Here is a 121,896-nt window from a genome sequence, read left to right on the forward strand (position 1 = left end):
TCAATGATGATAGTTCCATTACATTGAATAGTCGGAACCTTTCATTTTGTTGTACGAGAAGAAATTTCATTGCGTTGAATCATGAGAGTGTTTTACAGTGAGAATGTGCACATTCGTTGCTTTTAAGAATGCTTTAGATCATTGTATCACGGGAATGTTTGATGATAAGATCACTTTATTATCGCTATTTAACACCTAGCTAGATATTTAATAACTGAATAAACTGGTACGACTGTGAATTTTCGAATTGGCAACTAAATTGTTTGGTGTGTTATCTCAACTGACTTTGTACTTTGTACATACTATCAGTTGACCGTTTCCGCATTCCAAATTTGTGTCCAGGAATGTCTTTACGTCCAAGGGACATATAGATCGCAACAAGAAAATTGGTCCTTCTCAGGATCCAATGGTTACATTTGTACTCACTCACTCACTCAAAGTTAAAAGCTTTATACTATGTTCACTTGTCGTGAAACAACAATCAACTGTCTATGCTAAAGTTGTATACTATGCCTTGCATTGTCTGATTGTGAAACAACATTTACTTGTTAAAACCATGCCTCTTGAAGTATTTGTCTGTAAAACAACATTCATCTGTCCAGTTTAAACGTTGTATGTTATGCCTTTTGGCCTATTTGTTGGTGAAACAACATTCAACAGGTTGGGTTAAAAGCTGTATAATATGTCTCTTGAAGTATATTTGTGAAACAACTTTCCACTGTCTATGTTGAAAGCTGTATACTATGCCTCTTAAAGAAGTGTTTGTGAAACAACATTCAACTGTGTGGGTTAAAAACTGTATGCCACTATACTATGCCACGTCAAATATTTGTTGTGAAACATCTGTCAGCTGTCCGTGTTTAAAGCTGTACACCATGTATATTTAAATATTTGTCGTGGAACAACATTTAGTTGCCCATATTAAAAGCTGTATGTGTCTATTCACGTATTTGTTATGAAACAACATTTAACAATCCTTAATGTGTGCCTTGTAACTCTCGTTTTACAATGTACATCAAGAAAACACCTCGTTATACACGTAAATGAGACAGATGCCTTGCCGTAATTATACGAAATCTCCCTTCACTGATCGAGCTCCATTATAAGCATGTGTTAATGAATCATTGCCAAATACTGATGATGCCAGATGTTCGTAAAAAGGTGAGCTTATAGTGCGCACCGGTGGCACAAGGCAGCTCAATTGTTCATCTGCCCGTGAAGGTCGAGGATAGAATTGGTCTTCAGTAACCCATGCTTGTCGCAAGAGGCGACTAAAGGGATCGGGTGGTGATGCTCGCTGATTTCATTGACACATGTTATCGTATCCCAGTTACGTAGATCGATGCTCCTGCTGTTGATCACTGGGCTGTCTGGTCTAGACTCGTTTCGGCTATTCATATAGCTGGAATATTGCTGGCAGCGTGAAAGTACAAACAAATTGTTCTAAAATTGAACTATTGTTCATCTGAACAAAAAGTCACTGTCTAAATAGGGACATCGGGGGTTTTCACTGATGCTTCAAAAAAGTAAATGTTTTCCATATCTCTACCATAAACCCTGTTGAAAGCTACATTAAGGCCTCCATATATTGTTTAATCCTGTACAAATTACATTAAACCAGAATCTTTAAAATTTTCTTTGAAAGGGCATGATATATTTTAACTCAAAAGTAGCGAAACGTGAATACCAAAGGCGGGAAGAGTTTTAATGAAACCAACATGTCACCGCTAAGCATTTATCATGCAAGCCATTCAACTGCCCAATAAACTTTATGCCACGAAAAACTCAGTATGGTATATGTTTTATAACTATCGTGTAATGATACTCAGATATCACCAAACTACTGCTTGAGGATACCATATATAGGGTCATCTTGTGCCTTGACCAGTTTTACCCTGGATTCCGGTTATTTGAAGCTTGACCACTGCTGAGTGAGTGGTGTTTTACACCACTTTAAGCAATATCCCAGCTCTATCACGGCGGGGGACACCAGAAATTGGCTTCACACATTGTACCCATGTGGGGAATCGAACCGTGTCTTCGCTTCGCTTTAACCACTGCGCTACCCCACCGCCCGACAATTGCTCCCCGTCCTACAATGTGAAACAACATTCAACTACCCCTGTAAAACCCCATGCCCTGCAATGTAACCCGTGTGAAACAACATTCAACTGCCCCTGTAAAACCCCATGCCCTGCAATATAACCCGTGTGAAACAACATTCAACTACCCCTGTAAAACCCCATGCCCTGCAATGTAACCCGTATGAAACAACATTCAACTACCCCTGTAAAACCCCATGCCCTGCAATGTAACCCGTGAGAAACAACATTCAACTACCCCTGTAAAACCCCATGCCCTACAATGTAACCCGTGTGAAACAACATTCAACTACCCCTGTAAAACCCCATGCCCTACAATGTAACCCGTGTGAAACAACATTCAACTATCCCTGTAAAACCCCATGCCCTACAATGTAACCCGTGTGAAACAACATTCAACTATCCCTGTAAAACCCCATGCCCTACAATGTAACCCGTGTGAAACAACATTCAACTACCGTTGTAAAGCCCCATGTCCTGCAATGTAACCCGTGAGAAACAACATTCAACTACCCCTGTGAAACCCCATGCCCTGCAATGTAACCTGTATGACACAACATTCAACTACCCCTGTAAAACCCCATGCCCTGCAATGTAACCCGTATGAAACAACATTCAACTACCCCTGTAAAACCCCATGCCCTGCGATGTAACCCGTATGAAACAACATTCAGCTGCCCCTGTAAAACCCCATGCCCTGCAATGTAACCCGTATGAAACAACATTCAACTGGCCATGTACATAAAATACCATGCGATGCTGCATAAACTGATTTAAACAACATTCATTCATCTATAAATAAATGTTACACCCTATTCTGAGTCTGAAAAAACTTTCAATTATCACTGTAAAACAATTGAACTGTCGGTGCAAAGATCATGAAAGAACAACCAACCGTCAATGTAAAAAAGACAAAATATCCTCGTGAAACAACTTCAACTGGTCATATGAAAACTATGTCACTATAAAATTTGTGTTGTTAAACATTCAATTATCCATGCTAAGAACTAAGATACCATTTTACTGTAGGTATTCGTTGCAAAACAATTATCAACCAGCCTTGACTCAAAACACGTCATGCAAAATAACCACAGTGAACCAAACTTTACCCTATCCGTTTCAGAAATGAATGATATGTTTAAAGCATGCCTCCTCGGTGTTCTGATTTCCTAAATGTCTTCGACTTCACACGATGCCACAAACTAGTGTCTTTTCTTGGTTCTGAGATTGAGGTAAAAACACATCATTCAGTCTAAAAGTAGCTCCCATCGATTTCTGGCATCGATCCAGATTTCCTGTCTGTAGCTAACAGGGGAAAACGTGGTGACCCCTGAATCGAATATACAATAGAACTTGGGCATCTGATTACCGTACCTAGACAGTATATGGTCTACCTAGACGGCGGTGTGTAGCATCACTGGTAAATATTTGGCATCCCTTGAGGCCACCTTGCCGAGTATATCGCACCCCAGAATGTAAATACAGTACAAACATACACATCATCCGTAGACAGTATATGTCATTCAGAGACAATACAGCATCTATAGACTAGAAATAATCACGCTAGTGAGTGAGTGAGTACGGTTTTACGCCGCTATTAGCAATTTTCCATCAATATCACGATGGGGAACACCAGAAATCAGCATCACACATTGTACCCATGTGGGGAATCGAACCGTGTCTTCGCTTCGCTTTAACCACTGCGCTACCCCACCGCCCGACAATTTGCTCCCGTCCCTACAATGTGGAAACAACATTCAACTCCACCCTGTAAAACCCCATGCCCTGCAATGTAACCCGTGTGAAAACAACATTCAACTGCCCCTGTAAAACTCCATGCCCTGCAATATAACCTGTGTGTGAAACAACATTCAACTACCCTGTAAAACCCCATGCCCTACAATGTAACCCGTGAGAAACAACATTCAACTACCCCTGTAAAACCCCATGCCCTACAATGTAACCCGTGTGAAACAACATTCAACTACCCCTGTAAAACCCCATGCCCTACAATGTAACCCGTGAGAAACAACATTCAACTACCCCTGTAAAACCCCATGCCCTACAATGTAACCCGTGTGAAACAACATTCAACTACCCCTGTAAAACCCCATGCCCTACAATGTAACCCGTGTGAAACAACATTCAACTATCCCTGTAAAACCCCATGCCCTACAATGTAACCCGTGTGAAACAACATTCAACTATCCCTGTAAAACCCCATGCCCTACAATGTAACCCGTGTGTGAAACAACATTCAACTACCGTTGTAAAGCCCCATGTCCTGCAATGTAACCCGTGAGAAACAACATTCAACTACCCCTGTGAAACCCCATGCCCTGCAATGTAACCTGTATGACACAACATTCAACTACCCTGTAAAACCCCATGCCCTGCAATGTAACCCGTAATGAAACAACATTCAACTACCCTGTAAAACCCAATGCCCTGCGATGTAACCTGTATGAAACAACATTCAGCTGCCCTGTAAAACCCCATGCCCTGCAATGTAACCCGTATGAAACAACATTCAACTGGCCATGTACATAAAATACCATGCGATGCTGCATAAACTGATTTAAACAACATTCATTCATCTATAAATAAATTTTACACCCTATTCTGAGTCTGAAAAACTTTCAATCATCACTGTAAAACAATTGAACTGTCGGTGCAAAGATCATGAAAGAACAACCAACCGTCAATGTAAAAAAGACAAAATATCCTCGTGAAACAACTTCAACTGGTCATATGAAAACTATGTCACTATAAAATTTGTGTTGTTAAACATTCAATTATCCATGCTAAGAACTAAGATACCATCTTACTGTAGGTATTCGTTGCAAAACAATTATCAACCAGCCTTGACTCAAAACACGTCATGCAAAATAACCACAGTGAACCAAACTTTACCCTATCCGTTTCAGAAATGAATGATATGTTTAAAGCATGCCTCCTCGGTGTTCTGATTTCCTAAATGTCTTCGACTTCACACGATGCCACAAACTAGTGTCTTTTCTTGGTTCTGAGAGATTGAGGTAAACACATCATTCAGTCTAAAAGTAGCTCCCATCGATTTCTGGCATCGATCCAGATTTCCTGTCTGTAGCTAACAGGGGAAAACGTGGTGACCCCTGAATCGAATATACAATAGAACTTGGGCATCTGATTACCGTACCTAGACAGTATATGGTCTACCTAGACGGCGGTGTGTAGCATCACTGGTAAATATTTGGCATCCCTTGAGGCCACCTTGCCGAGTATATCGCACCCCAGAATGTAAATATAGTACAAACATACACATCATCCGTAGACAGTATATCTCATTCAGAGACAATACAGCATCTCTAGACAAGAAATAATCACTCTAGTGAGTGAGTGAGTGAGTAAAAAGTGACATACATACTGATTGTGAAATATACATGTATACTGTTTTCTTACATTAAACCATGTCTGAAATTCTAACAAAAATATGCTGGACTATATGCCAGAGAGAAATTTGATAACTATAACATGATATCGTATGTGGGGAGGTGCGGACGTTCGATTTCATGTAAAATAGGAGTGAGTGAGTACGGTTTTACGCCGCTATTAGCAATTTTTCATCAGTATCACGATGGGGAACACCAGAAATCAGCATCACACATTGTACCCTTGTACGTTGATCATGAGAATAGAACTCGGGTCTTCGACGTGATGAGCGAACGCGTTTATCATTAGGCTACCCTTTAAGTACTCTAATGTACATAGACTATATATACATAGACAATATATATCGGATACAGTAGATCTAGACAGCATATAACGCCTTCCCCAAGTCTATAGCTTAAAATATGTCTAAGAATTAAGTCTATGTAATGAACCCAGAAATCCTTAAACAATTACATAAAGCATCCCCCTTTCACAGCATGTACCTCCTGTAGAGAGTAACAAGTAATTCTTAGACAATATATGGCATTCAGAGAACATAAGTCGCAATATGTGAGCTGTTCCATCTAGTAGAGTATGCTGATACTTGTCTCCTTGTCCATCCCATGTCCTTTATAAGCTATATTATAAAAACAGATAACATAACAAAGTCTGCTGCCGATATATAACCCGAGAGGTAGCCAGGATCCAGACAATCTGAAACTGGATATATTCCCCAAATGCGAATACTCTGTATCTTTATGAGTGCCATAAACTGTTGGTCTTTCAGCCTCCGTGTTAGGATGAGTTTGGTGAAGGGTCCCCAAATTAGGATTCCTTGGGCTTGCCAAAGTGGCAAGATGTTACGACCTCCTTTTTTTAAAGGGGGCGTGGCTCAGGTAAATAGGCAACCCCAGCAAGTTTAATTCACGTCGTTCAAGCACACCTATATCTCGCTGCTGTGGCACGTATTAGTATGTGAAAGAAATTATTCTCCTATGTTTGATGGTGGCAAATACGAAATCATCAAGAAATTCATATTCGATGTTAGAGTATTTCATACGGGTATCATGAGTGTTGGTTTTGAGCTTAGGTTTTCAGTGATTGGGCAAACTGGTTTTAAACTCATCACACTGGGTATTGTTTTTAATCATTTTCCAGGATGTACATTTTTTTTGTTCAGTATGCATCCGTCTTAAATTACCATTATAGAGTGAGTGAGTGAGTTTGATTTTACGCCGCTTTTAGCAATATTCCAGCAATATCACGGCGAGGGACACCAGAAATGGGCTTCACACATTTTACCCAAGTGGGGAATCGAACCCGGGCCTTCGGCGTGACGAGCGAACGCTTTACCCACTAGGCTACCCCACCGCCCACCATTATAGAAATATGTCAATCCCTCAACAGGCAATAATTGCAGGGTCGCAGGAAAGGGGTACCAGGAGGGTGGACTTCAGATGATAAGTCCTGTCATAACTGAAATATTTCTCCAAGCTGAGTTAGACCCAGCTTAGCTCAATCACTCACGCACAGTCAGTTTCAATGTTTAAAGGTATGTTTGTGTTTAACGCCGCATTCAGCGATATTCCAGCTATATGGCGGCGGTCTGTAAATAATTGAGTCTGGACCAGACAATCCAGTGATCAACAGCATGAGAATTGGGAAATTGGTGACACGTGTCAACCTTCATCCTGCGAGCCTGACCACCTGTTAGTCGCCTCTTACAAGCAAGAGTTGTTGAAGACCAATTCTAACACGAATCTTCACGGGTTTCAACGTTTTTAAAGGGAGCAACAATTTGATATTTTGGTCGAAGAAATACATGTACTGGAGAAGAACTTTTTGATGCAATGGCATACACTCATAACTAACCACCTATCCTAAACGACTATTTAGTTCACGTATGATAAATAAAATTATCCAAATTATCTGGAAAACGGACAGACATGATGTTCAATATGTAACTTTTATCGTTATACCTATACGCTGCCACAGCGGAGGTCGTTGACTGACAGCCATTGATTGCCTAGCCAGACATGATTATTGACAGGTTGTGGTGATATAGCTGGAATATTGCTGACTGTACATATATCACAGTCGCCTTCGCTAACCCACTGCTTGCCAGATCAGAGATCAGACGATGGCGTAACCTCGTGGTAGAAATGACGTGGCCTTGTGGTACAAGTATTCGGTTTTGTGCCACCGAAGTTGTTTTTTGTTTGTTTTGGGGTTTTTTTGCAGATTCCTTTTTGGTTTTGTTTGTTTCGGTTTTTGGCGGTAGGGTTGTGTTCCCCGCCGTGATATAGCTGGGATAATAATAATATTTAACATGACCGCTCATATAGCGCTGATGCTCTAAGCGTATACAACATGATGGATACAAAAGTATTACCCCTGATAACCCAAGTTGTCACTGAGGCGTTAGAAGGTTGTAGTCATATGACTTATCCCACCGGGTACCCATTTACTGCTGTTACTGTTGGAAGCAGCCAAAACCCCACTAACTTAATGGTCACACAGGACGAAATAATACAAAAGGGAATACTTTCTATGGAGAAGCTAGTCTGTTTGTGTTTGATTAAGGACGTTGTGGTATGCGTTCGCTCGTCTAGCCTGGTTCGAGTCCCAACTTGAGCCACCCATTGAGTGACGATATGTTGCAATGGGAGGCTTACAATCTTGTTCTCTTCGCGTTGACATGGTTGGGGTAGTGTCCAGTGCGCTGTAAAACATCATTCACTTGATTATTTCACAGGGTGGAGGGATACGATGTAACCTGATTGTCTGTGTGTTCTGTGTAGACGCTAACCAAACCTTTTAGTTCTGCCTGATCATAAGTGTATATCTTCAACCGGTATGAATGCCAAAAGCCCCGATAGGTCATTTAATTGTGCTAACGGTAGAACAGGACATGTTTACCACCTGCGAACAGCTCGAATCGGCCATGATTAATTTTTACAATTTTCAATTTACAATATAATATTCAATTGTTTTGTCCTTTTCACCCCATGAAATCTGCATTGAATAATAATCGCGATAGAATTATCTGGTTTTTGCATTTAATTTAATTTACCTAAATATTACAATATTTTACCTAGACCTGCGACGTATGACTGTAACGCCTCAATTACTAGGGTTGTAAAATGAACCATAGTCTGTCTCACAGTCCCTGAACCACATTATTTTCCCTTCCCCTAGCCCTTCCCCCTATCCCTCCCTGCAATGCTAAAGCCCTAAAGCACTAAATGAAGCAAGTCTATATTTCCCCAGGTTCAGGCATCTGCCAACCTACTGGGGCTCCTTTTCAATTTGAATGTGTTGCTACTATCAATATTATACATATTCAGGGACTGAGCTTTAGTCTAAATGAACCAATACCCCAGGTGAGTGGATCATCTACCCTGGAGCGGAAGGTCGGTGGTGCGAAGCCCGGCCCGGGTTTAATCAGAAGATGGTATTTGTTGTTTCCCTGACTGACGCTGGTCATGAACAGATTAAACAAGGTCTCGTCGGCTAGGTAACAGTGTAATAAGTGGGTTAAACTGAAGCATGGAGTCTCAGTCGGGTAGCAGGGGCGCATCCAGGATTTGAGAGGGAAATGATTTTCGGGGAAAAGGGTGGGGGGTGGGGAGACACACCTCTGGATCCGCCCCTGGGTAGCACTGTAAAACCGGTATAAGCTCGGACTACATAAATCCTGAGTACAATACAGTTGTGCATACATGTCTCCACATAAAGATAATAATCTTCAAGCTATATGAAGTCCCATTCACTTCACTTATACATAAAGCCAGGTTTTGAGCGTGTTCCACGGAAGTTTTAATAGCAAGGCTACCCGACCGCTGGGAATGTTCACGATCACCCAGTAATTATCTCAAAAATGCCAAAATGTTCTTCGAATAATTAACCTTAACACACCTACGTTGTTACATGTTTAAGGAAGCTGAAAATGTTGGAAGGACACATGACCCTGTGACAAGGTGATCCAATCTATCCACCGGCTCCTTGAATTACTACTACGCGTTTAATATTCCAGGATACTTGATTGGCATTACTCAATCCAGCACATGATCCTTAAATAACATAAAAAGCCACCATTGTGAAAACATATCCAAAGAGCAATGCTCCGTGAAGCACTTGATATTCCCTCCGTGGGTGTCCAACTCTTTCCAGCAAAGACCGGGATCCTGTCTTCAGCTGCTGCGTAGGAGCATATAACCAGTTCAACCGGAGAGACGCCGAGAACGGCCATACACCTCAGCAACCGTTCATTATCGATCCACTCCCCTGTGATTGTCACTGGGCTTTAGGTCTAGCGGTTCTGCGGCATAAACCATCGGCTTTCCTCTATGTAACAGCTCCTCAATCGAACGTTTGACGTCACGCCAACGTCAGAGGCTGCAAATAGCTGGATCGATCGGCCATGTCACAACAGACTGTCTGGTGTTCCGCTTTGATGTATGCATCTCGCCCAGCTTCAACGCTGACGTCGGGCTTGTCAGGAGGAGGTCAACGGAACTGTTTTTGATTTGGGTTTTATGGCTGGGTTTTGTGTATCAGGATATTTATGGCACATCTCCAGATCAAGTGGAATTATTTTGTCGTTTGTAGGTCAATATCGATACCCTTGTCGGTTGTTTCATTGGGGCTTAGCTAAAAACTCGCCATGCCGAACGGCCCTTTTTAGCAGGGATTTGTGTCATCTACACAGACTCTAAGATGCATCCTCAGCATCCAGACATGCATCTTAATGATAGATTGATAATGATAGATTTCTTTGTTCTGTCATCATTTTTTACGTCTTTTAGAAATTGGGTGAGTGAGTGAGTTTAGTTTAAACCGCATTCGGCAATATTCCAGCTATATCTTCGTCAATGTTGGTTGGCTGTTTTGTTGTTTAACGCCACCCTCAGCAATATTCCAGCTATATGACGGCGGTCTGTGAATAATCGAGTCTGGACCAGACAAGCCAGTGATTAACAGCATGAGCATCGATCTACGCAATTGGGTTACGATGACATGTGTCAAGCAAGTCATCGAACCTGACCACCTGATCCCGTTAGTCGCCCCTCACGACAAACATGTGTTGCTGAAGACCAATTCTTACCCGGATCTTCAGGGGTTAGAAATTGGGCCTGATGCCTAATATTCAACTGTTCGGTACTGGATTGTGTTTGTAGTTATTGTTAAAGTTTCCATTTGGTGTGGGTTTGGGGGGTTTTTGGTTCTGTTTTTTTTTTGGGGGTGTTGGTTTTGGGGGTTTGTTGTTTTGTTTTGGGGTTGTTGTTTCTTCTTCTTGTTTTTGTTGTTGTTGTTGTTTGTTTGTTGGGGCGTAAAATCACACTCACTCATTTTGTTGAGTCCTAAAACACTAGTTAAGAGATAAAACTTACATATATCTTTTTCATGTAAGTGTAGTAGTTTCAGTAGTAATTTCAAAACGCTTAAATCTAACTACATAAATCTGTCATCCGAAAATAGACATCTGCTTCCTTCTTCTGTGGTATCAACAGCATGTATCCAGAATCTATCACCTCCAAACAGATTTGATCAAGCATCCATCGAATAATCAATATCTTTCATCTGTAGGTAGACTGAATTTGTGTTATATCTGGCCGAGTATACTGAGTTACACCGTTCAGAGTTGCCCCCCTTTGACATGCCAGGAACTTAACATTGTTTGTTCGATTATCCCGATTCACGAATATCTGATGATTGGAGGTTTGTCGGCACCAGGCCCCTTCTCGTGAGGATTCCATACGTGTGGGTACATTACATAGACACCTAAGAATGCTTATATGCTGCAGTGAGTGAGTGAGTATGATTTTAAGCCGCTTTTAATAATATTCCAGCAATATGTCGGCGGGGGATATTAGAAATGGGCTTCACACATTGTACCCATGTGAGGAATCGAACCCGGGTCTTCAGCGTGACGAGCGGTAGTTTTCACCATCAGGCTACTCCACCACCCCTTATATGGTATAGAGCTTGGGAGTTCATTACTTTCAGTAGGCGCTATGTGTTGTCTAGATGTACTGTATGCGGCATATATTCACCTATGTACCGTCTAGGAGTAATTATGGGTTGGCGGGGTAGCCAAGTGGTTCAAGCGTTCGCTCGTCACGACTAAGACCCGGTTCGATTCGCCACATGGGCACAAGTTGTGAAGCCCATTTCTGGTATCCCCCGCTGGGATATTTCTGGAATGTTGCTTTTAAAAAAAGTGTAAAACCATACTCACTCACCCATTCACTCAATCACTCACTCACTCACTCACTCACTCACTCATCGAAGTGATAAACGTGTTCACTTCGGACTTTCCTCCCACATTAAACATGCCGTGAAGTAAATCAAATTCTGTTCAAAGCGGCGTAAAAACCAACTCACTCTGAAGCATCCACTGACCCACTCAGTATCTCACATTGACAACCTCTGCCATCTACAAATAGACTCCCGCTATTGTCTTCCTAAAGAATTTGCAAAGTCAGCAGTAACACAGCACCAGGTGCTCTGAATGTTTTATTTCGAGGTCGCATTACATAACGATATCGAAATACTGTATGTCGGAGGGAGATTGTTTTCCAAATCGTTCTCAGCTAGAATTATCCTAGCGATAATGCGTCAGTTTGTGTCAGCAGAATGTGGGAGCGTATAGCTGAAGGAAAGATCATGTATACATATTCCAATAGTTTATCGACTGAGTGTACCAAGAATGAACTTCACGAACAGTTTTCATTATGGGAACCTAACCCGCGTTTACCCATGTTACAAAAAGGAGCTTAAATTTGCTTAAATGCCCTAAATATTTAATCACAAAAGAGAAACACAAAACACGTAGTACAGACCCACACAGCAAACTCACTACGGACGCACATTACAGACCAATACAAAACGTACTACAGATCCATACAAAACATGTACCTCAGACGCACATTAAACACGCACTACAGAACCATACAAAGCACGTACTACAAAACCCACACAAACACGTACTACAGACCCACACAAACACGTACTACAGACCCACACAAACACGTACTACAGACCCACACAAAACACGTACTACAAACCCACACAAACACGTACTACAGACCCACACAAACACGAACTACAAGACCCACACACGTACTACAGACAAACACGTACTACAGACCCACACAAACACGTACTACAGACCCACACAAACACGTACTACAGACCCACACAAAACACGTACTACAGACCCACACAAAACACGTACTACAAACCCACACAAACACGTACTACAGACCCACACAAACACGTACTACAGACCAACACAAACACATACTACAGACCCACACAAACACGTACTACAGACCCACACAAACACGTACTACATACCCACAGACCCACACAAACACGTACTACAGACCAACACAAACACGTACTACAGACCAACACAAAACACGTACTACAGACCAACACAAAACACGTACTACAGACCCACACAAAACACGTACTACAGACCAACACAAACACGTACTACAGACCAACACAAAACACGTACTACAGACCCACACAAAACACGTACTACAGACCCACACAAAACACGTACTACAAACCCACACAAAACACGTACTACAGACCCACACAAAACACGTACTACAGACCCACACAAAACACGTACTACAAACCCACACAAACACGTACTACAGACCCACACAAACACACATTACAAGGCATACAAACCATGAACTACAGAGGCACACACGTATGCATGCTTTGTTAGCATCATGTCACACTTATAGATTGGTTCCGGAAATGCTGGTGTTCTGTGTAAGTCTTTATTCAAACTAACTCGTTACCATGCTGAACCTAAATGCTCATCACCTTCTTGCATACAGTGTCATCATCTACACAGAACCGTCGCATCTACTGCAGTAGAGAAGCCGACTATCCATAAATCTTGTTCGTCTTCGTCATACCGATCTTCTAACATGTTACCCGTGAAGGTCCGGGCTAGAATTGATCTTCAGTAACCCATGCTTGTCGTAAGAGGCGACTAACGGGATCGGGTGGTTAGGTGGTCAGGCTCGCTGACACTTGTCATCGGTTCCCAATTGCGCAGATCGATGCTCATGCTGTTGATCACTGGATTGTCTGGCCCAGACTCGATCATTTACAGACCGCCGCCATACAGCTGGAATATTGCTCACTCTAAAATGTCTCATGAAGAAGTTGTATCACAATCAACAAACAATACATGTGTCGTTTATCAGCACGAACGTTGCAGTAGTGAGTACTGGTTTATGGTACTTTTAGTGATATTCAAAACCAAAAATGACACAAAGAACAAGCTTTACACAAGGCGTTGGATCAATCAGAGAGTTCACGAATCCCTCTACCCACCGTCCTCGAGATAAACGAGCCCACAACTAGTTGCCCCCGTCGTGTCTTTGACGAAGAACCCGTGACGATCCGGGTTAAAATTGGTCTTCAGTAACCCATACTTGTCGCAAGGGGCGACTAACGGGATCGGGTTGTCAGGCTCGCTGACTTGATTGACACATGTCAACGTTTCCCAATTGCGTCGATTGATATTCATGCTGTTGATCACTGGATTGTCTGGTCCAGACTAGATTATTCACGAACGAGGGTGGCGTTAAACAACAAAACAGCCAACCAACATTGACGGAGATTGTGACAAGAGGCGTGAAAGATTATACTCGCTATGTGATGACTGCGAATTAGAAAATTGCATCGGTTCAAATATGGTGACAATTTATTTTAAAAACAAAAACACACACATCAACCGTAAAGGTTAATGTGCCTAGTGTTTATAATCACCAAAAAAACATTAGTTTACACGTAATCAAAACAAACAAATCAGACTTAAAAGAAACTACATGTACCAAACACAGCACACTCTCCTACCAGAATCCGTACAGAACGAATTACGGCGATCGTAGAGAGTGTGGTGTTTCTCGTGTGTACTCGCGAGATCACGCGGGGCCAACCTCTACATCTGCCAATCATATATTACAAAAATACCAGCCCAGCACACTTCCCGAGGGGACAGGCTCCCCCAGGTGGGGATCTTCGTGTTGCGATAGAACGCCGAACCGACACTCCAGTGGCTTTGAAGCCCTCCATCACGGATGCTGATACATAACTACTGCATTCCGCGGCTTTGTCTTATATTTGAGTTTGAAAATAAAAACACATATTACTTTACTCATGTGTGTTTTTCTTGGGTAGCCCGGTTCTCCAATCCGGATCGTTCTACCGGAAGCGACCGGGTTTAAAAACCCATGTCTTGCTGCCCCGGTTGTTAATATGATATGGTTCTGATATAAACCACATTGGCGGAAGTATCACACAAATAAGAAATATTGCTTATGTAGAGACAATGACGAACATTAGAGCAAAAACCATCAGTTTCTGTTAGTTTTTATAAGCATGGTGTTTGTTCTAATTTGCGTAGTGTTTATACACGAAACCAACGTGAATGTGAATCAGACTTCGCAACATGAGCAGTCTTATTTAACCATATGGACACAATATCAGCCCCGGAGACGCAATACTGGTTTAATTAATGTTCACGGACAGTTTATCTTCAGTGGTAATCATATGAGGCGTTGTTTTGCCTATTGCCTTGCCTTCGTGTGGCTTCCAACAACAGCCAGTGTTTGGGGAAACGCTTGCGATGAAAAAAGCGCCCACGGACGTATTTGTATAGAAAATGTTACATTTCTTGGAGAAGCGTCTAAAAATTGGAGAACCAGTTATCATATATCGATGAACAACTTCCTTATCCTGAATAAAATCGGTAACGGTTTTAACACTGTTTTCAAACAGGTGAGTGAGTTTAGTTTTACGCCGCTTTTAGCAATATCACAACGAGGGACGCCAGAAATGGGCTTTACACATTGTACCCATGTGGGGAATCGAACCCGGGTATTCGGCATGACGAGCGACCGCTTTAACCACTAGGCTACCCCACCGCTCCTTCCAAGCAGGTAGTGTGTGTGCAGAGTATGGATGGACCGACGTAAAACCTTCGAGTTAACCGAGGCTCGACATCACGGACCAACCGTACATTCGACACATCAGAGTTCGACACAACGTGTGTTGTCGACTGCTCAAGTGTGGGGGAGAGTTTATACAGTTGAATCGACTCTGTGTAGTAGTAACGAAATGGAGAAACCTGCACATAAGGCGGGAAATATTGTTCTCGTTCTATGTTTCTTTTTTACGCCGTATTCAGCAATATTCCAGCTATATGGCGGCGGTCTGTAAATAATTGAGTCTGGACCAGACAATCCAATGATCAACAGAATGTGCATCTATCTACGCAACTGGGATACGATGACATGTGTCAACCAAGTCAGCGAGCCTGACCATTCGATCCCGTTAGTTGCCTCTTACGACAAGCATGGGTTACTTACAATTCTAACCCGGGTCTTCGGGGTTCCCGTTCTGTGACTTGTTTCAACTATTAGAACTCTGGACTTGTTTTCACCAGTTTCCAGCGCATAGTCTCTTCTAATTCGCGCTACTATCCCACTACTAGTCACAGATTTCTTTGGATACAAACTTCTTTATTGTATTAACGCCACGTTTTGAGGTCACTTCTTACTACTTGTATGCGTGGAGAAGGAGTAAAAAGTAACTCCGATACGTCGTGTTAACAAAATAAAGAAGTTGATATACTTAATCCGTACCTTTTTTAAGTACAGTAGAAAATGAAGGTTGCATTGTGACTGGTTGCACAGAGGCACCCCACACACCCACCCACACCCAACACACACACACACACACACACAAGTCTATTAAATGACCATTGAAACTCGGGTGAAAATGAAGTGTGCACCCCTCCTTTTCTCGATAGTGAGCAAAACACAACCCACCCCAGCCACCCATTTCTCAAAAAGCTGTATCCGCCCCTGTGCGGCATGATATCTCAGTGAGCTAGCACTATAAAACCAGCTTAAGTCTGGGCTAGTACAAGCAGCCACATATACACACACATACACACGCATGCACGTCGTCATATGAGTGAAAATATTCTCAAGTATGACGTTAAACCCCATTTCACCTCACCTCACCTCTCTCTAACTAATTCACCCATCCACCCATGCACTCACTCACTCACTCACCCACTCACTCACCTGACCACACACCCAGCCACTCACTCACCCTCTCACCCGCTCTCTCATTCACCCACCCACGCACAAACACACTCATTCACTCACCCATCCACTCACTCACTCTAAAACAGACTACTTCTCGTCATAGCAGCACTGACTGATAACTGGGATCGTATGTGTGTGATGACGCTGCCTGTCCGTCAGTTATTAGATTTGAGTCCTCATGAGCTGCTGTAAATAAACACACAACTTTCATCAATGCATTCAAATCGATATATTTTCACAACAAAAGTAAGACCCAGTGTTTCATTTTCTCCAGTGTTACAGGCAATCATCTGGCAGGCTAAAGGTTACACAGATGGCATCGTCGCCTTAGGCGCCCGAATAAAAATAATGTCGGTACCAGAAACTACTGGTTTTCGGGTTTTACAACAACAAAAAACAACGTTCGCTGGAGATGCTAGATGGGTTGCAGATGATGCGTTATTAAAAAAAGCTTTTAACATATTTTTTAGCTTCTCCATTTAAACATAAATATTTCATGATTTAAAGAACTGGCTGAACAATTATCGTATAACTAAAATAGACTCTTCCCAGTCCCTTATAACTCACCGAGACTGCTATGTGTTACTGGGATAAATAAAAAGTATTCATGACGATGCCCAACATCAACTGTTGTTTTAACTGACCACAGATTCCAAGAATGGGCCAACTGACTAAGGGAGACAACTTGACTTGGATTTTCTGTGCCCTCGCATCGCCCTTCAACCAGGTGTGTGCAGAAGCCGGGGTGCCGTTTTGCAAACCAAACTTATGTCTACGAGTGTCGTAAGTCTATGATAAGGTATGGGAGTTACGATCTCCTTAATGCCAAGATCTCTTTGTACAATGGCACCATGGTGTTACAAACCACAATGAATATTAAATACAAAGTAAAAGCATGATCTAAAATCGGACTGTTACTGACATCATCATGATCATCATCACCATCATCATCGTCGTTGTCATCGTCGCCGTTTGAGAACTACAAATATTATCAGCCGTTTCTTCCATGGTCACGGACGGTCCAGTTGTCAAAGACGCCGTATATCGCTGAGTAGAGTTGCATCCCGTTGGCGTCCCATAAACCAGGGATCTAACTGTTCAGAATTCCAGGCTTCTTAGCACCATGCCAATTGCCATGGGATTCACCAAAGTGGTAAACGTCTGAACTCCAAGACTGGTGATTTTCTCTCTCTTACACCAGCAGGTTTCAGACTCTCTCATCCCACCTAATTACATACAAATATGGATAAAGTTAGTGGAAAAGATTATTGTCTAACATTGAATGAAAATGTAAGGCACCAGTAACTTAGTGAAAATAATAAAAGAAAATAAAGTCATTTAAAATATTACAAGCACTGGGGGGAGTGTAATTTAGTGCAAAGCACGCACGCACGCGCGCTCTCTCACACACACACACACACTAACCTCACCACACCTATAATAAAATGCTGGTCTATAGATATGAACACAAGTTGTATTGTGTCTCTCTAAATCGCCTATTAAATTCAGCTTAGCGCAAAGTCTTGTTCGCGTTCAAATATTAGACTAACTCCTGCCTTGGAGAATATAGTGTGTCGTAGTGGCTTGTATTCACCTTTACCTAAAATAGAACATCTACTGTTGAAATACCTCCCAAATGTTCAAATGACGAGGTGCAGTTGATAATTAAGTCTCGTTCTCATTCATATGAATACATCTGTACACATATCAATTTTAAAAAGGTTTAATTTCAAGGTTCTGAAATAATGCAGATCCTGTGGGTTCAGAAAAGTCCTTCTACCACTTCAGTTGTTAATGTTTGGTTTAAGCACACTCATCAGGTCGACAAAGGTACTTGTGTAAAAACTTCAAAAATCAAGCTCAAAGCAACACCCTTTTTTCTAGAAGGGGAAACTGTTTAATTTTTATATATTGTTTAACTACAGTAAACAGAGAGGCATGGTGTTAGCAAGCACATCCAGTCTATTCATCTTTGCAGAAATGTAAATAGTCAGCTGTATTGCTCATGGGCCGAAGAATGTTTCTTATACTGTGTGATTAATTAAATCATTAAGAGGAATATTTCTTCTGCAGTGTTGGCTATGGCGCTGATACATCAAAAATAAATGTTTTCTGCAAGATGTTTACAGATTCTATTCTACAAATATTAAGAATATATTTGAGTGGTTCTCACTTTAAGTAATTACATCATTCTTGAAGCAGCAGCAGCAATAGCCACAGTAATAATAGAGCAGTAGTAGCAGCAGTAGTAACCACAGTAGCGGTAGCCATAATACAAACAGAAGAAGGATGTGTACGTCAGACGTAGAACTTTTAGCAGTTAACACATTTATAATCACATCATCATCATCATCATCATCATCATCACCATCATCGCTGTGCTCTCAGTAAAGTGAGGTCTTGGATGCAGATATGTTTGTTTTGCGACGCAGACATACCGCTATGTCTCACTGGGTATGTTCTACACGATGACGTCCCTACACTCAGTCTTTGATCTGCGTGTTGAGATGACTAGAGTTGTTCACGGGACTCCAGCTCCCCTTAGACCCAGCACACCCACACAGAAAACTACTTTTTTTCCTCTTTTATCTTTTTCTTCATTCTATCGCGTTTCCCCAGTCGTGCTCACTATCTCCCAAACCACGTTCCAAGCCTCCCCGTCCGTCCTGACCATGGGATTACCTTTGAACACAGCTAACGAAATTCTTCCATTGTCCCTCGTTACGTCAAACCACGTGGTGTCATGCGCGTCGCCATATTGGATAACATATGCATGTCGGGTTTATTTCTTTTTTCCTTTTTAAAACTGGTATTTATTATTTCCCCTGTGAGAGCTACACAGCGCGATTGTTCAAAGCATCTGGTAGACGCAGAAAACTATGCGGCGACTGGACTAACAAATGAGAAAAATGCACATGATATGCATAACAGAATCACAAGCATCCATTCTGCAGGTGCATGCACACCGCTGTGTTGAGTTGAGAAGAGCTTCACTACACGCAAGTGGAAATAATAATGGAGAGATATTTAAACACGAATCAGCACATGCGAAACTGTTTCATAAAAATCTGGATACTTCTGTTTCGTATATTTAACTTCACGGCAGGTGGTGGAAATAAATATACACCTGATTTTTAATATGTGACAATTTCATATTCGCACCACATGGTAGTTTGAATATAAATAACTCTAATACACAGTTTCCTGGTTGAATCTCGTCAAAGTCGGTTTCTTATGAGCGCCGACTAAAATCATCAAAGAACTTTGACAATTTATGTTCAACGAACGAATACAATTTGACCCAAGATGTTGATCTCATTTAAATACAATGTGTCTATTTGTATACCACAGGAAATCATGTTTTCATCATATATGCGATTTTTATTATCATTGACTTGTTTATTTCGATTTCTGAAAATTCGACATTTCAGAATTGTCCCATTACCATTAGTGTAGTGCGTTTGTGTCAATTGTGTCCAGACAATTAATAATGGCTAATCTCCAGTTTGGCAATAACCTATCGCAGGGTATTGCTGTTTGTGCGTGTGATATATCTGATCGTCTACACAGTCAGTGTAGACTTATATCTACGAATACTTATAGAAGAGTTTGTGTGATTTGTATTTAATTGGTACTGGCTTAATCTCTGTCTATATTACCACTGATTCCAAGTCTGGAGGTATGTCTGCGTATATGACCCCGTTTGGTTGAAGGTGAAACTGATACAAAAAAGCTGTCTGTCGACTTCACTGTGAAAGGGAAACTGTTAAATGCAACTTGCAGAATAAGAATCATTCCTTTACCAGCAGTTTCAACATGTCCTATTCCACAGAGCAATTAATCCAGAATGTGCCACATTTCAAAACCCGATAGCACCACCTCATCAAGTTCAACCCTGCACCCCAACCCCCGACCCACCCCAAGAGAACAATTTCACAATTTCACTATGCTTTCGTTGTTACAACGTTATTCTGTGGACTCCCATTTACGTCGTCACAACGTTGTAGTCTGACGTTGTGATACGTAATTTTTACGTCGCCACAAGGTTATTTGATGCTAACGTGTTTTACGCCGTCTAACGTTCTATTCAACCTTATATACTTGAATAGTTTTCCCATAAGTGAACAGTATATAAGAAACAAATCGGAAATTCACGTCAATGTTTATTCGTCAATCTGCATTGTTGTTTCGGTCGTGTGTTTTCTGAGCTGTAGCTGAAAAGTAAAGAAAGAATCGCAAAGTGAAAAGTTTTAAAGAAAACTATCGTGACACCAAGTTATAACAAACGTTGTTATAACGTTGTGAGGAGCCCAACGCATAACATCACCTCAACGTACATTTAACACGTTGTTATTACGTTGTGACATAACGTTATACGCTGACGTAATACTAACGTTGTGACAACGTCATGACGTTACCAATCTACAACCTCCCCACAACGTTGAGAAAACGTTGTGTGTTACCTTGGCCACCCCTTCCGACCCGTTTCACCCACCTCTCTCCCCATCCCCCTTCCCCCGACCCCTTCCCTTCTTCACACTTCCAGTCCCCTATCATTCCACTCTCCTCACACCACACCCACCACACCACACCACACCACACCCAGTACCTATCCCTCCTCCCCAGCGCGAAACAACCAACCTCCAACACCCCTATACCCAAAGAAATATGTCCCTTCCCCACGCAACACGCCCACCCAGCATTATTAAAAATACCCAACCCGCTCCATTCCAGCCAGTCACACACACACACACCACCACACACACCACACCACACACCACACACACACACACACACACACACACACACACTACACACACACACACACACACACACACACACACACACACACCCCAAACCAAAGTCTCAGTAAATCAATAATCTCAGTCTCAGCTGAAATTTAAAACCAATTTGGAACAGGTGTGTTTAATTGAGCTCATTCATTAAATATATTTTGAAGTGTACATACGTCTGTTTCTTCAAGGCTAAATATGATACAAGTGCCCTCTGCAGACTGTCCATCTCAGACTTCAACCAGATCCCGCTCCGGGCTCGGTTGTATATGATACTCAAACGATATTTCATCTTTCTACCCGAAACCGTATAATTATCGTCTAGACTAACAAATCATAAGAAAAACTATGTTGAAATATCTACATTCGTCCAGTTAAACTAGTTTGTCTAACATGACTGTCCAGTGTCAGATGTAATCGCTGTTTTTAATCAGTCTGGCTTAAAAGCACCATATGCGACTGTTGAAACTGTTTGTTTACTGTTAAAAATATATATAAAATGTAAATAAACACAAATACAATCTGTCATAGTACACATAATATCTTTAATCTATATAAACACAAAATAGCAACTTGACTATAAGCAATTATTTCCAGCAGATTAAATTATATTTCCGCAAGACAAACTTGAGGGGATAATTATTCTGTCTGGTTTCGAAAAAGACATTTTATCTTGTCATAATATATCAAATACTACAATCTGATTTACTACAAATGGCATTGATTAAATTCTTTTGTCGTAACAGACTAGAATGAAGGCTTTAGGCATTCAGCTGTTTAGTAGCGTTCCTTTAGTTTTCATTTCTAACTTGTGTCTGAGTGAGTTCAGTTTTACACCGCATTTAGCAATATTCCAGCAATATCGCGGCGCGGGACACCAGATATGGGCTTCACACATTGTACCCATGTGAATAGAACCTGGGTCTTCAGCGTGACGAGCGGACGCTTTAACCACTAGGCTACCCCACCACCCCGCACCTCCTTTAAGGCGCATACACCAACTCTCCTTTAAGGATAACCATTTGCTTGGTATGAAAACGGCTTGTCAAAGGTATTAATCTGCGTGACATGAGAACTCACATTTGAAGGTATCCTATGGGGTGATCAGAGAATCTATTTTTAAAGGAAATCACCTGCATGACAAGAGTGAGTGAGTTTAGTTTTACGCCCCACTCAGCAATATTCCAGCTATATGGCGGCGGTCTGTAAAAAAATCAAGTCTGGACCAGACAATCCCGTGATCAACAGCATGAGCATCGATCTGCGCAATTGGGAACCGATGACATGTGTCAACAAAGTCAGGCCTGACCACCCAAAAACCCTAAAGTCGCCTCTGCGACACGCATGGGTTACTGACGATCAATATTCTAACCCGGACCTTCACGGGTATGCATGACAAGAGAACCCATTTTTAAAGGAATCAACCGGCGTGTCTAGAGAACTCACTTTTAATTTATCTATACATGCGTGTCAAGACATCTAGGTTTTATTTATATAAGACTGCGTTACAAGAGAACTCACTGTTTAAAGCATTCGTACACTAAGAGTAAGGGTATCCATCTGCCTGACAAGAGAACTCGCTGTTTAAAGCATGCCAGAACTCTAAGCTTGACTGACAAGAGATCTGCCTGACAAGAGAACTCGCTGTTTAAAGCATTCGTTTTGCGTGACAAAAGAACTAAGAGATAAGCTTGACAAGAGAACTCGTCTTTCAGGGTATCCATCTGCTTGACAAGAGAACTCGTCTTTCAGGGTATCCATCTGCTTGACAAGAGAACTCGTCTTTCAGGGTATCCATCTGACAAGAGAACTCGTCTTTCAGGGTATCCATCTGCTTGACAAGAGAACTCGTATTCCTCTGCTTGACAAGAGAACTCGTCTTTCAGGGTATCCATCTGCTTGACAAGAGAACTCGTCTTTCAGGGTATCCATCTGCTTGACAAGAGAACTCGTCTTTCAGGGTATCCATCTGCTTGACAAGAGAACTCGTCTTTCAGGGTATCCATCTGCTTGACAAGAGAACTCGTCTTTCAGGGTATCCATCTGCTTGACAAGAGAACTCGTCTTTCAGGGTATCCATCTGCTTGACAAGAACTCGTCTTTCAGGGTATCCATCTGCTTGACAAGAGAACTCGTCTTTCAGGGTATCCATCTGCTTGACAAGAACTCGTCTTTCAGGGTATCCATCTGCTTGACAAGAGAACTCGTCTTTCAGGGTATCCATCTGCTTGACAAGAGAACTCGTCTTTCAGGGTATCCATCTGCTTGACAAGAGAACTCGTCTTTCAGGGTATCCATCCTTGACAGAGAACTCTGTCTTTCAGGAATTCGTCTTTCAGGGTATCCATCTGCTTGACAAGAGAACTCGTATCCCTCTGCTCTTTCAGGGTATCCATCTGCTTGACAAGAGAACTCGTCTTTCAGGGTATCCATCTGCTTGACAAGAGAACTCGTCTTTCAGGGTATCCATCTGCTTGACAAGAGAACTCGTCTTTCAGGGTATCCATCTGCTTGACAAGAGAACTCGTCTTTCAGGGTATCCATCTGCTTGACAAGAGAACTCGTCTTTCAGGGTATCGATGCTTGACAAGAGAACTCGTCTTTCAGGGTATCCATCTGCTTGACAAGAGAACTCGTCTTTCAGGGTATATCCATCTTTGGTATCCATCTGCTTGACAAGAGAACTCGTCTTTCAGGGTATCGATGCTTGACAAGAGAACTCGTATCCCGATGCTTGACAAGAGAACTCGTCTTTCAGGGTATCCATCTGCTTGACAAGAGAACTCGTCTTTCAGGGTATCGATGCTTGACAAGAGAACTCGTCTTTCAGGGTATCGATGCTTGACAAGAGAACTCGTCTTTCAGGGTATCCATCTGCTTGACAAGAGAACTCGTCTCTCAGGGTATCCGCCCGGCTTCAAGAGGAAGAACAGTTATCCAGCCGCGTGACAAACGAACTTCACCATTAGATGGTCTCCACGTACGTGACAAGAGACTACACTTTTAAAGGTATCGATCTCTACGCGTGTTTCAAGATAAAGAAATGAAATGGAAGTTATCCAACTTCGTGACAAAAGAACTTCACCACTCGAGGGTTTCACTTCAGTGACAAGAGAACTCACTTTTTGCGTTTAAAGAGAAAGTGAGTTTAGTTTTACGCCGCACTCAGCAATATTCCAGCTATATGGTGGCGGTCTGTAAATAATCCACTCGGACCAGACAATCCAGCGGTCAACAACATGAGCATCGATCTGCGCAATTGGGAACCGATGACATGTGTCAACCAAGTCAGCGGGCACCCGATCCCTTAAGTCGCCTCTTACGACAAGCATGGGTTACTGAAGGTTCATTCTAACACGGACCTTCACGGGTTTATAAAGAGAAAGACGATTTAAGGTATCGATGTGCCTGACAAAAGAACTCATCTTTAAAGGGTGTCGATCTGCGTGAAAAGAAAACTTACTCTCAAAGGAAACTAGTGGCGTGATACAAAAAGTCATTTTAGAAGTTTCCAATTCCGTGACAAGAGATGAGAAATAACCACTATGGTAACGAGAACTCACATTTAACGTTTTCCACTTGTGTGAGAAAAAACTTTCTCCAACTTTAAAATTTGACATTTCAAGTGGTTAAAAAGGGCCCATCCACTACACATCTCCTTTTTAATTCTGCCAGCATTGGTGGTGTTCTTAAAGGGAACAATCCGCCATGACCTGATGCTCTAGGTTTACTTATGACAAATATCAAACTCAGAATTAGTGTGTGAGTGCTTGCGTGTGTAATTAATACGATTGCTAAAATGATATACGTCATAAATAAGAATTAAGAGACAAACAGGATGGGTTGTAAGGAACTAAATGAAATCTGATAGGCCTGTCCATGTCCAGACGTCCAGTCTCCTTTAAGAGAAATGATGGCGGAATGTCTTGCGATGTTTACCCATCTTTCCCGTTCTATGCAGGTTTGGAAGGAAATACAATTTGAGGTATGACATAGCTCAGAACATGCTTAAACATTTCTCGAACGCCTGGTGTTATTCCTGAATTTCAGAGAGATAATTTCCACCACTAGTTTGCCTTTCATGCCCAGCAAAATCTGAGGATACTCCGGACTGTCGCGGTTTCTATGTATATTTATACAAGTCATTTTAATGTTATTCTTGTGACGATTTGTGATGTATATATTTAAAAGATTTTCCAGTGTATACAGATTTAGTAGTATTATTTTGCATAAAATATTTGAATAACGCTAACAATAACCCTTCTTTTTGTGATTTTTCACTCAAAACTTGTGGGGTCGGATTCGCTCACCTTTACACAAACACCAGGCCCCAATTTCTCGAAACAAACTTAAGTCTGAGTTTTGACTTAAGTTAGAGTTTTTACTCAAATTTTAGAAAACGGAGGAAATGCATTTCCCAGAATGAACTGAAATCGATATTAAACTCAAACATGGTAGACAATTTGAGTTTGGTGGATAGATTACTTAAGTTATTTTATGCAGTTGAGTTAAAAATTCATCTGTTTCAAATTGTCAAACTCAGTTTGAAATTTGAGTAAAAACGTAAGTTTGTTTTGAGAAATCGGGGCCTGATATCGTCACATTTTCACAGTGGCTCATAAACAAGTATTTATGATGGGCCCTGCATACCTTTTTTAAGAGATTTCTCATTATTATGTAAGAAATATTTATTCATGATCATCACCATCGTCATCGTCGCCATCAACATCATTATGTTGAAAGTGTTTTGTTTTTAGTGTGAGACTATAGTAATTTGCAAGATGTGGGGGTTTTTAGACCCGAGGTCGATTGCCCACAGTGTGAGCGTGTGATTTGCGGGTTCCTCCGAAGTAGAAGATAAGGCGAAGTGATGCAGTTGTTATAGGTATAAACAAGGGAGTACGGGTTACGCTGAAATCCCTAGTACAAAAATCAAGGCAAACCCATGACATCGGGATTCTGACAGCCCGTACAGAAGTACATACATGCATAGAATGTGGAACAGTCGTTGCGATAGACAGTGAAAAAGTAACCCATCATGAAAGTATGGTCGTAAGAGTAAAGGGTTGAATGTGTGACAGACCGAAGAAGGGAGGTCTGGTTGATTAAGGGAACCGTTCAGAAGTATGACATCGAATAAAAGAATTAATTTCTTTCAGTTTAGATACACACACCTTAAAGTGCTAAAATTATTGGGGTTCTTTGGGTTTCTTATTTATTAACTCATCGGATTGGTTGTTTTGTTTTGTATGGTTTTGTTTTGGGGTTTTATGTTGTTGGGTTTTTTGCTGTTTTGGGGTAGTTGTTTTTTGTTGCTGTTGTATTTTGTTTTGTTTTGTTTTGCTTTGCTTCTGTTTTGTTTGTTGTTTTGTTTTTTTCTTTTGAGTTTTTTTCTTTTTTTTTGGTCTGATTGTTTGTTTGTCTTGGTTTGTTTTGGTTTTGTTGATGTTTTGTTGATTAATCTTTTAATGTTTTATTTATGGGGGGTTTCGGGGGCGCCTCGGTCGGGGGCTGTTGTTTTTATTTATTAATATTTTCGATAGACACTGACTAAATATGTGTTAGCCTTTGTGACATAATGCGTTAATATGCTTCCACATTGCCCTGGTATAATTGTATATACGACCGGCTTTTCACTGCATTCAAATACTAATGTGAGCAGCTCACGCACTGTACCCGGATAGCCATTATAACAATATTGCCCTCATCGGGCGTTTTTGAATTATCAATTTTCAAACCCGATTTGCAATCATTTGGAACAAATAAAGGATGCAACGGGAATACTTCAGAAGACGTGTGGCTCGAACAATTATTTGACCACTAATCAGGAAGTACGAGCACAATCGACACGTGACCGCAACTATTAACAACTGGCACCTCGAGTGGACAAAGTTTAGCCTCCCCTGTTTACAGTGTGCGGTGCGGTCCTTGCTAATTATTGCAGACATTAATAGTCGTGTCAATACACAGGCGCGTGTCTGTTTGTAGCCAAATTACACTCTATTGGTGTGGAAGTACTTAAATTATGAGCCTGCATAGACTGCAACGACGACGTCGGTCGTAAACAGCGACTGCGACATTACGACTGGTCGTACTAATGGCGATTGGGACATTTTTATTTTAATATATTGAACATGGGTGTGTTTTCAAGGGAGAAGATGATCTTTGTGAGAATGCCGTTACGAGGATATGATACTAATGTGTTTTCCTTTAGATCATTACATGTATAGTGTATTAATACGTCAGTTTGGAGATATGTTGAATGTCCACTTGTAAGGCAATGGCTGACGTACTGCGAATAGACACTGCCAAGCAACTGAAAGTTTACCCTTGAAAACTGGATTTGAGCAACAAATGTAATGAACGTTATCCAAACTTTACATGGCAAAAACAGTGGCCGAAACACTGCACACTTCAGGTAGCATGGATCCCCTGTTCCCCCTCGACAAATTTACCCCTGCCAGGGGTAGAGTCCAAAGCATCGCTAAACCAGTTCACTGTTTCATACGTTCACACTGATACGGTATTACTGATGTTTCACACTGATACGGTATTACTGATGTTTTATATAAACAGAAATCCCTTTAATGCAACTTTCTACGTACGGACATTATGCTCTAACAACGCTTGGCTCGGTAAAAACGTTCAGGTTAATGAGCTGACGGCATATGTTTTTGCGCCGTTTTAGTATACCTGTAAAGTCACGTAAGGGACACAAGAAATAGCCCCCAACATAAAATTCAGCTAAAAAGAAAATTACATGATGATGCAGTGAAACCCCGTTAATCCGGACATGACGTTCGCTCTGACATTCTCAGGATTAGCACATGTCATGAATCATGGACGCAGAGGCGACTTCATCCGGTTTGACAAGGTACCGGATAAACGGGGTTTCCATATATATCCTGTATGTTATGTCCTATACTTTATTTTATATGTTTATCATGTACAGTATCCAGTGTAATATAAACGCACATGTGTTTACTATATTTTGTAGTATAAATATCGTGTTACCTAACATACACTGATAAAAGTCAAATAGTCGTACACGGCCAAATATCAAGGTTGGCATTGGGTTAATCTAGGTTTGATGTGTGGGAATCGCATATGTTGCAACATGGCTGTGAATATTTACCATTCGAGAAGGAATGTATAATAGCTTTCTGGCTGACTAAATGATATCAGCGTTGACATCATAATATCTTTTTATGTGGCGACTTACATAAACCAGCTATACTGAACACTCGCAATTGTGATTTGAAAATGGGTTATCTTCCCTTGTTGTTTGTTGGTTGCTTGCTTGCTTGGTGAATTTTGTTTGTTTGTTTGTTTGTTTGTTTGTTTGTTTGTTTGTTTGTTTGTTTGTGCGATGATTAATAAAGGATGTTGTGGTTCTATTCCATAACTATCACATTATGGTTGTGTTCATCCAGTAATTCTCCAGATAATATCCACATAATAATTCCGCTTCAATGAAACCCCGATTATACAGACACCGTTAATACAGGGCATCTACTATCACGAATGTAGATGAACGTACAAGCGAAGGTTCTTTATCAAACTGTACCTGCAAGAGATATGAATTTTTTTTTTTTTCAAAAGGCATCTCGAAATTTCGGTGAAAGATTTGAGTGTTCATATTGTCTGCCGTAAGCTTACTAATAATAAACAAACACACCACTATCATAACATATTCATCGATATATCCAGAGGTCAAGTACAAATCAATCACTAGATGAAACTAAAACCGATATCCTAGTGAATTAAAGATACCATGAATAATATCATTTCTTAATACAGTTAACTGGAGTGTTGGTATAATATACATGTAAACAAATTGTACTGTTACCTATAACAGTAAAACGTAGCCTAAGCCTATTGTTGCTGGCTTATCTCAAACAGTTGTATAGCACGAGCATTCTTTGCACGATAGATACAGCACAGAAAGTGAACAGCATTGTTTGGAAAGATGATGTATAGGTGCTATGGGTAGAACATGGTGCAAGCAGCAGTAGACTGAATCAGCTTACGTGGAAGCATGTGCAGTAACAGAATTTTGTATCAACATTGTTCCGTATTACTAGTTTTGCATTAGAAAGATGCAGTGGAGAGAGTTAAGAGGTTTATAAGTCATGCCTAAGGGTTGCCGCTTAAACAGCATTGAATTTAAACGTAACTGCATGCACTATGAAAACGGATTTATCTAAATAGTAACAAACGTTATACAACCCTAAGTTCCAAAACAAAACTACGATACCCGCTACAAATACGTCACACTTGAATATCCTTCTCTAGTGTGTTTCATGGTTAACAATCACCAAACATGGTTTATACATTTTCCCCTGGAGTTTAGAAGCCTCAAAAACGTAGAATTATTTGAATAAGTGTATATTGACCACTACATGACAAAGATTGCTTATATTTTATTGGTTTCGAATTTTTCATTAACTGATTTTAATTCTCAAATGTTTTCGGTCGAGGTATTTCAAGAAAGTGTCTTGTTTAAGCAGTATAATATTTCAACAAAATTCGTTGCTTGTAAAACTGTCACACTTTTTATGACACAATAGCTATGTCAACAATGATAAACAGTTACTAACGTCTGTTTTAGTGTACACAATCTTGCACACATTTTGTTTGTGAAGAAAGATTCAGTATTTATGAAGATGTGAAGAATATTGTAATTTCCTGCGTGATTTTAAGGCCGTTTCAATAGTTTCTGTATCAACCATGCATTGGTACGCTGGAACGCCCGCCAATGTAAGACGCAATTGTATATTTTATTATTCAAGATCAAGTAAAGTGATTACGTGTAAGATACCCATTTGAAATTGATAATATGACGAAATGTTAATTAAAAACACTTCTGTACATCGATTCAGTCGTTATTTCATTTCGTTTGCGGTTCCTATATCTAAAAAATACAATATTTAATGAAGCTATTTTCAATTGAAACCAAAACTGACTTGTAAAGCCCTACTTTCGAGGATTATCAAATATATCATTGTAATGCAAATAGGCGCCTCAATTATTATAACTGCAAAATAACAAAACATTAACCAAACCCATTTTTAATTATTTAAGTATTATCAGTATAAGCCGATTATGTACAAAAACATACTGCAAATATTTTATTTAATGCATACCAAGTGCAGTATGGATTGTTCAAGCTTTTTTCAACCGTATAATATCGTTAACAACAACGCCATTATGTAGCCAATGAATAATTCATAAACGTGATTAATTATCTTGTACCTTTATAGTGCAGTTAAACGGCTTAATGCGATGTGATTGGGGATAGAGACGCGCCGAATGCCTGCAACGTACAACCAAAGCCGCCGCCCTAGAGAATATTGCCGCTTTGTCAATCCATAGCCCACTGGGTGAGTGATAGAGACTGCGATCCCTGGGGGTGCGGCGAGCGTAGGCCCCCTGACACCCGTTTTGTCAATAATACCAGTGTGGGGAAAGAAGATCAGTCTGAAATTAGTGTAAAGAGCACACTGGTAAATGAACTTAATAACAGCTCCAATAAATTTGGTAGAATGTATTTGATTTCGAGTGTTATACCATCGATGTTGACAAGAATTGTTTGTAATAGGATCAAGAATACGCCGCAAAGCAGCACATAACTAATTTGATAATAGACATGTTAAGAAAGTTTACTTATGTATGTAATTTTTATTTCAGATTTGTTCTTAAATCAAATGGTAGGGTTAAGTAATCGTCGTTTTCAGTTTTATCCGTCTTCGGTCTTGACGTCCTTACTCCCATATAAATAATCCTTACTGTCCTTACTTTAAGTAGGGATACTCGTTATATAGTCTCCCTGCTTTAAGCATATATTATCGTTCTGTCACAACTGTGGTTCTCAAACGAATCCAGGACAAAATCCACCCGGACAAAATCCACCCCAAAATTGCAACCTAGGACAGAATCCACCCGGACAAAATCCACCCCTAATAAATTCCACCCTAAGAAAAACAAAACTAATGACATGTTTAGTCACAGAAATGAATTTTATTCATATCAGTCATTCATAATCGATAACAAAAAAAACAAAAGACATATGTAAGCACATTTTTGCATATATAAATATGACAATTGCACATTTTCACATTTCACATTTATGAATCATTCATGCATCAATACGTATATGAATATGACAACAGCATATATTTTTTCTCAAACAGACTTGGGTGGTTTAGCATTACGTTAACAGGGTATTGTTACACTGTGCAGATTAAGTTGTTTTTCAAACACTGATGATAAAAATATATGACCTATAAAAGCTGTATGATAAATTTTATTTATTTGAAATTATCGAAACTGCTGTACCTAACTGGACTGCTACGCATAGACAATTCTCGTTTAACAACAGTATTAGCGACAACAAGTAGTTTTCCATTATAAATAATTACGAAAGTTTTATACATGAGACAATTTGGAGAATTAAAAGAAAACATTCCTCTCACAAGTCAATATAAAAGTGACAATAAATACAAATGATATACAACATTGACACACCACGTCAATCTACAAATGATAACGAATGCAAACACAACATTCACACCCGTAGGTCAGTTTACAGTTGACAGTGAATGCAAATATAAACTGAGTTTTCACACCCGTAGGTCAGTTTACAGTTGACAGTGAATGCAAATATAAACAGAATATTTACACACGTAGGTCAATTTACAATTGACAATGAATACAAAATAAATACAGTATTCACACAGCTACGTTAGTTTACAATTGACAGTGAATGCAAATATAAACTGAGTATTCACACCCGTAGGTCAGTTTACAGTTGACAGTGATACAAATATAAACACAGTATTCACACACGTAGGTCAGTTTACAGTTGACAATGAATACAAATATAAACACAGTATTCACACACGTAGGTCAGTTTACAATTGACGGTGATACAAATATAAACACAGTATTCACACCCGTAGGTCAGTTTACAGTTGACAATGAATACAAATATAAACTGAGTATTCACACCCGTAGGTCAGTTTACAATTGACAGTGATACAAATATAAACACAGTATTCACACCCGTAGGTCAGTTTACAGTTGACAATGAATACAAATATAAACACAGTATTCACACACGTAGGTCAGTTTACAATTGACAGTGAATGCAAATATAAACTGAGTATTCACACATCTAGGTTAGTTTACAATTGACAATGAATGCAAATATATACAGAATATTTACACACGTAGGTCAGTTTACAGTTGACAGTGAATGCAAATATAAACTGAGTATTTACACACGTAGGTCAGTTTACAATTGACAGTGAATGCAAATATAAAGTGAGTATTCACACCCGTAGGTCAGTTTACAATTGACAGTGAATGCAAATATAAAGTGAGTATTCACACACGTAGGTCAGTTTACAATTGACAGTGAATGCAAATATAAAGTGAGTATTCACACACGTAGGTCAGTTTACAATTGACAGTGAATGCAAATATAAAGTGAGTATTCACACACGTAGGTCAGTTTACAGTTGACAGTGAATGCAAATATAAACTGACATTCACACACGTAGGTCAGTTTACAATTGACAGTGAATGCAAATATAAAGTGAGTATTCACACACGTAGGTCAGTTTACAGTTGACAGTGAATGCAAATATAAAGTGAGTATTTACACACGTAGGTCAGTTTACAGTTGACAGTGAATGCAAATATAAAGTGAGTATTTACACACGTAGGTCAGTTTACAGTTGACAGTGAATGCAAATATAAAGTGAGTATTCACACACGTAGGTCAGTTTACAGTTGACAGTGAATGCAAATATAAAGTGAGTATCTCACACACGTAGGTCAGTTTACAGCTGACAATGAATGCAAATATAAAGTGAGTATTCACACACGTAGGTCAGTTTACAATTGACAATGAATGCAAATATAAACTGAGTATTCACACACTATAGGTCAGTTTACAGTTGACAGTGATACAAATATAAACACAGTATTCACACACGTAGGTCAGTTTACAGTTGACAGTGATACAAATATAAACACAGTATTCACACCCGTAGGTCAGTTTACAGTTGACAGTGATACAAATATAAAGTGAGTATTCACACACGTAGGTCAGTTTACAATTGACACTGATACAAATATAAACTGAGTATTCACACATTTAAGTTAATTTACACCTGATAATGAACACAAAAATACATCAGTTTACAAACGATAATGACCGCAATTATATACACAGTATTCACACAGGAATATCAACACGGTAATAACATGTTTAATCACAAACCGACCCATCCGGTTGTTAAAAACAGCATCGTTCGTAAACGTATACGGTTCAGGAATGCAGACATGAGTTAAGTTAAAAAGAAACATTTAATTGAACAAATATTAAAGAATTCTAACGGGTTAAATAGGACAGATTAAAACGTAAAATGTAAAACATATATGAAAAGATTCTCGTGTCATTTCGAAACATTGTACACCATATACATGGATGGCTTCATGAAATGTGAATTTAAATACAGCAAAAAACATTTAGGCATTGAAATTCCTCAACTGATAAAACTGTCAAATGTGAATATTCATACTATTTGCATTTAGTTCATAGGCAACACAATAAATATACGACGCTATTATCATTTATATTTATTTTTATTTTGAGAAAGTTTATGTTTAATTTAATGGCGATAGCTTTATAAGCCGTGTATTATTCCAAAAAGCCAGTACTAAATGGTCGAAGAGTAGTTCGTAATGGTGAGAAATAGAATAGAATAGAAATAGAAAGCCAAGATTAATCCAAGACGCAATAATTTAATAACTTCTAAAAACATCACGTTTATCGAACTAAAATGACATGGAACTGATCGCAGAAAATGTTCATTCTGCATTTCTAAATTTACTATAGGCGATTTCTCAAAATAATTATTTTCCAGTTATTTTGAAATGTAAAATCGTCTGAATAACGGTTTACCGTGTAACTAGAACCGTCGTATTTCAGATCCATTGTGATATTAAACCAGCCCTGTGGGTTCCGTGTGCTGCTGCTTTGGTGATAGACAATGTGGCGAGGGTTACCGATCGATCGAGCTCCGCATTCGCCCGGCAACGCTAGAACGGTTCGACGGTAGAGTGCCCGACTGGAGCTGTTCGTGAATGTCCTACACACAGCTAACATTAACGGATCTTATTTCCGAGTATAATTTGTGTTTTAATAGACATGGTTTATTGTAGTATAAATATCATAATTATATGAGTCACATTTTGATGATTTGTTTATCCGCAATGATATTCATGCTTAATACGTTTTATAGGTATATTTCGTTGTGTCTAAAATTAAACAATGGCACAAAACGGTTTTCAAACTGAGAGGTATTCAAAAGGTATTTCGTAAGCGGGAGAAATGAAGCGATGAGAGAGAGTCGGGTTTTACGCCGCTTTTCGCAGTAAAATAGGAATACCACGTCGGGGGACACACATTGTATCCATGTGGTGAATAGAACCCGGGTCTTCTGCGTGATGAATGAACCCCAGGGGAGAGAGGGAGAGAGAGAAGAGAGTGAGAGAGAGAGAAGAAAGCGAGTGAGAGTGAGAGAGAGAAGAGAGTGTGAGAGAGAGAGAGAGAGAGAGAGAGAGAGAGAGAGAGAGAGAGAGAGAGAGAGAGAGAGAGAGAGAGAGAGAGTGAGTGAGAGAGAGACATTTTTAGCCCCGAACTTAAAAAAAATTATTTCACACGTTTGTATTGATTTAATATCGCATTGGATAATGATCACATCAAACACGATATTTCGTGGCTGTTGCTTCTGAAGTTGTCAAACTTGGCTACAGGCAACTTTGTTAGTTATCCGTAATTTGCACTGTGCCACGATTCACATCAAATACCCAATTGATCTCGACTCGCGGAGATTATTTCGCTCGTGTTTCAAAGAGAGGGTTTAGCTTTAATATGGTGATTGTATGACAGCTTTGCCTAACCCAAGGATCAAAATCTGCCCCACTTTGTGACTGGCTTATAACCAGCTTCGTTTCTATAGCTGGGCAATGAATTCCGAAAGCATTTAAAGATTTGATTAAAAATCTGTAAAATTCTAGAGGACCCTCTCTATGTTCATATGAAATAAACGCCGTGCAGTTATAAAATATCATTTTATTTCGTGATATAAAATTATCAGTGTGTGTTACAATCTAATGAAACATGAATCAACATGCATGTTATGTTCAAGACAGAGCAGCACACAAAAACTATTCTTCTCGGATAAAGTTTTGTTATTAACTTTAAGGTGTAAAGAATAACAGCTTATATTCCTACCTGCATTAACATGTAGTTCAAGAATGCACGAACAAGTCAGTTATTCAAGGAAAGGAAATAACATAGAACTATATTTCCCAAAGAGAAGTGATTTGACTGTATCGCCGTTGTTCTGTATGACTTGAGAAATATGTGCCTGGGCCTAGATTTTCGAAGCTCTCTTAGCGTTACGATAGTCGTATGTACCATGCATTAACATTAACTTACGACTATCTTAGCACTAAGAGAGCTTCGAAAATCTAGGCCCAGGGCTATTAATGGAATGAGCTTTACTGTTAGATTTATGTTAATCCTAAACATTGATTACCCCAACAATATATATAATTAAACTTGAGTTAGATGGGCCACTTTTAATCTAACGTTTGGCATCTATGCTAATTGTATTTGACATTTTTTAAAATCAACTTTCATTCGAAATAAGAGACTTGTGCCACCTGTTCCTGTTTTTTAGCTGTTTAAAACAAACAATTATTTGACAGTAACTCATTTCAACCCTAACACTTATTTCAAACCTTAGTTTAAACTCAACAATTAATGCCACTCGTCCAGAGCCCCAGTGAAATCACGTTTCTTCAACTTCTTTCAATGATCCACCTTGAACAACTCATTTCCACCTGTGCCGAAATTCAATAACAGACAATAATTGCCCCACCTAAACACTGCCTCATTTAAACCAAGAAACAAAGCCACAGACGTTTTTTCCCAGTTAAAAATCAAGTCTATTATGCCAATAGAATGACTCGATTAGTCGGCGAAGTATAGACAGATGTTTGAAACCAGCCGATTAGTCTCGATGATTGGCCCATTCGTGTAGAGCCTCATTTCGAAACAACAATCTTCCCCACCCATGTTGAACCCCCCACATGGGGTGGTATCGTATGAGGTCTCTAGAATCAACGCTTGGCTTTTGTTTATTGTATTAGTGCTTTTTCTCATTCTTAACATGATTCCAGTCCTCTGGATGACGCTTTCCCCAAGTCGATTTGTTTTCGCATTTGGACACAATATAGCTTCATTTTCTTCCTGCAAATGTTTATGCCTGAAAATAAAGTTTCTCCCCCCTGGAAAACCGGGTGGGGGTCGGGCAGCAATTTTGGACCCTGGTGTCCTAGCCAAGATATACTGCCCGCGCACTCTTCTGTCCGTTTTGACAATAAACACATCCATCGTAAGGGTTATCGTCAACAAATAACTCCTTCATTCATACGTTCCACTGTCTGAACTGGAAAAAAGACTGCTAGAGCAACTCTAGATTTGTGAGAACGATCTTGTGTAAATATCATTTTAATCGTATTGGTGAATGTTTATTTCGTTACACGTGATGTGATAGATAAGAAGTTTCAGAGGCGAATATCAAAGAGTGATGCGACTGGTAAACGTTTTATAACCATTCTCAAACAAATCAACACAATTATATCTTAGAAACACAAATTCGTTTCTTGATATATAACTACTTCCTGGGTAAACGTACTGATCAAACTGTCATTACAAAATAAGCAAATTAAATAGTGAAGAAATGTGTTTATGTATATAGAAACTATATGCGGATACATATCTAATCCATAAAAATAATTCCGCACTATTTAATTTAGAAAATTTTTTTTAATGAAAATCTAATCCATATACTCTGTGAATGTGAAACGTTGATTCTGGTGAGAAAGTTTTGAAATATAGTAAAGATTCAATACCATTCATGACACAACAGTATGATGAATTATTTTAGGACGAAAATATTAAAGAGGGCATAACGAAAAGAATGTTTTGTAAATCTTAGTTTTATTATCTTAGTTTTATAGTGAAAATTGATACTGACGGCAACTGTGGTTTTGCTAAAACGTATTTTAAAAGCTAGTTTAGAATTACACAAGCATGAAGCTTATGTTCAACCCTGTGTGAAATTTAAATGTAAATTTGTAAATTAAGGAAAGATTATTAGAGACGCAATGATTCGCGAAATATATTTTCTAGTGGTGCGCTATAACGTCTCTGCTATAATTATTTCCCTTTGAAACTTCCTGTCGCGCAGGAGCACCTAGCCTAGCAACCGTTGCTGCAGGACACAGTTATAAGCAATCAGCGGGAATATTCAGGTGTATATTTTTCTCTTTTACTCTGTTGTTGTCACTTTGCAGGTATTTCGCAGGAGGAGAAGGTAGTTGAGATATTATTAATACTTTTCTTTTCCCAGTTGTTTTATGTAAAGCTTCACTATTCTGAAATATAATTGGAGAAAGTTACGCTCATAGTTGGCCCAGGTCGCACTGCGAGTGCGAAGTTTCACCCATTTTCAACAACATAAGATATTCTAACTGTCGTTAGTCCAATGTATCCTATGTATATGTACTCATGTAGTATTTTGTTATTTAACTATTAACAGCAATGCTTGCGAAGGTTAGAGGGTAACTTTGTGAGTGGATTAACTCTATTAATACTACTATGTATAGCTTTGCATACTTTGCAAAGCCCAACAAACAATATAAGTGGGAACTTCCCATAAACGACCTAACAGATTTTCACGTAATCCATTGTTAGTTGGTAATTGCATATACTGTTGACCGTAATTAATTGCGTCTCTAATCATGAAATATACGTGAAAATTAAGTAAAACGAACGTATCAGCAAAGGCATTGTGCACCCAGCATGTTGACTCATTCATTACATTGCTTTAACCAAATGTCTGGAATGGTATGTGTTCTAATTAGGCCACATCTTTGTATATAATGATCTTTGCAGGTAAGAAAGGAGCATTTGACAATAATAATGTACATTTAGCAACCTAAGGTTTACATACAGTTGCCAGAAATCCAAAATTTGGATGCTCACTTATCACTTTGATATTAGGATATGATGATGACACTTTCAATTCTGATTCAGATACGCTTGACCACGTGAGCCAGTCGTCTATCAACTGATTGACCATGGGTCAGGCTCTACAGAGAGCAGCACAGTGGACATCTGCCCGAGATGGTTCCGGCGGAAAGCTTGAGTTCACTCCAACGAATGAAGAGCTGCTGCACACAATCCTCCAGTTTGTTGAAGGATTTAGTGGTAAAAGTCCAGAGGAAGCCAAACTCGTATTCAAGAAGCCTTTCACATGGAAAACATCTCTACTGCCATCACAATTCTCGTCAGGAGCATATGTTGAAAAGTAGGCATCAGTTATTAATGCAGCTATTATTTACCCCTCTTATATGATCCTTTTCTTATTCATCATCTGTTTCTTTTGTAGTGATGTGAAAAGTGAACATCATATTCAAGATTACTCCACTTATATGTTATAGGGAAGTGCATTCACATTTGGTAGGACACAAACAGAGATCAAACAACCTGGGTAGACAGTCTATCCACTAGACCATGATAGCAATCCCCATTCTTTCTATATTCATAATGAAATTTTTGAAGAGAAAGTGTGGTCCAGTCCTTTACACTTTTGTGATCAACATGATTCAAACAGGGCTTGAATGCTTGAATTTGATTTAAATTTTGAAAAAGTACCCTTGACTTTTGGCCTTCAAAACACAAAAATCATCATTTAACATCATGTATGTTGAATTGCATCCCTACCATTATGCATCTTCTTTCACAGAGGTGAAGACTTGGAGTCAGATGCAAAGGGGAAGGATGGCCAAGCCCTGTTTCAGCTGAAGAAGCTAGCCAAAGATAAGTATGAGGTCAGCGTGATGTCTTTGGAACAGACAGAGAACATTCTCAGGTCAGCTGGTGACAAGAAGATGGTGGAACTCAGAGGCTGTTTAGAGGGTAAGCTACATTTATTCAGAACTTTCTAGGGGCTGCAACTAATATGATGCGTGTCATGAATATTGGGTAACGAATATGAATAATTATTCATGAATACAATATTGTAGTTAAGTGATTGATGTACAATGTGGAACACCTATGTTGACAGTTTTGATTTGTCACAGCAATAACCAGTGATCTCATGACACTCAAATTTGGTATGTAATAGTTATAGATGACAGTACCATGTGCGGCCTTGGCAAACTAACATGACTTGCGCTACTGCAAGGCTAGTACATATTCAATTCTTGCATATGTCACTTTCCAAAAGGACACAAGGGTTCAAGTAAAACATGCTCCCTTAACAAATCGTAAATATTCGCTTTATTCGGTTCTGGATACCACGAATAACGAATTGAATTCATGAAGGGCTACGGTTCAATTCACCGAATATGCGAATGAATCGTTACAGCCTTAGTACTTTCAGATAAATATTTTGCATGAGAAAGTAATTTGTTATGAGTCCTCAAAGGTTGATGTCTTTGTAACGAATCCACTTTTGCCCACTTACACAAATCAAGCTTAGCACTACAACCGTTTTAGAAGTTTGTGTTAGAGTATGATCAACTATGATGACTTGGGGTTTCTTTTGTTGGTTCATGGCATCAAATGATTTAAGAGTACATCTATTTTTTTCAAGGTACCAATTTCAGAATGAAATCAATAACATAACTTATCATTCTGTCCCACATGTACCAGTAATATGACATTATTACAAGTTAAAATGTAGATGTTGTGTTTGAAATTAAATTTAAGCATGAAAATCAAGCAGCCTCTGTCACAAAACTAGCGTTAAAGGTTTATGGGGGCAGTGGGGGTGGCCTAGTGGTTAAAGCGTTCGCTCGTCACGCTGAAGATCTGGGTTCGATTCCCCACATGGGTACAATGTGTGAAGCCCATTTCTGGTGTACCCCACCGTGATATAGCTGGAATATTGATAAAAGCGGCGTAAAACTAAACTCACTCACTCACTCACTATGGGTCCGCTGTTTCAAATACCAGAGGAGCAAATGTCAAGGACCCCAGTAGCTCTTTTCTTCAAACACTTTGTTTGATGTTAATTCATGGTTTTAGGGTATTTGAGGAACCTAATGGTTCCATCACCCACTGAAGGCCCAGGTTTGATTCTCTACATGTGCAAAGCCCTCCCCACCCCTCCATGTGAAACAACCAAGTTTTGAAAAGCAAAGTTTGAAACTATAGCAGTCAAAGTTAATACTTCAATGTCTGGGACAGTGGGTAGCCTAGGGGTTAAAGCATTCACTCGTCACGCCAAAGAGCTGGGTTCGAATACCCACATGGGTACATTGTGTGAAGCCCATTTGTGGTGTCCCCCTGTCATGATATTGCTGGAATTTTGCAGGAATGTTGCTAAAAGCGGCGTAAAACCAAACTCACTCTCTTCAGTGTCTACAATGGCCTCATTTTTGGCCTATTTTACAGTTATAGTAAGAGGTTAAAGCTACAAGCAGTTACCTACCTGTCTACAAGGGTTTGTCCAAAAGAAATGTACGAGGTGATGTAATGATTAACAGTGACACCCAATGGAAGATCTGTTCACACTAACTCCCAAAAATGGTTGAGACCAATAGATGATTATTTTTGTGTTTTGTTCAGCTAACCGCGACCCCGTTGTCAACATGCTGGGGGAGAGGTTCGCTACAGTGGAGGGGGATGACAACTCCATCTTCCGTTACATGGAGGAGATCACCAAGGAGATCGAACAGGCTGCACGAGCAGGTACCGAGGCAGAGGGAGACACCTCGAAGATGTCCGAGGTGGAGGAGAAGAAGATTGTTCTGAGACTGAGATTGAAACTCTTGAGACTTGACGAACAACTTCTTAATCAGAGCATTCAGAAGATCTCAAGGTAAGCAATGCAGGCAAAGTGTTATATTTGGGGAAAATACTGTTGTCCTTCTGGTAGTGTTACACAGGATAATTTACGAGTGGATCTATATTTCACAAAGTACCAATTTCAAAATGAAATCAACAACAGAACGTAACAATGTTAAGTTACATAAAGTTGCTCTAGGCAATAAGCAAAATGTTGTTATCCATAAAGTCATATGCTTTAGTATTGGCTCACCAACTTCTAGAATGCTGATCAAACGATTTGTGTTACAAACGATTTCACACCATGTTCTGGTGGCAGGCAAAACAGGTAAAGGCATCAGAAATTGATTACTTTGAAATATATATTTTTCTTACGTTTTTAGGTATTTTAACATTGAATTCAATGCAATATGAGAAGTATTGAGCCCTTATTCCCTTTATTGTATATGTCAAAATCAAAATATGCGACAAAGAATTCCATTATCAGTGTACTCTGTCATACAGACCCTGAAACTATATACTCAATACAGCCCATGCAAGTCTAGAACATGTGGCAAATCTAGGTTGTTATTTTTTATGAATATAATTTAGGAACTATATTTTCTGTAAATAAGTTCATTTCAGAGACAAGATGTTAGTCTGTTATCAGATTAAAATGTGTCAAGTGAATAAACAATCAACTTGACATACTTTTATGCTCAGCTTGGGATGGTGGGATAGTCTAGTGGTTAAAAGCACCAGCTCGTAACACTGAAAACCCGGGTTCAATTACCCACATGGGCACAATGTGTGAAGCCCTCTTTGCAATATTGCTGAAATATTGCTTAAAAGCAACGTTAAAACATACTCATGATCATCAACATCATCATCTTTAAGCTCAGCTGTACCACCTGCTTTATACAATGGCACCCTATTCAGAGGCTGATATTAGGCCCCAATTCAGCAGTAACGTCAGTAAAAATTGCCAAATTGGATTTTGTCATTTCTCAATACATATCAATATTGTTACTAATACAATCACTAATTATGGTTTTATAGAGGTGACCTGAATTTCATAAATAAAATAATAAAACCAATAAAGGTGAACAGGATTTGATGCTCAGTTACACTGATGTCTCTGAATTTCGTGAGTGAGTTGGGTTTTACGCCTCACTCAGCAATATTCCAGGTATATGTCCGTGGTCTGTAAATAATCAGGTCTGGACCAGACAATTCAGTGATCAACAGTATGAGCATCGATCTGCGCAATTGGGATACAAAGACATGTGTCAACCAAGTCAGCGAGCCTGACCACCCGATCCCGTTGGTCGCCTCTTACGACAAGCATGGGTTACTGAAGGCCAATATTCTAACCCGGACCTTTGCGGGTCCTCTGAATTTAGGAAATTTAAAAACATAATGATGTTCCCATATGAATCCTAGAAAGGTTCCTGAGGGTTGTGCTGAATTAATTGTAACTTTTGTAAACAGTGATTTCCTACAGCCAGTAGGCCTATTTGATAGCCTGCAAGTGGTCTACCTTTTTATCAAAGCAAAGTATTTTAGGTGTTGTGGATATTTGAATCTGAACGTGCTCATGTTGGTACATTAACTATTTAAATATTTAACTAGTTTTTAGATTATACTTAGCATTGCTTTGTTTGTGTTGAATATAGTTTCTTGAAAGAAATTTCACATTATCCTTTGTATTTAGACAATCAATAATGCACAGACAGATATTTGCCTCAGTTGTATCCCAAAAGATATTTGGAAGAATGTTTTTAGTTTTGAATAGGAATCGATGTAAAATCCAAAAATCTTTTTAAATTAATAAATTTTCAGTTTTCAGCTATTAGTTAGGTAACAATTATTATTAAATATGATAGCTTCCTGACACATTTTGAATCAAAACTAATTATATATATTATTCTCACTTTTTGAAAAATAATGAATTTTGATGCCTAAAACCTTGACCCAACAACACTGAAGTATATCAGACTCTTAAAAAATACACGACTCTAAGTATTTCTTATTTCCCCATTTTTTGTACATTGTCTCATGATTTAAATGATATGTTTGAAATCCAACTCCTACCCCTGCTTCCAACAGCAAGCCCAAAGGCCACACCGCCTTTCCAGCAGAACTGTCTTTATGACGTAATCGGAAAATCGCACATGAAATGGAACTCTTGGAATTCACAATTTTCTGAACCTGCTCTGACCTGCCATCATCGACTCTGAATCAAATTATAGCCGCACTAATCTAGATTATCTCTCTCAAAACAATCAAAGAGTATCATCTTACTATCAACATGCCCGGGGAGAATACCTCCTACAAGCCGCAGCTTTCTCAACATGTGCCTCAACTAATGCCAAACCTAAATATGACCATCTATTACGCTTTGTTCTGATTGTCAGAGAATTTAGACATCATCCTTATGCGGGAATATAAAAATTTTAAATCTGGCATCTAAACAAATCCAGAGTTTGAATTGTGTAAATTTAGTTCCCTTTCCCTGGGATTAATTTGTCTCCCAACTTGTGTGTTATAATGAGGCAGGTGGGGAGTAGTGTATGCGTGCGTACACATCTGATCCGAATTAAGGCTTTACAATAAAAGACGAAGGATGTGATATCGGTAATACTGCACCAATGGGGAGAATCAAACTGCAGCGTGTACCAACTTCTAGTAGTGTATTTTCACAAGTGCAGTGAAGAATTTTCGATCTAATCGTAATTTCTACCAGGCAGGCGAAGCAGCCCAAATGCTGAGGTGTATTAGCATGGTGGCAGGGTACATCCCTACGGAGAATTAGGCACAGGTGAAATCGCTTCACGATTCTCCGATTGATAACGACGTGCTATTGTCTGGCGAGGCTTGTTTTCTCGGAATGCCCACACACACATGCAGCAAGTAATGTGCGGATGTCGTGTGAAACACTCCAATTATTTGCCGACATATCTAACCAAATTCGCTCAATCTCAGTTGCACGTTTTTGACGTAATCAATGACAGGGGTGCGGTTTTACAAAAAAACTTTGATCTTTTCGCTGTTTGTTTGTTTTTTAACAAGTGCATCATATCGTTGAAGCTAATGAACTCTGCACTGACTTGTCAAATATTTTGTCAAGAATTTAAGTCCTGTATCCTTTGTTTTTGTAAATTTAAAAAGTATTTCAAGCATTAAGGACAAACATTGTATTCTTAACCTTTTTTTTGAATGACTTTTTGTGAGAAGAAAGATTTCACTGTCAAATGTAGTGTTCAAATTATCAATTGTAACAAAATAAAACTTATTTAATTTTGAGCAAGCTGTTAAAACATGACACTTTGTCATTCTGAGGAAATATATAACATATATCAGTGTGCAAAATAACCACTGGCCAGCTAGCCTGTGGCCAGTAAAAATCCAGTCGGGCCTGTAACTGTTGAATTTTCATGGGGTCATATCACTCCATCCAATTTGTTGTGATACACTTTTAAATCATGCAAGATTATGGCCACTGAATATTACCACTGAATGTTTTTGGTGTCTTATTGAGACCAGTATAGGTGAGTATAGCGACCTGCTGTAATCTGACATCCCCAAAACAGGCTCCTGTGAGTCTGTGGTGGTAATGAGTGAGTGAGTTAGTTAGTTTTACGCCACTTTTAGCAATATTCCAGCAATATCACAGCGGGAGACACCAGAAATGGGCTTCACACATTGTACCCATGTGGGGAATCCAACCTGGGTCTTCGGTGTGACGAGTGAATGCTTTATCCACTAGGCTACTGCTCCTTGATGGTAATAAAATAGCTTAAACAACACATGTATCTCATATATGAACCATCATGTCTGCTGAATCATGATTATGTCAAAGGAAAGCGCAAAGTGAAACAGGATGATGATGATGATGATTCCACTGTCACTAAGAGGCTTCAAACTTATTTCCGTGTGAAGGAATAATCAGAAAAGAATCCAATGTCTGATATTAAAAATTAACCATTTACCTGTGTATCTCTTCCAGTGAGACACGTTTGACACCACCAATGGTTGACGGTGAAGTCAGCATCCTTCAACAGCTGTCCGGAGAAGATGAGGAGAAGTCAGTCCTAGAAAGCATCAGCTACTACGGTGAGATAACCTTACTATCGTTGACATTGATATTCTGCTTGTCAATATGACATTGTCACGTTGCTAGTATATGATCGGACGCGTTCAGGGAATTGATTTATCATAAGCAAATCTGTGGTAAATTCTTGAACTGTATGCATATAAATTATTGATATGATACATGTGTTTGTTCAGTAACTATAGTAACCATGACAGATCTAGGTTGTTTTCTCTCAAGAAATGTTGGATACTTATCGATTTCATAGAATTACTTTACAGAGTTAATATCTTCAAAACAAATTCCTTTCCAAAATTGAAGTTCAGCTGAGAATTATAATCTCATCATATTGCAATATGTGTTTTTACAAACAACATATTAAGATGATGCCTATTTGTCACAAGCAAAATATATCAATTTATTACGAAAAAAAACATATGAGATTTAATCAGCATTTCTGTCTTAATTCGCATTGGTTTCATATTTATTTGATTTACCTTAAGGATGCTTTGATGTTCATGCTTAATTTCGATCACTGCTTTTATCCAAAAATGCCTATCTTCCTATATTAACAATCCTAATAGGGATCATCATTTATCAATGTTCCTGAATGAGTGCAGAATTGTGGCTTGGTTATTGGATTAACAGGTTTCTTGACTGACGAGGTTCAACTGTAAAGATGTTGTTCAATAGATGACCTATTATCTGTATTTTTTATATGTTTTTCAGGTGACACATTTGTCTTTAAGAATGGTTGCCGGGCACAGCCATGGCGTCAGTTGCATGGTGACATCTGCTTCCTGGAGGTCAAATGTCATGACCTTGACAAGCCACTCTACATCACTGCCAACACAATTGGCTACTACCTGAATAATGTAAATTTCCAAACTTTTCATTTCATTTCTTAGGAGCCATGTTTAGATTTAAACCAAAATTTAATGATATATTTATTTTAAGACATGTTCAATACTATGATTTTCTGTTATATATATTTCAAGGGGAAGTTCATGTCAAATTCCAGCATTATTAACTTCTACAGAAATGTTCCTGGTTTAAGTCAGTTTTGGTATGTGATATACAGGGGATTTTTTCCATATTTTAGTGACAGACGTAAAAAGATCAATATCTTGTCATGACTCATATTTCAGAGATCCTCATCCCCATGTCAACTCTCAACATTTTCAACTTAATGAATTATGCACAGAAAAAACCTTGGAGCTGCTGATGCTGAGAATTTATGATGTTAATCTCTCAAATCTCTTGCAGGGGCCAGACAAGGATAAGCCTGGTCAGATCGACTACGAACGCCCAGAGCAGGACATCTTCCGCGATCTTGTCACACTTCTCAAAGCTAAAAGTAGTCGCTTCGCTGAAATGATTGAAAAGCAGGTGGGTCGAGAGCGCATTAGCAGCAGGTGCTGAATTATTGTTTCAGCTTCAGATAAATAAACACATCAATAGCTGCACGTTACTGGCATGTAGATGAAAATCTACAATTTCACAGGGAAGACGTATTGTTGGATACTCTGCCAATACAGCCTTATAGTAGGACGACTACAAAAGAATGTTGAATGATGCTGTCTCGAAAGCTTTGTAGGCTTGTTTGAGCCAATTTCACTGCTGAATTGATAATTGAGTTCAGTTCGGAGTTTAAAACACCTACAAAGAGTGCAGATATATTTCTGTTTATTTTTGTGTGATTTTTTTCGTGCATGCTGTTGAAAATAACATATGGCAACCCCGTCTTTTCAATATTGGAGTAATGCAGAGAGTGAAAGAAAAATGTTTGTAAACCATGCAAGTAGTGGTAGGAAAATAGTGTTTTGTTTTGCTAATGTTAAGCGAGTAGCATTAAGTAGGGATCAAACTGAACCATGTGTGACACAACGCCCCGACATTGCTACTGTCTTGTTGGAGTGTGTTGGTGTGTATCTTGTAACTTTTGCATAGCCAGCAGTTTCACACCCACTCAGAATGCCTCAGAACGTTGTTTTCCTTTTTAGGAGCTCTGCTGAGATCTTTCTCACAATTAGAGACTGTTACAATGCCATTTGTTAATATATGGTCTCAAAGTGAAACTGTAATTTTCGAATTGAAATTCCTTTTCAAGAGGAATTTCGATCTTGGTACAGTATATCGAATCATAATGTTTTTCACTGCCTACAGAAATTCCAACTTTGTTTGTACATATTTGAAAAGGAGGATAATAGTTATTGCATTAAAGTCCAAGTAATTTTAATTTTACAGTTTCTCTTTGAAATCTTATTACAAATTGCACAAACTTAGTCACATGTAATTTTTAGCTTAAATTGCCTCATTACCTTTTAAGGAATTTGTTTTACTACCTTTTATGGGGGTATAAAACAGGATGGCATTTAATGTGTCTTGTTAAATATAGAATACTGTTACTAATTTTGTTTTGTGATATTCTCGTCATCATATCACGTTTTCCAGTAATTTATCAAATTGTGTTCCAGCCTAACAAAGTCTCAGATTTCAAAGTTATCATACTTCAAGAAAACAATTTTCCATTAGGCCACAAAGAATTAATTGTTACATTTTCATCCAAGTTTATAAAAGATTGTCTGTCATTGTATGTTTTAAATAAGTTTTTTAAAGAACAAATTAATGCAGGCAACTACATTAATTGTCGACAGGTTTGATTCTCACACAGCAGTAATTTTTCAGTGAGGGGGAGTATTTTGTGTTAAATTCAGGATGTAATGGAAAAAAAAGTAATCACATACAGATATTTAGGAACAATAAGATGATATGAGGCAGGGTTTTAGTAATGGTGTTCAGGATTGAAAATCAAAGAATTGATTTATTATGGCAGTTTGGCTCAGTGGACGTTAAACTATGTTTTGGCAGTGTGGTAGACTAGTGATTAATGTCTTCACTCATCATATGAAAGTCTTGGGTTGATTCCCTTTACGGGATACAACAGGCTAGAGAACCTTGGGTCTACATATATTCTTTTATAGGAATGTCATTTCTTAATTACTAGTTTGATGTAATATGACTAAATAATTCAAGTGTCACTTTTAATTTTAATGTTGCTAATTTAATTATATATTTCCTATTCAATATTATATTGCTGATTTACTTTATTATTGTTGATTTCATTTGATGTTGCTGCTATTATTTTAGGAGTTCGCTCTTCGTGTGGACACCCGAGATGACCGTCACTATGACATGTCCCAAGAGAAGCGTGACGAGGAGGATGGTGATGCTACTCATCGGACAGAACAGAACTGGCAACAGCGGACCTCCCATCAGGATAAGGACAAGCAAAACAAGCAGAGTAGACAGCAGAAGAAGAAGCTTGAACCATCACTTAAGTGGAAAGCCCTGGGTGTTGAGGAGTACAAAGAGTGAGTGGATTGTTGCAGTTTTATCTGTTGTCAATGTAGAAACATTGATTCTGTTTGACGCAGTAGTTTCATTGACTCAGTTTCTTAATGGTTTCATTGACTTAGTTTCTGACTGCTTTTACTAACTCAGTTTCTTGACTTAGTTTCTGACTGCTTTTACTAACTTACTTAGTTTCTGACTGCTTTTACTAACTCAGTTTCTGACTACTGTCACTGACTCTTTTTTCTGAGTAGTTTCAGTGATTCAGTGTCTGACTTGTTTCAGTGACACAGTGTCTGAATGGTTTAACTGACTTACATTTTGACTAGTTTTTTTTTTTACTTGATTTTCAATTCCGTTACACCTCTGTCAAAATATAAATGCCCCAGATTTTCACTGCCATATTATCGGTTAGGGCCCAATACAAATAGATTGATGCTAAATATAGCCATCCAATCAAAATTACAGAGAGAAACAAAGGTCCTCTTATAAATGTGTCTATGGTATATAAACATAGAAGGGAGATAACCCTGACAACTGATGAGGGGTGACATCTGTGGTAGTTTCCTTCATTGTACAGTGTTTAGTAGTGGTGGTCCGATTAACTGAAATAATCGAAGATTGATCGCAGTGACTAAACGACCAAGCAATCGATCATGTTTTCTCATAATCGAATACAAACAATTCTGAAACACCTTTTGCATTAACAATATTTTTCACAAGGTTGGTTTTGTCTGTTACATTTCATGAGCACTACAAGCTCGGTCCAAGTCATGATTGAATTTATCTTAAAGACCCCAAGAAATTTATGTTCCTAACATACTAGTCATCCTTTAAAGATGTGAAATTTGCGGAAAAAACAACCAAAGAACTACAAGTTTTTTTCTTTATGTTTTTGTGCAAACAGGAAAATTTCATAAATGACGCTAACCAATTATTTTCGATGATTGATCAGTTGTAATGAACCAATCATCAATTATGATATTTTAACCAATTCCCAACACTAGTCTTTAGGGTGTGCTGTGATCAATGCTCAGGGAGGAATAGGGTGTGATAAGCATGCTGGTCCACCAGACAAACATAAAACAAGTACTGGAATTGTACAATCGAGATGGTCAAATGGGTTTGAAGAAAGGGAAGTCATGCTTATATTGTTTATTTAAACCAGAAAGAAATTACGCTTCATGAATTTTCGAAGGATGTTTTGCAATCATCAAACAAATTAATTATGTGTGGGACAGTTCTGTTGTGTAAGAAGCCAACTGTAGCAAGAAATCCAAATTGTAAGACTGATTTGTGTACATCAGGAGGAACTTGTCATCTTTTTTCACGGATGCCCCATCACTCAGCACTGCAAGATACTATATAGAGGTGCCCTTTAGGCAGGCTAGAAATGTGTGAATATGGGTTCAAATCCCAGTTTGTGCTGATTTTGTTCCTAGGTTTCTCAGCGCCATACTCATACATGTGCGTTTCACCAAAGTGTAAGCGTCAAAGAGTTGTATCCCTTCATGCTTTTCTCCCACACCAAACTAACATGCAGTGAAATAACTGAAATTTTGTAAACAGACATGTAAAATTTCAATCATAACTGTTACATATGCACCTAAAAAAGTCTTTTTTTTAGTGTGAGATCAGATTACACAAAATCAATATATTTGCACTGATTTTCCAAACTTCATGTGCATGATGTTTTTTTAATTACAAACAAAGAGTCTAAATTCTTCCTGGAAATGGAAAAAAATTAGGCCTTTTTAAAACAGCGCTTTATGATTGTGAAATACAGCTTCTTTCTAATATTCCATTGTTTGTAAAAACTGATTCTTTGCTAACACTGGCCATTGGTTTAACAAACCAAGGGAGGACAATACGGCTGAATAGATGTTCCAGTGATTGATGACGTCTTAAATTTGTATGTTTTCAACATCATCAACAGTATCACATGTCCAAGATTGTCTACTCAAACGTATCATGGACAGTGAAAGCAAAGTCTCATGTTTCCTTAGATAACTGATGAGTAAGAGGTAGACCTTGAGACTCCAATGCACAAATTGCACTAGTAGGATTTTATGTTACTCTTGTGTAAATTTTACTCACAGAAAACTTGGGTCCTAACTTTGCAAGAGTTGTCTCCCTTTAGCTGATTTCACAGTTTTGTCATAGAAGTTTTTTTAGAATGTATTAAACCAGACTCATGCCAGTCTGTCCCCTAAAACAGTGTTTAGCCTGAACTTGGATGTGAGTATAATTTCAGTATATTTTAGGGGTTTTTTTTATGTGAATTAACAAAAGGTAACCGTACTAAGTTGGGTTTAGTCAAGTTTGTGATTTTAGTCAGAGACTGATTGGTTGGTTGGTTTGTGGTTTAACGCCACACTCAAATATATTCCTGCTATATGGCGGCGGTCTGGAAATAATTGAGTCTGGACCAGACAATCCAGTGATCAACAACATGTGCATCGATCTACGCAATATGTGTGTTATTACATCCACTGTGTATATCATTAGAACCCTTGAGTATATCATTACATCCCTTGTGTATGTCATTACATTCCTTGTGTATGTCATTTTATCCCTTATTCATATCATTACATCCCTTGAATGTATCATTACATCCCCAGAGTATATGATTATGTCCCTTGTTCATGTCAGTAAATCCCTTGTCTATATCATTACATCCATTTAGTATATCACTACTTCCCTTGTGTGTGCCATTACATTCCTTGTGTATGTCATTTTATCCCTTATTCATATCATTACATCCCTTGTTGTATATCTCATTATATCCTATGTATATATCATTACATCCCTTGTTCATGTCAGTAAATCCCTTGTCTATATCATTACATCCATTGAGTATATCACTACTTCCCTTGTATATCTCATTACATCCTATGTATATATCATTACATCCCTTGTTCATGTCATTAAATCTCATGTGTAAATCATTTGTTAAATTTGAATTCTAGTTTTGAGTGTGAATAAATGCTGAATTGGTAAAACATTTGCTTCATTACCATTCATTTATTTACAGGGAGCAGAGAGAGAGGAAGAAACCTCCATCACGCAAGAAACAAACCCACAAGTAAGTTATAAATGTTTGACACTAGGGCTGCAACAAATACACTATGTGGTGAATATGATATGTATCATGATTATTGGGTAACGAATACGAATAATTATTCACGAATACAATATTGTAGTTAAGTGATTGATGTACAATATTGAACGCCCATGTTGACAGTTTTGATTTGTCACAGCAATAACCAGTGATCTCATGACACTCAAATTTGGTATGTAATAGTTATAATTGACAGTACCATGTGTGGCGTTGGCAAACTAACATGACTTGGGCATATTCCATTACTGCATATCTCACTTTCCAAAAGTACACAAGGGTTCAAGTAAAACATGCTCCCTAGGAAAAACGTAAATATTCGTTAATATTCGGTTCTGGTGACCACGAATAACGAATTGAATTCATGAAGGGCTACGGTTCGATTCACCGAATATACGAGTGAATCGTTACAGCCTTATTTGACACTGAAACTCATAGATCCTCCTTAGTCATTACAAACCCTGTGGAGTCTCAGAAGTACATTTGGGGGATCCCATGGATTGCATTTGGGGTTCCAGGGTGACTGTTGTACCATCAATATGTTAAATACAACATATATCTGATGCCTTCTCTTTATTGATTGGGACTTTCCTTGTTTATGTCAAAAGTTCTGGCTGAATGAATGGACTTCTGCCGAACATGTTTGAACAGAATATCTATATCTTTGTTGAAAGCTGTCGTGGAACATATTTTTGGAGTATTCAGTGTACACTTTATCCTGACAGGCTGAAGTCTAAGACTCCTGTGGACTGTGAGGATTCCTTCAGCGAGAGTTCTACTGAAAGTGAAGAAGAAGAGGAAGCTGTAGAACGCAGAACAGAGGCTAATGCCGACCTTCCTTCTGAGTACTGGCAGATCCAGAAGCTGGTCAAATACCTTAAGGTACATGATAATCACTGCTGTATTAGTTTATTCAAGCTTATTGTCTCAGCTCATTCAAATGAGAGTTCGGACTGTCATCCAGAAGGTGGTCAAATACCACAAGGTACATGATAATCACTGCTGTATGCTTTTTCAAATTTATGTTCACTTTCAAATTTTCTGCACATCAAGATCCGGGTTTGAACTGGCCTACGGGAACCCATGTTTGTCATAAGAGGCGACTAAGAGGATCAGGTTGTAGGGCTGGCTGACTTGATTGATTTCATGAATATCTTTTTATCCGAATTGCATTGTCTGTCCAGTCTAAACAATTTATAGACCTTCCTCATATTGCTGGAATATATATAGCTGAGTACAGCATTTAACAGCAAAATAGTTTTTAGTTTTTGTTTGTTGACAAGACCACCCAAAGAAGTTACAAGAAAAAATATGAATGATTTTTGAAAATGTGTGTGTTTGGGGCTGACTAAAAAATATAAAAACACAAGATTTTATCATAATTATTTGTAAGAAATGGGGACATAATTGGAAAATAACATTGTGTTGTAGGGAGGCAATCAGACTGCCACTATCATCGCATTGTGTTCCCTGCGGGACTTCAACTTGGCACAAGAGACATGTCAGCTGGCCATCCGAGATGTCGGTGGGCTGGAGGTCCTCATCAACCTCCTTGATACAGAGGAGAGCAAGTGCAAGGTCAGTCACAGACACAGTAGCCATTCTCCTTGACCATCTGTCCTATATTTCCTCCATCAAGATGGTTAAATGGTTCTGATGATAGATTCTGTGACTTGTGTCATATCAGATAAAGGTACCTGTTGTTGATTCAAGTATAGAAGCAGTATTTGTCCAAGGGGCTTGAACTTTATAAGTCAGTTTACCAGTTTCATCTAGACCATCAGCCTTTCTTGTTCACCCCCATCCAAATAAGAAGAGGCCCCAAAAATGAGTGACTTACTCCACTAAAAAGGTCAAAGGGCAATCAAATGTTCGTAACTGCTCAGAAATGTGAGCTGATATGGTTAATAAAGTTTTATATGAAACGTATCCATTTTGTGACACATGGTTGCATATTGTTTTTTGTAGATTGGTTCACTGAAGATTCTCAAGGAAATATCCCGCAACATCCAAATCCGCCGTGCCATCGCTGATCTTGGAGGGCTACAGACAATGGTGAAGATCCTGCGTGACCAAGACAAGGAACTCCGCTGCCTTGCCGCTGAGACCATCGCAAATGTGGCCAAGTTCCGCCGTGCCAGGAGAACAGTCAGGCAACATGGCGGCATCAGAAGATTGGTAAGTACTGTCTTAGACAAGTCCATCTTCCTGGTCTTCAGTAGTTTACTCATATTTCCACCATTGTCCATATTTGGCAGTAATAATATCCATCCCCCTTCCTTCCCCCCACTGACAATCACAGTGTGACACATTTTTTAACGTGAGACTCTCCCTTCCCCTCCTTTTCCAGGTGAGTCTGTTGGACTGTGCAGTGGTCACCAGCCCGATGAACGCCGAGATGGAGAAGGATGTTGAGGTGGCCCGGTGTGGAGCCTTGGCCCTGTGGAGCTGCAGCAAGAGCAAGAAGAACAAGGAGGCCATGAGGAAGGCTGGAGCCATCCCTCTCCTAGCCAAGCTCCTCAAGTCTCCCACTGAGGACATGCTCATTCCAGTGGTTGGGACGCTCCAGGAGTGTGCATCGGAGGTTAGTCATGATTATCAATCACTTCATTGTCTTCCTTGGATGTTCCTGTATGTTTCCTATTTAAGTCTGAAATTTGCAGTAATAATGATACTGAAGGAAACGAAAAATTTGTTGATGTTTGTAAACTCGATTGTACTTGAATTAATATTTATTATTGCTTAGACAGTATCTTAATTAACGGTAGTGGCTGTGTTGCTCAGTGTAATAAAACTATAGGTCCTTATTCATGAAACTGTTGTTATTGTGTTCAAAGAATTTAGTGGGAAATCCTAAATAGGGAAGTGCACTATTCATGGAATCAAATTTGGTGCTAATAACAATACCATGACTCTATAATTGTCTTATTTATCTAACTCATGTGAGTTTTGTGAGAAAGAGGACAGCTGACAGTGGGGCTCACTCAAGGGAATCAAGTAGAGGGGAGGAGTTATCTCCCTTGGATCATGTTGCTTCAAATGCTCCAGCTCATAATTTGAGTCAATCTGTAATGCATATTATGGTGTTGTGGATTCACGAAAAGTATATATAATTCTTGAGTCAGGTGTGACCTTTGTCTGGGCTATACTTAACGACAATCTTCTGTTGCAGCCAAGCTACCGTCTTGCTATTCGAACAGAAGGCATGGTGGAGGACCTTGTGAAGAACCTGAAGAGCAGCAACCAGGAGCTGCAGATGCACTGTGCTTCAGCCATATTCAAGGTGAGAACTGGACCAATGTCATCAGTGTAAGGAGTGAACAGTATTGTCACCTCTTGAAGTAAATGTGGTAAGGTTTGGTTGGACACTGCCACAAGTATGCCTCTTCAAGACCAATGTCAAAGTAGGGATGGTAATTTTCTAGCCATAATACCTAGGAACTTGGACCTATTCTGTTTCAGGATTGCATGGACGTATATACAGGATACATGCTTTTCCCTTTGTGTTTGATTCAATTTTGTACTAATGCATGTCTTTTGTTGTGCTCTTTGAAGTCGCATGATCTGATTTTATCACACATCCCAACCACGGACGTGTTAGCATACATAGATTCAATATTAGATTGCATATTTGTGTAACACGTACATGTATGAAAGTTAAAAATTGTAACCAACGATATGAATTCTTGTTACAGTGTGCTGAAGAAAAGGAAACTCGTGACCTTGTGCGTCAGTATGGTGGCCTTGACCCCTTGGTTGGTCTCCTGAACACGAGTGAGAACAAGGAGCTCCTAGCAGCAGCCACCGGTGCAATCTGGAAGTGCGCCATCAGTCATGAAAACGTCCAGAGATTCCAAACACTCAAAGCCATAGAGATTCTTGTCGGCTTGCTTAATAACCAGCCTGAAGAGGTATGACAAATTCACATTAGCCTGTTTCGATAAAAATGAAAGTATATAATACCATATGTTGATCATTCACTGGTTCTGCCATACAGCACAGGTGGGTTAGGTGTCTAAGGTGCTACAATTTCACTGAGTAGAAGTGTAACATATGACACAGATTTAAATCCCAGAATTCTAGTCACCAACCCATTCTCGCTGGTTTCAGCGGCAGTGTGAAACCTACATCACGTCCTTCTTCATTAAGGGGGTGTTGGCGTAGCCTAGTGGTTAAAGCGTTCGCTTCGTCACGCCGAAGACCCGGGTTCGATTCCCCACATGGGTACAATGTGTGAAGCCCATTTCTGGTGTTCCCCGCTGTGATATTGCTGGAATATTGCTAAAAGAGGCTCACTCACTCACTCCTTCATCAATCTGGCATGTTGTGATGTAACTGAAATACTGAAAGTGGTTTTAAACCCAATTCACTCCACTCACTCACTCACTCACCCACTCTCTCACTCTTTGTGCTGTACAACATATTATTGGTCTTATTGTTTGTGTCCAGGTATTAGTGAATGTAGTCGGTGCCCTCGGGGAGCTAGCCAAAGATCCACCAAATCGACTACAGATCCGAAAGTCCGGTGGAATATCCCCCCTAGTTAACCTGCTGACCGGAACAAACCAAGCATTACTTGTCAACGTCACGAAAGCAGTTGGCCAGTGTGCAGAGGAGCCTGATAACATGGTGTAAGTTTGGTTCATGCAGTCATTTCAGTGGTGTTTTGCTGCTATTGGGGATTTTCCTGTGCCTCACTCTCTCAGTAAGTTCAATTTTGAAAATGTTTGAACAAGGGAATTTGGTGTCAAATCCTTGTGGGTCAAATGTGCAGTCCAAACTATGTTGAATGTTCACACTAATAAGCTCTGTTTTGCTTGATCAATGTAAAAATTATGGTTGTTTCGCTGTGAAAGGTTTGGTGATAAAGGGGGATAACTCTTCCTGGCATGCCATCAGCAAATTCTGTACATGGCAATATGTCAAGTGTTTGTCTGTACCAGCCTTCCAGCTACTGGCATTATACACTGCATAAAGGTTCCATTCTTTGCTACTAAGAGGATTTGTTTTAGTTGTAAATATTGAGCATCCTACTTTCAGTTGTATTATGTTGTAATTATTTCATTGAATTTTTCAGCATCATTGACAAATTAGATGGTGTGAGGCTGCTATGGTCACTCCTGAAGAATCAAAACACAGAAGTCCAGGCCAGTGCTGCCTGGGCCATATGTCCATGCATAGAAAATGCCAAGGTAAGCCCTGCAAACTACCATCAACACCTTACATGGGTAGTGTCCGACTTCATCACATCACCTACCCATGAAGATCCGAGATAGAATTGGTCTTCAGCAACCCATGCTTGTCCTGAGAGGTGACTAACAGGATCGGGTGGTCTGCCTCACTGATTTGATTGACACATCTCATCGAATCCCAATTGTGTAGATCAACGCTCATGTTGTTGATCACTGGATTGTCTGGTCCAGACTCGATTATTTATAGACTGCCATCATAAAGCTGGAATATTGCTAGGTGTGCCGTTGAACAAAAATCCAGATATCATCATATCCCAGTGCATAGAGCAGTGATCACAACGTCAATCACTGGATTGTTCAAATCCAGATGCGATTATAAACAGACCACCATCATACAGCTGGAACATTGCATTAAACAAACAAGCAAATACATGCCTGGGGTGGTCAATGTCCACACATTCCATACAACAATGACTCATATTGAGGCTAAAAGTGTACAAGATACAATTTATTTTTTAAATTATTAAAAGGTTTTTTTATTAGCATCAAACAGGTTACAATCAATTATTTTTGTTTGAGCATACACTAATAGTTTCACAAAGAAACCAAAACTTCAAAGACCAAGTGAAACACTGGTGTACTGTTTAACCTAAGTCTTGAACTGTTCAGGATGCTGGGGAAATGGTGAGGTCGTTTGTGGGAGGTCTGGAGCTCATCGTCAGCCTCCTCAAGTCTGAGGACAAAGAAGTCCTTGCCAGTGTGTGTGCCGCAATAGCCAATATAGCCAAAGATGAAGAAAACCTTGCCGTTATCACAGACCATGGTGTCGTACCGATGCTGGCAAGACTTACCAACACTGTAAGTACCAGAATATGTTTGCTGTGTGTCTTGATATTAACTCATTTGTCTATTTCAGATTGGAATATTCTCCTAAGACAAATAACTGCAAATTTCTCCATTACTTAATGCTGTCACCCTGAAGATCCGGTTTAGAATCGGTCTTCATTAACCCATGCTTGTCAAAAGAGGCGACTAGCAGTATCGGGTGGTCACGCTTGCTGACTTGGTTGACAGGTCATCGTATCCCAATTGTGTGAATTGATACTGATGATTTCAGTAATTGGATTGTCTGGCCCAGACTAAAACATTTACAGATCATTGTCATATGGCTGGAATATTGCTGAGTGTGACATTAACAAACAAACAAACAAAATTTGATTTAGGTACAATAGCATCTAGGTGTGAAAGATATCTGATAGGAAATCTTCAGACAAGAACAGATGTGACTTGACTGTTATTGTACCCCCATTGAATCTGTTCATCAATAGAGGATTAATTAACATGCAGTCATTTTAATGCTGTAGTGTTGTCAAAGTACAGATTGAAACATATTCAACAGTATTAGATGAAAGATTAAACTAAACTCATAGTACGTATTACATAAATGAGGCCCTTGTAGCCAAAGTTGTCTGTGATCTCAGACTTACCGCCATATATATAAACACTAAATCTAAGTTTATCTAAAGGATCTGAGCCCATGAGGACCTCAACTGGAAGATTGTTTTGACCGATTCTTGTGTGTGTCATTCAAGTATTACATAACTAATATGTGACATTAATTGAAAATGTAATACAAAACCTAGCATTTATTACTTAAAAACATTCCCTTCTCAATATTCATTTGTTTTATAGATTCAATATGAGTGAGCATTATGTTATCTAATCACGTGATATAATTGAGTAGCAGGTACAATATTAATACATTCACATGGTTACATAATCATAAAGGCAGCCACATGTAAAAAATATTCTCGACAATCCGATTCATATTTTCTTGAGTGGGGGGAGGATTTCAAGAATTTGTGCTGAAAAAGCCTTCAGGGAATTCCAGTATATGGATAGGTGAGTGCACAGGAGACTGCCAGCTGTACCTGCAGGAAATAGTCAGCAATATTCATGTCAAATGGAATGTCCTTGCTGAGTAGGGGAGGGTATTGCAGGGAATTTTCATATTGCAATAAGCTGCGATGCGAAAGCATGTATTGCAATATGTATTACAATATATTGCAAGAAGTTTTATTTAACAAAAAAACTACTTATAATGGAGTTAATGCTTGTTTTATAAAGCGAAAACACAACAAAATCACTATGCTTGATTAAGCTTTAATCAAAACTTTTAATCATGACAAAATAAAAATGAAAATAATGTTTGGCACAAATGAAACAAGGAAAGGAATGATTTTAAAAACGGAAATATCCGAAGATTTCCAAGTGTTACGAAGTTTTCCGAATGCATGTCAAAATACCGGTTTTCGATCAGCATATCGCAATACGTATCATTTTCATGTCTGAACTGGTATATACCGGTAAACCGGTTATGTTGCACAGCCCTATTGCTGAGACTATTGATTTGCTTAGTAAAGTGTTAATAGATCATTTAGAGACTGCACTCAATTTAAGTCCTTGATTGACATTAATTAGTACGTGATCACACTGGCGACATGCGTTATGAAGACTCCAGTCTCTGTGTGTCTTTGAAAGCTCCTGATCGATGGTGATTGAGGCATGAGTTAATGTGTATCAACACTGATTAACATATGTTTCATACCATACATTGTTATCATTCTGGGGAATTAGTCCTTTTCACTTTTTCTACAAACTTTGACATTTCTCTCCACCATATATCTGCCTGGTAAGCATATCAGTAATTCTGACATTACGCTAAGTAGCAGGAAGACTGTTTTATGGCATTATATGAGATTATACAGCACCGACCTGTGGGGTATTGTTTCATGATTAGTTATAATGCAGCTCTAACATATGTTTTGTGATATTATCTTTCATTAAACTTAATGACAGAGAAAGAAAAGTCTTTCATCCATAAGCAGGTTTAACTTGCAATTTGGTAATCATATTTTTAATTGAAAAGAATACTTCTGTGATCATGAAAGGAGAAAAGTATAATATATAGATATTTATGCCTTGTTTGAAACTTGTTTTATCTGCAGGTCATTTCAGTTGAATGACGAACAGTCAGATTGTGAGTAATCGACATATGAGGCTTGCTTATACTGTTGTCAATAAGTCTACTGATAGGGATACCAGCTATCAGATTGTATCCTCATGCTTAGATAGAAGTTGTACATTTCGCTGATAATGAACCATGGGCTTGTTAATCATTGTCTCACCCTAATGAACCGAATGATACCACTTAGACCATTATAATAATGATGATATGTCACATGATAATTTATAATGATATGAGCAGATCTGCCCACATGTATGGACCAACTACTGGGATGAAATCGACACCTACTGATGAGGAAGCATGTTAATAGCATGTGTTCTATATATATATTTTTTAAATGTGGCATTTTTAGGGTAAAAAGCCTCAACTGTGTGATCAAAACTAAACAGATTATCATGTTTGCCTGTTTTGACAAAGTACTGATTTAAAGATTGGGATATTCTTTTTAGAACTGACAATGAAATTGACATAGCTAGGTGTTAAAATACTGTCTCATACATCATTCATGGATAGAATTTCATCGCAGAATATTGTCATGTTAATATTTCCCAGTAAATATTCTCATATATTTTTCACATATTTATATTTATTCATGTATGTTTAATATTCTGAAAGGTGATCATGCGTTATATGTTCACTTTGAAGTGGCAGATGCGCCTTTCTCAGCTTGATCAGCTAAACATCACATGACTTCCTACTTTTAACATTTAAGTAATAATCAGCCATAATGTTTTTACTCATTGTATTTATTTATTTATTTATTTATTTATTTATTTATTTATTTATTTATTTATTTATTTATTTATTTATTTATTTATTTATTTATTTATTTATTTATTTATTTATTTATTTAATGGCTTCACATTAATATTTGAATGTTAAGTTAAAGATACATTTTCTTCAAGGGTGTGTTCTATATAGGTATTAGGAAAATCTATTTTTCTGATGTAGTTTCCTTGAGAACATTCTGTGTAAACACCTATTGTTTTGAACGTGCTGCCTTCCTAATCAGTTCACACATGCTGGGTCAACAGTGTTCATGTGACTCTAGCCTTTTGACATATTTGGTGTCAGTTTCTTAAGGATGCAGTGTTCACTGATGAAAGAATTCCAAATATCGAGTATTTCAACAATACAGTCCCACAAATAGCCTATATCCCTGACTCCAGAAGTTTTGTATTGCTTGCTTGGAAATGTTTCCTTTATTTTTTACTTCTCTTATCAGATTAGGTGATTAGATCCTCCCTTCTTGAATCGAGGAAATGGGGTAGTCTTGTGGTTAAAGCATTCCCTCGTTGCTGGATGATCAGGTTTCGATGGGTATAATGTGTGAAGCCCATTTCTGGTGTCCTTCCCCATGATATTGCTGGAATATTGCCATAAGCGGCATAAAACTAAACTCAATCACTCACTCTAACACTAAGTTCATGAGCAACAAATAAAAAATTGCAAAAAATCTCCGCATCAGAAATCAATCTCTCCTTGTTTTTGCAAATGGCTAAGGTCCAAGAAATTCAGTTTTTATGTGAGTCACAATCATTTTAGGAAGGGAGGTTCGTGATACACATTATCTGTGTAGTGGAACAATGTCAGGCTTTGTGTTTGGGTAAAGTTTCTGCTTTGTTGATACACGTTTTCAACTTTGGATGTGATCAAGTACACAAGTATGGTTTACATGAGTGAAATAGGCTGATATTCCAAACTTCATGAGAAAATCCAAGTCTGTCCTAAGATGAATTTTCCACCATATTGCGGTATTATCTTTGTCTTTATATTCTAAAAACATCAGCTCAGTTATTATTCATGTTATGTATTTTCCTATCGACTGATTTTAGCCTTTCCATCATATTTAGTTTTGATATTTGTAAAAAAATATGCAATAGTTGGAACAATAGGGATCAAAATAGTGCTGTATGTGTGTGCATCACAGTAAATGTTGAAATCACAGATGAAATATTTTCAATGTACCCTGGTAGCATAAAAATAATACTATGATTCATTTAATAGAACATGTGATAAATTTGACCATGTACAAAAATTGAAAATTTATTTTTGCACCCTATCAAACTGTTTAACAAAGGCATGGCCTAACATGGGCATGGCCATTTTGAATGCCATTGCACATAACAGGAAATCATGTTGTAGATGATAACATAGTCTGTGGGTTAGTTTATGGGTCCAGGACAAATGAAGTGGAACTATTCTTGCAGACATGATATCGTTCAGGAAAACCTGCTCTCAAATCAACAGGTTTACATGATTTTTACTGTTGTTAAACAATAAATTGAAAGGATATAATTGCAGGGATGTTTCAAGTTTAATTGGACCATCAAAAGATATGAGCACACTTGTTTTTACAAAGCCACACTTATATTATCTGTCTGGTGCCCTATGGCATCTTTTAAAAAATCTACATTTCTGTCCCTGCAAACAAGGTCATTTTCCTAATAAATAACAATTTCTAAACGTTTTGCTTGTTTCGTAAATTTTTCTGATCGTGTGGGCCCAGAAGAGCCCTAATGACATTCTTTCTGGGAATGAGATATAAACTTGACATCCATTCATTTTCCTTCCAACTGGCTGAAAACACATTTGGAAGAGTTTTGTTACGTTACACAAACATGTTTGCTAAGTTTTATATAATCTGGTATTTCTAAAAAATTTGTATTTGGCCAAAGTCATGTGTTCATAATTTTCCTGCTTTCGGTGGTTGTTCATTGTTCATTTTGTGTCTTAATGAAACTGTTGTCTTTTCACTGAAGACAACTATTTGTCAGGTAGGATAGAGGTTTAAGATCTCCCGTCACGAATATTGTTATACACTCACTGCTAGGGTGCCTGACAAACCAGCTCAGATCATTCCTCGCCTGTATTGACTTTTCAACACATATTGGTTGACATTAATGAAATTTTGAGATCAGTATCAGTATGTTTTAGATTCGTGATTCTGATCTTGATCTTGGTGTGATTCTGATCCTAATCTTAATGCGATTCTGGACCTGATCATTCTGAACTCAGTGTGATTCTGACCCTGATCTCAGTGTGATTCTGATCCCGATCTCAGTGTGATTCTAATCCTGATCTTAGTGTGGTTCTAATCCTGATCTCAGTGTGATTCTGATCCTGATCTCAGTGTGATTCTGACCCTGATCCAATTCTGAAAAGTAAATACTTGCAAAAACTGGTTCACCTCAAGCTATTTACATTACTCACACACACCTGACATAACTTCTAAGTGTTGTAAAACCTAACTCTCTTCTATGCTGTGTTTTCGTTCAGCACACAGAACTGTTTATGTACGTTTGTAGTTTTTTCAATACACACAGTGACTTTGATGACACAACTGAAATGTAAATACTCTATCACATGTTAATATGATGTAAACATATGTTCCTGGTTCATCAATATCAAATGAACTTGTCAAATTTGTTTGGCTTTTTATTTCCTTGGTTCAGTTTAATGAAACAATAACACATCTTCAGCACGATGTTGAGGTTGCAACAAAAAAGCAAGGAGTGAAAATAGAATGAAATTAGTTTGTAATTTTCCCCAGACTAACATGGATAATTATGTCGTTGATCAGTGACATGGCAGTGACATGTTGACTGGGAAGGATGTACGTGAATGTGATGAAGCAGACAGGAAGTGGAAACTAGTCATCAACAGGAAGCTGACCACAGTCCATATTGTTGCGGGACCTTTTATAAAAATGTATGCCCATGTTTGATGTTCATGTTGATAAACTGTCGTGACTAATGTTCCATATTCATGATGAAGTCTGAAAGAATGTCACATGCTTTCAAATTATGTGGGGCGATAGGGTAGCCTAGTGGTTAAAGCATCTGCTCATCACGCTGAAGATCCGGGTTCGATTCCCCACATGGGTACAATGTGTGAAACTCATTTTGGTGTTCCCCGTCGTGATATTGCTGGAATATTGCTAAAATAGGTGTAAAACCTACTCACTCACTCACAAATTATGACTGTAATCTTTCAGTCTTAATGCAAAAGCATTTTAAGTTCAAGTCTAGGTAAGCATTCGATACAAAAACATACAAAAACAGGCCAGGGTTCTATTCATCACCAATCATTCAGCTGTTTCAGTTTGTGACTTGGTTTGTTCCCTGTAGGTGTGTTGCCTACACTTGAGTCACATCAGTTCAGGCCATGTTTTATTGATAGAGGGCTTGATATTTCACAACCATCAAGCATGTTGGGATTTGTGTTAAGAATATATGTTCCCAGAAGCTTGACGCCAAAACCAATGCCGTTATTCCAGGTGGCTGCCTCACAGACAATACACTAATACATCAACTAATACCAGTGTCTTTCCTGAATAATTGTATCATCACATTGACAATTGCACAGATATGATCATTTTCCACTCACCAACAGGATGTAAAAATGGACCTTACCTTACACCTGGTAGTTTAGATCCTATTATAAGTTATTTTCCTTTCTGACAAGTGTGTCATGATATAGCTGAAATATTGCCGATGTGACATTAAATTTTAACTCACTCACTCACTCTGACAAGTGTAAATTGGCAAGTCTCCCATCAACAAAAGTTATGAAAACACAATGCCTTTTTGAAATTGGTAAAAAATAATTGTTTTTCATAGTTGACCATTTTCTAAAAGGCATTGTAAATTGATACTTCTTAATTTTGTTTTTAAGCTAAGGCAGATTGTCCCATGAAGATTCATGTTAGATGAGATGTATTCTGTAGTCCCTGGGAGACAGACAATGTGAAACAGTGCAATGAGAGATATGTTTCATGATAGCTGTTTTGCTCCTTGAATTCTGAGAGCAAAACATTATTGAAAATATATTTTCATTATGACTCTTTGAACCATAGTAAATGGTCTGACAGCTCCATGATGTGACACCTAGGATTCAATACTTGTCAATATCTAGAATGCTTTGCTGAAACATGGTGTCACTGAGTTAAATCAAAAGGTACCATGTGTTCAAGCAAGCTTTCTATCCAGGACTACGCATGAGGGGGTTGATCTGATCGAAACCAGCTGTTTCCAACAATAACAGTGATTCATCAGTTGCTTGTGTTTCATCCAAAACCCAATATTATCATCAACACAAATGTTGCTATCACCTGATGCTGAACTGAAACATAGAAACATACAGAACATGATGAGTGTGTGAATTTCACACACCAGGCCTCGCCGACTCCACAAATATTATCATGAGTCATCATTTTTTGTATTTCATTCTTTTAGTCTGTGAATAATGTATATATGAGCATATAACTTGTGGTATTATATAAAGATATCACATTGATATTGAATAAAACAATAAGGTATAATATGTCATTTTATTGTAATAAATTATGTTATTGTTATTTACATTAGAATATTATCATGTGTCATCTTTAATACAGTGATGTAACGTCATACAAAGTTATTCCATTATATGATGTTCTTCATTGAGACATATGCTCGTGGTAGATCTGTTATTTATATGCGATGTAGGAAGTCTAAAATGTGTGAATTGTCAGTCAGTGAATCTTTAAAGAAATTGATATTCTCCATCAATATGCAACTTATGTGATAAAATGACAGTCTTATGTCCATCTTCTATGTCTAGAACTTGGATCTACTGATAAACCTTATACAGTGAAGGTACCATAAATTGGTGTATATATTGTGAGTTACCTGTAGCGATATTGGTGGTCCGGTCCTGGCGTCAAATGTGTCAGAACTTGCTGCAGTGTTGCATCACTTAATCATGCCAGGAGTCTGTGGTTCTGGGTTTGAATCTCCCAGAGTTTGATCGTTGATTTGTTAGTACCATACGAGTACTTGTGTTTAAAGCCTGCATTGTCTTTGCTATCATCATATCACATTGACATGACATGATGGAACTGAAATATTCTTGACCTTGGACCCAGTTCACTCATTATTCAGACATGTAACAGGTAAATTATGGTGAGGGTTTACACTCATGAAGATACAAATTATACATAACATTGCTTTCGGTAATTTCTAAAACATTTCATGAGTCAGTGATTGTAGTACAAATAAAAATATGAACCCCAGCAATGATCCTGCAAACATTGACTACTTACTAACTTGTCAGACTTCAGTTTTATTGGGTGTTGGCTCGTCACGCCGAAGACCCGGGTTCGAATCTCCTCATGGGTACAATGTGTGAAGCCCATTTCTGGTTGTCCCCGCACCGTGATGTTGCTGGAATATTGCTAAAAGCTGCGTAAAACCAAACTCAGTCAGTCAGTCAGTCAGTTTTATTGGACACCATGTTTGCTGATTGGGTTACCACTGACTTCGCTTCATCAGGTTATACATTAGGTGCCTTACTATGAGAGGGGTTCAAATCCCAGAAGGGACTCAACCTGAGAAATTACTAAATTTGTGCTTAACTGTTATATTTACAAAGAGACTTGATCTGAAGGCCAGTGAGAATTACAAAATTCTGCCATAGTGAAACCATAGTAACAGTAAACAGGTATGTCAGGCTGACTTGGTGATGGTCAAACTGTGTTGTCATAGTGATACTGTGTGTCTGTATTTTTAAAAACAGGACAATATGTAGTTATATTTATTATATGTAGTGTCATGATGAAGTGTCATGATGTGTGTTGCAAAATTATTTTGAAACCTTCCTGCTTTAAAAACGACTCACATCTCCATTATTGAAGACCTTCTCCATTTGTACACATATAGGCTGCACTATTTTGTGACCTGTAAAACCATACTGTATTGATGGACCTATGTTCTCTTGTTGCTTCCTGCAGTGAGAATATAGTGTAGCCATCGCCAGTATTTCACAAGCCATCTTTCATTACTGTTGGCTATGTGGGCAGTATACTAGTCAAGTTCAAACACATGACATTAAAGGCAGTCATGGGATGTAATTGAGTATTTGTTATAATATTTTCAAGTAGACAATATTGCTGTACAGAATCTGTCTCTAGTTAGAGCACTATGCCTGGTGGCCATATCTGTATGTGTGAGGTGAGGTGAAATGGGGTTTAACGTCATATTTGGGGTTTAACGACATGTATGCATGTGTATGTGTGACTGCTTGTTGCTTTTACAGTGCTAGCTCACTGAGAAACCATGCCGCAGTTAAGCATGAATACCCCACTCAGACACATTATACTGACTCTGAGCCGACCAGTCCTTGTTATACCAATTAATGCCGGGGACAGGCAGGGACCAACAAGTACCATATTTTAACATCTTTTGGTATGACACGGCCGGGGATCTGTATGTGTTGCTGGGGTTTAGCATCAAGTGTGCAGTAATCAAGACATCAGTGCAAACCCTTATCATATTTGTAATCAATCTGAAACATCTGAAAAAATTATGCTTTTGCTTAATGCAGCCTCACAAATTTGGATTTTTTGTTTTTTTCTCAAAACTGGTGAATCTTCTGGCAGTGGTCCTTGGAGTTTGTGTTTAGTCCTGCTTGATCAGGAGTTTACAATGTTACATTTTAATTCCCACAATTTGAAGAATGAGGGTAAGTTGGACTTATACTAAGAATGAGGGTTGTGCTTGTTTTTAGACAAATAGGAACTTCCTATTATCATATTAATTACAATATATTTGATACATTATTTCAATATATTTATTTCTGAGCCACACATTCCTGGTTGAAGTTGTCAGGTGTGCAGCTGGTTATGAGCAAGCTATCAATCAGGTATTGCCCTTGGCAGTGTTTCATGTTCAGATAACTAATGACATGTTTAGTGGTTCATATTGAGGTCAATCAGCATGACCGTCTGAGATATACTAGTATCCATAGGTCATTAGTGTGTTGATACCATTTGTGTTTTTTGGTCTTTTTATTACAGCATTTCGACTTGCATTTTTTCCCATTTTGCCTGAAATCTGGTCATAATTGGAGATGAATTCAGATATGAATAACTGGAGCTAGTCATATATGCAGAACAGATATGTTTTCAGGAAAATATTTATCATGATTGTTTTCATGGGTTTGGGGTTTTTTTCATTATTTATTTTCTAAATATATTTTGGAATTTCTTCCCCTTCTATAGTTGATTTAGGTGTATTTTGTAAACAGTGTTTACATTATGACCATAGCATTGAATGATGTGATCTGGGGTATCCTCCTTGTCAGCCTCAACAGACGACCTGCCCTCCTACTCCTTCACCGGGTCAAAGGTCAACTCGTGACCTGGCACACCTGTACTGTGAGTAACGAGCTTTCCACAGGTAACATCAAGCCCTGTGTTATCGTGGCTTCCATGTCATAGATGTGTGCATCAAGTCACCATACCCAGGTCAATTAGCTGGTTGTAATATGTCTATGTAATAGAGATGTTGTCATGATGATCATGTTTACTTTCACCTTCAGCATGATTTCAAGTATTTTCTGTGGTGTGACGTATGTGGAACCACTGTCAATGTGTGGTATCATTACACATATAGAACAAAAAGTGTTTGGGATCATTGGTAATTTTGAGAAAATCTCTTTGTACTGAAGCCTGCAAAGACAACTGCCTAAAAATACACATCCACAAAAACAAAATAATAACAATTAAAAAATATAATAAAAAAAATAAAAAGTCAAATGAATAAATAAATAGTAATAATCATGGTCCCATTAACTATGTTCTGTTCAATATATGGTAAAGTATAATGGGATATATATCAAAACCTCAGAGTACAAATATACAGTGAGTCAACTGCAGCAAATATCAGTTGAAATTACCAACAGGGCTTAAACAAGATTCCAGTTCATGTCAATGTGTTACTGATAGCAAAATCCGGGCGGTGGGGTAGCCTAGTGGTTAAAGTGTTGGCTCGTCACGCCGAATACTCGGGTTTGAATCCCTACATGGGTACAATGTGTGAAGCCCATTTCTGGTGTTCCCCGCCGTGATGTTGCTGGAATATTGCTAAAAGCGGCGTAAAACCAAACTCAGTCAGTCAGATAACAAAATCCAAAAAGTGGAATAGGCTTTAATGGTTTGGTTAATTTTCATTATTGCATTGTACACATTGTTAACTACAGTGTAAAATAACTTCTGAAATGAAGAAAATACTAACTTTACAGAAAACCCCAATTTTCAACAAAATCACATATGTGTGGTACTATTTTGTCACTCAGTAAAATCAAACGAGATTAGAATTAGATTTAGTCTATAGTACTTAGATATCAAATTACTTCTCGTCATATGATGTTTATTATCCTGTTCAGACATTTATATTTTCACAGATATTAATATCATATACAAGTTGGAGACATAAAGACAAGGTAAGGTCAAGATGTTTTCAAACAGACCTGTCCTTGCCCTTTGTTTTCCCTATCATGCTAAGGTAATTACAAACTTTGGTTATAAAAGTATAAAGTTATGTTGTATATAAAATTCACACCCACACAAAGCCACAAAATTTGCTTATGCAGCAAAATGCAATATTTACTCACTCACTCTTAGCTAGCAAGTTTGTTAGTCATGCTATTTATGACAGTATTAGCAATATTATACTAGGATCACCATCTCCAATACATGTGTCGTTATATTACACTTCCTAATGAAGCAATGCCTGTGACTGGTGTTAGTGTTATGCGAGTGTTGTGTGTGGAGGCCATATGTCAACGAAATGTACGTGACAGCTGTCACATTCATGTCAGACCCTTGGAGCTGGGCTATAAGTAAAGATACCTACAAATGGGAGGCATTTAGTAAGAAAGCTGTCCCTAGTATGGTGATCTACCTGCAGTTGTTGGCAATCTATAGCCTGTTTTTATGTTGTATCGTCTTGTAGAGTTAAAATGTTTTAAATTTAATTGCAAGTTTTAAATTTGTATCTGTGATAATCTAGTTGTTTCACTGTCCTTCGTTGACAAATTTTTATAATTTACCTTTAATTATTATTAATCTATAACTTGATTTAGTTGCCAAATATTGCCAAAGTGAACTCACTCACTCACCCACTCACTAGTAAGAAAGCTCTGGTCCATTGTGTTGTTTTTAAAATTGCATTGGAAACAACATGTCCTCATTTGAAATATGTATAATTGGATTTATGCTTCAAAAATCTCTTATTTTTCATTTTGTTTTTATGTTAAGCAACAAATATTTCACATATTTGCTCCCCAGTCACAATTTTCAATTATGTGAAATGGAGGCATATTTTCTTTAATATTGTATTTATATAGCAGATCAAGATGTGCCTACAAAAATGGTTATGAGATAAATGTCATTTGCTTGAAGCTGAAATATCTGGCTGGATGTAAGGTGTATCTAGGGCAAAAGAAACATGAAAAGGTTTTCTGAATGTATCATCTGTTTATATTTATGGAAACCTTAACAGTCATTAAAATTGCTTAATTAGCCAATAAAATGTAATGGATTCATATTTTCATTGCAATTCATATTGTAATAAATGCCATAAGTGAAATCAAGACATTGCATAATAATGATAATAATAAATGATAGATTGATATACACTACTCATAACAAGTTAAAGAACACCCAATTTTAAAAATACTTTAAAATAAGTTGTTCTTAACTTTCTGTGAGTAGTATAAATCATGAAATTTGAACCACAAGACAAACACAGTGGTACTTGAATCTTGAACTGGTGGGACTGCATTTAGCCCAATCCCAGTCTGTTTTCAGATATTTCAGTGCAGTGGCTTGCATTGTGGATTGTTTTAAGTTCAGTAAGCTGTTTGGTATCCCTGAACCACATTATTTTCCCTATTGCCAAGCCCTATCTGCAGTGCTGAAGCCCTAAATAAAGCAAGTTAGATTTCCTCAGGTTCTGAATCTCTGGTCTCCCTGGGGCTCCTTTTCAGTTTAATTGGGCTTGTTTCTTACTATCAAAAGTATATATAAGTCTAGGTAGCGTTAGTCTAGGTATCTGTTTGTTGATGGTGGAGTATTAGGAGGCCTGTGGAGCTATGACTGGGACTGCCATGTGATGACATGGGGAGAGAGGACAGGACAATTATACAGATCTGATTAGGTGCAGCTCAGTGTTTCAGGGTCGGCTGCTGATAACACTGATAGTACAAGGACAACTGTCTCCTGTACCTTGTCCCCTGCTGATAGATGTAGGTCAGTGATGTGCTTTCTGCAAGAAACCTAGATTTTGTACATGAAAAGTAGATGCACATTAATTACATAGCTGGAATATTTTTTTAAACCATTTTTTTTTTTTAATTCTGTTTTAAGGTTTTAAGATCATTTTATACTGCAATTAGTGGTGTTGTGATGATCGAAAATAATCGAAAATCGGTCGAAAGAAGGATTAAAAATAATTATCGATTGTAAAAAAAATATTTTTTTATTAATCAGAATTTTGTTGTTTTAGTAAAACACACTTGAATGAAGTACACTAACCATTAAATTTGACGAATATTGAAAAACACACATGCGCTCAACAGCATAAAGCTATGCACATTGTAAAATGTTTATTGTTTAATTACAATTCCAGTGTCTTTCTTGAATGCATGCATTTCATTGCACGACAGTATTAGTTATAAAAAAACGTTGATTAGAAAAAACCTGGGGAGAAACCCTTAAAATTGGGGATTGCATTAAAAATGTATATATTTTGATTACCGGTATATTGATAATCGTTCACCACAAGTCCTTCGATAATCGATAGTGGATTTGGTTTCCGATTCCCAACACTAACTGCAATATTGTTTTTCTTTATTTTACAGTTACATAGACATTATTCTTAATGTAAAATACGCATGTACTATTTATTGTCAAACTTTGGAAAAACACAAGTAAGTTGACTGACTTTAAGATGATGGTTGATGTAGGCCTTTTTGGCAAACTGTTCTATAAGGAAAACTAGTTTTCCTTCATCTTCACAACTTCTAAAATGCCTCTCAAAGAAACTGTTCTATAATAAAAATATAGAAATAAAGTAGAAACATTGCTTAACCATTCATTAATTCCAATCGTGTCCTTTCTACTGACTTAAAAGAAAACCATTCCTGCCAAGTAACAAAAGCAGGGCTCGATTTAGGAGATGTTAACCCACTTGCACCAGGTGCAACCTAAGATAAAAACCTAGTTGCACCAGTCAAATTCCTGTTGCACTGTTTTTAATGCAATATGTAATATCAGAAATATGCTTTTGAATTATTTAGATGTTTTATTCAGAAGTTTACCCACTCAAACATTGACTTGCACCTGGTGCAAGGTAGACAAATAACTGTGTTGCATTTTGTAATATTGGGTTGCACCAGTGCAAGTAACAAAGCACTAAATCGAGCCCTGAAAAGTCCCTATATTTATTCAACTAATGACACCTCCATCAGGACCCTCATTCATCATATTAGACCATATTTGCTTGCCTTAATTAAAGGAAATTTGTGCGAGATGCATCCTTGAAGAATTCACCTCCCGACCAGCCATGAGAATCCAATCAGTAGGCGATTTGGGAAGACTCACATCACTGCCAGAGTACTATCAGGCAACTTATGATTGTGATAATAATTCTTTGACTTTTCCTAAGCATCTGTGTGGTAGTATTATGAATCAAGCTAGTAATCATAGTTCTAGGATGAAAGGAACAGCTCCTGATAAGAGTAGAAATTGGCTTTGATGCTAAAAGTGGTGTGTTCAGTTATTGATGAGTAGTTAATAATAGTTTAATGGTTACCTACCATCAGTGCATTGACTGATTGACGGTATACATGTACAGGATGCTGTTGTACAGAACAACCTTAGCGCTATGCCTGTCGCAACTTAGTCTGTCATTCAGACCCTGAAGCAAATATATCCAAGAAAGCCCATGCAAGTCTAGAAAATGTGGCAAGTCTAGATTTTCACAGCTTCAGGAATGAAGAAAGTCTCAGGGCTCCTTTTCATTATGTTTTATTTTTTTTACTATGAGCGTTTTTCTGTAAAATATGTTCATTTCAGAGAGTAATTGTTAGTCTAGTCGCAACTCTGTGTTACGGCATCGGAGTTAAGATCACCTTTGTGCAAAGATCACGTTGTACAACAGCATCTAGTTGGAATTTGATTCTTTACAAGGAGGTTGGGGTTTTTTTGGTCAATATTTACCCAGCTCTAATAAATCTACATGATTAGCTGTTAAAACATGTATTATACTATACTGTATTATCACTACAATGTGAACAAGATGAAGAACAGGACCCTTTTGAGAGGTTTTCTAAATCAAAGAAATATTCTTGGAATCTTATATTTCATTAAAACAGGAAACACTTGGGGTGAGAACTGGTTTGCAGCAACCTGTGCTTGGTGTAGGACGCTAGTAAATGGACTGTGTGGTCATGTTCAGACACTTTGTTGATTGTATAGCATTTTTACCTGATGATGTTGCTCGTGATATCCACCACTGGTTTTGTGTAGTCTAGACTTGATTACTTAAAGGCTGACTATTGCTGACTGCTTCATAAAAAAAACATAGATGGAAAGGAAGTTATATTTCTGTCATGAATAATCATGAAACTATGTCCATGAAATTATGTACCATGCACAAATATGTTCCACTTTATTTGTCCACAGTTTGCTAATTTTTTCTCCCATCGAACAAACAGCTGTTACAAGAACATAATGATCCTGTTTTAACAAATGCTCTAACAGCAGCTTCATGTTGAAATGTCTGTCAGGTCCTGTTTAACATCAGTTTGCCATGTTCTGCTTAGAAAAGGCAATGCTGATGCTCACAAGCCATTTTGTTAAGTTCATGAAGATTATTTCCATTTTATTGCTGTAGACTGCACGAAACTTGAGCTATGTTAATTTTTTGTGACCCACTCCTTGCTTTGAATAAAAATAACATTATGGGAATGGTGGTAAGCTGGAAATAGCACAGTGATGAAGTAAAATAATGCACATGGCTCAATTTGTAGCCAACTTCAGACAGTCTGCCAGGGTCTAGCTTCTGGATACAATTAATGGTCTAGACTACAAAATGACATATCTTTTCTTTTTTGTCACCATGTCTTCGGTTTTTCTTCATAGTTGTGATCAACGTTCATATATTGATCATGTTTGACTTTATCATCATTAAAAATTAAGGTTACTGAAAATTCACAAATCGGTTGAATTTGCCATGAAAGGAAATACAAAATTGTTAAGCTATGTTGGCTGTAGTAGACAAATCATTACCGTATAAATGCCAATAATGGTCCCATATTTTTAAACGAAATTACTTTTCTATTTTGAAGTGCTCTTTACAAGATAGATACTTCTTTCCTGTTTTTGATATCGGACATGATGGCACCAATCATCTAAGACACCACAATTTGCTGAGTTGCATCACTTGGGCATACTAGAAACATCTTGATCTTTTGTTCGAGTCCGAAGCCACAGTTATGTTTTTAGATTTGTTTTTGCCTTACTCCAGGCTTTCCTCCAACACCATGTTGACTTGATAAAACTGGAATACTGTTCTCAGCAGCACTAAAAACCAAGCTGCCTCACTCACTCACTGTTTGTTATTGCATATCGTGATGAAGTATTAAAATAGTTCAGATTAGTGGAGTAGGTAATCAGTAATAAGTCCAGGTTACATAGTTGTATTCCTGTTTTCTGTGACATATGTTTTTAAAACACCCTGGGGAGGGAGGATGGATACTCAGGGTTTTGTTTTTTATTATAGTTCAGGTGACAATTATATAGGAGTAGAGAATATCCTTCTGTCGTAACATGTGACCTCATTTAGCCTCGATTCTAATTCTGTACAGGGATTAAAATGTCTCACAGCTTAACATGGGCATACTCATATTTAATGCCAGTTTGCAAAACAGGAAATCCTGTTCGGAATGATAACATAGTTTGTAGGTTAGATCCAGTTTATCGGTCCAGAACAAATGAAGTTGAAGTATTATTGCAGTCTTAATAGTGTTCAGGAAATCCTGATCTCAAGTTTACAAGGTAATATGATATTTATTGATTTGTTAAATATAATATTGAAAGGACATTTAAATTTAATTAGAGGATCAAAAGGTATGGACAAGCTTATTGTCACAAGGGCACACCTGAATTATATGTCTGGTGTCCTATGGTACCCATTGAAAAATTGCATATCTAGCCCTGCTATGAGTGGCAGGGTGTGTACAAAAAGTTGGAATGTGATGTAAAAATGAAATTTGAGTTGTATTGGTGATTATATTTTAACTTACACATAGAAAATATACCAGGGTCAGAACTCATGCATGAAGTTGCTGTGTGAAAGAAACTGTCTTGAATTCCATTTTACCTCACAAACATAAAAAAACCACAGTAGGTTTGTGCCACTTGTTCGGTTGTCATTAAATATACTGATACTAAAAGTTGAAATAATGATACAAATGTAATGTTTTTCGGAAAAACTTGCAACACTGAAGGCAACTTTCATCAAGGTATTTCACATTTAACCAGCGATTTTCAATGATTTTGTATTTTGCCACTGTGACGAAAAGAATGTCTTTGTCAATACATATGAAATTATGAAAAACATGTATGATAATATCTTTGGATCAATATATTTAACAAATGCATTTTAAAGGCCTTATCTGGTTTTGTGATAATGGCAGACAACCATAGCATAGGCAGACTCTGTGAAAGTACATTGGTATCCTGTCATGCTTATTATAGCAGTATATCTAAACCTTCAGTTGCATTAAATAGATCACAAATAAGTTTTATAGCCATAACATTAAAGTCATTTTTTTTCAACTTCTGTAGGTTTTCAAAATCCTTATGCATTGACATTCTTGGTATGGCATTATTGATTCGTTTTTCATGCATTAATAATTTATTTGTTGTCGAACATAACCAAGATCAATAATCACCCAGATGCTGCCGTGGTAAGTGGAGATATACAAGCACGGCTGACAGCAGCATTACTGGTGACAAAGTGATAGCATTTGGTAATGCACTGTAAACTACACATAAAGGTATCTCATTTGCAGCTTCTGCAACGGACCAGGCAGATTGTAATGGTGGAGGCACACCTTACAGATGGAAAGCATTGAATTTCATTTCATTTCACGACTGTATTGATTTGATGTATTCAATGCCTGTTTTTATTTTGTCTATTAGGGAGTATGTTGGTATTGATAGTGTGGTGATTATTTTTTTATTAATGGTTGAAAATGATATATGGCTGATGAAAAATATTACTTTGAAATGTGAAAAAACACTTTACCATCCTACTCTAAATGTTCATGCAGGGACAAACTGTACAGTTTTACCATTTTTGTTTAAAGACACTTTCATTACTTTGCTTTGCTTTCATCAATAGGATTCAACAAAATAATTTCCCACAATGCAAGGGGACATAGGTGACCAATACCCCACAGACTCTGCAGTTTCTGTGCAGAGTTGTGTCCCTTGGGTGTGCCAGAAACTGGTGATCAGGGGTTCAAATCTGAGTTTCACCTGATTTGGTCCAAGGTTTGTCAGCACCATGCCTGTGGTTGTTAGTTTCAACTGTTGTAAGCATTTCAGACCTATCACTTCTAGCTTGCCATCCACTCAGGCTGACAGCAGGGTATGACCCAGGGATGGCAATTTTCCGCTGATCCCCGCTGATTTTATTTCAAATTGTTCAATTGTGAATCGTCTAAATTCATTGAGAAACCCTCAACTCGATGACACAATATTAAGTTTTCTGCTGAAAATAGATTTTCCTGTTGCCATCCCTGGTATGACCAAAACACCATTCATAGTATACTGAACTAAACTCACTCACTTCATAGGATGATATTGGATACGTCTACTGTGATTACTACTTTAATTACAAATGTATATACAAATTAGATGCTTTTTTATCTTGAAAATATTTCAGACAGGTATATCACTAGGCGAGGTAGCCTTGTGGTTAAATGTTCACTCATCATGCCAAAGACCTGGGTTTGATTCCCCACATGGGTACTATACGGGAACCCCATGTCTGGTGTCGCCCACCATGATATTGCTGGGATATTGCTAAGAGTAGTGTAAAACTCACAAACATGTCACATTTTTAAAGGTATATGTCACATATAATGCTCCACTATAACCGTGACATATCAATTCAAAGAGTAGCTTGCAACCTACAGATTTATCACTGTAGTTGTAAAATTTGGTGTTTGTGGGGTTTCAATTGAATTGTGAATTCAAAATGTCGGTTTGCTTGGTCAGTGTGTCATCAAGAGCTGAATTGATGTTGGCTGCCATTCTGACGGAGAGTTCAAATAATTCATGTATGCACAGAAGAATGATGGCTGTTGTCATTAGATATCGACATATACTTTCCACATCTGTTGCATGAAGTAACCCCCTGACTGCTTGGGATGAAATGTCAGCATCACGTGTCATATGAGGCCATGTTTCATTGAACCCATGAAGATCCGGGTTAGAATTGGTCTTCAGTAACCCAGCTTGTCGTAAGAGGCGACTAACAGGATTGGGTGGTCAGACTCGCTGACTTGGTTGACACATGTCATCGTATCGAAATTGCGTAGATTGTTGTTCATGCTGTTGATCACTTGATTATCTGGTCTAGACTCAAATATTTACAGACGGCCGCAATATAGCTGGAATATTGCTGAGTGCAGCGTTTAACAACATATAATAACAAACCAACCACGTTTTAATGTGCACGGTTGTGTCCCTTACAAGGAGCACCAGAATCCTGGCCATGTTTTCCCCTGATTGTTTCCAAATATATCAGTTCAGACCCCCCTTACGCCTGCTCAATGTGTTTCAGCTCATAATTATTCCTTCAAAATACTAGATCCATCTCTGGCTTAGAGTAATGTAATTGTCTCTATATTCAAGGTATTCTAACCATCTCTTGTAATGGTACCCATTCCTTTCAGCATGCTGTGCCACTAATGATATGCATGTAGTCACGTGTGAAGGTGAAGCATCGGCTGTTGCCGTGCCACCCACAAACAGTTGGCAATCAATGACAGATGGTCAACAAACGATTGTCACATTGATTCAGATACATATAAGGACGATCTAAATACTCATGCATAATGCATGTTGCAGTGTGAATCATTCAGACACGGCAACTTGAATATTTGAATTTTTGGTAAACAAGCATTGAATCTCCATTTGTCTAAATATAATGCTCAAAAGAAGTAGAAGAACACCCTATTCATACAGTTCATCTGTCATGACAGATCAGCAATAGTGATGTAAAATAAATGGGTGTTCTTTGAGTAAGTGAGAACGGTGTCAAGCTGATTCAGCAATATTACAATACTGTTGTAACGGGCAGTGAAACAGATTAACCCATGTGATGGTTAACTGGTTCCCAGTGTGTGTGTGTGTGTGTGTGCGTGCGTGCGTGCGTGCGTGCGTGCGTGCGTGCGTGTGTGTGTTAAACACCCGACACAGTGATGTGGCTGATTGTGTGTTTGTGTGTCATTGAGCCTGATGCCATTGAAATCCGCCCATGCTTTCAATCACAGGTTTGTCTGGTCCAGACTTAAAGTGCTATTTTTAGCAATATTCCTGCAGTATCACAGCGGGGACACCAGAAATGGGCTTCAATCATTGTACCCATGTCGGGAATCGAACCCAAGTCTTCGGTGTGACATGCGAACGTTTTAAGCACTAGGCTACCCCACCGCCCCACAGCCATGTCTGCTGGTATTGTGTTGACTGGTGTAAATATATGCTGGTAATACCAAAGCCAGAAAATAACCAGTCTCACCCAGTGGCTGAAAGAGATCCCATTGGGCATTAAGAGCTATCCAGTAATTAGTGATGAAAAATTAGTGATGAAAAATTGGTGAAGACACCAGGTGTCTATGGAGACTAAACCTGCCTTGCACTACAGGTCGCACCTGTCACCTGCACAATTTGCATAAAAATGTGTTTGTTGCCTGACACCAGACAGCTGTCCTCCAAACAATATACAGGAGATAGAGGGATTAGTAGCTGAATGTGTTTCCATAAAATAAATACCATATGTTAGGAATACAAATTGTATTATCCAGTTTTGTATTCTTCATATATTTCTATACAAGGAAACACAAGAGTAATGTTGTCTTTGTAATGTACTCACATTCTAGAGAAATCTTCTTTCGAGACATCATGTCACTCAATAGAATAACCTTTAGATGTAAGAGTAAACTGCATCAGTTATCATTTGATCCAAAATGATTTGCAGCTATGAAGCTTTGTTTATATGCAGAAGCTCCCATACATCAGAAAATTCTTTTGAGAGACATTTTAGAAGTTGTTAAGATGAAGGAAAACCAAGTTCTATGGATAGTCAACTTCTTTATTGCAATGAGTGCGACGTTTCGGTGTAGGTACTAACACCGTTATCATCACTTCGAAAAGAATGTATATAACTGCAGTAACACTGCTGTGTCAAACTCAAAGGAACCTACTTAAAGTTCTTCAAGTTATCCGTAAATACTTTAAGTTATGTGTGGTTCAACACAACACCAAATAGATCCATAAACAAGGGTTACAAAGGGACACACTTTTTAGTTCAGGACAAGAGAAAGTTCAATGCATCGAAGGTTTGACAGAAAGCTGTTTAAATGTGATATACTGAGCAAGATAACACTAAAGAAAGAAGCTTATAGTAATTAAAGTTAGATGGTCTCATTTGCATACTTATCAGATCATGTGCCAAGTTTATCAGATAGGTTTATTGCACCAGTGACACTTTCTATAATATGTTTTGTCTATTAAATAGTTTAGTATACAGAACTAAAAAGGAAAGACTAAAGAGCTGTTCACTGATGGGAAGGAGATGAGTATTCTAATAATATGATTTCTTGAAGAAAATGATTGCAAAACTAACACAGAGCCTTAAATAGGATGGGCTTTCAGATGGGCAAGTTCAAGATAAGGATTGATTTGAGATGAAATTTTCCTGATTGATCTTTGGAGCAGAAATGGACAAACTCCAAATTTTCATATTTCCATACCAACCTTTGATCTTCTGGTGCAGTTATTGAATCAAGAGGAGCTAGACTTCTAACTAGCTAATAATTGGCCAGATGGTCAGTGGGCAGACAGCTGACCACAAGATGACAGCTGAAATTGAATGATATATGTTCCACCAGCATCACCTAGAGACCCTAGTGTTGACCTTGCTCTGAAGGCCAGACGTGGTGAGACATACCTGTGGAGATGGAGACATACCGAGCATAGCAGCTGACAGTCTGGAGGCTGAGTCATAACTTTAGTTGTGGGCGGGTGGTTTATTTCCTTATTTATTATATTTTTTGCTAACATTATTCTTCCTGTAGCAAATCGAGAACTCAAGGAAGACATATTCACACAGGTTTTAAGTTGATATATATTTGGTCAAACTGATGACTTTTGAAAAAATAGATACTGTAGATACTGTTTATAATGAGCAGCTATATGATGAACTGTTTCTTGGTCCAGGTCACTTGATGTGCATTTATCAAACTACTGTCAGAGATCAAATAGTGCTGATCTTGAGTGCCTTGGCACTTTCAGTATTGAAATGACACAGATGAAATACTTTCAATGTGCCTGGCATGACTAAAGTTATAAAAATAATACACACTGTGATTCATTTAAAGGAAAATGCAATAAATCTGACCAATTTAAATGACTCAAAAGATATTTTTCCACACCATCAAACTTTTTATCTATGGCATTCTTAATCTCACAGATTTACATGGCCATGGCCATTTTTAATGCCAGTGAGCATAACAGGAAAGCTGTTTGGGATGATAACCTAGTTTGTGGGTGTTAGTTTTTGGACCTGGACAAATGAAGCTGAACTGTTCTTGCAGTCATGATAGTGTTGAGGAAATCCAGCTGTCAAGTTTACAGGTTAGGTTAATACTTAGTCTCTGAATATTATAATTTTGATAGTAACAAATAATCCCATTTAAATTGAAAAGGAGCCCCAGTGAGATGGGAGATTCAGAGCCTGAGGAACTCTTGACTTGCTTCATTAAGGGCTTTAGCATTGCAGAGAGGGCTGGGCAGAAAGGAAAATAATGTGGTTCGAGGACTGTGAGACAGATCAGTTCACAGGTTAACATGTTTACGGATTTATTAACAGTGAACTGAAATGGCATAATTGTTGTGATGCTTTAAGTTTAACTGGATCATCAAAAAGTATGGGCAGACAAAGGCACATCTAGTTATCTGTCTGGTGCCCTATGGCACAGCACCCTTAACACAATTAGCATTTCTATCCCTAGGCCTAGATTTTCGAAGCTCACGTTAGCGCTATGATAGTCGTAAGTTCCATACATTAACATTAACTTACGACTATCTTAGAGCTAAGAGAGCTTCGAAAATCAACATCACACCGAAGACCGGGTTCGAATCCCCACATGGGTACAATGTGTGAAGCCCATTTGTGGTGTCCCCCGCCGTGATGTTGCTGGAATATTGCTAAAATCGGCGTAAAACCAAACTCAGTCAGTAGAAATATAAGGCCCTGAGTGTCATAACAACTAATATTAGTGGATCCCTTTCAGATCATTATAACCGTTGTTTACTACATATTCATATTTGAAAATCCATATTATGTCATTATGTATGGAAAAGGATATTGATTATTTTACTTTGCAATCAACAGATGTGTTGGATATTTTTTAATAAAAACAGATAAACACAATCCATTGTCATAATGATTCTTTTGTCCATTTTATATTTATGGCTATGTCACAGTCATGTGTTTGAGCAAGGTGAGCATTTCCTAACCCATCTGCCCCCGTCACAAACACATGCATGGGCAAGTCAATTGTTGAAAGGGGCATGGTGACTTGCATCACATCAAGCTTTCCTGCCACATTAAGCTGATATACTGTGTTGGCATTATGTGCATAGTGACATAGACCCACCCAATCACTCAAAACGCCTTGTCATAATCTTGATGTGAAAAATATAAGATTGCAAGGCACCCTGGACTGTCAGAGAACAAAAAAGAAATAAAGTTTCCACCTTGTAGCAAGCTATGAATAAAGTGCTTTCCGCAGCAATAATAGCATACAGCCCATCCAATATAAACATTGTGCAAAATGTATTGGCATTGTATCTGAGAACTATTGTTAATGATGTTGTTCAAGTTGTTGTCATCGTTGTTGATGTTGTTGTTAGATATTGGATAAATGGATATTGCCAGTTCAATCAGCCTCCCTTTTGTGTCAGCCTGTATCAGCTGATGTGACTCTGTCTAAATGTCAGTTAGTGTAGGGAGTTGATCGCTGCATATGTATGTAATACTTTGATGGGCTATGACACTAATGATCACTATGGCATTTGACGCAGATATATGCTTGTTCACAAAATGTTGGATACTAAGAGACCCTGTTTCCAAAAAGCAGTTTGCAGAGATGGGAGTGAGCACAGTGGTCGAAATAGCCACTGGCCCGCTAGCCCGTGGCTAGTAAAAATCCAGTCAGGCCAGGAAATCTCCACAGTCACTGGCCCGACTGGCTATTTTGTAAATACATGTACAGTGGAAACCTGATAAGTAAAATTTCAAGGGACTCGCCAAAATTGTTTACTTATCAGGTATTTTACTTATCCAAACCTGCAAATGACAACCATATGCATTTATATGTATGCATATGTAACAATGAACAACTTATCGGTGCTGTCAGTGTATTGTCAACTGCTTGACCCCAGCGAGCTGTAAGTAGGATGTTGTTTGACTGGCAACTGACACAACTGCCCCTCATGTCGGATTATGTGGTGATCGCTAATTTAGTTATCCAGTCTCTTTTGTTAAGTAATTTACTTCCATGGACCGTGAGAAGACGTTTAGTTAAGTGGTATTGTTTACTTATCCGACTTTAGTTAACCGGACTCTAATAGTTATAATTACCGTATATGACCGACTATAAGTCGGATCCGACTATAAGTCGGGCCCCTTTCTCAACCCTCTAAATTCTTGCCAAAACCATGTAACTCAAGTATAAGTCGGCCCCTTTCCCCGTACGAATCGGTATCGCCGACTCAATCTTCACGCTCGGAAACGATGTTTAATGCGAAAATATATGCATGAATCATTTTTGTCACAGGTCATAACCTAGCACGATCATAACGTCAAATAAATCCCATAATTGCACTAGAGAGGCTTGAGAAATCAACTATCACAAGCCGAAGACCGGGTTCGAATCCCACAAGGTTACAATGTGTGAAGCCCATTTGTGGTGTCCCCCGCCGTGATGTTGCTGGAATATTGCTAAAATCGGCGTAAAACCAAACTCAGTCAAGGAAACCAAGGCCCTGAGTGTCATAACAACTAATATTAGTGGATCCCTTTCAGATCATTATAACCGTTGTTTACTACATATTCATATTTGAAAATCCATATTATGTCATTATGTATGGAAAAGGATATTGATTATTTTACTTTGCAATCAACAGATGTGTTGGATATTTTTTAATAAAAACAGATAAACACAATCCATTGTCATAATGATTCCTTTGTCCATTTTATATTTATGGCTATGTCACAGTCATGTGTTTGAGCAAGGTGAGCATTTCCTAACCCATCTGCATCCGTCACAAACACATTCATGGGCAGAATCAATTGTTGAAGGGGCATGGTGACTTGCATCACGAAATAGCCACTGGCCTGCTAGCCCGTGGCTAGTAAAATCCAGTCAGGCCAGGAAATCTCCACAGTCACTGGCCCAACTGGCTATTTTGTAAATACATGTATATCACTCTCTCCGACTTGTTAAGTTATAATACAGTTTTAAATCATGCAAGATTATGGCCTGATAAAAATGTTCATCATATTAGCGGCTTAATGATGAAACCCATGTCTACATTCAAATTTCGAGCCAGTGAATAATTTGTGGGCTTGTAACTTTCAGGCATAGCTAGCTGGAAACTATTTCGCACACTGAGTGAGAAAGTATAGTTTTATGCCGATTTTAAGGCAGGAGACACAGAAATGGGCTTCACATATTGTACCTGTTTGGGAATTGAACCCAGGTCTTCGTCGTGACGAGTGAACGCTTTAACCACTAGGCTACCCCACCAACCATGCAGAGTTGTGAGAAATTCAGTCAAAGGATTGTAGAATCGGTTTCTGTTTGGAAAAACTGAATTTAGTTATCAGTAGCAGACAGGCTGTGACTCTGCTCACTGTTTCAAAGCCTGAGTCCAAAGAAAATTTTATCGGTCCAATAAGCTCAGTCAATATGATATTACTAAAATGTATTTATGCTTATAGCCACATTGGGGTTGGTAGAGTTAATGGCTTTTGACCGAAATGCTGTGAAGATAACATGGGTGCATGAATTTTCTTAATATATGTACATTGAATATAGTTGGTCTGTTTTTGCAGATTTGAAATTCGAAACAGTGTGAAATAAAGACTTAACAATAATGATAACAGTGTTGGTTCTGAAAATGCTTTCAATCTAGAGCAAGGTTTGTTAGCTTACAACCAAGGTAATTAGAAAGATAAAATAATATGCATATGTCTTTAGAGAAGAATCCATGTCAGTTGTGAAGGACAATTCATTATGTTAGTTCACCAAAAGGGAAGACTAAGGGTTGTCTGTAACTTTTATTGATTTCAAATACATTTAGCATGTACCATCAGCTATTCCCTTTGATGGTCAAACTGATGGAGACAAAACTATGCATCCTGTTGTAGCCTTGATTGAGTATTAAATATTAATTTACTTCCAAAAGTTGAATGTCTTGATGAACACAGATATGTTTCAGGGTACCGGTATGTTCAAGACATGGGCGAATCAGTGGACTTTCCTCAACTAAAACAATAGGACCATTATATGTTATTTGCTTGTAGCTATTAGTTCTTAAAGATTCATAAATCAGTCTCAAAAAGTGAGTGAGTGGGTTTTTAGTTTTACGCCACTATAAGCAATATTCCAGCAATATCACAGCGGGGGACACTAGAAATGGGCTTCACACATTATACCCATGTGGGGAATCAAACCCGGGTCTTCAGCATGACAAGCTAACGCTTTAACCGCTGGGCTACCCACCGCCCCAAAGAAGATGGAACGTTTGGTTTGAAGGAAGCAATATTGTTGATCTGTGAGATATCACCTTCATTATTTCTACTGGGGGAGGTAAAAAGGAGACAATAAAATTGTTTTTGGTTGTGAGGGAAGAACTAAATGTCTGAGACTTTTCTGAAGAATAAATGGATATATCTCTCATCAGGAATGAAGAATGGTGGGCTTATCAAAGTAGAGAGGTGCATAGTTTGTGACAGAAGAGAGTATGGCATCGTACACTCTTGTCCTTCAGCTCTTGTTTTCGGTGGAAGAATATGGCCTTTTGTGTCTTGAGTGTTCAGAGGATGCATGCTTCTTCTGATGTCCTTGTGGAAAGGGGAGTGAACTTATGTTAGGGTGAGCAGTTACTCGGGGTTTGAAGAGAATGATTTCTGGTTTCTTTATGGAAGAGATTATCAGCATTAGTACTTGTTGGGAAAAGTGTTCAGTACTTGTTGGGAAAAGTGTTCGGTACTTTTGGGGAAAGTGTTCAGTACTTGACGGAAAAGTGTTCAGTACTTGACAGGAAAAGTGTTCAATACTTGTTCAGACAGTGTTCAGTACTTGTTCAGAAAGTGTTTAGTACTTGTTGTACTTTAGTACTTTAACGTTTTGCTCCTGTTGCAGATTTTTTTAGTTCTTGATTAAAAGATTATTTAACCCAGGGAAAGCAGCACATGGAAAGGCATTTACGTCACATTAAAGATGGTGTTTAGCTCTAATCAAATAATAGCTCTCAAGTAACAGCAGAAAGTGTATATATTTTTTCCTTATAAAAATCATGTTTATTTCATCTAGTGAGAGAGCATGTGCTTCTTCTTTGTAGCAGTGTTAACATTGGTTCGAAAGTTTTTAGGTCTTACTGCACAAGTGTATAAATCTTGTAAAACAGCTACTGTGAGAAGAAATACTCTCCTCAAATCATGTTAGACAATCTCCTTGGAGAGGAAGAAACATACTTCCCGCTTATTGAATAACAACTTTGTAAAGGACACAGCTTAAAGCATAAAACAAGATGTATTTTGCCAGTATACGTATCGCTTGTCAGGTCTCATGTATATTCCACAGTCCCTGGAGATCACACCACTTCATTGCCTGCATGCATAATGCAAGTAGGATCACAACAGCTTTTGGAGCTGTTATGTTGAGTACTTATCTGAAGCTGAATTAGGCCCTGGAAACAGAGGTGAACATTCCAATGATTAATTGGCTCTGCTGTAAAGGAGAAGTTAAGGCAGAAATGTTTGAGCAATTGCCAATTTTTTAAAGATTTTCATATACAGATCTTGTGATTTGTTCGCAGTGGTTTCATGCATCCACATTGAGGTTTCATCTCAGGAACCATTGATGTCCATGAGGGAAACGTGACAAGCTCCTTAAACTGTTATGGCAGCAGTGAAGCAGTTTTGGTTTTTCTTAATATCTACGGACAATGATGAACTGATTGAAAAATGTTTTTGTTATCAATCTTTTTTTCTGTACATGTATTTCCAGCAAAAATACTTTTAAATTAACCATGACTGATGAGAGTCATGGGTCCACATCTATGATTTAAGTTTAAGGGTCCCAGGATTCAAATATCATTGGATCAAATCTAACGGACCAAGAACCTGTTATATTTCAAACAAAGACTTACAATCACAGCATGCAAGGACATGTTATACGACATGTTTATTGTTGTCTAAGTCTGGTCTGTACAATCAGGATTGAGTTATTTTGCCTCTGTAATAGACTCCAAAATAGCCTATGACGTAAAACTACTTGAAAACATGGTATCTCCGTCCCTGGTTAACATGAAGTCACACATCCCGATGACCCCGGTATGACAAAGAATAAATGATGTCAGATAGGGCTCTTAAGCTGCCACGTTCCTAAGTAAGTAAGACAATGAAGCGGTGATAGACAACAAGACCTCATAGTGAAATCAATAATAGGCCTACCATCTATGTTGTGCAACGCTTGCATGGCAGTAAGACACTGCTGCAAAAGCAGCCATGTTACAAGACGTATTGATCGCTGTCTTGCCACAATGCAAGGTGCCGTCGTCGCAGGAAGCAGAAACAAATTGCTTCATTCAATCTGGAGCTGGTGTCTTTGCTGCGTGTGTTCATCTTGTTCACCTTCTGCCTCTGTTCTTCCGGTTGATTGAGTCCGTTTCGTGATGCGTGTTTCTGGTTTCATAAAGGTTGCCCTGTCATGGTCAGATGCACTGACAGTGATTGACCTTATCTTGTCAGGCCAGGTTTTTCTATTGTGGTAGTGTGTGTGAGCTGTGACTTGATTTGGGGAGATTCATTAGCTGGTTGTGGGTAGGGAGGTGTTGTGGAAGGGTGAGGGTCAGCATGGGGTGGGTAGGTGGGATTGTGATGGAGTGAGGGGCAGCAGGGTGTTGGTGGGTGGGATTGTGATAGGTGGGGGGGCAGCAGGGTGTGGGTAGGTGGGATTGTGACAGGGTGAGGGGCAGCAGGCTGTGAATGGGTAGGATTGTGATAGGGTGAGAGGCCGCAGGGGGTGGCTAGGCTGGATTGCGATAGGGTGAGGGGCAGCAGGGTGTGGGTAGGTGGGATTATGATAGGGTGCAAGGCAGCAGGGTGTGGGAAGGTGGGATTGTGATAGGGTGTGGGCGGCTGGGATTGTGATAGGGTGAGGGGCAGCAGGGTGTGGGTTGGTGGGATTGTGATAGGGTGAGGGGCAGCAGGGTGTGGGTTGGTGGGATTGTGATAGGGTGAGGGGCAGCAGGGTGTGGGTGGCTGGGATTGTGATTGGGTGAGGGGCAGCAGGGGGTGGGTAGATGGGATTGTGATAGGGTGAGGGGCTGCAGGGGGTGAGATTGTGATAGTGTACAGGTTAGCAGGGTGGGGATGGGTAGGATTGTGATAGGGTGTGGGGAGTGGGATTGTGATAGTGTAACGTTTAGCAGGGTGTGCAGGGGAGGGATTGTGATAGGGTGAGGGTCAGCAGGACTTTTTATGGGTGGGATTGTGATAGGGTGGTGAGGAGGGATGGGATTGTGATAGGATGAGGGACAGCAGGGTTGTAGGTGGGATTGAAGTTTGACAGGGTTGAATGTTGACAGGAGGTGCTAGTTTAGTGACAGTTCTATAGAATAGAAAATGAATAGGACAAGCCGATTTGTCATTGAGGGTTGTCTTGGGAACATACCTTAGAGTGAGGCTGACTGAAGTTGAGTAGGACTGAGGATGGGTAGAATTGAGTTTTAAGATATTTCAGGATTGGCACCAGTCAGAAGATGTTGGTTTACTATACATTATCTCTAGCTACAGCAGCTTGTATGTTTGTTTGAGGCTGCAATCAGCAATATCAATATTGTCTGTAAATAACTGAGTCTAACACTCCAGTGATTGACATCATGAGCATCGATCTACACAACTGGGATACAATGACATGCATCAGCCAAGTGACTGAGCCTGACAACCCAATCCTGTTAGTCGCCTCTTTACGATATGCATGGGGTGCAGAAGACATTCTAACCAAGAATGTTCACAAATGCAGCCTGTATAAGACATGGCACCCATTTCTCAAAACGAACTTAAGTCTGAGTTTTTACTTAGAGTTTTTATTCAAATTTGAGAAAACGCAGGAGAATGCATTTTCCAGAGCGAACTGAAATCGATATTACACTCTAACATAGTAGACAATTTGAGTTTGGTGAATAGATTACTTTCTTTGTTTGGGCATTTTTACTTCAAAAATGCTGCTGAGTTAAAAATTCAGCTGTTTCAAATTGTAAAACTCAGGTTGACATTTGAGTAAAAACTTAGTTTGTTTCGAGAAATCGGGGCCTGGTAGTGGTTAACACCACTTCAACAACCACCCTTTGGTGTTACGCTGTCATATTGCCCCGCTTTCAGTTGGCCGTTACAACACATATTGGTGCTGGGAATCCACTCTGCTGGTAACGCAATGCAATAATTATTCAACAAACACTTCATTGTTTTTTAATTCAGCCATACCTATGGACTATGAAAGAATATTTCAATATTGTTTTTCTTATTGATATCATTAAATTTTGTTATTCATGCATGCTGTACATTGCATACATTTTGTTAGACATTTTATCATTTGATGGGGAACAGGTGGCAGACATTGTTACGGTTATCACAGTGGTGTTGCATTCCTGCCAGTTATAATCAGTGTGTTGTGGGTCCAGATCAGGGATTTCACCCATGTGTTCCTTGGTCTGTGAAGATCTGGGTTAAAATTGGTGTTCAGCAACCCATGTTTGTCGTACGAGGCGACTGACGGGATTGGATGGTCAGGCTCGCTGACTTGGTTGATACACGTCATTGTATCCCAGTTGCGTAGATTGATGCTCATGCTGTTGATCACTGGATAGTCTGGTCCAGATTCGATTATTTACAGACTGCCGCCATATAGCTGGAATACTGCTGAGTGCAATCTTAAACAACAAACTAACCTAACCAACTAACCTTGGTCAGTGAACACCATGTCATGTCTGTGAACACCATGTCTGTGAACATCATGTCATGTCTGTGAAGACCATGTCATGTCTGTGAAGACCATGTCATGTCTGTGAACACTATGTAATGCACCCCATGGGGAATTAGCATCAATCCTTAGCAACTAGTAGAAGCAATGGATGGCTTCTAGCAGTTTTAGGGGGTCAGACTCAATGACGTGATTGTCTCGAACCCTGTGACATGGATCGATGCTCATGCTGTCTATCACTAAATTATCTGGTTCAGACTAGGGCTGCAACGAATACACCATGTGGCGAATATGATACATATCATGAATATTGGGTAATGAATATGAATAATTATTCACGAATACAATATTTAGTTAAGTTATTTATGCACAATATGGACGCCCATGTTGACAGTGTTAATTTGCCACAGCAATAACCAGTGATCTCCTGACACTAAAAATTTGGTATGTAATAGTTAATCAACATTACCATGTGCGGCCTTGGCAAACTCACATGACTTGCGCTACTGCAAGGCTAGTACATATTCCATTCTTGCATATCTCACTTTCCAAAAGTTCACAAGGGTTCAAGTAACACGTGCTCCCTTAAAAAAAATTTCGTAAATATTCGTTAATATTCGGTTCTGGGGACCACAAATAACGAATTGAATTCATGAAGGGCTACGGTTCGATTCAACGAATATGCGAGTGAATCGTTACAGCCTTAGTTCAGACGTGATCATTTCCAAGGAACTGTTACAGAACACACGCACATAACAAAACACACACTATCATACATACACAACCATATCCTCATTGGTCCCACTGCACAAATATAACAATGAATTCACCGAAGACATGGCCTGTATTGATTCAATGTATATAGGCTATTATCAGATAATATCTCAATATTCATCCAAGGACACCAGACTCGATAGTAACCTATGTCCCTTTGTACATGCTGAACCATCTGGCCTACAAGTACATCCTGGTATGAGAACCGATTAATACATTTCCTTCCTGGCTTCAAGCTGTTGACTGAAATCAGTCACAAATATTTGATCAGTATTTGGATGCTAGGCAATATTGAGCAGTGATCTCAGGGATGATATTAAGACCTCAATTGTTTGATTTATTTAAGTGGTCAACAGCATGTTAAAGAGAGCAGTTGTACAAAACAGCCTTATCGCTATATGTTAAATATAATATGTTATATTATGGGAGGGGCGGTGGGGTAGCCTAGTGGTTAAAGTGTTGGCTCGTCACGCCGAAGACCCGTGTTCGAATCCCCACATGGGTACAATGTGTGAAGCCCATTTCTGGTGTCCCCTGCCGTGATGTTGCTGGAATATTGCTAAAAGTAGCGTAAAACCAAAACTCAGTCAGTCAGTCAGTATATTATGGGAGTTACAACCACCTTAGCGCTAAGATCGGTCTTTACAACAGCATCCTGGTGCATTGTAATGATGTCATGTCCATTTGCAGTTTTTTCTATTCTCAGTTTCAGTCTGCAGTTGTCACATGTCACAAACTTCAGCCTAGTTTAATTTCTTTGAGTCTGGTCCATCCATCAAACCTAATATCGACTGAAAATAATGTCACAATAGATTTTCTGTTTGCAAACAATAAAATGTTTGTTACAGACTGCAGTCCGGTTTCATCTGGGATTTAAGTAAGCTGTCTGTATCTTAGGTTGGAGTTGATATGTCAGTTTGTATTGGTGGAAAATGTATTTTTAATACTTTTTCTTAAAATATACCAAAGAGAAATCAGTGGAATAATATGATTTTTGTTTTTAATGTGGTTGAAACTGTCGTGTTAAAATGAAATCTATCAAACTTTTTAAAATATACCTCATCCTTTTGCCGCAAATTATTAGCTGTGGGTCAGTTGTACAAAGCGATCGTAGCCTTAAGGTGATAGTAACTCCCATACTTTAACATAGACTTATGCCATTCATTTGCTAAGGTTATGTTGTACATTCCCCAGCTAGGTCACTGGATCAGTGAATACACAATTTTCATTCCTAGTTTCTTCTTTTAATTATTTCAGAAAATTTACTTTTCACAGTGATAGCATACAGGTCCCTCGTATTCAATAGAAGCCCTATTGATAGTGATATTTTTAAGATAAGCCACACCATCCGCCAAGTGGTGGAGGTAACTGCTGTCAATTATAGTTAAACCAAGCCATTTAAATACTCTCAACAGAAAGAACATCCTAAAGGTTGTCTATTTCAGGACAATCAGATCCAATGGACAACTTCCTGATAGTACTGTTGACATTTACAAGTCTACTCGAGCTCCTCCTTATGTATAGCAATGAGGCTGAGCTTTGTCAATGACGATGATGCAAAGCTTGCCTTTATCAATCCAACCGCAAGCAGTGCAACAAAACCCCAATGAATATGGATCAGCTGAAACCTCTTTACACTGACTCAAAGATTTCCCGATGGTCCAACATTTAGCAAAGGACTGATACTTGATCCAGACTGCGAACAGATTGCTAGCCATTTATAGAACAGTTTTAAGTCATTCTGGGATTTTGATAGGTATCGAGATAAAAGCAAGTGGTATCCAGGCAAAACAATATGTTGCATTGTCATGTATTTTATTTAGCTTGTTTAATTTTTGAGGATTAGGGTACGCTGTTTGCATCTTAAATTTCACTATGTGTTTGATTTTAAAGTTCAGGTTTTAATAGGAAGTTACATCGGATTAGAAAAGTTCAAGTTGTATGTCAGCATGACAGTATCACCTGTGGACTAACGCTTAGTCTCTGAATATATACATAATTTTGATCGTAAGAAATAAACCCATTTATATTAAGAAAGTAGCCCCTGGGAGACCAGAGATTCAGAACCTGAGGATATCTAGACTGGCTTAGTTTAGGGCTTTAGCATTGCAGAGAGGGCTGAGCAGTAGGGAAAATAATGTGGAAATTGTACTTATAGTGTCTAATATTGGATTAATTAGATGATAGAACAAATGGGTGTGTATACTGCCCTGTCGACTGATTGGCTGAAAATCATTGAAAATCAGTGGGGTAGCTAGTGGTTAAAGTGTTCACTTGTCATGCCAAAGGCCCAGGTTCGATTTCCCACATGGGTACAATGCGTGAAGCCCTTTTCATGTGTCCCCATCTGTTATATCACTGGACTATTGCTGAAGGCAGCGTAAAACTAAACTCACTCACTGTTACCTGTTGGCTGAAAAATATACTAAAATATCACATATCAATATTTCCTGGGTTATAAATTACTCAGAATCTGGCAATGAGATTAGACCAGTGCCTAGAAGAGTTATGTGAAACCTTTATGTTAAAAATTAAAGATTTAGGGGTCAGTTCCTTAAAATACCATATGACCAAGCCTCAAGAACCTTGGTTTCTCCTTGATTTGATGCAGTGCTAATGGAGCAAGAAGGATCATGACCAAGAATTTTATGTATTTAAGCCAGTTCTTATCAGTGACCGTTGCAATTCAACATTGCGTTGTTGAACCAGATAGCATGCTATTATCCTTTATACAGCTCTTTATTAGAGCTCTATAATTAGACCATTCACAAGTTACAGACATTGTTTCATCAGCTAACACTGTTGCTACGGCAACAAGCAACAGGAAATTGTTTACTTGTCGACTAGGATAAAATAGACCAGCTAACAATTGTTGAAATAAAGTATTAATGCCGCTAAACTGATAAGCATTGTATATCAGTGGTGTCCAGAACAACGATATTCTGAACGTCAATGTATTGTACAGGATGTTGGACACAATGCTTATTCCATATACACCTTAGAAAGACCGCTATCATATGTAACCATTATATCTATTCCATGTGTTCCATGTGTATATCAATGTCTGTTGTAGATTTTCGTCAGTATCAAGCAGGTGCATGGAGTGCATTGGTAGCTAGGTGTGTCGATTGCATGTATATTTCAGTTGAGTCTATTTATCTACTTTGTGTAATGTACGACTGAAATAGACGTGAATTTCAAGGGAAAATGAATTATCGACATATACACTGTGTAAATAGCACATAGGTCATATTTCAAACACAATGGAATTAATACTACCAACGACTGCCAAACTGTCTTACAACATACTGTTATTGCAATGTCTCAGACATAAGCTCAAATTGTTTTCTAGCACAATATTCCAATGAAACATTATTGATATATTTTAAAAAAAATATTTAAAACAATCATTTGTATTTTCAAGAGAGCTTCATGTGTGCATGTATTGATTTTGAAAGTGTGTAAAAACGACAAGACATTTTGTTGATTGAGAATGTGATCGTTCGTACTTTATGTACATTGTGCAGTGCAGAAAATCATTATGAGAAGAACAGTAGTTATTGATTGCAAAGTATGTTAGCAATGTTCCTGGATGGTTTTCAAAGGAAATTTTGCCTTATTTGTATTGTTGAATACATCCTGCACTGTGTTGTTGAGTATTGCAGAATATGGATACTCTTGCCACATATATGACCAGTGTTGTGCCATATTCTCCATGACCAGATGCAAGCTGCTGTTATTAACAGGAAAGAAACACAGATTTGACCAATTTGAATTTAAGTCTGAATAATGAGGCATCCTGAAGGAACAAGGAATAAAAGTGGTTATTTTAAAACAAATGTTTGTAAGTAAACTATATAATTCAAAAACATGTCCAGTCTTCGAACCCAATTTAACATTTCCACTCAATCATATTGCAACACACATTGTGTTTAATAATACTTGATGGTGTTAGTTAGAAGGTGGTATATATGTCAAGTTTCCATTGTAATATCTGTAGACGCTACAAATTCTCAGGGTATGAAATCTTTGATTTCTTTCTTAATTACCCAATTTTCCACCAGGAAGGGTATATGCAGTTTTTCTTTTACTATTCCTCAAAAACCTAATGAAAATCAGTCTTGCGGATTAAATGGCAGTCAGCTTAATTAAAGGAAGAGTTTGCTAATGAAACCAAGGGGGAGCTTCTCTAGGTTTCCGTTAGTAGTATCACATTTCATATTATGTGTGAAAACTTTAAATAGGTTACTCTTATGTAGGTCACAGTTAGTTTTCCTGTTTTCGGTAATAAAATTAGGCATAGATGTTGTAAATCCATCCCTGTTTTGAACAGATAGTATCAGAAGTAAAGATAGCATTATTTTCCCTTCTGCCTCGCCCTTTCTGCAATGTTAAAGCACTAAATGAAGCAAGTCTAGATTTCCTCAGGTTTTGAATTTCACTGGGGTGCCTTTTCAATTTAAAAGAAATTATTTCTTTCGATCAATATTATATATATATTCAGAGACTATGCTTCTATAGTAGAGCGTGTGGTACTTGAGGTTTGCTTAGAGGGTATTTCAACCTAGGTCTCACGTATTTAAACATTGGTTGGTTTGTTCTTTAACGCTGCACTGTTTAAAAAGGTTAATAAAATGTTGGTACGAATACCGAAAATACCAAATTTTCGGATTGTGTTACGGTATACTGAACTGAAGGCAAAATTAGTTCTACTGATACCACAGTATACCGTTTCACCCTACTGTTTACAGGTCCTTTAGTTCAGTATTTGTTAATGCTAATATCCAAAATAAAATGTGTTTGGTCAGCAAGTTTGGTGGTATGCATTGAATTGTCAGCAAATACTTATTGATCTTCTCAGCTGCCAACATGTTTCCAATATATTTAATCAGCATGCACCATGTGTTACCTTCCCACCTGCTGTCAGCTGCATAATAAGCATGGTTTAACATTACCATAGTACCTGTCAGCATCTCCTTCCTCATTGGTCCAGCCTCATCTGACGAGGCTTCCGTCACTGATGGTGGGTGACCTCAGAAAGTCAGGTGCTTGATAGTTCCTTAATAGCGAGGTTTTTGAGAGCTCTATCAATAAATTAAGAATTAATATCCTGTTGGCATAGATCAAGTGGAGGTGTTTCTTTGCATTGGTTAAATAAGTCACAGAATAAAGCAATTATGTGGATGAAACTGGTGCCATATTGCTGAATATGCTTTTCATATAAAGACTGATTGTATTGTAAAGTGTGGTGGGGTAGCCTTGTGGATAAAGCATTGCTGGTCATGGAAAAGTACAGGGTTCAAGTTCCCACATGGTTACAGTGTATGAAGCTAGTTTTTGGTGTCCCCTATATGATACAGTGGAATCTGTCAGATCCGGACTCTGTGTAATCCGGTTTTCTCCATAATATGGACTACTGTCTGAGTCCCGGCAAAATTGTTCATAATTTATCATTAAGATGCTGTATTGTATAGTCTTAAGTTGTCTAATCCGGACTGCTTTACAATCCGGACAAATGAGTCGATACTTGGCTAGTCCGTAATAGACAGATTCCACTGTATGGTTGGACTACATTTGTATTACTGAAGCTAGTGTGAGACTTTTTAACTCACCTTGAGGCACATTTCTTAACATTAAGTTATTTCAGTCGTCAGGTTTATGTCCTTGAGGATTCAGCTCCTGCATTACATGTTACAAAGAGCTGGGATACCAGATCTTGTGACTTGTTCGTGGCATTGAACCATAGACTAGTGCAAGTGATGAATATTAAGGCTGTAACGATTCACTCGCATATTCGCTGAATCGAACCGTAGCCCTTCATGAATTCAATTCGTTATTCGTGGTCCCCAGAACCGAATATTAACGAATATTTACGATTTCTTTAAGGGAGCATGTTTTACTTGAACCCTTATGTCCTTTCCAAAGTGAGATATGCAAGAATGGAACATGTACTAGCATTGCAGTAGTGCAAGTCATGTTAGTTTGCCAAGACTGCACATGGTACTGTCGACTATAACTATTACATACCAAATTTGAGTGTCACGAGATCAGTGGTTATTGCTGTGACAAATCAAAGCTGTCAACATGGGCGTTCCATAAAGTGCATCAATCACTTAACTACAATACTGTATTCGTGAATAATTATTCGTATCCGTTACCCAAAATTCATGATACGTATCATACTCGCCACATAGTGTATTCGTTGCAGCCCTAACATCAATTTAAAGTCATACAGGCTTTCTGAAAGTGGAAAGAAAATAAACTCAAACAGAAATATTTGAATTAACAAGTCAGTAAGAAGCGACTAACGGGATCAGGTGTTCAGGCTCGCTGCCTTGGTTGACACATCTCATTGTATCCCAATTGCGTAGATCAATGCTCATGCTGTTGATCACTGGATTGTCTGGTTCAGACTTGATTATTTACAGACTGCCGCCATGTAGCTGGAATATTGCTGATTGCGGTGTTAAACAACAAAACGACCATTATATTTACTGAAAGAAGAAATGAAAATGGCTTAATATCCGGCTCAGTGTTAAAGTTATGATAACATACAAACAAAACTTATTTGATACCATTAATGAATAATCATAAAGCTATCATTCTGGATAAAATGCGTAATATGAATATATACTACCTGATTATGTTATCCCCATTACTGAATGTTAATATGAAATGAATATATTTGTATGCTCATATAATTGAGAAATGTGTAATTTGAGTAACTGAGATAATGCCTTTATCACCATGAAGCTATTCAGAATTACTTTATTCTCCATAAACATTTAACATTTTTCATTTTCAGCTTCCAAATAACTTTTATTAGCACACTTAAGGCATGTTGTTTTATGATGCAGAGAAAAATGTTACTGAGCCGTTGCAGCAGACTAGATATTCATATTTGAATCAGTCATGGTTGTTTGCACAGGAAACTGTCCTTGTCATCTTGGTACTATGACAGTATTAGATGCCAGTAACATTGTCTCACATTTCATCTGTGCAGTCCCCAAATTGGTGTAGCTGATGCAATCCGCTAACTGCTAAGTCAGGCATATGACATCTCATGGGCCCACTTCCATAAAGTCCACTACTTTAACATAGACTAATAGCCTGTAATGATTACACTAAAAAAGATAAATAATCTTGTCTAGTGATGTTTAATTGCAAATTTGACGCCTTTACTGACAAAGTCCTCTTCTTTTGTTCGTTCACTTGACCTGATACGATGTCTCTTACCACCAGAAGAAAGGTTTGACGAAAGCGTAACCTGTAGATAAGTCGAACCCCTTCTACAGATTGCTTTTTTGGTCCTCAAATATCTACAGTAACAAGGGCAGTGAGATTACAAGGCAATCTGAAGTGTGACTATTAGTAACATCGTACATTTACATAGGCTGACATGCCTGAGTGCTGAGTTTACTTAGTTGGGGTGGTGGTTGTACGTTTGTATCATTCTGCTGGAGACAAATTCTTATATTTCCAGCTGTAATATTATTCATCTAAACCTGTTCAAGATGAAGTGTATGATGATTGATATGAACAACTGTAGCATGATCAGTGTAGACAATGTGTTCCTTGAGTGACATGTCAGTGTTTGTATTTCAGACAGACGACAAGTTACGGCGACACCTAGCAGAGGCAATAGCACGTTGCTGTAACTGGGGCAATAATCGGGTAGCGTTTGGTCGAGAAGGGGCAGTGGCACCATTGGTGAAGTACCTCAAGTCACAAGACGAGAACGTCCACAGGTCGACAGCTAGAGCACTCTTCCAGTTATCCAAGAATCCTGACAACTGCATCACAATGCATGAAGCGGGAGTGGTCCAGGTAGGTTCAGAATCTTCGATTTTAAACGCAGCAGCAATATTCCAGCTACATGATGGTAGTCCGTAACTTATTGAGCCTATAAATCCACTCAGTTGGAGAATGATGACACATCAGTAACAAAGTCGTGATGTCTTTCCTATGACCTTGTCAAAAATCTTGTCAGTCCACTGACACATCGTAGCAAAAGACATTTAAAGATTGCAATTGCTGTTAACCTTCCAATAACATGCCAATGTGGCAGTCTGGACGAGACAATCCAGTGATTGATGTCATAAGCAACAATTTATGATATCGGGGTACAGTGACATAAGTCATAAAGTCAGACCTAGACTAATGCTTAGTCTCTGAATATATATAATTTTGATAGTAACAAACAAGCCCATTTAAATTGAAAAGGAGACCCAGGGAGACCAGAGATTCAGACCTGAACCTGGTGAAATCTAGACTTGCTTCATTTAGGGCTTTAGCATTGCAGAGAGGGATTGGCAGTAGGGAAAATAATGTGGTTCAGGGACTGTGAGACATACTAAGTCAAACCAATCAAATCTTTCAACCAGCATAGGTTGTCAGGACCTTTACCAGCCAGAATTCCTACAGGGATGGTACTTTTATGATTATATGATTATATACCCTGAAGGCATTGTTTATTGGCCATGCTTCATTCATGGTTTACATAGTCTAAACAGCTGGAATATTTCTTATGGCAACTTTGAGCAACAGTGAGTGAGCATGGGTTTACACAACATTTCGCAATATTCCAGCAATATCATGGCAATTGACACTAGAAATAGGCTTCACACATTCCAATGTGGTGAATCAAACCCAGGTACTCAGCATGACAAGTGAATGCTCTAACCAATAGGCTGCCCCACCACCCCTTGAGCAACAGTAAATGGTACATAAAGTATGTAGAAAAGCTTAACAAGCCTTGTGTATTTGGAATAATACAAAATTGACTATTTGTATCTCATTCTCTTTACACAGCCCTTGATGAAGATGGTTGGCGCCACTGACGAGGACCTGCAAGAAGCAGCAGCTGGATGCATAGGGAACATACGTCGTCTGGCACTTGCCAATGAAAAGGCCAAATATGCATGATAGGAAAGGACTGCAGCCAAAGATCAATCTCAGTGCTGGAGTTACCACCATAACAGTGTGTTTAGTGGCACCTCCATATGATTCTCCATTTTATTCTGTGGATATAACAATAAATTGATCTATGATGAGAAATATTACAATCGTAACAACTCAGTTGAAAAATATAAGTACCAACTTAAAGGTTATTTTGAGACTTTACTTGTTTCATATTGAAGTTATTCTTGCTCCTTTCATTTGTCATTACATTCCGTCCAGTTTAAAGGAAATATCTGTGTCAGTATGTGATATACAATATGTTATATTACTATGTTCAAACTATATAAACTCTGTGATAGAAAATCTTGTACACTGTTTTTAATAAATTGTTGACATGTTTTGTGTGTTGTTTTGTTTTGTTAACAACAAAACCAGCATCTGAGTACTGTGGATATCTTTATATATAAACTGGCATCCGAGTACCGTGGAAATCACTGTAAACCGGCATTTAAGTACTGAGGAAATCACTATACACTGGCATCCTTGTAGTCTGGATATCACTATAAACCGGCATCCATTTACTCTGGAAATCACTATAATCCGGCATCCGAGTACCGTGGAAATCACTATAAACCGACATCCAAGTACTGTGGAAATCACTATAAACTGGCATCCAGGTACTGTGGAAATCACTATAAACCGACATCCAAGTACTGTGGAAATCACTATAAACTGGCATTCAAGTACTGTGGAAATCACTTAAACCGACATCCAAGTACTGTGGAAATCACTATAAACTGGCATCCAAGTACTGTGGAAATCACTATAAACCGACATCCAAGTACTGTGGAAATCACTATAAACTGACATCCAAGTACTGTGGAAATCACTATAAACTGGCATCCAAGTACTGTGGAAATCACTATAAAATGGCATCCAAGTACTGTGGAAATCACTATAAACCGACATCCGGTGACTGAAGACATTTTCTATTAACAAGCATTATTAAAAGTCCTTGCCAAACTTGGCATGTATGCATGTTGGCACTGTTTTGATCCCAGTGTTTTGTATTTCTAGCGAGATGATTCCCAGCTAGATATTGTAACAACACTTGTGGGGGTGTAATGTTTGTGTTTACCTTGATGTCAAGTGATATGCTCAAGGGTACAGCCGTTCTGATGAACCATTAGATGGAATAAAAGTTGTCAGTGTCAAAAGAAAGCATGTACTAGTATGTATGTGTTTCTTGCTGGTCCCCCCTTTTGTCCGTGTTTCTTGATCCCACACATCAGTTAACCATACTGACCTTCATCCTTAAGGCAGGAGTAGGATTTGTGCAAAAGGTTCCCACCAATATCAACACCTTGTAAACAACAAAAACCCTGTCAACTAATGACTAGTGTTGCGAATTGGTTGAAATCTCACCTGATGATTGACTATTGGTTGAAATTGATGATTGGACTCGTGTTGGAATTGGTTGAAATCTCACAACTGATGATTGACTCGTGTTGGGAATTGGTTGAAATCTCACAACTGATGATTGGACTCGTGTTGGGAATTGGTTGAAATCTCACAACTGATGATTGGACTAGTGTTGGGAATTGGTTGAAATCTCACAACTGATGATTGGACTCGTGTTGGGAATTGGTTGAAATCTCACAACTGATGATTGGTTCATTACCAACAAGCACTCATCGAAAAAAAATTGGTTAGCATCATTTTTCAGATTTTTCTGTTCAGATTGTTAATGCAGATTAAGTGTAAAGAAAAACATGTGGTTTTCTGATGTTATAATTGTTTTATACAGAAACAGCCCAAATTTTACATCCAATGTAAAATGATGCAACTTGCTCCTTTAAAGTGATGATTTATATATCATGAAGATAAACTTCCCAGAGTCTTCAAGAAATATTCAGTCATGACTTTTCAGTAACTTGTCAGTTTTCTAAGAATTAAACACTTTTTCAGGTCCTCACACAACTTCTAAGATATGTCAAGCATTTCAAACTTGTGTCTGATTATGAGAAAATGTGTGATTGATTGCTTGGTCGTTTGGTCACAGCGACCAATCTTCAATTATTTCAATTCATTAGAACACCACTACTACTAGCGACATATGTAACAAATTGCATAAATTATATTTGTGCTATTTTCAGGATAACCTAGTGACTTATTTTCAGTGTGTCAGCTCAAAGTGCGAACAGCACCAGGCAGGACTAGCAGTATGTGATGTATCAACAGGCAGCTGATTTGAATTGGCTATTCATCCATATAGTCTATACAAGACATGGATCCATACCTCAAAACAGTTCAAAGTTCCTTGCCATCTAAATAAAAACATAGTACCAATTCACATAAAGATTTTTTATTTCAACATTATACATTTTTGTATGAGCAAGAAAAAAACCCTACCAAGTGACATTTGTACAGAATGAGTATACACAAAATAGAATTTCCAGACAGTAACTAAGACAATGAACCAGAGAAATATACAAATCTATATCGAATTGCTGGAAAACATGGATTATATAAAAATTAACCATGAATAACAATGAAGCAAACCTTGAAACCACAGATTAGATTGAAAGTATTACGAGGTGGTCAACACGACAGCGGAACTCGAGATCGAGGAGATATATGTAGTGATCCCTCCACAACAATGACTAGTTCATACGCCCTACTGATTTGGTTCATTTTCAGCATTTTTTCTCAAAATCATTGTCCCGTCACGTAAAAGTGATCTGTTATTGCAAGGTTATATGATAACAACTTTAACAAGATTGCTACTTGAACTTCGAAAAAACATTGTAACCATGACAACCAGGACATGCTGCAAAAGTCCCATAAAAATAGATGCAGCAATCAAGGAAATTCATATAAACTCTTAAATGAAGGAGATTTGAGCGTTAATCCCATAACGTGACTAACATGTGATGAGAATTTAAATAACTTAGATCAGATCCCATAGGTTTCATCGCACTCTTTCCAAATGTCTGCAGGGTAATGTGAACATGATTTTTGCGAAAAACATATCACATCTCATCTTAGCCAAGTTAAGTCGGTAGTTGACAATATGTACAGTATAAACAGACAGCAAAATCTAGCCTACACAGACAAACTTTTAGTCAGGACTGAACATACAGCAGACAATTACAAGATGAAAATGGGATTGTTTTGTTGGTCACAAAATGCTGTCTTAGGGATCAAGCCAGGAATCCTCTTCTCTTCATGGATTCTCTCACAAGATGGAGCAATGTTAGAAAAATATTCAGATGTTACAGTCTGCTACAATCCAATCTTTGCCACAGCAACTTGAACAACTTGTTCGTGACATGTTACACGACCTCGTACTCCTTCTTGATAGCCTTTCCTAGACAGCATGCCAAACAGATTCCGAAAACCTGAAATGGACAATGGCATCAGTAAATTTCATGTGCTACACTGGTGTGTCTGACATCAAGGCAATGTTTAGACTGTAATAGTAGACCAACAGCAATATTCCAGCTACATGGCACGGTCTGGAAATTATCAAGTCTGGACCAGACAATCCAGTGATCAACAGCATGAGCATCGATCTCTGTAACTAGGTTACAATGTCATGTCAACCAAGTCAGTGAGCCTGACCACCCAATCCCGTTAGTCTCCTTTTACGACAAGCATGGGTTTCTGAAGACTGTTTCTAACCCAGATCTTCACAGGTCCTCAAGCAAGTGAACCAGGAGGTCAGTTTGACTTGAAATCTGCACCTATGAGATACTACAGATTGGTTTGTGGAATTTTGAAGCAAAAAAACTTTTTCTCATAAGTTACCTGAACAAAGGCAAGTCCAATTCCGATTCCACCAAGCAAGATAACATTCTTCTTCAGCCAGTCAATGATGCCCTCCTTGCATGACTGAAATCAGACAACAATGTTAAACACATGTGACAGTCAAACGTATACCATACATGCCTAGTACACAGTCTAAACTTGGCACATCAATATGTTGAGTAAGTCAAACATTGACAGGCCACAAACACTAAATAGATTATTTTTAAACAATGTGGCAGTTTATTTTGGAAAATAAGATTTTCTTAATAAACTGTTCAAGGTGGCTGTATTTTTAACACATGGTTGTGACTGTACAGATAACCTGTATGTCTTATTTTGAAAGAATTCAACAGTAATTGTTTATAATAATATCCACTGACTGACTGAGTTTAGTTTTACGCCGCTTTTAGCAATATTCCAGCAATATCACGGCGGGGGACACCAGAAATGGGCTTGACACATTGTGCCCACGTGGGGAATCGAACCTGGGTCTTTGGCGTGATGAGCGGACGCTTTAACCACTAGGCTACCCCACCGCCCCTATAATAATATTCAAAAAAATGTGAGGCATTGAGCTGAAACCGAGGCCTTACATATATTTACGTTTTCTTTGTTGTCTTATAACTAATAGTAACATCCAACTTGAAACGCATGACTGCAGTTGTCCCATATCACCTGTACCTTGAAAGAGCGAGTGCGAGAATATGGTTTTACGCCACTTTTAGCATAATCACCCATATCACCTGTACCTTTAAAGAGCGAGTGCGAGAATATGGTTTTACGCCACTTTTAGCATAATCACCCATATCACCTGTACCTTTAAAGAGTGAGTGCGAGAATATGGTTTTACGCCACTTTTAGCATAATCACCCATATCACCTGTACCTTTAAAGAGTGAGTGCGAGAATATGGTTTTACGCCACTTTTAGCATAATCACCCATATCACCTGCACCTTTAAAGAGTGAGTGCGAGAATATGGTTTTACGCCACTTTTAGCATAATCACCCATATCACCTGCACCTTTAAAGAGAGAGTGCGAGAATATGGTTTTACGCCACTTTTAGCATAATCACCCATATCACCTGTACCTTTAAAGAGTGAGTGCGAGAATATGGTTTTACGCCACTTTTAGCATAATCACCCATATCACCTGCACCTTTAAAGAGTGAGTGCGAGAATATGGTTTTCATCGCTTTTAGCATAATCACCCATATCACCTGCACCTTTAAAGAGTGAGTCGCGAGAATATGGTTTTCACGCCACTTTTAGCATAATCACCCATATCACCTGCACCTTTAAAGAGAGTCGCGAGAATATGGTTTCACATACCACTTTAGCATAATCACCCATATCACCTGTACCTTTAAAGAGTGAGTCGCGATGAGAATATGGTTTCGCCACTTTTAGCATAATCACCCATATCATGCACCTTTAAAGAGTGAGTCGCGAGGAATATGGTTTTACCGCTTTTAGCATAATCACCCATATCACCTGTACCTTTTCAGGTGAGTGCGAGAATATGGTTTCACCGCTTTAAAGAGTGCTTGTGAATATGGTTTTTTTAGCATAATCACCCATATCACCTGCACCTTTAAAGAGTGAGTGCGAGAATATGGTTTTACGCCGCTTTTAGCATAATCACCCATATCACCTGTACCTTTTCAGAGTGAGTGCGAGAATATGGTTTTACGCCACTTTTAGCATAATCACCCATATCACCTGCACCTTTAAAGAGTGAGTGCGAGAATATGGTTTTACGCCGCTTTTAGCATAATCACCCATATCACCTGCACCTTTTCAGAGTGAGTGCGAGAATATGGTTTTACGCCACTTTTAGCATAATCACCCATATCACCTGCTCCTTTAATAATAATAATGATAATTCATTTATATAGCGCCTAGTATCCATCTGACTAGTTGCTCACTGGACGCTGTAATCAGAATCTGATTATTATTACCCCAGATAACCCAAGCTGCCTGTTAGGCGCTAGAAGGTTATAGTCATATGACTTTATCCAACCGGGTATCCATTTTCTGCTGTGTGAACAGAGGCAATTTTGAACAAACTCACTTGCCTACGGTGAGACCAATGTATCAAATGTGCTTCGTTGTGGGGCAGGACTGAAGTCCTAGAAACTCTCAGGAGTCGAGCTGCCAAACACGGTCACCCATCCAATGACTGTCTGAGCTCGACGTTGCTTAATTTCAACTGATTTGTAACCTGAGCTCTACACACAGGACCACACACCACCACTTTGGCTTATCTGGTCACGGTTGAACTACTGGCAACACTTACTTTAGTGTAAATGCCGGCTGTGTTGGTGAATGACCGAGCAGTACACTCCTTGGTACCAATGCTCTTGCAACATGACTCTGGTGGCTCGGTCAGGATTCCTTTCCAACTGGTGTAGTTGTCAGCTCCACAGCATTCAAACTGAAACACAGAATCAATATCAGCTATAGATACAGGGATTTTACTAACTACTGCATAAATCAGGCAATTGAAGGTACTGAGGGGTCCAAGAGATGGAAATGAACATCAGGAGCCATGGCATGGGTATATGAAGGTCAAAGACATGAACAGGAGTGCCCGAGGCATAGCCATAGGTGCCCGAGGCACCAACATGGTCCAAGGCATGATCACGAGGGTCCAAGGCATGATCACGAGGGTCCAAGGCATGATCACGAGGGTCAAGGCATGATCACGAGGGTCAAGGCATGATCACGAGGGTCAAGACATGTGCACGAGGGTCAAGACATGTGCACGAGGGTCCAAGGCATGATCACGAGGGTCAAGACATGTGCACGAGAGTCCAAGACATGATCACGAGGTCCAGGGCATGAGCACGAGGCTCCAAGGCATTAACACGAGGGTCCAAGATGTTCAACAGAAACGTCATGTATGTAACACACAATCAACATATTCATTACCAACTCTTAATATCAATCTCTTATGATCATTTACAATATATAGGTCACCACATGTTATGCCATGCAAAACCCTGACTCTTGTTTGGTTAAAAGCAAAACTAAAAATCTATAGAAATAGAAAAACTTAAGTACACTGAAGGAAAGGACAAGCTTGGTATTTTACACTGCATTATCTCTTGACATTCCACATTTCACTGTTAATCGGCCAATTCTTTCTAAAAGCACTGAATACTTAGAGGGACAGCAGTATAGTTGTCCTGAGTATGATAGCAGTGAACCAACTTCACGACACTATAATTACATTAGTCAATGTAACAGATATAAATACAGTATTTCCAACAAACTTAAAGATTAACTCCTCCAACCAAAGGAAGGTATCTTTATTACAAGCGAGCGAGTTTAGGAAGCTTTCAGCAATATTCCAACAATATCACGACAGGGGGACACCAGAAATGGAATTCACACATCATACCCATGTACAGAAATTGAACCAATGTACAGAAATTGAACCCATGTACAGAAATTGAACCCGTTTTTTCAGTTTGACGAGCACGTTTTAACCACAAGGCTACCAAACCACACCTCTCTATTCTGAAGTAGTAATACAGGCCAATAGCAGATCCAGTTCACATTGCAACTATTGAACCTATCGATTGTTATGTATACTATTAAACATACTATTGATATCTACTGAAAATTTAGCAAGGAGCCATGTTTGGGCTGGTAGATATGTATGTTATCAGCATAAACTGTAAATGACTTATTGCTACAATATCTCTACTATCAGTTATAAAACACATCTTACCGACTGCTGGATGAACTTCCATCCCTCCTGCACGTCCGTTGAATTTGGGTAATTGTGTTGAGCCTCTTCCATCTTTTCTACTGCTGTGTTTTCAATCTGGAACAAAACCATTCACGTACACATCTGCATTCCAATTCAGATATAAAAAGAAATCTGTCATGTTGCTAAGCAATTTAACCTACATGCAAGTGTATGGTATTTCACCAACCCCTATCATACAAAGTATTGCCAGTACTCACCCAGCTACTTAAACAGCCATGCTGAATTCATGCTTTTAATGGGTTAAAAAGATGTCTAGTGACTATTTCAACCTTCCTCAATATTCCCTTGCTCTTGGTTTTTCATGACAAGTGGCATGCATGGGGACAAGGGCTGTTAAAATTCACTTGCAGAATTTGTAACCCTAAATTCATGACATGAATTAAATCCGGCTCTCAGTAGATTCTGTTGCAGGCCTAGTCAGAACAACCATGTTTGAGATAAGCACCTGGTACTCTTAACCTGTTTGCACTCAGCAATGTTCCCCATGTTTGTTTGTTAATGCCGCGTTCAACTATATTTCAGCTATGTGGTGGCGGCCTGCAAATAATCAAGTCTGGACCATATAATCCATTGATTAACAGCAATTGAGATATGATGTCGTGTCAACCAAGTCAGTGAGCTGAACCACTTGATCCCATTATCCTACGATAAGCATTGTTGCTGAAGACCAATTCTAACCCAAATCTTCACAAGTAATGTTCCAAATGCAAAAACCCATGGTCTAAATGAAAGTGGCCTGTAATTAATTGCCTTTAGACCAGACAATCAAAAGAGCGATACTTTAAGATGCACTCCACTTAATCAGGCTCCAACGACATGCTATAAACCACCTGGTCATCAGTGACCATCATAAGTGTTAAAATTTCAAGTCTTGTCACCAGTAGTCCCATTCTCTTCCACAGAGGGTACTCCTGTCATATCTTCCTATGTAACCTCTGTTCTAATACGGCCCTTTCATGGTGTGAGCGTTCAAGACTCGTGATTGGAGAAAATCAGATTTAGTTGTGCAATCAGCGACGTTGTTTCAAAAGTGATCATTCGCAAGGCCTCGGTAATTTCCGTATGCTTCAAGAAAACTAAACCTCTTCCCCTGCGCGATGCGCAAACGTTTCTTCTAGACAGAACTCAGTCATGTTATGGGGGATCAGTGGCGTCTCCATCGCCCTCGTTGACAACAGACAAGCTAGCCATTAAACGTCTTGTGTGTAATATCAACAAAAGTCCCCGGCAGATAGGGGATATTTGTGGCCCCACATTTGCTTGTGTTAGTCAAGTTGAATCTAAGTCGATGTAACACGTGTTCTGATTTGATAGAAAGAAGGGAGATAATTCGTGTTGTGATCTTTTGCCGCTAGGGGATTTTACGAGAACCGGGTAATATGGCCGTATTAGAACAGATGTTCGTAGGAAGATATGACAAGTAACCTCTGTGGGAAGAGAATGCAGTAGTCCATACCTTTGATATGACCAGTAACAAATCAGGCACCCTACAAAAGCATATCTTAGGTAATCATTTCATCAAGTCAACGTATCAAGCAAATAACCAAGAACAGTCTTGTTAAACATTCCACCCGGAAGCATATCCAACTGATAAGATACTGCATACCCATGTGTGTTCAATGTTTCACAACCTGACACTGTTATCATGCTTATCATATCATGCTGACTTCAGATTTGTTAAAGAAGAACCATAAACTACTCAGAGCACAATTACTGGCTTTCAGTACAGGCTTTTCCCAATAAATATGCAACTGAACTGTTTGATAGGCTTTCAGTTAAGTTTATATATGACAATGGACACAATTTATGGACAAAATCTTCCATATCATGGAATGCAGACATTTCAGTAAAGATCCTTATACTCTTGTCAAGCTTGTTTTTTCAGAGCACCCAAAATTGACAACATTGTAAGGATCTTAAACTAAAATGTTGCTTTCAGAATTCATAACAAATATTGTTATCCACAAATTGTGTCTGATTTTTGCAACTGTTCAATTTGGTCAAAATACATTCACAATTTCATACTTCAGGCTTAGGAAAGCATGTGATTGAAGAATCTACAAATTATTCTAATAAATAACAAAACACTCTAATCAAACTATCAGAAAGGATGAAGTTGTATCACTCAAAATCAGCTTATGCTTTTCTATTCTTCATTATCACAACATGAGATAGATTTGACCTCATAGACATCATATTTGTTACGTTATATTGTCATGATCATTAATTCTTCAACTTGTATTGTCAAATCATTACACCACTTCAATCCTCCAAAGCACTGACTTACCTGGTCTCTGAGAACGAATCCAGCAATTCCTCCACCAATCTCAAGGATGAAAATAACAACTAACAGACCAGCAAACTGAAAGACAAACAAACGGCTTGTTACAAACGTCACTACATTCACAGAAAATAGGTCTGTGTCCCTGTATCCTGGTGCCTGGATAATAACATCCCAACTAGATTTCTCTGGGTTCTTTACATTTTGGTCAGTTTTTCACATTGCATAGCTGATAGAAGACTCCAGTTTACACAAATCAATTATTTGTTCATTGCTCACATGATAATATACATCCATGCAACCATGGTAACAGAAAACGAGTGATTGAGTGAGTGAGTACAGTGAGAATGAGACTTAATCAATCTGAATGTGCAATCATTCAGGTTTATCTATGATATTTTCATGTTGACTTCACAGACATTAGTGAGTTTAGTTTTACGCCGCTTTTAGCAATATACCAGCAATATCATGTCGGGACACCAGAAAAGGGCTTCACAAATTGTACCCATGTTGGGACTCAGCTTGATGAGCGACTGCTTTAACCACCAGGCTACCCCACTGCCCCACACAAGCATTGCAGGGGCCCTAGTGCTTCATGCACAAAAATTTGAAATCCTTCATTTTATATCATTAGGGCAATGACAAAGACACAGAGTAAATTTACAACAGTTGCGCGATACCAAACAAACGCCAGTGGGATAGCCAAGTGGTTAAAGCAATTTTGTTCACCACGCTTAACACCCGGGTTCGATTCCCCACCTGGGTACAATGAGTGATGCCCATTTCTGGTCACCTCAGCTATAATATTGCTGGATTATTGCTGAAAATGGAGTTAAACCATACTCACTCACCCTCAACATACCCCCTTAACTACCCCTCCCATACTACAAAAGTGAGTTCTTCATATCCACAGTGCCTTGTCATTCTACCCAAGACGTTAAACAACATTCAATTTTTTTATATTGCTCTACTAAATCTGTCATATCGATTAACTATAGTAACACAGATGATTTTTGAGCAGTATACTTTTATTTCACAACATAGGGGCACTAAGAAGAAAGTCCTCGTCTTTCATGCTTTAAAGGGGCAGTGTCATAGCCAAGTGGTTAAAGCATCTGCTCAGGTTTGATTCCCCACATGGATACAATGTGTGAAGCCCATTTCTTGTGGTTCCCCACTGTAATGTTGCTAGAAGCGGTTTAAAACCTTACTCACGTTATAATTCTGAGGAAGCTTTTGATAAACACTATCGTAGCTGGCTATCGATAGAGATAAACGAGATCGATACTTGGTAACAAAATACCGATCAATTATCGATAATTATCGCAGACTAACTTTTAGCAAAAATGCTCATATTTCACATCATTGGTGTGTGATGACATGTTTTTGCAGGGATTATTAACAGGGTCATGAACATAATTTAGAAGCAGACCATGAATAAAGTCCCAACTTTGTATATCGTGTGAAAAAAATAAAAAAAATTCTATCACAAAAGTTAATATATGATATTATCAATCGCACAATTTTCATACCGATAACCAGTAAAAGAAATCCTATCAACAATATTTCCGGTTATCGATCATTAGCCAGCCCTACTAAGCCGACCCCTAACTCCAAAGTAACAGCCCACAGCAGTGCCATACTTACGGTCATAATACAACAGTGGTTCTCCCTGCACGCTCCCAGACATCCAAAGGCGGCAATGAGGAAGATAATGACGCCAACAAATATGAGCAGGATACCAGGTCCATTGTATTGACTGCCGAAAATGGAGGCTACATCGGTCAGCTGTGTCTGGACATAGGCGCCGGCACCAATCAGCGCAAAACCAACAATCTGAAATCAGGAAAAACGAGGATAGAAATTTGGGTTCTTAGGGACTGCAAGAGGGTCTCATGAACTTGTGTACATATACAAATGTAACTGTAACAAGTTACAGCCATATTCAACCTCGGTAAGCCACCTCACCATGATATGGTTGGTTGTTTAAAGCTACTCAACAATATTCCAGCTATATGGCAGCAGTCATATATAATCGACTCTGGACCAGACAATCCAGTGATCAGCATCATGACCATCTATCTACGCAATTGGCATACAATGACACGTGTCAACCAATTCAGCGAGTCTGATCACCCAATCCTGTTAGTCGCCTCTTAGGACAAGCATGGCTGGCTGAAGACCAATTCTAACCCCAATCTTCACGGGTACCACAAGATGGTCAACGGGCATGCCTCTCATATGAATTGCAATGTTCATTTTATGTATGTTTGTATGTTCAATCTGTTCAGTTTTCAGGTGAAAAGTATATATATATATCACCCGTGTTACGTGTTGTGTACTTTACTAAGAAAGTGTAACTTGTTACATGTAACAGAAAAAAAGAAGAAGTTTGTAATTTTTGTGGGGGTAAATTCATTTGACATCATAGAACACTATCACAGAAGTTGATATCCGTAAATTTTCACCCTTTGTCATTGTGCCCGTTTTGTCTCCGATGTAAGCATAATTTATATTAATATAGTTAATGTCTTGTTTGTTGTTTCAACACTACACTCGACAGTTATTCCAGCTGTATGGCAGCAGTCTGAATAATCGAGTCTGGACCAGACAATCCAGTGGTGAACAGAATGAGCATCGATCTACACAATTGTAATACGATGACATGTGTCAACCAAATCTGGAAGCCTGACCACTTTATCCCATCGGTTGCCTCTTACAACAAGCATGGGTCACTGAAGACCAATTTTAACCCGGATCTTCCCAGGTCTATAATTAATACATCCATTAGTACATTAAGCAATGTTGTATGTACAAAATTCCAAATTAGCACTAGTACTCAATTACTTCTGCTGAAGATAGACAAAACACCCAGGAAATTACTCCTCATGCACATGCATGCATTTGGACTTTGGAGGCAACAATTTTGAACTATTTCTCAAAGCCTCAAGTTTATTCTAATTAGAACTGAATGTAGCTGACAGAATGTAAACAGGAAACAGCATGGCTGTCAAGTAGGACTAGCTACAATATGAGGGACTTTCTATGTCTATGTGGCAATGACCTAATTTATATCCCATTTCTTTTGACCGCCTCCGTGGTGTAGTGGTTAGAGCGTCCGCCCGGAGTGTGGAAGGTCGCGGGTTCGATCCCCGACCGCGTCATACCAAAAGACGTTAAAATATGGTACTTGTTGGTCCCTGCCTGGCGCTCGGCATTAATGGGTACAACAAGGACTGGTCAGTTCGGAGTCAGTATAATGTGTCTGAGTGGGGTATTCATGCTTCACTGTGGCATGGTATCTCAGTGGGCTAGCACTATAAAACCAGCTTCAGTCTGGGCTAGTACAAGCAGCCGCACATACACATACACACGCATGCACGTCGTCATATGAGCGAAATATTCTCAAGCACGTTAAACCCAATTACACCACCACCACCCATTTCTTTTAACATGCATCATAATTGGGGGAACCTTAACACAAGCATTGTAATCAGCCCTATAAAATCAACCCAGGTGTGTGTAGTACAAATAATCCTGAGCATTTGATGTAATTCCAATCTGATCAATATTGATTGTTGCAAGATGTTTCACTGATCATATCTTGTTACATCTGGAGAATATAACAGCAGTTATTGTAAACCGTTACCATATTTTAAACCTTGAATAAACAAGCACCTTGTTATAGCTGTGGGTATCAATGAAACTGTAAAATTGTGTAACAGTAGATTTGGGTTGAAAATTGGTGAAATTTGTTGTAGCTTGTAGATTAAAATTTTGTTGTAATGACTAGATTAAAATTCTTTGATTGTTAATTCTCACTAACAACCTAGCTGAGACTTCAAAATCAGAGAGCTCCAAGACTTCAACCATCCACAAACCTTGACCAAAACTATTCACATATCCCATCAGACATAATCCTTCTGTGTTTTTACACAACTAGCTTCATTTGCAAGCAACTGATTGACCTTAGGTCTGCTGCTTTGTATGCATTACTGGCTTCTCTAGTCTATTGTAAGAACACTACTTCATATCTCTACTGGCTGGCAAACAGTTATCACCAATTCATCAATATCATATGTGCGCAGTTCCGGTCAATTACAATTTCGGTAATTTTCCCACGATATTTGACAATAATAAAGGACAGCAAAAAGGAAAAATTCTTCACAGTAAGCAACATAAGAGAAAAATTGAAGATAATGTTATGAACCCTATAATTTTTGTTAACTTAGTCGGGGGGACGTCACACGATCTATATAATAGCAAGTTCAATTTCACCGAAGTCATTAATTGTTTCATTCCGTATCAATCTAATGTCAAAAAGACTCAACTAGTCACACAATCAATTATTCAAGGTTACTTTATGATAAAAATATATATTATTTCCCGAATGACATGAGAAATTATGGCGATGATACCCTTCCGCTGCGTTATATAAAAACACAATTGGCAGCAGTGAACGGACTGGACACACGAGTGAATAGTTAATTAAGTATCGTAATTAAAACTGTTTTATTAATTTGACGAACGACAGAGTAATTTTGGAAATACCGCTAAAATATGGCGATATCTGTTCGGCAGCTGGTATAATATATGCCTCCTTCACTACCCTATACATCACTTGCTTGCCAATGGTGTTAAAATAAACACCGAAATGTCGTTCCTCATTGAAAAAAGGGAAGCTGTCCACCCTATATCACACCCTTACATAGACTTCGACGAATATCACGTAAAATAATCAAAAGTGTTCACCCCTCCCAAACACACATGACACATCTTTAACACACTTTCATCCACCCCAAAATTGAATGACAACTATGAAAGACAGAATCAAGGGTTCAGCTCAACATCAAACTTTTTAGGGTAATAGAAACCATCATACTATACTTGCATAAAGCTAAGAGCCACTGCATTCATGTAACAAGGAAGTTTAGATTACACCGCATAAATTTTGGAAAGATTTCCGCCCGTAACCCCGTTTATAACAGGAGATACTTCGCCCACAGGCAGAAATAATAAAGACGTATATGGGTTAAATGGCCTAGAGTGTGGGGGTGCTCGAGGGCTGCTGCATTAGTAGTAATGAAAATGCACCTGCAACTACCGGTACTAGGAAACCCTTGCCATGGCGCTACCGCTGCCAGGCACCGAATGTAAAAGAATATTGAGCCAGGGCAACTACCGTTGCCAAGCCAACTGTTTGCTGTAAAGCAAACCCTAGTCACCTGCTGTAAAGCAGAGTGGATATACCTGATCCTTGCTGTAAAGCAGAGTGGATATACCTGATCCTTGCTGTAAAGCAGAGTGGATATACCTGATCCTTGCTGTAAAGCAGAGTGGATATACCTGATCCTTGCTGTAAAGCAGAGTGGATATACCTGATCCTTGCTGTAAAGCAGAGTGGATATACCTGATCCTTGCGGTAAAGCAGAAGACCCTAACAGTGCATGGCGGCGATACCGGCAGAAAGCTAACGGCATATGACGTCATACGACGTACGCAAAATTGATGACGTTAGGGCATGACGTAGCATGTCTGCGTACGCGGAAGAGGAAGCGGAGGTATATGATATAATTAAAGCTTCGCATCCCTGCCATAAAGGCATTTAGTTTTTAGTACTAAATGCTAATATTTTTAATCATTATATGCCCAAGAATATTCGCCTATGTTTTTTTATAAACAGCCTGTACCTAAACCTAAACCCTAACCCAAAATCTAACCCTAATCCCTCGAAATAATCCTAATAAATAGAATACATTTCAAGCAGGGGTTACGGGCAGAACTCTTACCTAAATTTTGCTATCAAACATTGTATGTATATTATCGTAATAATAAAATGTCATTGTTGGGGATGAATATGGTCCCATTTGGCTAGTCTACGTAAACTCTGGGCAAGTTAGGCTAAGTAAATACTGCCACAACCTACAAGTGCTACGCACAGTAACCGCACCTAACACTGACGTTGTTAATTTAACCCCAAATTCATAAGTTAAAATTTAACCCGTCAACTCGTCAATAAAATTAAAAACTTGGTCTCAGTTTAGATTTAAAATGATGCCTTGTAAACAATCGCCATTCCCTGTGTTCTAAAAATATGTTTTGTGTCGATAGGCCCGCCTCATCGACACCCTCACTGCCACATCAACAGGATAATCAGCTTCACTATTTTATTTCCTTCAGAATGGTATGTCGTATTATATTTCCTTGAATTCACTATGAAAGCTGCCGCTAAAATCTGTTTGCTCCGGGATACAATGCATTAGTCTAAAATCTGGCCATAAAATTCCAAGCCGTCAAATAAAATCGAAATTCTTTCACCGGTCAAGGGTCACCCCGTTGCTTATTTATATTCTAAATATTTGGAGTATCGTTGGCAATGTCATCCTTTCAGCACCGTTTAATAAGGATAATTTACAACCTTAATTTAAAATTAATCAAAGATGTCTAGATCTATTTTAAAACGTCCAAGGCCACATTATGATGTAAACAGTGCCACTGGTAACGACTGCGCTGCGAATTCAAACTGGCTTCACAAATTCTAACATATTCGAGTCTTCAATGTCAAACTTGCTGTACTTACCACAAAAATGATGTTGAACACCATAAGAAGAACTTTCACAATTTTCATTCCACCCTCCATGGCTGGTCTTAGATGTTTTCCTATCTATAAATTAAAACAAGGATCTCCTTCCTTTCCTCCTCTGTCCGTCGCGCCACCAAGCACCTGACTGCCTGGAATATTTTCCTCCGCGCAGACAAAGTAATCCCGAGATAGCCTGGAAAATAAGTCCTCCGAAAGTCAGAATGTTCGGCGCTATTTGTGCAGTGGCAATTTATCCGAAATGGTTTCTATTGAAATATGCACATGCACGATGATGTTTCTCCACTCGAGACTGACAGATATCGGAAAATTCGAGAACTTATACATAATGAAATGCTCACGTGGTCCGCACGTCACACACTGTGTGTCATAGTCACATGAGCTGAATGACAGTGTGTTCATAGTCACTGGATTACAACATACTTTGACAATTGACTGAAACTTTGTCGTCCCAGTTCTGTTGGGAAAATGGGATGATCTGAAAGACAGCGATGACAATAACAAAGACGTTAATCACATGTATATGTAGATAAATGACTGACTGACTGAGGTTGTTTTTTTTCGCCGCTTTTAGCAATATTCCAGCAATATCACGGCGGGGGACACCAGAAATGGGCTTCACTCATTGTACCCATGTGGGGATTCGAACCCGGGTCTTCGGCGTGACGAGCCAACGCTTTAACCACTAGACTACCCCACCGCCCCGTAGATAAATGAATGTTTACAACGATTGGATTGTAGCCATGCCTCTATGATTTTATTTTTAAACGGTTTTAATGTGTCTCGATACGTATTGCCCCTTTTTCTCTTGATGGCAGTGTTTGTACTTTCGTCCAGAGGCAATATATGGTCTCTGATAATAACGTTCCACTATGCCTAATCTATTTATAACATATTACACATACACCACACCAAGCCGTCCATTATGCCTTTCAGCGCATGCTTAATTTATTTATATCAGTAAGTCATATAAACGGGACCAGTGACGTCACAGGCTGTTGACTTTTCAAAGAGCCATACAGACTGCCTGTATTTTGTACCACTCATTGTTGTCATGAGATAAGCATGAAAAGGTTCCTTTCGTTGTTAAGTAGAATCTGTTCACGTGAGGAAGCCCCTAGGTGGTCCCGTTAAGATTCTGATTCGGGTTTGAATTGGTCTTCAGTAACCCGTGCTTGTCGTAAGAGGCGGCTAATGGGATCGGGTGGTCAGGCTCGCTATCTTGGTTGACACATGTTTGTCGTCGTATCCCAATTGCGTTCTAGATAACGATGCACATGCTGTTGATCACTGGATTGTCGTGTCCAGACTCGATTATTTTTAATACCGCCGCCATATAGCTGGAATATTGCTGATCGTGTGCTGCGTCAAACAACTAACCAAACCAAACACAGACAAGGTAGGCTACATCATCAGTCATTTATAAATAAAAGGTTTTAATGCGGATAGGTTGAGAAATTAAACTAATTTAAAGTTAGTTGAGTTAGTATGTTTTTACTCCGCTTTTAGCAAAATTCCAGCAATAATACGGCTGGGGACACCAGAAAAGGGCTTCACAAACTAATTTAATATCCAAGGAACGCTCTAAATGATGGTCCGAAAGCAAGAGTGAGTGGGTATTGTTTAACGCTGCACCAGCAATTTTGCAGCTATTCTTGGAGAAATATGAAAGAGGCAATTAATCTACTTTTATAAAGGGGAAATCTTTCTGGTATGGTACCCAACCCAAAGGTGGGTGAGTTGCTGCTGACGTGAGTTGAACATTGAGATCCAGATCCTGACACTTAATTAGGGGACGCAACGCTGTAGACCTTCCGTCCACCGCCCAAACGTGCAGTGCAGGTGAGTGAGTTTAGTTTTACGCCGCTTTAGCAATATTCCAGCAATATCACGGTGGGAGGCACCAGAAATGGACTTCACACATTTTACCCATGTGGGGAATCAAACCCTTGTCTTAGGCGTGACGAGCCAACGCTTTCATCACTTGGCTTCCCCACCGCCCCTAAATACAATGCAGCTGAACAAGGTATAGGGCAATACCAACTGTGCCCGACTCTTGCGTGCTACAGATAAGGTGATCGCAATGTAACATTTCCGCCCTTCACGCAGCCATTCAGAAGCCAATGATAAGCAGTACAAAACTGTGTATGCATATTACCCACGGACTAAAATTACTATTGATTGGCGTGAAACGTCCCGACACTTCCGCGCAGGTGATATATTACACGTAACACATTCCGAAACACATTAAAAAAATACATTTTGAGAAAATCAAACAACGGATTTGCTCAAAATATTAAAAAATCATTTCTGCACATCAGTCGCAATCCTCGAAATTTTGCTCAATCATACAACCTGGTTTTCTTAAGCGTGCACGAATAACGCGAGATTCTCGTGCAATAGCCTGCACATGGTTAAACGCAACGCTAAATGGTGAAAAGGACTATAGCTCTGAAATTTCTCAACCGTGACTGTGTCATCCCCGAGCCTGCTGACAATGTGTGTGAATAAACTGTAACAACACAACGACCAGCGAAATTGGATGAAATTTATGGCTGAAATGTAACTGTTCAAAGCTGCGCATAGCTAGAGTGGCAGATTTTCCTGTTTCTAAACCGACTTTAGAATATGATATGAAACTCACTGGAAACCCGTCATCTCAATCACTTAAGCACCCGCCCATCCAGTCAATCACTAAAGCACCCACCTATCCACTCACTTAAGCACCCATCCATCCACTCAATCACTTAAGCACCCATCCACTCACTCAATCACTTAAGCACCCATTCATCCCTCTACTCAATCGCTTAAGCAGTCACTCAATCACGTAAGCACCCACCTATCCGCTCAATCACTTAAGCACCCACCCATCCACTCAATCACGTAAGCACCCATCCATATACTCAATCACTTAGGCACCCACCCATCCACTCAATCACTTAAGCACCCACCCATCCACTCAATCACGTAAGCACCCATCCACTCAATCACGTAAGCACCTACCCATCCACTCAATCACGCACTTCACTTGGCACCTCGCTAAATGGTGAAAAGGACTATAGCTCTGAAATTTCTCGCCCGGTGGGATCTGGTGGTCAGGCTCTGCTGGCTTGGTTGACACATGTGTCATCGGAATAAATTGCGCAGATCGATGCTCATGCTATTGAACTCCACTCACTTAAGTACCCATCTATTCACCTCAATCACTTAAGCACCCATCCATCTACTCAATCACTTAAGTACCCATCCACTCAACCACTTTCACTTAAGTACCCATCTATTCACTTAACCACTTAAGCACCCATCCTCTACTCAATCGCTTGAGCACCCGCCCATCCAGTCAATCACGTAAGCACCCACCTATCCGCTCAATCACTTAAGCACCCACCCATCCACTCAATCACGTAAGCACCCATCCATATACTCAATCACTTAGGCACCCACCCATCCACTCAATCACTTAAGCACCCACCCATCCACTCAATCACGTAAGCACCCATCCACTCAATCACGTAAGCACCCACCCATCCACTCAATCACGTAAGCACCTACCCATCCACTCCAATCACTTAAGCACCTACCCATCCACTAAATCGCTGAACCACTCGCTCATGGAAGCATTTACTCACTCGCCCGGGTGGGATCTGGTGGTCAGGCTCGCTGGCTTGGTTGACACATATGTCATCGGTTCCCAATTGCGCAGATCGATGCTCATGCTATTGATCACTTGATTGTCTGGTCCAGACTCGATTTATTACAGACTGCCGCCATATATTGCTGAGTGCGGCGTAAACCTAAACTCACTCAATCACTCACTCAACCACTTACTCTCTAAATCATTCATTCATCTATATTAACTCAGTTACTCAGTCTCTCTACCGCTAAGTCGTTCACTCAACCACTCACTCAGATATTCACTCACTCAACCGCTCATTCACCCAGCCGCAAACTCACACATTCCTTCAACAAATCACTCATTCACACACACACGCACGCACACACATAACACCGACCCACGCAGTGTGGATAAACAGCCCTCAAGATCCACCTTTAGGTACAACGTCATCACGAACTCGTCGATATAGCACAGCTTTATCTCCTTGAGTACGGACTCTTGCCAACCAGAATACAGTTGTACCTTGTATCGCTGACCCATATATACCGCTATGAAGGACTTGCAGTACGGTGTTTAATGTTATCAACAATGCAGCCTGTAAAAGCAGGCACTGTTAACTCAGTGAAATGATTAATGGACGGATACAAGCACACTGCTTTCAACGTAATTGTATACATGTATATGTATATTGGAAACTACGCATGTAAGATGTTAGCGGATAAAACAATTCGGCGAGTGGCCTATTATTTTTCGCTGTATATTGAGGTACCTTATTGAAGTGGGGAGATATAAATCAATCTGTGTGTGTCACCGGCGGGAACAGGTTGGAATTTGTCCCCAGATTTTACGTGACTTATTAATTAACTGGGGCGGTGGGGTAGCCTAGTGGTTAAAGCGTTGGCTCGTCACGCCGAAGACCCGGGTTCGAATCCCCACAAGGGTACAATGTGTGAAGCCCATTTTTGGTGTTCCCCGCCGTGATGTTGCTGGAATATTGCTAAAAGCGGCGTAAAACCAAACTCAGTCAGTCAGTCAGTATTAATTAACTGGATGGTCCTCCACAGCGCCTTGGTGTATATTGCGGGTTATCGCAACACGATGTTAATCGTTATTCATAATATCGATCACTTGATTGTCTGGTCCAGAGACGACTATTTACATGGTCCCGCCATATCGTTGGGATACTAAGAAATATAACGATATAGCTTGCTGATATATTGTTGAGTGGGCCATTAAACAACAACAAAAGCTTGCGTGTGCGTGTGCGTGCATGTATGTGGGTGCGTGTGCGTGCGTGCGAGAGTGTGTGGACATGAATACATTAAAGTGTTTACATGTGATATATAATGTGGTCATATGAAGAGTTTTTGTTTCGGTGTCTTGTTGCATGTTTCAATTAATGAACACATGAAAGACCAGTTTATTAAACATTTACGCTGTTTTTAATGAACGTTTCAAAACATCGTCTACATATTCGTGCTCACACTATCGCCCACTAGTTGCCCCATGTTATCTGTTTGTTTGTTGTTTAACGCCGCACTATTCAAGCTTTATGGCGGCGAGATGTAAATAAGTTTGGACCAGACAATCCAGTGATCAACAGCATGAGCATCGATCTATCCAGCTGGAATACGATGACATGTGTCAACTAAGTCAGTGAGCCTGACCAACGATCCCGTTAGTCGCCTGTTACGACAAGTATGGGTTGCTGAAAATTAACCCGGATCTTTACTTGTATTGCTATCTGTAAAATATTCTAGTTCTTTTGGGTTAAAGCGTTGGCTCGTCACGCCGAAGACCCGGGTTCGATTCCCCACATGGGTACAATGAGTGAAGCCCATTTCTGGTGTCCCCCGCCGTGATATTGCTGTAATATTGCTAACAGCGGCGTAAACCCAAACTCAGTCAGTCAGTCAGTCTTTTGGAATAGAGGAGAATCTAAGCTAGTAAGGTTACAAACGTCTGTGATGGGGATTGTTTGGGCACAATGTATGCCATTGTTGCTCACAATGCGAGTCATTGCTTATGCTGTCAACCACCGGTTGAACATGACACTCAATTTACCGCCACACCTTTTGCTGAGATTTTCTTCGAACGGCGTAAAATAACCTTCACCTTCACGATGCACCCTAAAACTCTCTCAATACACCAGATGGTATCAGGTCTGCGGGGACATGTGTATTCTGTCGAACCTATATCGGACCTAGCCCGCTGTCTCTCATGACGTAGAGGATACACAAGTACACGTGGTGAACACACTGCTATTAATCTCAATCCGGTTTCCTGGGTGTAATGTGCGATGTCATGTCGAAACAGGTTGATGTAGACAGAGCGTAAGCATGACTGGCGCCCCGGAAGGGAAGTACCAGTGTTAGTATGTTGAACTCTGTGAAGGTTTGGGTGGGCGAAGTTTAGTGTAGGAAGGTGAGCGGTGGGGGTCAACGTTGTTCAGGGCCCCGTTTCACAAAGCTATCGTAGCGCTGTACGACAGTGGTACTTCCTAAACTGTAACATATAGACTTACGACAGTTTTAGAGCTACGATAGCTTTGTGAAACGGGGCCCAG

At 38.9% G+C, this 121,896-nt stretch overlaps 2 protein-coding genes across 3 annotated transcripts; one reads left to right on the top strand and one right to left on the bottom strand.

Annotated features, from left to right (window-relative positions):
• The first annotated feature begins 37,779 nt into the window (after window positions 1–37,779).
• On the top strand, window positions 37,780–99,641 carry LOC124264141 (outer dynein arm-docking complex subunit 2-like). Of its 2 annotated transcripts, none has more exons than XM_046698876.1 (20): window positions 37,780–37,860; window positions 38,645–38,918; window positions 39,357–39,529; window positions 41,186–41,438; window positions 45,393–45,499; window positions 46,206–46,351; window positions 46,743–46,865; window positions 48,627–48,850; window positions 51,865–51,915; window positions 52,674–52,830; window positions 53,380–53,526; window positions 53,917–54,126; window positions 54,299–54,532; window positions 55,121–55,231; window positions 55,644–55,859; window positions 56,398–56,579; window positions 57,026–57,140; window positions 57,810–57,998; window positions 97,948–98,169; window positions 99,154–99,641. In XM_046698876.1, exons 2-20 carry the CDS (start codon window positions 38,689–38,691, stop codon window positions 99,265–99,267), a joined length of 3,204 nt encoding a protein of 1,067 aa, XP_046554832.1. In that variant the 5' UTR covers window positions 37,780–37,860; window positions 38,645–38,688; the 3' UTR covers window positions 99,268–99,641. The 2 variants fall into 2 exon arrangements, with proteins under 2 accessions (XP_046554832.1, XP_046554831.1); XM_046698875.1 differs by having other exon boundaries at window positions 37,817–37,922.
• Window positions 99,642–101,592: 1,951 nt separating this feature from the next.
• Window positions 101,593–116,026, bottom strand: LOC124264108 (CD63 antigen-like). Its single transcript, XM_046698834.1, has 7 exons — window positions 115,694–116,026; window positions 110,761–110,949; window positions 109,120–109,194; window positions 106,791–106,886; window positions 105,351–105,488; window positions 103,054–103,137; window positions 101,593–102,644 (listed from the first exon to the last, which is right to left on the bottom strand). Exons 1-7 carry the CDS (start codon window positions 115,751–115,753, stop codon window positions 102,579–102,581), a joined length of 708 nt encoding a protein of 235 aa, XP_046554790.1. The 5' UTR covers window positions 115,754–116,026; the 3' UTR covers window positions 101,593–102,578.
• Window positions 116,027–121,896: the final 5,870 nt, after the last annotated feature.

Source organism: Haliotis rubra, unplaced genomic scaffold (assembly GCF_003918875.1).
Source record: "Haliotis rubra isolate DU_JTF1 unplaced genomic scaffold, ASM391887v1 Scf91, whole genome shotgun sequence".
In the NCBI taxonomy this organism is placed as follows: domain Eukaryota; kingdom Metazoa; phylum Mollusca; class Gastropoda; order Lepetellida; family Haliotidae; genus Haliotis; species Haliotis rubra.

Excerpts from the sequence above, each read along its gene's own strand:
- LOC124264141 (XM_046698876.1), top strand. The coding sequence starts at position 38,689 with ATGGGTCAGGCTCTACAGAGAGCAGCACAGTGGACATCTGCCCGAGAT. Across the intron at positions 46,352-46,742 it reads TTGGCTACTACCTGAATAAT|GGGCCAGACAAGGATAAGCC; the intron begins GTAAATTTCCAA and ends AATCTCTTGCAG. Across the intron at positions 55,860-56,397 it reads TTAATAACCAGCCTGAAGAG|GTATTAGTGAATGTAGTCGG; the intron begins GTATGACAAATT and ends GTTTGTGTCCAG.
- LOC124264108 (XM_046698834.1), bottom strand. The coding sequence starts at position 115,753 with ATGGAGGGTGGAATGAAAATTGTGAAAGTTCTTCTTATGGTGTTCAAC. Across the intron at positions 105,489-106,790 it reads GGAAGTTCATCCAGCAGTCG|TTTGAATGCTGTGGAGCTGA; the intron begins GTAAGATGTGTT and ends TCTGTGTTTCAG. Across the intron at positions 103,138-105,350 it reads CAGCCGGCATTTACACTAAA|TCATGCAAGGAGGGCATCAT; the intron begins GTAAGTGTTGCC and ends GTCTGATTTCAG.